A 113,389-nucleotide genomic window follows, 5' to 3' on the forward strand; every position below is an offset into this window, starting at 1 on the left:
GCTCAGGACTCTGAGGTTAGGGTGCTCGCTGCCCAGCCTGGTGGTCTGCACCCAGGCCCAGGGACCACAGGCTCCTTTGCTTTCTGAGGCAGGGTCTCCATAGCTTGTGCAGGCTGACCCTGAACTCACTCTGCTGCCCAGGCTGGCTTTCAGTCTGCAATCCCCTTGCCTCAGCGTCCTAAGCAGCTGGGATGAGAGGCCCACACCGCCAGCCCTGGCAATGTTAGGAACTGGTAGGTAAACCCACAAGCTGATTAATTCACACTCGGCTCTAAGAATGGCTATCAGCACATGCTGGTCATGCAGAACACCGGGTCTCACGACATTTCCACGCACTTCATTCACGCTCCCTCCCTCTCCTGCCCCTCCCTCCCCCACTGCTCCCCTTCCCCTTCCCAAGGCGGCCACCTTTGACTTTCACATCTTTGTATTTCTTAGAGACCCAAAGAGTTAAATTCGGGTTGCTTTTAGGAGCAGGGGGGTTTAAAACATTCTCTCACATTTCTTCAAATAGGTTCAAAAATAGGATGTGGGCCTACATTTTCCTCTTTGTTTCTAGTTACATCCTTAGCCTTTTCTCCCCCCTCCCTCCGTCTGTCCTTCTGTCTTCCTTCCTCACCCCCCAGACCTCTACCTCCCGAGTCCCGGGATAACAGGTACGTGTCCCCCGCCCCCCACTTGGCATTTTTCCTGACCCCCTTCATCCCCTTCATGTGTATGTGTGGAACCTGACTGGCAGCTGGTGACCCCACTCAACCTGCTCAAAGTCAAGTCTACAAGGCAACCGATGCCATCACTAGGTGACCTAGCAGCCCACACCGGGCAGAAGCAGCCTAGCATCACGTGACCCCGCAGCCGACTCAGTGGAATCTTCTGGGCAGCCGGTGAGGCGCGGGCCAGCTCCTGTGGACAGAGAGCGAGGTAACCGCTTCCCGCGCGAGCTCGCGGGCCACCGGGCTGCGACGCCGCGGGACTCCCGGCCGCCCTCCCGCCGAGGCCCCGCAGGTCGCGCGCGGAGGCGGGTACCGACCGCTCCGTCCTGCACGCAGCGCCGCCGCCCACTGGGGAGTTCTGGTATGATGGGCGAGCCACCACACCCAGCTAACATCAGGGTATCTTTTAAGACCATACAGGCCGTGAACCTAGTTAAACCAAACCCTCAGCTGTCCAGCAGCAAACTGGAGAGAGTCAGTTCAGCAGCTAGGAGGACTTACCGTTCCCAGCATCCGCAGCAGGTTCTCACAGCAGCCTGTGACTTCAGCTCCAGGAGATCTCATGCTCCCTTCGGGCTCACAGGCACACACACTCATGCACACACCCCCGCACATAATTAAAAAAGAAAATTAAGAAGGAGGTACCCCACCTAGCAAATAGCGTTCTTCCTTCTCAAGTTCAAACCTTGTTGGACCTCTCCTTCTGTGTTCTCTAAGAGGGTGCTGGCTGTGCTCTCCCACGGAAGTGGCCCAAAGGCACTTCCTGGTGGAAGACAAAGCCTGGGACCGCAGCCCCAGTGCCAGCACAAGGCAAACCCACGGCTGTGCACGCATGTAAATTAGATGTTGCCACTCTGGCACTGGGAGGGTGTTAATGTGTAAGGTGCTGTCTTAATATCCCTTCCGGCTAGAGGGCTTACTATGGGGTGTAAGGACCTGAGTTAGTGCCTGCACCCACGTACGGGACAAGTGGAGACAGGTGTGTCCCCGAGTTCTCACACTAACCAGTTTCGCTGAATATGAACACTAGGTTCAGTGCTAGACTTGTCTGAAAAAGTAAGATGGAGTATGCTCCAGGAAAGCATCTGGTGTTGACCTCTGACCTCCACATATATGCGCACACACACACACACACACACGTGAACATACACACAAAAGAGAAAAAAAACAACAGGTATTTTCACTATTAAAACTTTTATTGCTGGGAGGTGGTGTTGCACGCCTTTAATCCCAGCACTTGGGAGGCAGAGGCAGGAGGATCTCTGCATTTGAGGCCAGTCTGGCCTACAGAGTGAATTCCAAGACAGCCAGGGATACACAGAGAAATCCTGTCTCAAACACACACAGGCAGACAGACAGACAGACAGATATACACACACACACACACTAAAGTCGTAAGTAAACATCCCCACAACCTAGCCCCAAAAGGGACACTTTCTGTCCTTTACTTCCCTGTGCCTCTCTGGACACTGGTTCTACCCTAAAGTCTGCTGTTTTTGGTGACCTCAAGTCCCCTTTAGGATTTGATCTGGTGAAGAGAGCCCCTATGGACCAGCCTCCTAAACAAACTGCCAAGGCTAAGAAGAAGGAAGAGCCTGTGGAGGAAGGGCCCAGCTCCAGAAAGAGGAGCAACAACCTCATACCCCTGTCCTGGGGCTTCAAGACCAGAGAGGTCCGGGTGGCCCATGTCCCCACCCACATCCAGGTGAAGAAGATGGAGAACATCCTGATCCTGGTGGGCTTCTCCATCGGTCTCGGCAGCATGTGGCGCTTCCCCTACCTGTGCCACAAGAACGGAGGAGGTGAGGCCAGGGCCTGTGTCGTGAGGTTCAGGAAGGGTGTCAAGACCCCCAGGGAGGGGTGGAGGGGTGAGGGGCTCCCAGCGGCCTGAGCCAGGCCCTGCCCGTCCTCAGGCAGCTTTTTGCTGGTCTACGTCATCCTGCTGCTGCTGCTTGGGATCCCTCTCCTGTACATGGAGATGATCATAGGACAGTGGCTTCGCATGGACCACATCCGGGCCTGGAAGAAGCTGGTGCCCTGGCTAAGCGGTTTGGGCTACTCCAGCATACTGGTAGGTGGGGGCTGGCAGGCCCACAGCCCCCGGTTCCCTGTCTCCTCCGTGTCACCCCTCAGGGCCACCTTCCCTCCCCAGGCCAGTTTCTTGGTGAGCTTGTACAACAGTGTCCTGATCTCCTGGAACCTCTTGTACCTTGGCCAGTCCTTTGGCAACCGTCTGCCCTGGGAACAGTGCCCCCTGGTGGAAAACATCAGTGTGACAGGTGAGGAGCGGGACAGGGCTGTGGGGCTGGCTGAGGTGCTGGAGCTGAGGGAGGCCCCATGTGAGGTGGCCCCTAAGTGTCTGGGCCTTTCCGCTCCCACCCCCAGATGGCCCCTGCTTTCGGGCAGTGCCCCACCAGTATTTCTGGTACCACAACACCCTGCAAGCCTCCAAGCAAGTTGAGGACGGGATTGAAATGCTGGTGCTGAGCATCACCCTGTGCCTCATTGCCACCTGGGTCAGCCTCTGTGTCCTCATGGTCATTAGGATAAAGATTTCAGTGCTAGTGAGTGCCCCCAGGGCCGCCTCCCTGCTGAGCCTCAGGGCCACCTCCAGGAAGCTTGACCTGACTCCCTGGTCACCACCCCTGACTCCCTGGTCACCACCCCTGACTCCCTGGTCACCACCCCTGACTCCCTGGTCACCACCCCTGACTCCCTGGTCACCACCCCTGACTCCCTGGTCACCACCCCACATCCCTGGTCACCACCCCTGACTCCCTGGTCACCACCCCTGACTCCCTGGTCACCACCCCTGACTCCCTGGTCACCACCCCTGACTCCCTGGTCACCACCCCTGACTCCCTGGTCACCACCCCTGACTCCCTGGTCACCACCCCTGACTCCCTGGTACCCCACCCCACATCCCTGTCTCTCCTGCCTTGCAGGCGGCCCCTCCACCTCCCTGGCGTTGCCATGTGTGTTAACCTGCAGAACCACTCTCCTTTCTAGAATCCCACCTGTGGGGGATGGGGGTCTGGGGCTGCCTCCATCCATCACCACGTTCTGGACACCCTCACACATCCCTGGAGGCCCAGCACACTATCTCCTGACACCATTCCTGCAGTCACAAGCCCCGCCAGGACTGGGGACCCAGTGTGAGAGAGCCTGCTCTTCTCATCCCCTCCATGACCTGACAAGAAGCAAACTCCCCCAGGAAGGATTGCTTTTGGCTCATGGCTTGAGGGAATACTGAGGATGGGATGGCACAGCGACACGCGGCCCCAGGGTGCTGGGAGCATATGGCTGGGGGTGTGCACGTCCCCAGGTCTCCACAGAGCAGGGGGGGAGTAGGCTGCCCGCTGTGCTCATGTGGCTCCCCCTCTTCTCTCTTACTCCCTCCTCTTTCCTGAGGAGTTAATCCTCGCTAACACAGCCTCACACACACCCAGACGCATGCCTCAACCTCCTGGATGAGTCTACGTTCAGTCAGGTTGACAGTGAAGATTGGTCCTCACAGGCTGGGGAGAAAGAAGCATGGGCGGACAGTGGTGACACACCCCAGCACTCGGGAGGCAGAGGCAAGGTCAAACGCTCTGTGAGTTTGAGGCCAGCCTGGTCTACAGAGCGAGTTCCAAGACAGCCAGGGCTACACAGAGAAACAAAGACTCGAAGCAAGAGGGCCAGAGTCAGATCACCAGCACCCATGTAAATAAACAGGCATGGCCGCGCTTGTGACCGCAGCACGGGGGTGGTGGAGGCAGGAGGCTCCCGGGAGCTTCGTCTATTCAGCGTGCTCCAGAGCAGTGAGACCCTGACTCAGAGAACACGGTGGACGGCAAGAAGGAATGGAGCGGGCAGGGCCCAGGACTATGATAGCACTTTATGGGGGGAGGCGGAGGGAAAGAAACATAAGCAAGTTGGAGACTGGGAAGGATTCTGTGTGGTTTGGGGGCATGGGTGGCGGTGGGTGGGTGCTGGGAGGCTCCTGTCGTCACCTCCTGTGTGTGTATCTGGGTACGCACAAGTCTGTGCAGGCCACATGTCAACCTTGGGTGTCTGTCGTTCCTGGCACGGTCCACCTTGCTCATCTCCCCCTGACCCAGTCACTCTCCAGGCCCCCGGGCCCCTCCCCATTCCTCATAGCATCCTGCAGCCCTCAGGCCTGCTAACGCTGTCTCTGTCCTCCTCCCCGCTTCTCCTGACTGACTGGCTAGGTGCTGATTTTCTCCCCCTGCGTCTTCCTCGTCTGCTTCTTCATCCGCAGTCTCTTCCTGCAAGGTGCTATGGCTAGCCTCAAGCGCCTGGTGACCACAGAGGTGAGTCCTCCTCTCGTTCACTTCCCCAGGCCTCTGGGGTTCATCCCTCTGCCCAGCCCCCGCCCCTCTGTTGGCCTCACCACCACGGACTCGCTGGCGACCACACCTGAGAAGCCTCCCTCTCCCACAGCTCTCTTTCCTGTCCTCGCTGGACACGTGGCGTCAGGCTGGAGGCCATGTGCTCTACACCCTTGGCCTCGGCATGGGCGCCATCATCACGTTCTCTTCCTACCAGACCAGAGGTGACAACTACCTCAAGTTGGCCTCCATTGTGGCCGGGGCCAACCTGGTGACTTCACTGCTGAGCACGGCCGTCATCTTCCTGGTGCTGGGCTTCTGGAAGACCAGCAGCGGGTCCAGATGTGTTGAGAAGTGAGTGATGTAACGGGGGATGAGCAGCAGAGCCAGCCCACCTCGGCTGTCCCTGAGCACCAGTCCTGTAGGTCAAACCCTGCCATTGGAACCCACTCCACCTTATCCTCAGAGTCAGCAACCAGGAAGAAGGGAGCCCACCAATGCCCAGTGCCCAGTGCAACACAGGTCTTAGACCTTGCACGTGAAGCTAAGCAGCATTTCCAGATTGCTAACTGAACCCACAAGGCTGCTGTCACAGCTTGCCGTGATGCAGACGGGAGGCAACTGTGGGCTGGCCTGTGCGTTGGAGGTGGGAAGAGCTAAGTGTCTGAGCTTTGTCTAGTTGCTCCGTTGTGTTGGTCCTGGTGTAGCAGGGCACTGGGTTTTTATTTGTTGCTTTTTTTGTTGTTTTGCTTTTGTTTTTTGAGACAGGGTCTCCCTGTCTATGCACAGCTGGCCTGTGCTTCGCTATGTAGACCAGGCTGGCCTCATATTCACAGAGCTCCATCTGCCTTGTCAGGGCTGGCCAACGAGTCTGTCTGTATATTCCTGAGAACGGGTGTGCACTGAGGAAAGAAACAGACAAGAGACAGAGTCGGGAGGGCACTCAGTGCGTACTGAGCAAGCCCCAAGTTTATTACGCACAGTCCCGATATACCCCGGTCAAAAGGGGAGGGCAAAAGACTTCATGATGCAAAGAACAAGTAAGCATAATTACCTTCCCAATTCCCGAAACATCTGGCCGTCTGCTCTAAATCAAACATCCTGGAATTTGGTCTTGAGGATCAAGACACCTAAGTAGTTACACCTTTGGCCAAACATCCTGTTGTTTAACCTTGGGGGAGCAAGAGTAGGTTTGAACTCTCTTACCATTAAGTCAAGATGGAATGGAGTCAAATCTGTGGGTCTCCACACTGCCTCTGCCTCCCCAGGGATTAAGGATGCGTGCCAAGGTGAGAGAGATTGCTCAGTGGTTAAAAACACTGGCAGCAGCCACGTAGTGGTGGCACACACCTTTATTCCCAGCAGTTTGGTGGCACAGGCAGGTGGATCTTTGAGTTAGAGGCCAGCCTAATGTACAGAGAAAGTTCCAGGACAGCCAGGGCTACACAGAGAAACCCTGTCTTGAAAACAAAACCCAAACCAAACTAAAAGTAAAACAAAAAGAGCACTGGCTGTTCTTCCAGAGGGCCTGGGTTCAATACTCAACACCCACATGGTGGTCTACAACCATCTCTAGTTCCATTCCAGGGAATCTAACACCCTCTTCTGACGTCTGAGGACATTGCCCACACAAGGTAGACATACATACACATGCAGGCAAAATACCCATCACACAAAACAATAAACAATGTATGTGCCACCACATAGTCACAGAATTGCAATCTACTTAGTATTCACCAATTTCCTTCTGTACTTTATTTTTTGACATATTGTCACACAATTTCCCCCTCCCTTCCAAAGTCTCCCATGAACCTCTCCTTGCTCCTTTTCAAATTTGTAGCCTCTTTTTCAATAACAGTCATAGATTTTTAACAGTTCAACAGTTTTCCTTCTAATTAGGCTATCAAGGGTAGGAAGGTTAGTCTTAGCAGCAACTTGTGTCTACTTGGTTGGTGTATATGTTCCTGGTTTTTGTTTTATCAAGGCAGGGTGTCATGTTGCCAAAGCTGGCCTTGTCCTCTGTGTAGCTGAGTGACCTTGAACTTCTGATCCCGTCTCTTGGCGTCCTGTGTGCTGGGATGACAGGCGTGCACCACCCCAACCCCCCCCCCCAGCTTACATGAGAAAAGCTGAGGGTAGCACCACAAGGAGACCACAGGGCCGCAGCTGCCCGGGCTACCGATGACTCAGATACTAAGACTGAAATTGTGAGAGCCCGTGCACACAGGAAGTACCCGGAAGCCGTGTACTTCACTGACTGGTGTGTAAAACAATGCCACTGCCTGTGGAGACAAGTACTTGTCAAAGTCAGATCACCTGCGCTGCTCGCCACCTACTGATAGGCATCTGTGTCACAGCTTTGTTCACAGTGACCCAAATGGTGACTGACCATTGTCTACCAGTAGGTAAATGCGTAATTTGCAACCCAAGACCCTAGCATATACGATTGCATTAAAACTAGCATAGCTATCTATCCAACTAATGGAATACTAGGCACTAGTGAAAAGGACTTGACTACTGCTGTGTTTTGGTGGCTTTGTACATTAGACACTGCCTTATTTAGGGTTCCTATTGCTCTGAAGAGACACCATGACCACAACAACTCTTGTAAAGAAACGTTTAATTGGGGTGGCTGCTTACAGTTTCAGAGGTCCTGTCCCTTATCATCATGACCAACGGTTGCATGGCGGCTTGCAGGCAGGCGTGGTGCTGGAGCTGAGGGTGCTACATCTTGACCAAGGCAGCAGGAAGTCGACTCCCTGTCACACTTAGGGAAGCCTCAGCAAAAGAGACCTCAAAGTCTGCCCCACACTGACACACCTCCTCCAACAAGGCCACACCCCCTAGTAGTGCCCCTCCCTATGAGATTATGGGGCTACACAAAGAGACACTGTCTCAAAACAAAACAAAGACAGCAACAATAAACACCACGCACACACACACACACACACACACACACACACACACACACACACGAGACGGGACCCTACAATCACGGACTTGCAGAGCTGTGAGAGCGTACACCTTGGACAATCTCACCGTACTCGGTCCTCATTCTCCATGGTTGGTGACGGCTGAGGAGCCAGCAGCCTGTTTCTCTACCCATCTTTTCTCTTCCTACCCTACCAGGAATGTCTCCAATCTGGTCAAGCTGATAACAAAAGGTCTGCTGCCCCAGGCTGCAGGGCCTCCCCAGGACATCATCCACAAACATCCCCTGGCTTACCTGCGCTGGTTCAGCCAGCTCCTCAGGAACACCCAGGAGGATGTGCTCCGTTTCTCCCTGCCCTGCAGCATCATGTTGCAGAAGGAAAAGGTGTGTTTGTCAAAGAGGCCGTCCTGGCAGGCGTCACAGCAGCCACATCTGTGTGACATAGCTACATGGTGGCTCTCACGTGGGGACCCAGAAAATGAAGGTCACCCAGGTCCCACAGCCAGCTTTCAACACTGTGCCTCCAACTTCCACGCTGAGTGTCTGTCATCACCCGTAACAGACATTACTAATAAGTACTGCACCAACCCCACCCATCCAGACGCTGCACTGCCTTAGAGCCCTTCTCCCCCGCAGTTCATGAAGGGCCCTGGCCTGGCATATGTGGCCTTCTCTCAAGCCGTCTCATTGTTTCCTGGTTACTCTTTCTGGGCCATCATCTTTTTCTTGACTCTGGTCATCATGGGTCTGGGCACCATGATCATGCTCCTGGAGGGCATCGTGCTTCCCCTGCAGAACAACATCCCTACTTTGAAAACGAATCCGAAGCTGGTTCCAGGTACAAAGGCCCTATCCCCCAATCTTGCCCATACTTGCCTCACCCCCAGCATCCAGGGTTCACACGGGCCCCCAACTCACCAACCTCCGCCTTTAGTGATCGTCTGCTTGGGAGGACTTCTGGGCAGCCTTGTCTTCACCAGCCACTCCGGCAGCTACTTGGTGTTCCTGTTGGATGACCACCTGGTCCCTATGGTCCTCGTCGTCATTGTGGTGTTCCAGAACGTCTCTCTGGCTTGGGTCTATGGAATCAGGAGGTGATTTACAGTCCCTGGGTGGGGGTGGGGGGGTGGGGGGGTGGGAGGGTGGAGGGGTGGGGAGGTGGGGGGGATGGGGGGTTGGGGGGGTGGGGGTGGGGGTGGGGGATGGGGGTAGGGGGTGGGGGGTGGGGGGTTCCTTAGCTATTGAGTCCATCCTAGTCCTCCGGGGCACAGGCACCCCATGGGAGCCCAGGTCCTCAGACAGCAGGCAGATCCTACCGAAAGATGCAGCCCCAAGTCCACTGAAGGCCCAGGGCTGTGGTGCCACAGCCCCAAGGACGGAGTGATTCTCATGGGGTGACCTGGTACCCCACACCAAGCATGAGGAGATTCTGAGAGAGTCAGAGGCGGGAGGGCTCCTGTGCCCAGGCCCTCACAACCTGGTCTCCTTCATCCAGGTTCAGGGCTGAGATGTTCGGCCTGCTGTGCTGCCTGGTGTGGACACCGTTTACCTTCCTGTGGCGCTACGTGACGCCGCCCACACTGCTGGCCCTGCTCACCGTCTACCTCCTGAATTTCTACCACAGCAAGTCCCTCTACTACATCTCCTGGAACGACAGTGTGGTGCGGCCCTGCCCATGGGAACCTGGGGACCCAGCACCCTACCCGGTACCTCCTACCCTCGGGGACCTGGAGACCCCAGACCCCCGCCCCCATCCCGCGTCTCCTACCCCCGCGGAGCTGGGGACATTGCACCCAGACTGAACCCTTCCCCCCCGCGGCCCACTGCCCCTGTCCTCAGAGCCGGGAAGTGAAGCAGCCTTACCAGAAGATAGCCCTGGGCTGGGTCACCTTCCTCAGTGTCCTGGCACTGCTGCCCATCCCCGCATACCCGCTGCAGCACTGGTGGAACCTGGACAACCAAGTCATCTGCGAGCCCGTAAAAAAGCCCTCGCTGTCCTCCAGAAAGACAGACACGGGGCCCAGCAAGGCCAATCAGTGTCCTGTGCACCCCCTGAGAAGACTCACCCTCAGGGGCCAGGACAAAGGCCAGGTTCTCCTCCCCGGCAAGGGTCCCACAGAGGGCCTCCTCTTTCATCACCCAGCCATGCTGACAAAAAAGGACAGTGAGAACTACACCTTCGACCTTCACGGTGGCCCCATGGCCCTCCCCTATTCCTGAGGCTCTGAAGGCCACCACACTCCCAGCAGGAGACCCCGGCTGCCACAGCACTGGGCACAAGTGACAGGCATGGGGCTTCTGACGTGGTCACGTCGCCTGTTGGGTAACTGGTGAAGTGCACCCCGCCAGTACCTGCCCCACCGGCAGCAGAAGACTTCTGCGAGAGCCCTCACTGGGCCTGGGATGGACATGGCCAACACAGAAGCCTGTCTTCCAGCAGCCAGGCCTGTGCCGGGGCAGGCCCGGGGTCCCCGACTCTGTGACACGGACACAGTTTTGGTATGCCCAGGTGGGTACCCAGCACGGCCCCGGCTCCCGAGAGACACAGTGCTCCCTCTGACCCCGCAACACCATCCTGCCTGACCTCCCAGGATGATGCCAAAATGGTGTCAAGACAGCAGCGTTGTCTGTCAATAAATGAGGTACACATACCAGCTGTGGGCACAGTGTTGTCTCTCACACGAACTTCACACAGTAGTTTGGGGACCTGGGACCCCTCTGCCGTGTGGACACAATTCCTGAGCAGTGCCCCCGTGAGGAAGCTGCAGGAGGCACTGCTTTCCAGCGTCTGATCTGGAATCGACCACAGTGCTGACCCCCAGGACTGAGTTTCACCACCAGCCCCTGCCACTGCTTTCCCCGAGAACCATCCCTGGCATGCCACCTTCTCTGAGTTCCTGATAGGAGCAGAGCCCAGTGCTCAGCAGCTTCTGGGCCACAGACTGTTCCCTAGCAAGCAAAGCTCTGGTCCCATCTCTATCCCTGGTCTCTGGATGGTCCATACCACACTCCCATCTGTGAGGAAACATTCCCATCCACTAAAAAACCCATACCATAAACATACCTTTGCCTTTATTTTTTAATTTATTTTGGTTGTTTGAGGCAGGGTTTATCTGTGTAACTTTGGAGCCTGTCTTGGCACTCACTCTGTAGACCAGGCTGGCCTGCCTCTGGCTCCCCAGTGCTGAGACTAAAGGCATGCACTACCACTGCCGGCTATTTTTATTTTCTTATTGAGCTAAAATAGTGAAAAACAAGACACACTGAATTTCTCTTTTTTAAGGTTTATTTATGTATATGAGTGTTTTGTTCACACCTGCATCGTAAACATGAACCATGTGTGCACTTGGTTCCCTCAAGAAGCGTGGTGTTGGGAGAGAGCATTGGATCCCCTGGAACTGGAGTTACAGGTGTTTGTTTTGTTTTGGTTTTTGGTTTTTACGAGACAGGATCTCTCTGTATTGTTTTGGAGGCTACCGGTCCAGCCCAGCCTCGAACTCACAGAGATCTGCCTGTCTCTGCCTCCCAAGTGCTGGGATTAAAGGCGTGCGCTACCACCGCCCGGCAGTTACAGGTGTTTGTGAGCGCCAAGCATCAGCTGGGAGCCAAATCCTGTAGAAGAGCAGACAGCGATCTTCACTGATGAGTCCTCTCCAGCCTCCATGAGAGGTAGGCATGATTTCCATCTGACATTCAATGTTTTCACTCACTGAAGCGGGGGTGTCCAACACTGTGATGTCCCCCAGCCAAAACAGTGGCATGATCTCAGTGCTGCATTCTTGGTCCCAGAGGCCTGCTGGGGATCAGGAGGTCACCAGATTTTCCCTGAAAGGTGACATCACAGAAGCCCAAACAGGAATTTCAGTAAGAAGCAGTCGGTGCCTTGGAGGACCACTGAGAACTGGCACAGGCCTGAACGTGGATTGGGCCCCAGGTTAGAGACGGTATTTTGTTTTCTTTTGTTGTTTTTTGTTTTGAGATAGGGTCTCAGTATGTAGCTTTGGCTATTCTGAATTCACTCTGTAGACCAGGCTGGACCTGATCTCACAGAGATTCACCTGCCTCTGCGACGAAAGTGGTGTGATTATAAGCATGTGCCACCATGCTTGGTATGATAGGACAATGGGGGTTTTGTTTGTTTGTTTGTTTACTGCAAGAGAGAGAGAGAGAGAGAGAGAGAGAGAGAGAGAGAGAACTATTGTAGGACTTAAGGGAAGTAAATGGGGTCTGTAAATTAGAAGTGGATCAGGGTTGAGTTCCTGGGGCTGGAGAACTGGCGGAGCAGTTAAGAGCACTTGCTGGTTTTGCAAAGGCCCAGAGTTCGGTTCCAGCACCCGCATGGCGGCTCACAACTGCCTGTAACTCCAGCTCCAAGTGATATCTCATCATTTGCTTTCTGCTGCTTGATAAACCCATGAGCAGAAGCAGCTAAGGACAGGCTTCCATCAGGATGCTGCTGGGCAGCCTGTGACCGCGAACATGCAGAGGGCGTCGAGATTGATAACAGACCAGCCGGTGAGGCAAACAAAGCTTCAAGAAGGCTCAAGAAAGCTTTGCTTTATTTTTAACCCGGGCTGGTTATATGCCCCTGACACCAGAGTTGGGGGCGGCTACCCATTGGAAAGCTCAAAGTCAGGGTGTTCCTGTGAGTGAGCCCTTATCAGGAACTTACTGCTCCGGTAAACATTTCTTACTGGCACCAGATTGTTTTTAGTAAGCATGTTTTCTCTGTGGTCTGTTATAGCTGCCTGCTCCCAGGCTGATGGGGAAGTGGGCCTCCGGCCAAGGTCTGTTGTTCCCACAGGACACAGGTTCTAGTCCAGCAAGAAGAGAGGCCAGGCAGGAGCCCAAAGCATCTGGCTCCCCCTGGCTTCCTCACCTGCCTAGGAACCCTAAGGCCACAGTGGGTTGGCCCCTCTCACATCAATCCTTAATGGGGACAGTGACCCACAGACACACCTACATGCCAGTCTGGTGGAAATAATTCTTCAGTTGAGGCCCCTTGTGTCAGGTGAGTCTCTAAGTTGTATCTAATTGATAATGAAATGTCACAGGATCCAGTGTCCTACTCAGGTCTCTGCAGGCACTGTATACAGACACACACATACACACACAAACACACACACACACACACACCACCACCACCACCACCACAGATCAGGGAGACCCAAGAGGTTAATGGGAATTTTGGAGGAGGCTGAAGAGCCGACAATGTCTGCGATGCGTGGAAAGATGTTGGGTCTCAGCCTGAGTCCTGCTCTGTGGAGCTGAGATAGAAGGAGTGGCCCAGGAGACACGGGGGGGGGCTGATACTTGTCTACATTCAAGCAGAGATTGCCTGTGGAGAAGAGAAGAGGGTGTGCCAGATCCCCAGGCCACCTAATAGAGCTGAACTTAGGGCAAGAGCAATATGCACTCTAGACCCCATGAAGCAGGGTTGAAGACAGAGTCTGGACAGCAAGAGGTCAGATCCTCTCCGTAAACACAAGATACAAGGAGGTCACTGCTATTTTGTTAGTAATAGGATTCCGACTTGATCTCATGGTGAGTCAGTCATGAAGAATTTTGTCAGGCAGGGAGTCCATCAGTGTGGGGACACCAGACCTTGAGCAGAGACCCACTTCCCCTTCTGCCTGGGAGTAGGCAGCTGTAAGACAATGTTTAGTAAAAACATGTTTACTAAAAACCATACAATGTCCAGGGCAATAAGTTCCTGGAAAAGGCCTTCCCACGGAAACCGCCCTGACCTCGACCTTGTCCAAAGACTAACCACACCTTCAGACCCACCCACATCCACCTCTGGGGGCAGAGCAGAACCAGCCAGGGGAGAGGAGAGAGCAGAAGCTTCTCTGGTGGGAGCCTTTCTTAGGAAGTTTTCTTGAGCCTTTTTGGGGCCTGCTTAAAGTTTTCTTTACATCATTGAACACATCTCTGTGTTGTCAATCCCCGACACCCTCCCCACGTTCTCGGACACAGGCTGCGCAGCAGACGCAACACATCAGGTCACACACCAAGAGGACAATGTTGGGAATATTAGTCAAAGGCAGAGGCCACTAGTTTACGCAAATGTGAATGGATACTTCTTTGGGGATTGTTTTGTTTCCTTGTGGGTTTTTTGTTTGCTTGTTTCTTTGGGTTTGTTTGTTTGTTTGTTTTGAGACAGGGTTTCTCTATGTAGCTTTGGAGCCTGTCCTGGAACTAGCTCTGTAGACCAGGCTGGCCTCGAACTCACAGAGATCCACCTGCCTCTGCCTCTCGAGTGCTGGAATTAAAGTTGTGCATCACCAACGCCCCTTTGTTTCGTTTTTGCTGCTGCTGTTGTTTGGTTGGTTTTTAGAGACGGTCTCACTATGTAACCAAAACAAAAAACAAAAAAAATCATGCTGGTGAAATTAAAAAAAATAGGTTTACAAAAAATTAGACCCCAAAAGGTGTAAATTAGAAGAGAGATTGATTGTAGACTCTTTTTCTTTTTCTTTTTTGGATTTGTTTTGTTTTGTTTTTTGAGACAGGATTTCTCTGTATTGCTTTGGAAATTGTCCTGGAACTCGCTCTGTAGACCAGGCTGGCATCGAACTCACAGAGATCTACCTGCCTCTGCATCCCGAGTGCTGTGATTAAAGGCATGCACCACAAATGCCCAGCCTGATTGCAGAATCTTAATGACTTTCAAAGTTTGCTAAGAGACATTTCTGATCTATGGCACTTCATTGAGATAAAACCTGATCAAGTGATTCATTTAAACAAAACCTTAGATGGTGACAAGGACTTACACCGTCCAGGGAATTAACAGCTGAAGCTGAGAGAGACTTGGCTTTGGTGGAAGAGGATTACACACGGCACACGTGGGTGCTGTGGATCCGAAGCTTAGCTGCATTCTAGTTTCATTGCCCTCTAAGCATCCCCTACAGGAATTTTAATGCAGAAGGAAAATATTGTCATGGAGGATGTTTTTACCACATAAACTGGGGATAAATTAAAAATTTATGTGGAAAAGATCTGAGTTGATTCTAAAAGGAAATTGAGACTTTGTCAGTTAGCAGGAACAGACCCAGCAGAAATTATAGCACCTTTTACTAGTAATGAAATTGACAATTTATGGGTAGAAAGTGAACCCTGGCAAAGAGCTTGTAGTAATTTTTTGGAAGAGATTTTAAAAAATATCCTTCCAGGCAGTGGTGGCTCACGCCTTTAATCCCAGCACTCTGTAGGCAGAGGCAGGCGGATCTCTGTGAATTCGAGACCAGGTCTACAAGAGCTAGTTCCAGGACAGCCTCCAAAGCCACAGAGAAACCCTGTCTTAAAACAAACAAATAAACAAAAAACAAATATCCCTAAAACAAGAGAATTCAACTCATAGAGAGAACTGACTGGATCCTTCCTTGCATTGTATGGGAAGCACCAATAACTGAAGCCCCTACATTCTGTAGTGATGCAAATAAATCAGGAAAGCAGATGATAAATCAGAAAATTTAAGTAAATGGATCTGAGTCCTTATAATTCTGTTCAAAAGTTAGAATTATATGCTATTCTCATGGTGTTAATGGGTCATAAAGAACCTCTCAACATAGTTACTGATTCACAATATGCAGAAAGAATTGTTTTACATATTTATACGAGAATTGACTGTATTATTTATTCAGTTACAAGGCATAATTAGGAACAGGAACCATACCATATAAAACACACATCCAATCCCATACAGACATGCCAGGCCCTCTAACACAAGACAGGGATGAAATTGATCAGCTATTGATAGGAAACATGCTAAAGGCCTGAGAATTTCATTAAAAACAGCATGTCAACAGCAAAGGTTTGAAGAAAAGACTTTTCCATCACTTGGCAACAAGCCAAGGAAGTTATAAGGAAATGTCCTACTTGTTCTTTATACAACCAAATTCCCCTACCTGCGGGAAGTAGCCCAAATGGTACACAAAGGAATGGAATCTGGCAGATAGGTGTGTTCCTTTTTGTAGAATTTGGAAAATTAAAACATGGGCACCTGCTTTGAGTTTGGAAAGACTGATTTGGTAATTACACATTTGCTCGAAGTTGTGGTCATCATCATGGGCATATCTTCACAAATAGAGACTGACAATGCTCCCGCATATGTCTCTAAGAAAATGAAACAGTCCTTTGCTTATTATAATATAAAGCATATTACTGGTATACTATACAATCCTACAGAGCAAGCAGTTATAGAAAATTCAAATTGAACTCTAAAGGATATGCTAAATGAACAGAAAGGGCTGATTTAAAAAAAACAGAAATAGATTGCATAGAGCTTTATTAACTTTGATTTTTCTGAATACTAATGAGAACAAAACAGAACAACAGTTGTGGAGAGACACTGGATAATGGAAAAACTTCAGAATCAAATCAGCCTGTATACTATGAAGATGTGTTGACCTCTGAATGGAAACCAGGACATGTATTACATTAAGGATGAGGTTTTGTTTTTGTTTCAAAAATTGAAGAAAAGCTATGGATATCATCAAAATTGATAAACATGAGGTTTGAACACTATTGTGCCCAAGTTGCAAAGTCCCCAGAGACCACCAGGGAGACAGACCCACTAAACTGAAAATGCAAGGCTTAATGATTGTTCATCCCATGACAGGGACCCCATCTAGCAAGCTGTCACAGCAGCCCCCAGAGGGAGAGAAGTTCCCGGTCTGCTGCTAGGTTTTAAAGACAAAAGTCACAGGATTACATCAGTAGGTACAGGTTGGTTTCTGATTGGTTGACATTTGGGAACAATCGGGAGAATTTCTCAAAGTCATATTTTGGCATGAAATACCTGTGTACCACTTGTTTTCATTGGTCAGTGCTGAGAGGGAACATTCTGTGGTTTCTAAGCAGGTGACCTGTTGTACATAGATACCAATAGTTTTCAGAACTATATCCTGGAGACTACAGGGGAGGTTTTGGTCTCCCCTGGAATTTCTTTTGTGGCCAAACAGTTCCCAGGAACCAAGCATCTAGGAGGCTTGTGGTAGGAGGTCTGGAATTTCTTTGTGTTCAGTTTTGGCCCTAGACCCGGAAGGCCAGAGGATCTGGAGTTTCCTGTGTCAGAGGCCTACGTGTCTTTTCTGTAGCCTGCCATGGTTACTAAAGCAGGGGGCTGAGTGAGGGTCTGGTCCCTTTATTTCTAAAGTATTAGAAGTAAAGCCCTTGAGTTTAGATTACCCTTTTCAAACAAGACACCTCTTAATTAGAAGTGATAGTTTACAAGCAACATGACCACTTAATCAAATGGTTTTCATTTGATCAAATATAACTTGCCCAAAGAGAACCTCCCCAAAATTTAGGGTTGGGTATCCAGCTAGGGAATCCAAAGACATCTGAACAAAAGGAACAATCATCCAGAAATGTTGTCCCAAGAAAAGGAGTAAATTGGTCTATTGGTATATCATATTTTCAACAGGATAAAATTTCATAAATCTTCCCAAATGTTTGTTTCTGGCTCTCTCTACAGACATATAATGCAAATGGTCTTTTAATAGTCTCAATCCAATTAAAGATTAAAGCTGGCTTTGGAGTTGGAATGTGGCTCTCTCCTCTAAACCTAAGCATGCTTGCTAAAGTAAAATCCAAAATCTGTCTCATGTCAGAAGAGCCACCTGATATAGAAAACAAAAAAATATTTCAAGCCTATTGCACTTTCATTAATCTCTCAATCTTTTGCCTATATATTGACTTTTAACAGCATAAATAGTATATTTATATAAGAATCTATAAAATTAATATATATTCAAAGTTTTTGTTGTGATAGTAATGGTCATATAGAGTATGAAATAATTCTGGAAAAAGGTTTCCTCTACCTTCCTGTACATGATTTTGGGTTTGAGTCTCTATCAGTTTTCTGCAATGAACCATGACCACACCTAACGGTGACCTCTGAAGTCTCCAAAAGGAGGATGGGCCCCACAACCACAGTTTCTCCAGGACTATGACAACACCATGACGCTGAGTAACACACAGCTTGCCTTCTAGGCTCTGGCTGGCTCCACTCCACTGCTGCTCTGTTGCTGGTTGTCATCTGACATTACTGGCATCTCAAAAACACACGCGGGTGTCTTCTTCTGCATCTGGGCTGCACTTTCACCAGTAGCCTCTCATAGGCTGTCTTCAAAAAGTATTTGAGTTTTGCATGGGGCTCTACTGTATATTCACATTAGGTATATATAGGACTCTTTTAAAATATAAATTTTAGCTTGTGGGCCAGTAAAACTAGGTCACTGGCCAGATTTAGCTCACAGTCAGTCATTCGCTGATCTAGAGCATGGCAGTCCAAGGAAACCTCTGACCAGGCCACAGTTAATCACGCCTGCATGAGGGTGTGTGTGTGTCATTGGACTGTGTGGTGAGTGTTGTGGACTGAACTGAATGCCTTGTTCATGGTAAGCAAGGGAGGTTTCAACCCCTGAGCCACCCTCAGTCCCCGGGGGACTCTAGGCAGGGGCTCTACCCCTGAGTTACATTCCCAGCCTTGTATTGTTGTTGTTCTAACTTGGGGCAGTCTCACTAATTTCCCGGGCGGCCCTGAATTCATTCTACAGCCCAGATTGACACCTCAGCCCCTGAGTGCTGACCTTACAGGCCCGTGACACCACGGTAGACTGAACCAACTTCGTTGTCAGGTTGTTCAATGGATAAAAGGTACTCCAGTCCCCAGGGAGGCTTGGCAGCAGGATCTTAAATTTTCAAAACAGTCAGTCTGCGCAGCCCCTGCCCACTGCGGTCTCAGCTGTCATGAAAGACACAACCAAGAAGAGAGGAAGTTTCTGGGGACGGCCACACGCGCTGACCAAATGGTCTAAGTTGTGTGAACCTGGCGTTGAGGCAGGTGGAGCTGGAGTCGGTCCTCAGCTGAGTTTTGATCAGTTTCCTCCAGCGGCTGGTGGGGTTGAGGACATAAGCGATCCAGAGAAACCTTTAATAGAGACTCTGGTGGCTGCTGCCACCTAGCGGACACATCAGCCGTTACCGCAGTCCCGCCCACAGTCACTCAAGGGGGTCTCTGTGAATTCAGGGACCAGGCTTTATTTAGCAATGTAGGATGTGAAGAGATGACTAAAACTTTATATAAAGGGGCTGTTGCTACTTTTTCAGGCAAAACCAAGATGACTCAACTAAGGGTGTGGTGAAGGTGTGTGCCTATAATCCCAGATCCTGAAAGAGTGGGGAAGGAGGATAGTGAGTTCGAGGCCAGCCTGAGCTGCAGCGCAAGACTCTGTCTCATAGATAAATAGAAATAAACAAGCGCCCTGAAATAGTCCGGGGACCGGAGAGGGTGGGTTCTTGAACACAGAGTTTTAGCAGTCAGTCTTCTGCTAACCAACCCTGAAATGGGGTGTGAGGTTGGGAAATGAAAGTCTCAGGGCTCCCGCCTGTCCTTGCAAGGATCCCTGAGAACGATTGATGGAGGCCTTCTCCAATTGCTTGTCCTCGGGCTGCATCCAGCAGGCGGCGCTGTGGGAGCGGAAAGTGGCCCCGATGATCCCTGAAGGAAGCAGCACCAGAGTCCTTTTCTTCCTCCTCTTTGCGGGGAAAGTATCGCGCGCGCGTGTGTGGAGAGGGCGGCTCCTGATGGGGATCCCCTGGTTTCCTGGTAACGGAAGTCTCTGCGACAGCCGCTCACGCCACACGTCCACGGCCATGGACAGCCCGGAGCTGCTACAGGCTCCTTTCCCACTGGGAGCCTCGTCAGTTGTTTTAGGTGTCTCCCCTCCTTGGGAAACGCAGAACTTTAGTCAGGAACTATACCTGCGACCACCAGCCGGGACAGCGAAGACCGCGCTGAGCTTCCTGGTTCGGGCACCAGTGAGGATGCAGGGCAAGCAGGGTCAGCACCAGGGGTCCCTCCCGCCACCACAGGCTCCGCCCACCGTCTGGTGGCGCCTCCAGCCTTAACATCAGGTCCTCCCCGTACCCAGCTTGGCCCGAGAAGGCATCCTGAGCGGTTTGCCAGGCGCCTTCGGTGGGAGCTCTCTGCACTGACGTTGCCATTCTGCCCTGGGTGGGAAACGTGATCATGTGCTTACACAATTTGTTCTCCAGCAGGGGGCGCTGTTTGGAGGGAACTGTGGACTGATGACTACAGGAAGTGGGTGACTGGCAGTGGGCGTGGAGGGCTGTAGTCTAGCGCTGTTCCGCTTGTCTCTGGGTCCTGCAAGCCATGATGTGAACAGGCTAGCGCCACGGACGCACTGTCACCACGCCGCCTTAATCACGGTGGACTGAAATAGACGAGTCCCCCTGCTCCTCTGCCTGGCACCTGTGTAACAGACACAGACCCTCGATCCCGGTCACCCCTCCACTTGTGTGATGGGGATTCGTGCTACCTCCTGAGCTATGCGCCCCCTCCTTCCTATCCCAGAGGGTCACACTTTACTAAACTCTCCAACACTGCCAGCAGTGCGGCTTGACGTTGCCTCTGACAAGTTAGTCCTACGGAGACAAGGATGCTGCTACGAGACACAAGACTCCAGGATGAGAGAGAGGTCCCCCCTACTCACAGACCACACATGTGGTTCCCCTGGACTTCAAAACTCCAAGAGAGGTGGACATCAAGGCTCCATGGGGTCCAGGAAAAAAATGCTACTCCAGGGATAAGATTGGTTTAAAGGATTCTTTCTTGGGGGAATTGTTTTGTTTTTTCCCTTACAGGGTTTCTCTGTGTGTCGTTGGCTGTCCTGGAACTCACAGAGATCCGCCTGCCTCTGCCTCCCAAGTGCTGGGATCAAAGGCGTGCGCCACCAACGCCCGGCTAATGGATTCTTGCAAAAGGAACGTCCACTCAAATTAAACCTTCTGCAGTGGAGTTTCTTCCTGCGGGCTATTCTGGTTTCTAAATCAAAGAAGGCTAGGGTCTGGGGATATAGCTAGCACCATTTCCTAGAGTCCAGAGAAGGACTAGGGGAGTGACTCGGGGGAGTGAGTTTCTGTCTAGAGTCTCCCAGTGAAGGGTTGGGAAGGGCTGGGGGGAAGGGTATTACTCAGTGCTGGAAGACCACTCCCCAAATTTCCTCTGAACTTCATCCCTACTGTGGCATGCATATGCCCACCCATATACATTGGAACACACACACACACACACACACACACACACACACAGAGTAAATTAAGTGGAATTTTTAAGTCTAAATTTCTAGCACGAAAGAAAATGGATCTGCTCACACTGCACATCGGGAAGTGTTGGTACCTCTGACCCACCCAGCCCCGTACCAGCTGCACAGAAGTGGTGTGTCAGCTAGTGCCGGCACCAGCCCTTTTGACTGCCACCATGGTTACTGTTTGGGTTGGTGGAATGGAGTCAGCATTTCCCGGAAGAGTCTGGTTGCTGAACTCTTGGCCATGTTCCAACATGACTCCTCACCCAGAGAGGCAGACAGCTGGAACCCCTCCAACTCGGAGGCTGTTTTGGTTTTAATTTTTGGATGTGTTGGCTGCTGGTGGGTTTCTTACTATTTAACTAATAACTCTGTCAGCTCAGCCTTGTCATTACCAGCTTAGTTTGCTATGGGTTATTTAGTTAAATTACGATGTATAACGATGTGGGTTTGTCTCTCCCCCGCCCGAGTGTGGCCTGCAATTTCCCACTAATTAGACTTTGTAAAGACATGTACGCATTTGCTCAGATCTGCATCATCTCTCTGTGTGAGCGTGGTGCCCACCCCTCGCCAGGACCAAGTCTCTCATTACAACCCGGTTACGTTCCCACGGGAAAGCAGACTCTTCCTGTCTCCTGAAGGAGGTGCTGGGGCTTTGTCAGCAGGTGTGGTCTGAGGAGGGACAGACCCCCAAGATTAAGGACCCCAAATCCCCAGCCTACCTCAGCCACCAAAGTCTTTTTTTTTTTTTTTTTTTTTTTTTTTTAGTTTTTCGAGACAGGGTTTCTCTGTATTGTTTTGGAGGCTGTCCTGGAACTCGGTCTGTAAACCAGGCTGGCCTCGAACTCACAGAGATCCGCCTGCCTCTGCCTCACGAGTGCTGGGATTAAAGGCGTGCGCCACCACCACCCGGCCAAGCCACCAAAGTCTTAACCCACCTGCACGAGTCAGGCAAGCCACGATCTGTCAAATGGCTTTATTGTCCCCATTGTGGGGAAGCTGTCAATAGGGTCTGTGGTCCCTGTAGCCCCAGGACCCTCTGGCGGGGCCCAGAGTTGCCAGCTCAGAGTTTGATCCACCCAAGGTGGGGCTGCCTCCGGGAGGACCAGGCCTGCTGGGGTTCCCGAGGTGACACTCCACGGTTTTGGGACAGCAATCCACAAGCATGAGCCCGTGGTGAGGATAAGGCCACCAGCTGTGTAGGTTGAGGCAGGAATGAACCCTCCATGGATGCAAATACGTAGAAATCCACCAGGAACACTCAGTCTAGAAGAAACAGAGGAGACAGAGGTGATGACCAGGGAAAGGCAGAGCAGCAAAAAGGAGACGCGGTTAGCTCTCACTGGACCCTTGACGCAGCCTGGAGGCTTTAGAGAGGAGAGCCTCAGCTGAGGGTCTGTGAATAACTAAATGGCCTGCGGGCCTGTCCTTGGGGTCTGTCTCGATTGCTAATTAGTAAGGAGGGCCCGCCCACTGTGGGCGGTACTATCTCCTGGGGGAAGAGTCCTGAACGGGAGAAGAAAGCTAACTAACTACACCAAAGCTTTTCTTTGTTGCTCTGGCTGTGACTGTCGGGTTAGAGGTAACTTTCCAGTTCCCGCCCTGCCTTCCTCCCCGATGGGGTGCAACCTGGAAGTGGAAGGCAAGTGAGTCCTTCATCTCCCAAGTTGCTTTGGTCGGTGTTTTCATCACACCAAGAGAACGGGAAACCAGAACCAGCACGCTAGGGTGAGCATAGCACCCACTTCAAAAGCAGGGGAGCCAGGCAGACACAGACCCATCTCCCCGGGCTCACTGGCCAGCTGGCCTAGCCAACTGGAGGACTTTGGGCCCAGGGAGAGATCCTATCCCAAAGAATAAGGTGGAGAGAGAGAGTGGAAGGCACCAGATGTCCAGCCCCGGGCTCCACGCCGGCCCCGGGCTCCACGCCGGCCCCGGGCTCCACGCCGGCCCCGGGCTCCACGCCGGCCCCGGGCTCCACGTCCGGCCCCGGGCTCCACAGGTACGCACTCAAACCAGGAACACACATCCCACACAAGCAGAGTCAACAGAGTCTGCAAAGACCAAGCAAGGGACCCAGGGACACCGGGAGGATACACGGGTAAATCCTGCAGAAGCCCAGGGCCACACTGACCTTTGGACCCAGGTGGGCTTGGAGGGGGCGGCCCCCCTGGGGGCAGCAAGGCAGAGCTGCTAAGGGCCTCGGCCACCCAACTGAGGACTCGGGTACAGTGCTGGACCTGGGAAGAAAGAGGTACTTCAACCAGGTGGCCCTCCCTGCCGGTGCCCCTCGGCCACGCCCAAGTCCTCACCTCTCTCTCCAGCCCCTTCAGACGCCGCTCATACTCTCTAATCTGTCCCAGCTGCTTCAGCGCTGTGTCCACCCTAGGAAGAGACCACGAGAGCCCGGGTCCAGCCGGCCTGCAGAAGCCACGCCCCCTGGAGCCGCCAACGGGACGCAAGCCCATCCCTGCATCCTCCCTGCTGAAGTCGCAGCATCCCACCCGGGGATCCTGCCCACCCCAGGCCCCTGCCTCACTTCTGGGACGTGCGTTTCAGACGCTCGGAGTCACTGTCTCGCTTGTCACGAGCTTGGGCCAGTAAGAAGTTCTCTTTGCGCACAGACTCCCAAGTGAGCAGCTTCCGCTCCGCCTCCTTAGTAAGATAGACACCTGCGGGGCCAAGCCCAGGGGTCAAGCGGCCTCTCCCGGTCCCCAGAGCCACCGACTTCTTCAGACCCCGCCCCCCGAGGCCCGCCCACCTGCCTGTCTTCCCCTCCCCCGCCCGAGTCCGGCCCCCTCGCAGACCCAGCTCCATTCTCACGGAAGTGCTCGAAGACGGGGGAGGCGGGCAAGTTAGCCCTGTGACACCTGCGCAGCCACCTGACGAGGAGGCGCACGTGAGAGATGATAATAAGGGGCGGCGCCAGCGCAGGCCGAGAGTGGAATTCCCGGATGAGGCTGTAGCGCTGTGCCTTCCAGTAGAGGTCGCTGTTGTCTTGCACTTTGCTGAAAGTGTAGCTGGGGAGACCAGAGGCCAAAGATCACTGGAGGCCAATGAGGACCTCGATCATATGATTCGGTTATCAGTCAACATAAAGAAGTAGGAGGCCCGCAGAAATGGCTCAGCAGTTAAGAGCGCCTGGCTCCTGCTGAGGACCCGGGTTCAGTTCCCAGCACTCATGAGGTGACTCACAAGCATCTCAACTCCCATTTTCAAAAGATCCAGCGCCCTCTTCTGGTCTTTGCTTCTCTAAGCTCATGTGGTGTGCAAACACTCATACCCTCGTAATAAAAATTAAGTTTTTGGTCTGGTCTACAAAGAGAGTTCCAGGACAGCCAGCACTGTTACTCTATCTCAGAAAAAAACAAACAAATAAATAAAAATAAATAGATAAAGTTTTTGTATGCAAGTGTTTGTGGAGACCAGAAAAGGGTGAGATCCCTGGTAAGCTGAGCTCCAGCCATTCGTCCTATGTGGGTGCTGGGGTCTCTGATCCTCATGATTGAGCTGCAAGTGTTCATTTAATGTGTAGGTGCGTGCATGTATGTGTATGCATGTGTGTGTTCGTGTGTGTGCATGTGTGTATGTGTGTGCACGTGCGTGCGTGCGTGCGTGTGTGTGTGTGTGTGCCCGCGCGTGCGTGTGTGTGCGTGTGGAACCCAACAGATTGACAGCCTGGATGTCATCCTCAGGATGCTGTGTACCTTTGAAGCCCAGCTGGTTCTAACAAGGACGTTAAGCTCAGTGTCTCGCCTTGCAAACAAAGGTAATTCCAAATGGGCCAGCGATCTACAAACCAGAGCTCAAATCCAAAAGTCTTATCGGGAAACCCAGAAGCCCATCTCCAGACTATGAACTATCAACAGACACTCATATGCAAGAGCATAGGCCACAAAAAACAAACAAACAAAAAACAAACAAAACCTCAGGCTGGAGAAACAGCTCAGCTAAGGTTAAGAGCCCTGGCTGCTCTTGCAGAGGACCCAGATTCAGTTCCCAGCACCCACATGGTGGCTCACAACTCCTGTAACTCCAGTTCCAGAAGATCCAGTGCCTCTCCTGACCTCTGTAGGCACTGCACACACAGTACATACACATACATGCGGGCAAAATATTTTACACATAAATAAAATAAACTACAAGCAACAAAAAAATAATTCGATAAAGTGGACCTCATCAAAATTACAAGCATTTGGCGCACGGCAGCCACACATGCGACCCCAACACTGGGGGAGGCAGCTAGAGGGAGGATCGCCCTAAATTCCAAGACCAGCCTGGGCTACAGGGTGAGAACCTGCCTCCGCATGCCAAAACAGCAGCGACAAGTCCAAGTCAGGCCCGGGGTCTGGCCAGCACTGGTGAAGGTCAGGCCACGGGTACATTGAGCAGGCCCAGGCGGGAGGAGCTGGGATGGCGAGGCCAGGCTCACCTGAACATGGCGATGAGCAGATTGAGTAGCAGAATGTTGGCCACCAGCAGGAAGACGATGAGGAGCAGCACCACCAGCCAGTTGGCATACTGGGACACACAGAAGCCCGAGACGCGCCCTCCTGGGGAAGCCCAGGAGCCCTGCTCCTCAGAGCAGTTACTTGGATTCATGAGGGCCACTGCAGGGGGGTGGCAGGTGTGTGTGAATCCGAAAGTGGAAACTGAGAAACGGTCAGAGAGACAGGACACAGACCCGGCTGGAGAGCCCCTCCCTACCGTCCATCTCCTCCTGGGGAATTTGCCCAAAGATCTGCAGATAGGGACGGTAGAAGACGCGACGCAGGATACTCGGTAGGTTGCGGTCCTGGGGTCTCAGGATCCCCTCTGTGGCCACTCCATAAGCCACAAGCCACACGCAGAGAAAGAAGAGGAAGAAGAAGACGTCCTTCATCTGGAAGCAGAGGAAGATGGGGCTGAGTCTGTCCCGGCTCCACCCCTCCCCACGCCCTGGCTACCCCTTAGACACTCAGCATCTTCAGCGGCCTGCCTCTTCCTGCCCTGACCATCCCAAAAGCCCCGCCTCTCCCTGGCCACACACACACACACACACACACACACACACACACACACACACACACACACCCGCCTACCCTATCCTTAGACCTCATCCAGTCACTTAAAGCAAAGCCCACCCCTTCACTCCAGGTCCCAGCCTCACCATCTTGCTCACGATGACAATCTTGGGCCCCAGCTGTTTGTTCACCGTGAAGATGTGCAGCAACCGTAGTGTAAAGACCATGAAGTCGAGGCAGAGGACTGTGCGTCCCAAGTCATACAGCCCGGGGGTGAGCCTGAGGGTCAGTCACAGAGCCCGAGGTCAGTCACACAGCCCGGGGTCAGTCACACAGCCCGGGGGTCAGCCTGAGGGTCAGTCACACAGCCCTGAGGTTAGCCTGAGGGTCAGTCACACAGCCCGGGGTCAGTCACACAGCCCGGGGGTCAATCACACAGCCCAGGGGTCAATTACACAGCCCAGGGGTCAGCCTGAGGGTCAATCACACAGCCCAGGGGTCAATCACACAGCCCAGGGGTCAGCCTGGGGGGTCAATCACACAGCCCAGGGGTCACAGCCCGGGGCTCAGCCTGAGGGGTCAATCACACAGCCCAGGGGTCAGCCTGAGGGGTCAGTCCCACAGCCCGGGGATCAGCCCCACAGCTCAGATCAGGGATGTCTCCTCAGATAAGGTTGAGGCCACACAGGGAGAATCTGACCACCCCACCTTTCTCTGGTCTCAGTGTGTTGGATGGTTTCCTAAGAATCATGTTAGCGGCTTGCCCCGCCACACGCCTGTCATCCCAGCTGGGGAGGCTGAGACAGAGATCTTTGGGAGCTCCAGGCAGGCATGGTGTAAAAGGCTAGTGTCAGCTCAGGACCCCCAAGACTGAGTTCTCACACAAAGGGGGTTTATCTGTCCCGAGGGACAGAGGGCAGAGATCGGAGACAAAGACAGGAGACAGAGGGTGGGGGACAAGGGAGAGGGGGCAGGGATGCCTGTCCCTCTGGATAGAAGGAGACAGGCATGGGACATGGGCAGCTTACAAAGGTACCGGGGAACCCCTGTGTTTGGACGAGGGGTTTAATTTGAATTGGGCATGTTGATTAGGCGAGCCAAAGAGTGCTTCCGGCTGTTGGGCCTTGGTAGTCAGCCTCAGGAGGACAAACAAGTCTTTGGCGGCAGCTTTAGGAATGTAGTCTAACGGTTTTTAGCAAGGCAGGGGGTCGGGGAGAAGGGCCAGGGCCACACACTAGAGCTGACTAGTGAGTTTCACCTGGCCTGCACAGGGAGTTCCACACCAGCCTGGGCCACAGAGTGAGACCCTGTCTCGAAGAGGGGGGAGAGGGCCCCTAAAATATGGAGTTGTCTGAGCTGCATACGTGAACAATTTGCAGGAGACAGGCCGACAAAGGCTGTAAGTCTGATGTGATTGACAGCTTCACGGTACAAAATGCCAGCTATTGCCTAGCACGCCCTCAAGGGGGCGCTCACGGCTCCTTCTGTGGGTCAGACAGGCAAATGGGTGAAGCTATTTAGACAGAAACGTAACCGCTCCACGCGCCCTTTGACCCACTCCCTTTACACCAGGGGTGTAAACTTTTATTTTTTGCAACAATAAAAATTAGAAATAGAAATAACCCAAGTGTCCATCTGGATACTTAGAGGATGGTTCATCATTTAGGCTGGCGCCGTCTTCTCAGACAATACATTACACAAAATAAAGCCTGGGACAAACAGAAACAGTAGTTTCTCCGTTTGAATAAATTATCCATGCCAGGTTACTCTGTTTCATCCTCACGAGGCCTGGAGGAAGCCTCCTCGTGTGCCAGTTGAGGGACGCTTCTAAAGGGAGGTAGCTGTCTATCACCGGGGGAATGAATCTAGGACCTTGAAAATGTTAGGTAGGCACTCTACCTCTGAGCCACAGCGGCAGCCCCCCACCCCCGGAGCGTTCTAGGCAGGGGCTGTGCAATAGTCCCTTCTTCACTGGCCAAGGCTGCTCACTCACCTGCAGCCGACGCCTAGCAGGAAGCAGGTGAGTGCCAGCAGGTCGCACTGGTTCCAGCTGTCTGAGAGGTAGAGATGCAGACGATGGCGCAGAGGGGCTTGGCCGGGCCCGGGCCCCCCGCTGGCCAGGCTACCCCAGCCACCGCCCAGGCCCTGACGCAGCTCTTCGCACAGCAGCGTGAAGGCCCAGAAGTACAGCAGCAGCTCGAAGACACCGGGCTTTGCGGGCTGGAAATCCACCAGCAACACGCGCGCAAACAGCAGCAAGAACAGCAGGTAACTGATCACGTTGCCCAGGAAGGCGGTCACCGGGGAGCCCCAGAAGTGCGACCAGCGCTTGGCGCAGCCACCGCAGCAGCGGGCACACGCCGGCCGCCGTCGCCTCTCCAGGGCCACCTTTGCTGAGGGCTCCGCAGGCCTGCAAGAGAGCGAGCCTCAAAGACCCCCGAGCCTGGACTGGCTTCCCGCCTTGCGAGCTCCGTACCACGTCACACTCTGGACACACGAAGACACAGGCTCGCCCAGCACATTCGAGACTGAGACAGGAGGATTGCCTTCAATTTGAGTCCAGCCTGACAATGAGCGAGGGAGGGGGAACCGAGAGCACGGTGTGGGGCTCAGGCCTGCAGTCATTCCACTTTGGAGTCTGAGGCAGGAAGAGTGCCACGTGTTTGACGGTGCCAGCCTGAGCTTTGTGAAGACACACACACACACACACACACACACACACACGCACACACGCACGCACGCACGCATGCACACACACACACACAAACAAACCAAGGACAAACAAGTAAGGAAGAAAAGAACAAAAACAAAAACTGAGCCTCAGCCAGGAGTGGTGTCCACCAACTTTGCCACAGCAGAGGCAGGCAGGTCTCTGTGAGCTGAGGCCAGACCTGTATCTACCTAGTCAGTTCCAAGCCAGACAGGGCTCTACAGAGAAACCTGTCTCAAAAACAAACAAGCAAGCACTGAGCACAACATCCTGTTTCTAAACATCGAGCAGAAGGAAACTAGCCTAGAAGATGCAAACAGGACAAAGCCAGCAAGAAAACACCATGTAGACTCAGTTCTGCACAGGGACGCTTGTAGAACATGCAGACCTACAGGGAAAGCCAGCAGGCGAGCTCTCAGCTGGGGCCGGGAAAGTGGCAGCTGAAGGGACTGAATTCCTGTGCTAGAAGTCTGTTTAAATCAACTGGACTGGAGAGACGTCTCAGTGGAAGACCTGGGTCCAATTCCCAGCACCCACATAGCAGCTCACTGTCTGTAACTCCATTTCAGGGGACCTGACACCTTCACACATACATGCAGGTAAAACTATATATGTATGAGAAGAGGCCCCTGTGTGTTTAGCATTCTTGGTTTCCTAGTGATCTGTGGGCACAGGGACCTTTGTGTCCCCAGTACTCTGGCCTTGAGTGGAGACAGGTAATTCTAAACCACTCAATACACCACACAGCATTGTCACCTACTCTTAGGAATTAATCCGTGACCAAAGAAAACGCTCCGCAAAAACAAGCATCCTACAGGCTTAATCTCATGAAACTGATCCCCAAGGTAGGAGAGAACCGGCTTCTACAAATTGTCCTCTGAACTTATACCCGTGCTGTGGCATGCACCCTTCTCCCCCCTCAAAAAACCCCACACATGCACAAATTTAAAAAAGGAAAACGTGACTTAGAGGAAACTGGAGGGGGCTGGAGAATCAGCTCAGCAATTCTGAGCACAGGCTGCTGTTGCGGAGACCAGGTTTGACTCTGTACCTGAGCACTCCTGCAGGGATGCTGTCTGCGGGGCAGATCACTCCTGCAGGGATGCTGTCTGCATCCCTGTTACTATCAGATAGCCTAATTCTTACTGAGCTATCTTTAGCCCCTGTCTTCGGTATCCGATATTCAGATACAAAGTTTGCAAAGTATTAACTTCATAAAGCCCTATTCTCCACCAACAGACAGCTAAGAATGTGGGAGATGGCACCTGCGCCCGTGGAGATGGCACCTGCGCCCGTGGCTTCGGCTCTTCTGCCTGCTCAACCCAATCACTTAATGGCCTTTTTTTTTTAAAGACAGGGTTTCTTTGTGTAGCTTTGAAGACCAGGCTGGCTGGTCTCGAACTCACAGAGATCTGCTTGCCTCTGCCTCCCGAGTGCTGGGACTAAAGACGTGCGCCACACTACCTACCTTACCTAATGGCTTTTTGTTTTTGTTGTTGTTGCTGTTTTCTCAAAACAGGGTTTCTTCTCCTTCCTTCCTTCTTTTCTTCCTTCCTTCCTTCCTTCCTTCCTTCCTTCCTTCCTTCCTTCCTTCCTTCCTTTCTGTTTTGTTTTTCTCTGTGTAACCACCCTGGCTGTCCTGGAACTTGCTTTCCTGTAGACCAGGCTGGCCTCGTGCTCACCTGCCTCTGCCTCCCGAGTGCCACCACGGCCCAGCCAAGACAGACAGGGTTTCTGTGTAGCCATGGCTGTCCTGAAACTCTATCTGTAGGACCATGTATTTTTTTAAATGCCTTGATTTATGACTTTCTTTGTTTTGTTACTATAAAATCTCCATGAACCTGTTCTCACGTTGGACTACAGAACTAAATTAGCTCAGTGTTCCCAGGTCATTCATTATCTGGCTCTAGAATAAGCTATCTCTTATTCCATTTGAGGTAGCAGCTGTGGGGGGTTGTTTGTCTGTTTTGGGGTGTGTGGGGGTGGGTGTTGACACTTCCCAGCATCCACATGGAAGCCCAGAACCCTGTGTAACTCCAGCTCCAGGGGATCCAACGCCCTCTTCTGGCCTCAGAGGGCAACTGCACTTACATGCATATACCCCACAACACACAAATCCATACATAGACACATAACTTAAAATAAAATAAAGTCTTTTAAGGTGTTTAAAGTGTTAATCCAGCACAGCCTGCCAGTCTCCTGTCTTGGAGTCCTCCCCAGCCCCAGGCAGTCTGAGTCACCTGAGGGGGGGAGAAACCCTCCCAGACCAGCGCTCCTAACCCTGCACAAGCATCCTAACCCAGAAAAACTTTTCCTTTTCCATGTCTTTTGTTTGTTTGGACTCATGCCGAAGCCCGGCCATGCTTTCCTTGGTGCTTTTGGGCCTTCCAATTTATTCTCCAAAGCACTACCCCCATCTTTCCACCATGCCAAGGCTTGCCAACCTCTTTCCTCCCTCCTCTTCCCAGTCCTTTCTAGTTTATTTATTTATTTATATTGACCAGACTAAGAACCCGGGCAGGTGGAGATGAGAGGTCCACACTTGATGTCTTTCTGTCCCGTGGCTTGCTGCCTGGGCTCCACAGCCCGGTGGGCAGAGGCCAGGGACCCTTGTGCCCCTGGCTCCCAGCACTAGTGCAGACAGGCACAGCCACGCCTAGATTTTTATTACAGGAGCTGGGAGTCTGAGGCCCGTCCCTCATGCTTGTGCATCAGGCACGGCACTGGCTCCCTCCTCCCCATTTCGTTTTGGTTTTGTAGGTTTTGTGTTGTTTGTTTGGCTGGGGATAGAACCCAGGACCTTGAATAGATTAGACAAGTACTCAGTCTACATATACTGAGCCTGTGCCGTCTGGTCTTCACGGAGAGCCCAGCGGTGGTGCACGCCTATAGTCCCCGCACTCAGAGGCAGGGGCAGGCGCAAATCCCAGGCCAGCCGGGTCTTCAAAGCGAGTTCCAGGACAGCTAGGACTACACACAGGCCCTGTCTCAAAACTCCAGCAACAAAAGTTGTTTCTCTCCCTCCATCAGGGAATCCGGGCATTGAACTCAGGCCCTTTGTGTGCAAAGTGCCTTTAGCTGCAGGGCCGTCTCGCGAGGTCAGTCCTTGAGCGTGGCCTCCCCGACACTACCTCAGCATCTTAAGTGGCTCGCTGACGCCAACCTCTCCTAAAAGCACAGCTCTCCCTCCAGGCCTTGTTCCAGTGCCCGATGGAAGAGGCAGCCAATGCAACTCCACAGTGGCACCCTCACCCGGCACGCTGAGGTGTCACTCACCCAACGGGACCTGCCCCATTGACGCTATAACACCCTGAGGTGTCACTCACCCAACGGGACCTGCTCCATTGACGCTACAATCCAGGTCGAAGTCGGAGTTCTGTGTGGGCTCCTCCTCTGACTTCCTGCCGTGGGGGCAGGACACAGGGTGAGAGATAGGAAGGTTCTTGAGAAAGACCCAAACCTTTTTAATTTAATTTAATTTTTTTTTTTGAGACAGTGTTTCTCTGTGGCTTTGGAGCCTGTCCTGGAACTCACAGAGATCCGCCTGCCTCTGCCTCCCCAGGGCTAGGAATAAAGGTGTGCACCACCACTGCCCGACGACCCAAACTTATTTTACTACAAACGGTGTAGAGATTAGATGAGTTGCCCTCCTGCAAAACCATGCCTGAAAACTAGAGAAATTGCCTATAGAGATACTGCAGAAGCCGTCCAACAACGCTCACCTTCCAGAACATTCCCTCCAGAGAATGTTTCCAGGGAAGAGCCACTCTGGGTGGGCCGAGAAAGAGGGCAGAGAGAGAGGAGCAGGAAGGGGAGACTGAGCCCAGGCGACTGACCTGAAGGTGATGAGGTTGGTGTAGACCAGGGGGGGGCAGAAGAAGGCGAGGAGCAGGGCCCAGATGGGCGTGGTGCTGTCCATCTCACCCCACCACTTCTGTGTCAGCAGAAACTGTGGGATGAGCGATGCTGGAGCGTGACCCTCCACACAGCACCCACCCCACACCCCGACAGGGCTGAGCCTCCCTGCCAGGGTGCAGAGCGAGCTGACACACGGGGGTCTCAGTGGTGAGAGTCTGGGGGCAGTGGGCGAGCGCAGCCTCCCCAGGGTGGGCCCGTGGAGTGGGGCAGCCAGCCTTTCTTTCCCTTAGCTTTTGGAGACAGGGTTTCTTTGTGTAGCCCTGCCTGTCCGGCACTCACTCTGTGGTGCGGTATCTGCTGTCTATAGACCAGGCTGGTCTCAGACTCACAGAGATCCCGAGTGCCGGGATCAAAGGCGTGCGCCACCACTGCCCAACCAGCTAACTTCTTTTAATGTGTGTGGGTGTTCTGCCTTCATGTATGTCTGTGCACCATTGGGAGGGCTAAAGTTATGCTTTATTATGAAATAAAAATGCTTCAAATTTGGCTTGAAAATTGTGGTAGTAACCCTATTCTTGCCCGGTGGGATTAACGCTAAGGGCATGGTGGCCAGATAGGTAAGAAGAGGGCACCGGATCCCATAGAACTGAGTTACAGATGGTTGTGAGCTGCCCTGTGGGTAGCAGGAATCACACTCGGGCCTCAGCAACAGCAGCCAGTGCCCTTAACGAGTGAAACGTCTTTCCGGGGCCGAGCTTTTACTGGCATCCTAGGGCAGACGCTAGATCAAGCACCTTGCATGGAGCAGATCACTTAACCCAGATACTGAGCAGATCACTTAACCCAGAGACTGAGCAGATCACTTAACCCAGAGACTGAGCAGATCACTTAACCCGGAGACTGAGCAGATCACTTAACCCAGAGACTGAGCAGATCACTTAACCGGAGACTGAGCAGATCACTTAACCCAGAGACTGAGCAGATCACTTAACCCGGAGACTGAGCAGATCACTTAACCCAGAGACTGAGCAGATCACTTAACCCGGAGACTGAGCGCTAGCCTTTTCTCCTTTTCACACACAAGGTTGGGCAAACATGGAGCTGAGATCCATGGGGTTCACCACTGCCGGCAGCAGGGACTCCGGGTAACCCTCTGAAATGCCAGCTAAGATCATCTCCATAGGCAGCAGGACCTCTTGTTGGGATAAGCCAGACTTCCCGTTAGAGTAAACTGGGCTTCCTGTGGTGTGGACGGAACGCCACTGAGTGTGGGAACTTCTGAGCTCCCTTCAGATTTCAATTCATGGTAGTGGTAGTTTTCAATGTTAGAGTGTCAGGACTGGAGAGATGCGGGCACTGAGCAGGGCTTTCCGGGGGAAGATGTCCTAAACCTAAGCCTGTCTCTGTCTGAAATGCTACGCAATTGTCCACAGACTCATAAACTGTGGAGAAGCCCAGCTACAAACAGCATAAGACAATGAGAAGAGCTTCCTGTTGAGGTGGCCGCACTTCCTCTGGAGGAGTGGACTGCCTGTGGGAATGATGAGGACTTCTGTGTGGGAAATGTTACTTCATGTTATCAACACTGCCTGGGGGAAAAGTTATACATGGGTAGGTCTTGCTGTGGTGGCAGGTAGGGTTTTCTTGTGGAAAAGTGACATTTTCTAAGGCAGTGGTTGTCAACCTTCCTAACGCTTTAAAAGAGTTCCTCACGCTGTGGTGACCCCCAACCTTAAAACTACTTTTGTTGCTACTTCACAGCGGTAATTTTGCTTCTGTTATGAATCGTAATGTAAAAATGCAGAGCCTGGGGCTGGAGAGATGGCTCAGAGGTTAAGAACACTGACTGCTCTTCCAGAGGTCCTGAGTTCAATTCCCAGCAACCACACGGTGGCTCACAACCATCTACAGTTCAATCTGGTGCATGCCTTCTTCTGGCATGTAGACAAACTGCATCTGTTATAAAGAAATTTAAAAAAATGCAGAGCCTATGAAAGTGTTGTCTGACCCCCCAAAGGGTGGCGACCCAGAGGTTGAGACACTGTTCTAGGGACAAGTGCGCTCCAGGGGTGGGGCTTATGCTGTTTGAGTCACACACTCACCTGTACCCCATCCTGGGCGAAGAATGAGCGGGCGTCAGCCTGCATGGCCAGCTGAAGGCAGGTGGCCTCTCCCCACAGGGGACAGCGTCGAAGAAGCAGGCGGGCAGCTCGTTCCTCACTGTTGTGGTAACACTCTCCAAAGAGGTCTGGGGACAAGGGTACACGTGAGGACAGGAGGAGGGGGTAGAGACGCCTGTGCACACCCACGATACCCTTCCCACACACACCCACGCTCATGCCCTCAAACTTGGCTGCCAGGTCCTTCCGCCGAGCGGCCTCCTCAGCCTCCCACTCCAGGCGAGCCATCACTCGGAGGAGGAGACATGCCCCAAGAGCAGAGGCCACCGAGTTGGAGCCCTGGAGAGCAGAGAGAGGCCAAGGTCACCAGACAAGCCATTGGCAGGATCACCAGCATCACACAAGACACAGAGGAGCGTGGGAGCACGGGACCAGTTTCATGGGCACTGAGTTCAGTCTGGGAGGACAGAAAGCTCTGGAAGTAGATAATGGATGGATACAACGCCATCACTGTTTAAAAAAAATCAGGGGGCTGAAGAGATGGCTCAGCTGTTAAGAGCACTGACTGCTCTTCCAGAGGACGAGAGTTCAATTCCCAGCACCCACATGGCAGCTCACAAATGTTTGTGAGTCCAGGTCCGGGGGACCTGACACTCTCACACAGACACACATGCAGGCAAAGCACCAATGCACAAGAAATAAAATAAATAAATTATTTTTAAAAATTCAGTGTGGGCCCATGTCACATGGCATTCCTGAGGTTGAGGAAGGAGATCCACAGGGTGCAGGCCAGCCTGGGTTACACAGGAAGACCCTGTCTCAGCAAGACAAAAAGAGGGTGGGGATGCGGGGTCCAGTGAGTAGGGTGTCTGTCTGGCTCCACAAGGCTTCTCAACACCACGTGAGCCAGGGTCAGCAGCACATGTTCAAGACCGCCCTTGGCTAATATCAAGTTCAAGGCCAGCCTGGGCTATTCGTGACCCTGACTCAAAACGATGAAAGAGTTTTCTCTGAGTGTAGAGTGTCGGCTGGGTGAGGTCAGAGGTCAGAGCAGCCTATGGGAGCCAAGGTGAGGATTTCAGAATGAAGGTCAGCATTTACCTTCTCCCAGAAATAAATAGCCATCTGGGCTCGGTTCAGCAACAAAGCCCAAATAAGCAGGTCACTCCAGGGGGCTTGTTCGAAGCTGACATCTGTTGATGATGGCATGGTGGCCCAATCCAAAAGCAGATGGGCCTGAAAGCAAAGAGAAAGAAAACCTGGCCCCGTCCCTGGGCTCCATACCCTCTCAGGCACTGCCCTTCTCCATCTTACTACACCGCCTCTCTGAACCCAGCACACACCCTCAGCCTCGATGGTCCTTACGCTCTCTCTGCAGTCCTGGCCCAGCTGGGAGTCTCGGGTGCTCCTGGCAGGGTACCGTGGTGCGCACGTTTCTCCCAACAGTGTCCTTAGAACTTGCCCCACGTTAGGAGGCCGGAGCTCTGTGGCCCCCTCCTTTATAGGTGGGGCTTTGCTGCTGCCCACATGCGATGCCTGGTCCAGAAGGCTGCGGATGAGTGAGTTAGGGGACACTGCACTGTACAGCTGGGCCAGGCGCTGGGGGGGTCAGGAAGTGTCCCAGGCTAAGGCCATGGGAGATGAGCAAACGCACAAACTCAGGCCGGTCGTTCAGCAGCGCGTCCATGAGAGAGGCCTCCAGGTGGAAGGACTGTGAGGGGAGGCATGGGACTGTGATGAGCTGATAGAGATCTGACAGGTGAATCAGAGACTGAGGACAAGGATAGAGGCACACGCCGCAGTGAAGCAGGATGGGAGTAGAGTGAAGGGCCTGGTGGGTGGATGGATGGATGGATGATGGATGATGGATGGATGGATGATGGATGATGGATGGATGGATGGATGGATGGGTGGATGGGTGGATGGGTGGGTGGATGGATGGATAGATGGATGGGTGGCTGGATGGATGGATGGGTGGGTGGATGGATGGATGGGTGGATGGATGGGTGGATGGATGGATGGGTGGATGGGTGGGTGGATGGATAGATGGATGGGTGGATGGATGGATAGATGGATGGGTGGGTGGATGGATAGATGGATGGGTGGGTGGATGGGTGGATGGATGGGTGGATGGATGGATGGGTGGATGGATGGGTGGATGGATGGATGATGGATGGATGGGTGGGTGGATGGGTGGGTGGGTGGATGGATGGATGATGGGTGGATGGGTGGGTGGATGGATGGATGGATCTGTGGGTGGGTGAATGGATGGGTAGGTGGGTGGATGGATGGATGGATGATGGATGGATGGATGGGTGGGTGGATGGATGGATGGATGGATGGGTGGATGGATAGATGGATATATGGAGTAAGTGGAGGGTGGGAGTGGGAGAGTAAATTAAGTTATTGGTGAGTGGATGGACAGATGGATGGATGAACAGATGGATGGGTGGATGAACAGCATGAATGCATGGATAAACAAAGGATGATGGATGAATGGATGGGGATAAAGGGAGACAAGGACCGAGTTAGGGACAGAGAAACAGAGATGAGTGGACAATTGAGGGAAGGCGGATAGATCATAATGGAAGGCAGGGCCAGGTGATCAAGAAGTCAGCCAGGTAGGAAAGTGAAGCCTGCAGTCCCTAGGTCTTGACTCCTCACCCGCCATTGGATGTCCCCACGGAAAAGTTCACTTTGGGCAATGTCCACGCGGTTCCAAGCCACAGCCAAACGCAGCTCATCCAGGTATGCTGAGGCCTCAGAGCTCCCACAGGCTGGAAGGATGAGAGGGGAAGGATGGGGACAAGTCACAGTGACCCACTTGATAGCAGTGTTAACAATGACAAGAAGTAGTTCCAAATGGTTGTCTGGACAACAGTGTCCCCTAAGGTAATGGATGGGCCAACAGAGCTCCAAAGAGGAGCAGGGAGATACAACTTTCCATTCCATTTTGAAAAACAAAGATACATCGAGAGTGGGACTTATTACCATTCTGTCATCTCTTGTTCTTTTTCCAAAGTATCAAGAGAAAGAAAGCAAACGGTTGATAAGATCTTGCTTATCCATGGGTAGGGTGGATGGATGGATGGGTAGATGGATGGATGGATGGGTGGATGGGTGGATGGATGGGTGGATGGATGGGTGGATGGGTGGATGGATGGGTGGATGGATGGATGGATGGGTGGATGGGTGGATGGGTGGATGGGTGGATGGATGGGTGGATGGATGGATGGATGGGTGGATGGATGGATGGATGGGTGGGTGGATGGGTGGATGGATGGGTGGATGGATGGGTGGATGGATGGATGGGTGGATGGATGGGTAGATGGATGGATGGATGGATGGATGGGTGGATGGATGGGTGGATGGATGGGTGGATGGGTGGATGGATGGGTGGATGGATGGATGGATGGGTGGATGGGTGGATGGGTGGATGGATGGGTGGATGGGTGGATGGATGGGTGGATGGGTGGATGGATGGATGGATGGATGGATGGGTGGATGGGTGGATGGATGGGTGGATGGGTGGATGGATGGAGAGTTTGGTGGATCATCAGATGTATGTCCCCTTAAAAAATTCCCTGTACCTTAACTTGGCATCATTTATCTCAAGAGCCTCCTGCCCTTACCCTTCTTGCTCACCCTGTTCCACACCATCTTTCTTGAGGCCAACTTACTCAGTGAGGCAGAACCCCAGGATCCACTCCTCATGTCCCACAGTCCATCAGTCCCTGAACCTTCATGCCATGCCTTCCATCCAGTCCCCATGGCCACAGCACATTTCAAGTGCCACATCCATGCTCAATGCCACTGCAGTGTCATGGTCTCAACGCTCCTCACCAGGCTGCCCTTCCTGCTCACGGGAGCCTCTCTAACATAGACTGGTCTTGGTGCCCCCACCACTGTTTCTAGGGTAAAGTCCTGGCCTGTAGCTCCTCTGCTGGTAGGACCTATACCCTTGCTGCTCTTGACCACAGCACTCTCTGCCATGTATAGGCTATCAGGCATCCCCTGCCTTCTCAGAAATATCCCAAGCTAGAGACCACATCACAGACCTAAATCCTCAGCCACAGAAAGCCACTAGTTGAGGTACTAATGCAATTTACTTTCCTCCCTCTGAGCCTCAGCCAGCTGCAGTGGCCACATCAGCCTCCTCAGCCTTACAACCCACACCCACTAGCACATCTTGCAGAGTGGTGAAATCTAAGATGAGTGGAAAGATGAATAAGTGGATAGAATTGTTAAAGGACTGATGGATGGTTAATAATTAAAGGTGGATAGACTGACATATCAGTGGGGTGTAGATGAACGTGAATGGGTGGGTAGCTGGATGAGTGAATGCATGGCTAGAAGGTTGTATAGATGGGCAGATGGGTAGATGGATGGATGAACAGATACCTAAGAGGATGGATAAATGGATGGAAAAGTGGATGTGTGGATGGATGGATAGAGGGATGACTACATGGATATATGGATGGATAGAGGGATGGGTGGATGGATGGATAGAGGGATGGATGGATAGAGGGATGGATGGATGGATGAGTGGGTGGATGGATGGGTGGGTGGATGGATGGATAGAGGGGTGGGTGGTAGATGGGTGGATGGATGGATGGGTGGGTGGATGGATGGGTGGGTGGGTGGATGGATGGATGGATGGGTGGGTGGATGGATGGATGGGTGGGTGGATGGATGGGTGGGTGGATGGATGGATGGGTGGGTGGGTGGATGGATGGATAGAGGGGTGGGTGGTAGATGGGTGGGAGATTGGATGAAAGGTGATTAAGGGAAGGGAAACAGACAGAAGAATGAAGGACTGATGGACATATCAGTGAGTAGATCCAACAGGGAGGAGGTGATTGAAAACAATGAAAGTGTCTAGGGAAAACTGTCTAGCGGCATGCAGCAGAAGCCTAGGAAACAGGAAAGACATGAAGCACAAAGGGAGTGTGGCCTTAGGCTCAGAGGATGGAGGGAGGGCAGAGGGTCATCAGACCCGAGCAAGGGTGGAAAGCCATCCTACCGTTCACAAGTGCCTTCAAAACAATGGTCTCAAACTCCTCGGAGCCATCTTCGGATGAATAGACCGTCAGCAGCTCCTTTCGGGTCATGATCCTCTCTACCTGCAGATCACAGAACTCCAGTCCCCAGCCAGGACCTGTATGTGGTTCCTGCCGGCCAGGATGCCTGACTCCTCCCAGCTTGGTTCCACAACGTCATACCTGGGCCTGCAGGACCTCAGGGTCTCCCTTAGGGAAGTAACGCCTAATCCGATCTCGGGCTTCGCCTCGTCTGAGTCCCCCACTCCCTGGGGCCAGAGTATCTTCCAGGGTCTCCACCAGGCAGTCGGCAGCACCCCCGGAGCCGGCCACCAAGAGACAGGGGAGCTGAGCCTGCGTGGCATCCTCTATCCGCTTCAGGGGCAAGGACAGAGCTAGTCAGTAGTCAGGGTCCAGCCCTCCGGTCCCCATATCCCAGAGATTATGGAGCACAGAGTCCTGGCCCTCAGCTCTCCTCCCAACTCAGACACAGGAGTGCAGTCTCCAGATACCTTCAACATCTTCTCATCACCATCGATGAGAAGAAGGAGTACGGGGATGTCAATTCCAGTCCCTGAGAGAAACGGGAAAAGGGAAACTTGGTCACCTTCTATCAGCTTTTGCTGGGAATGGTAAAGAACTACATTTCCCAGGAATCCCTAGGGCAGACATTAAACTTGAACCAACCTTGTGGCCATTATTCATGGGAATAGTCATTCTTCTGATTCTTTAAATAAAAAATTAATTTTTATTCTTTAAGTAAAATATTTTTTTGGTTTTTCGAGACAGAGTTTTCCTGTATTGCTTTGGACGACTCCTGGAACTAGCTCTGTAGACCCAGGTGGCCTCGAACTCACAGAGACCTGCCTGCCTCTTCCTCCCGAGTGCTGGGATTAAAAGTATGTGCCACCAATGCCCAGCTTCTTTAAGTAAAATTTAAGACATTTTATTACAATTATTTATATAGTGTTGGGATGGTGCTCACAAGTAGGTAGAGGACAATTTGTGGGAGTCTCTCTTCTGATCTGTGGGGTCTGGGGATGAATTCAGGTCATGAGGCTTGGCAGCAGGTGTGTTTAGTTGCTGAGCCACCTGACTGGCCTGGGAATGTGGTCATTCTTTGTGAACTTTGAGTGAGGGGAGACGTTATGGGTTTTATTATTATATGTGTGTTTTGTATGGTGTGTGTGTGTGTGGTGCATCTGTGTGTGCGTGTTCATGTGTGATCTATGCGGATGACTATGGGTGTGCACGTGCGGCAGCGTTTGTGTGGAGGCCCTCGCTTCCCCTGCTTTGGAGCAAGTTCTCTTGTTACACCCACTGCACACACCAAGCTGGCTCTCTCCATCCCCATCTCACCACAGGAGGCGGGGGTTGCAGATGTGAGCCACTGCAGCTCCCTGACAGAATTCTCAGGCCTCTCCTGCACAGCAGGCTCTTTACCTGACACATCCGTCGGCTCCCAGCACCCCACCCCCACTTTTTAGGACAATGTCTCATGCATGCCAGCGCGGCCTCAGGCTCATTATGGAAACAAGGACGACCCTGGACTTCTGATCTCTTGCATCCATTCACCTCTTGAGTGCTGGGGACGTTTATGTTTCAGCACCAGAAGTCAAGGGTGGTGCCACCTAACTTCAGAAGGGAGGAGAGAGCTTGGGGCCTGGCCCTTGGCTCCTGAGTCAACCTTCTGACTGGCTTACCACTTCAAACCATCGAGGTGAAGGTAAAAGGAAGGCAATACAAATAGACGACCATCTCAGCACCATAAAAATATTGAGAAAGTCCAGCAGTAATAATGCAAAGGTGATTGTGTGTTGATTCTACCCCCAGTAAAACAAGAAGGGACATTGCACACGGCCAGTCGGCCACGCCCACACCACCCATCTAGGAAGTCTGGGCTGAAAAGTAACACAAGAAAAGGAGGTGGTCAAATTTAAAGGCCTGTTTTGTTTTCTTGTTGCTGTTGCTGGCCCTGGCTCTAGGGGACAGGATGTCACTGTAGCCCAGGCTGGCCTCTATCTCCTGCTTCAGCCTCCCAAGTGCTGGAATCACTCCTGGGAGTCACTGCACCCGGGCAAAACTATTTCCTCTCTTCTTAAAATTAAACGTATTTCGTGTGTGTGTGTGTGAGCGTGTGCGTGCGTGTGTGCGCTCGTGTCAGGTGACGACTTGCAGGAACTGATTCTCTCTTTGTACTAGGTGGGTTTCGGGGATTGAAACCCTGGGCTTGGCAGTAAGTGCCTTCCAGTTGAACATCCGCATCTCACTGGCCCCACAACCACACATTCTTGATAAAGGTGAAAACTACCACAAGGTAATAGAAAGTTACTCTGCTGCTCTGAATAACAATACCCCCATAGGCTCATATATTTGAATGCATAGTCGCCAGAGTGGTGCTACTTGGGAAGGATTAGGAGGTGTGGCCCTACTGAGGGAAGCTAGTCACTGCACGTGGACTTTTCGGGTTTCAAACGCTCAACCCAGGCCCGCTGTCTCTCTCTCTCTCTACTGGCTGAGGATCTGGATACAGAATAACTTTCTTCTCCAGTACTATGTCGTCTGCTGCCCCATGCTCCCCTCCATGAGGATGGTATACTAAGCTTCTGAAACTGCAAGAGATCCCCCAAGTAAAAAATTTTATTTGTTTGTTTGTTTGCTTAGTTTTGGGGGATAGTTTTTCTCTGTGTAACAGTTCTGGTTGTACTGAAACTCACTTTATAGACCAGGCTGGCCTTGAACTCACAGAGATCTCCTCTGCCTCCCTAGTGCTAGGATTAAAGGTAGTTCACCACTACCCCTGACTTTCATTTCTTTTTTAATGTTTTCTTTTATAAGAGTTTCCCTGGTCATGGTGACTCTTCACAGGGATAGAACTCTGTCTAAGGCAGTTATGGAGACTTGCCTGTGAAACTCTGTACCCATGCAGGCCACATGAGATATATATAGATATATAGATATATATAGATCACATCTGCACACCAGGACAACACACAAGCATACGCTTTCAGCACTGTTTCTAGTGCCGGATGATTCAAATCCCTGACACCTGTGAAATGGGGAAATCCCACGAGAGAGACGTCTCATCTACATGACAAACTCACAGAGCTCCACCTGCTTCTGCCTCCTGGGCACCGAGATTAAGGGCACTACACCTGGCCACTGTTTGTTTCTGTTATCAATTTGTTAAGTTGAATTCACACCAAGGGTGACATTTACCCATGATGCATGTCATGAAGGTCAGCCTCCAAGACCACTCGCTAACTCAGCAACCCCACCCGAAAGGTCCATAAACAATTACATGATGCTCAAGTGAAGATCTGGGGGAGCATTCTTGATTTCTGACTTTTTTTCCGCTCAACACATAAAAAATATATAGCTGGCAACATTTCTGGTCCTAGGCATTTCGAATAAGGGAGCTTCAAGCTGCACTGACCCAGGCAACAGGAGTCAGCAGACTGCAGTTTGCAGGGGTCGGAGAAGGGAAATCTGTGCCGACGGAACTAGAAGGTTCTGTTGGGTGGCATGAGTGGATCCAGAGTCCAATGTCCTCCGATTTATTACTTTGTGAGTGTTCTGTACCTAGGGAGATTATAAGACTGTCTTCCACCTTTTCTGTTCTCCTTAAAACCAATTTGTTGCTTTTCAAGACAAGGTTTCTCTGTGTAGCCCTGACCATCCTGGACCAGGTTGCCCTTGAGCTCAGAGATTCACCTGCCTCTGCCTCCCAAGTACTGGGATTAAAGTTGTGCACCCACCCCCAGCAAAACTATGTTTTTTAAAAATTGTGTTATGTGTGCATCTCTGCATGTCTGCGCCTATGAGTGCCATGTCTAAAGAGCCCAAAAGGGGGAGCTGGGTCCCCTGGAGCTGGAGTCACAAGCCCTTGGGAGCTCCCCAAAGATGGGCCCCAGGTCCTTTGTAAGAATAGCAAATGCGGCCGGGCGTTGGTGGCGCACACCTTTAATCCCAGCACTCGGGAGGCAGAGGCAGGCGGATCTCTGTGAGTTCGAGGCCAGGCTGGACCGATAGCCTCCAAAACAATACAGAGAAACCCTGTCTCGTAAAAACCAAAAAAAAAAAAAAAAAAAAAGAACAGCAAATGCTCCCAACTACCGAGCCGCCTCTTCACCCTCCCCTTTCTGTTCATTTAATCTAATTATTTATTTATTGAGAAAGGATCTTTCTATATAGCTCCTGGAACTCCCTGTGTAGTCCAGGCTGGCCTTGAACTCACAGAGATCTGTCTACCTCTGTGTCTACCCGAGTGCTGGGATTAAAGGTGTGCAGCATGCCCAGCACGGATAAGATTCTTTTTTTTTTTTTTTAATTTTTTGGTTTTTCGAGACAGGGTTTCTCTGTGGCTTTGGAGGCTGTCCTGGAACTCGCTCTGTAGACCAGGCTGGCCTCGAACTCACAGAGATCCGCCTGCCTCTGCCTCCCAAGTGCTGGGATTAAAGGCGTGCGCCACCAACGCCCAGCCACACGGATAAGACTCTTAACAGAGGAAAGTTGCCCAATCTTGAGCACACCTGGCCGGTGGGGTCCTGCATGCTGGCTCCTGAACACAGATCCCACTCACCTCCTACCCCAGTCTTCTGCTGAGCCACGTAGGACTCAAACTGAAGGCGGAAGCGGTTCTCACCACCCAGGCGGCCATGTGTGCCATCGTCCACCAAGAAGAAAGCAGAATAGTTGTAGTCCAGGGGGAACTCAACTCCGTCCTCAGGGTCACCACGCCATTTGTACCTTGCAGGGAATGAGCCCTGAGGACAATGCCAGACAGAGAGGTCATTCAGAAGGGACAAAATCGCTCCCTGACAGACCTGGAGGACCAGACCCTGGCCTCCTCCCTCAGACCCAAGGATCATCCCCAGCCCTCCTTCCCAGCCTCCTCCCTCAGACCCAGGGTTACTCCCAGCCTTCCTCCTTCACACCAGCATTCCTGGTCAGGCCTATCCTCCGAAACCCATTCCCACCTTGGGGTTGATCAGCATCTCTCTGTTCCGGACCACACCCCAGGGGGCCACACCCATGGCCACCACCTTGCTGCCTCCGGTGCTGGCCATCTGGTGGTCCCTCACAGCCACACCCACATGCCGGCCGATGCCTGTGTGCAGTCCCCCTGTGACAATCCAGGCCCCTATGTAGGACCGAGAGAGAGGGACAGAGTGGACAACAGTAAGGCGTGGAAATGGGAACAAAACTCTCCAACCCGGGCAGCAGTGGGGCCAAAGCCCAGGAGACGCCGTCCCCAACCCCTGTGGTCACCTGTGCTCTGGGCAGCTCGCACCAGCCCACGACGCAGAAGGTCCTGCAGCCAGGTCTGGAGCACGGGGCCCCCCGACCCCCCCAGTACTGACACCACCAAGTTTGGAGCGCGAAAACCCCAAGAGCGGGTGACGAGACTGTACACAGTGGCCGGATCTGTGCGGTCAGACAGCCGAAGGAACTGTGGACACAGGAGGAAGAGACACGTGGGGGACAGAGGGACAGAGACAGAAGGGGACTGACCCAGACAGGTGAAGGCAGAGGCCCAGAGAGGGAGGGGGACAGAGACCCCGAGAGAAGCAGACAGACAGACGGGGAGGCAGCAAGGACCTAGAGAGAAAGAGGGACAGACACTTAGAGGCATCCAGAGGACAGCGTGGGCCAGCAGGGAGACACGTTCAGCCACTGCCCCAGCCCCACCCAGCCTGGCGGCCCGGACATGCAGGCCTCACATTGCTGGGCCTTCTGCCGGAGTGCACGAAGTCCAGGTCACCGTAGGCATCTGTGGGCTTCTCTGTAGTGTGCTCATCACTGTTCCACTCCGAAACTACAGCTGCCCCAAAGGCATCCTCCACAGCCACAGATGGGTGGTCACTCCGAGGTCTCCCGCACTGGCACAAGGTCCCTCTGGGGGCACGAGCGTGGGGCATGAACCCTGGGTGTCCGCACTGACTCCATCCTGCACAGATGTCCCTATCCTATCCACACGGACCCTGCATCTCCTCAAACAGAGTCCACAGCAAACCCAGCACTGGCTTTGACTTCGGGAGAAGAAACTGAGCCGTGCTCATCCCAAATAAGCCAGGACAGGTGACTGGCCTGCAAGATCAGAATCAAGAGAAGCAGGCAGCCATCAGCAGGTGCCCCAAAAGACGACATACACCGTGAAACAGAGAAGTTAAAACAGAAAAAAATCGTAAAGAATGATTCAACAACAAAAAGGTGAGCGGTGGTGGCTCACACCTTTAAGCTCCAGGCAGGCAGACGATCTCTGTGAGTTTGAACCAGCCTAGCCTACAGAGGGAATTCCAAGACAGCCAGGCTACACAGAGAAACCCTGTCTCAAAAAACAAACAAAGAATTGAAGATTCAAAGAAAGTTTGGGTACCAGAGGCTGAGGCCATTGTGTGGTTTGGGGCAAGCATCTTCACCTCTCTGAGACTTAATTTCTTCCTCCAATACAAAGATAGTAAGAGCTCCAAGGAACTCAGGGGAGCCAAGAAAATCAGGAAGTGTTTCCTGAAGTGAGGATAGCAACCAGCCCCAGCTGGAGAAGAGCTGGGTGAGCTCTAAACAGAGCTTTAAATAACCCGGAATTACACGGTAGGAAAACCAGAGTTCCCTGACCACCAGGCGGGCGCTCTGCTCGTGCTGGCCTGTCTGATAGCTTCTGTCATCCCCAGGCTTGCTCTCTCTGGCAGAAAGGCAGGAGCAGGCAGTCGGCTGAGGCCAGGCAGTGATCTCTTTATTCACTGTTCATTGTATCACAATACAGCCCTTCCCTGCTTCTCATTCTAAGAAACAGACAACAGATGATGGTTACCATTTCTGGTCTCCATAGATACAATGTTTTCCTCTCTAAATAAGGACACGCTGGGCTGGAGAGATGGCTCAGGGATTAAGAATGCATGCAAAGAAAAAAAAAAAAGAATGCATGCAAAGGGCCTGAGTTGGATCCCCAGTACCTACATGGCAGCTCACAACCACCTGTAGCTCCAATCAGAGGGGACCCTGACTTTCTCAGGCACCATACAGGCACACAGTGCACAAACACACACAGGCAAAATGCCCACACGGGTAAAATAAACAAAAACTTCAAAGCGCAACAAAATGAATAGTTTAAAAATCATAGATGTACAGGTGACTTGCCTCTCAGGTGATTGCCTGAGTTTCCAAAAGTAAGGAGCAGGGATTGGACATAGTTAAGTCTCCCAGGCCCTGATTCTAAAAGGAATGCAAATCTATGGGGCTCACCTATGATTTCAGAAGCTAAGTGAGCAGCTGACCTAGGGATGGGACTTTTTTAATGGGGGTGGGGGGATGACAGGCTCTCAGGTAGCCCAGGCTGGCTTCAAATTTATTACAGCCAAAGCTTATCACAAATTATTTCTTATTTGTTTTTATTTATTTTTGGCCTCAATGTCTGATCCTCCTGCTGCAGCCTTGAGAGTTCTGGAATTACATACAGCTTTGCGATACCATAGCTGGCTTATTTCAGTGCAGCAGAGGACTGACCCAGGGTTGAAGGCATGCCAGGCAAACATTCTACTAACAGAGCCATAGCCCGAACCCTCTTGGGGCTTTGTCTATCTTAATTTTGTTTCCTTTTCCAGACAGGGGTTCTCTGTCCTGGAACTTGCTCTGTAGACCAAGTTGGCCTGAAACTCACAGAGATCTGCCTGCCTCTGCCTCCCAAGTCCTGCGATAAAGGACATGTGCCGCCACCATCCAGCATCTTAAATATTTTCATATTATATATATATATATGAATATTTGCCTTCATGTGTGTCAGTACACCACATACATGCATGGAGCCTGTGTGTGGAGGATGAAAGAGGGTGTTGGATCCCCTGGAACTGGAGTTAAAGATGGCTGTGAGGCATCACGTGGGTGCTGGGAGCTGAACTCGGGTCCTCTGCAAGAGCAGCCTGTGTCCCAGTCACTGTGCCATCCCTCCAGCACCCTATCCCACGTTTTTTGAGAACCCAAGATGGTCTAAAACTAGCTTTTCAGCCCAGGTTGGCCTTGAACTTCTGATGCTCCTGCTCCACCTCCTGAGTGCTGGCACAAGTGTGTGCCTCAGGCAGCCAGCATAAGGGCCAGTGTTACAGATGTGGTGATGCAGGCCATGCCACTGGCCGACCCTCAGAACACACACCAGGTCTGCGCCTACAGCTTGTTGTCTTCCCGGTACCCAATGAAGGACACAATGTCCTCCTTCTCTAATGCCAGGGGACCCCGGAATGCCTCAGTTTCCCCCCACTTAATCCTCTTACCCACCTGGACCTCCTTCTTGGGTCCACTCTCCTCCTCTAGTCTTCTAGAGGAGAAGCACCTAGCCCAGGGGACCTATTGTCTACACGGGGCTCCTTATAGCCTGACTTAACAAGTTAAAATAAACTCAGGGGAGAAATGAAGACCTCAGTCCTGTCCCTAGGAACCATAAACATGGGGATGGTGGTGCACGGTTGTAATCCCAGTGCAGGGGAGGGAGGACAGGAGGTTCCCTGAGTTCACTGGCTGGCCAGCCTAGCCAGGTCACCCTAAGCTAAAGATAGGAGGTGTGTGAGGAACACTACCTGAGGTTGTCCTCTGTCCTCTGAAAGCGCGTGTGCACGTATTTGCACCTGCGCTTGGGAGCTCTCACAAAACAATATCAAAGGAAAACTCATTCTCACCACACAGTTCTTATCCCGGGGTTGCATCGCCACTATGGCCCACTGTCTCCATACTCAATGTGGACAGTGAGCATTGTCACCCCAGAAGAAAGTTCTGGTCACATGGCAATGTTTCCTGTGCCTGCCTGCCTCCTGACATCTTTGCTGCATGGCCGTGAGTCACGCACAATGGCTGTATTCAGGTGTCATCTCACTGCCAGAATGTGGATGGACACCATGGAATGCACCCATTCTGGAAACCTTGGCCTGATCCTTCCTGTCCCCAAAGCTGGAGCCCACCCCCCATGGTGGCTTTCTCTTCCCTTGGCTGCTCTAAGGACACCCAAGGACTGTGCTGCCTCCTGGATGCCCTTCAGTGTATTCTAGCCCAAGGCCCCCAGGGGTCAGGACAGACAGCAGCTTCTGCGAAAGGCTGTAGACAGAGTCTAGCATTTGTCTTCAAGGTATTCAGAGAGGTGAGGGGGCATTGTTGGGTAGGTGGGTGTTTGGCTTTTACTTTTTTTGTGCGTGTGTGAGCATTTGTCTGCATGTATGTCTGGGTACCGTGTGTGCAGTGCCTGTAGGAGCCAGACGGTGAAGTCAGGAACAGTGGTTACAGATGTTTGTGAGTTGCCATGTGGGTGCCCCTGGCTGGTTGTTTTTAGTTTAGTTTGTTTTTTGTTGTTGTGGTCTGCTTCTGTGGCCCAGGTTGATCACAGACCTGCAGTAATCTCTCTGCCTCAGTCTCCCGAGTGCTAGAAATGACAGGTGTGTATGGACACACTGGCAGGGTTCTTGGGTTTGGGTTTTGGTCCTGGGAATGGAACCCAACACATGCTAACTACATGTGCTATCACTGAACTACAGCCTAAGCCCAGAGACAGGTGTTTAAACTTTTCCGTGTAAGAAGTGTGGGGGGGTGGAGGGAGAGAGGGAGAGAGGGAGGGAGGGAGGGTGGGAGAGAGGGAGAGAGGGAGAGAGGGAGAGAGGGAAAGGAAATTGGCCACGGTTGGCCTTGGCTTTTTCTTCATCTGCTTCCATGGTCTCAGCTTCCACCTACAGCTGGGACCTCTCAGACTTCAACCTTCTGCTAAGCACCGCCTGGGCCCCACCCTCGGCACTGCCCCCAGGCCCATCATGCACACAGAAGCAAGGGCTGCACCCAGCATCACCTTGCAAGCCTTGTTCTCGGGGCTCCCAGCCTCAGTGATGACTGCCCCCTTCCACACTCTAGTCTCCAACCAGCATGCCCAGGAGCCACCCTACCCAGAAGCCCTGGTCCCCAGTGTCCGCTCTCAGCTTCCCAGCCCCAGAAAGCCTCACTCAGGGTGGCCTCTGAGTGCCCGCGAGGTCTGGCACTGGCCTCGTTCATGACAATGTCCGTTATGCCCTGAACTCTGCTCTCCTTTCAAACCACACCAGGCTGTCATTAGGGAGGACTTCGAACATGCAGGTCCAAGGCCACCTTGCAAGCACCACACTGAAACTTCTTCCCAATGACACCTGCACCCACCAGCCCCCCCCCACTTACTTCTGTCACCCTGTCTGTGGCCCTTTTCCAGGCCCATCAGTAAACCAGTATGCGTGCTTATTTACACAATATTTACCTGTTGCACTGTAACAATAGGCTTCCTGCTAAGGAAGAGATGACACTACCCCCAGGCCAAAAGACCACCTCAGAACTGATTTAGAGCTGCCCCCAGCTAGAGAGACCAGGGATGGAGCTGGAGGACCCCATGGAGTTCGTTCATGCCCCTGCCACCCACAGCACTATCTTGCAGTGGTAATTGCCCGCTTCTCATGGGAGCTGCAGATATTTCCGGGTGTTTATTAGGCAGTGGGCAAAGTTCCAGGACCGTCCCAAAGTGACCTTGTTTAGTTTGCACAGCAACCTCAAGGGGGAGGAGCTGTTCTGTGCCCAGGTGACAACCGTGGCCCAAGACGGGAATTACTATCCCAAAGCTGCAGAGCTCTGTTCGGCTGCCAGGGCTGTAGGGCTATGCTCGCTGAGCCAGGATGCGGCGATGGATGACACAGAGCGCCAAGGCAGACAGAGACAAAAGAGACACATGGACGAGACACAAAGACACAGAATGGATCCCCGAAGCGTTTACACGCTTCCCCACCCCCAGCTAGGGGCAGAAAGCGGCTTCCCTAGGCAGGGTGGCCCCAAACAAGGGCAGGGGAAGGGTCTGTGGGAGGTGGAGGCGGGGACTGTCCTTGGTGGGCGGGGCCTGCCTGCGGTGGGTGGGGCCTGTCTGTGCATCAAGGCCTTCGGTGGCGGGCGGTGGAGGGTCTGTCAGTGGCGGGCAGGCCTTGTCTGCGGTGAGCGGGGGACTCGGGTCTGTGGGGCCGGTGCCTGCCTGCAGCGGGCGCGGCCCGCGAACCCGTGCTGCCAGGTCAGCAGCCCCGAACTGCTCACCCCGAGTCAGCGCAGAGGTCCACTATGAACGTCGTGCACACCTTCTTCCTGAAGATCTTAGGGATCCAGCTCTGAGAACCGGAGCGAGAAGGCAGGGAAGGGGCCCGTGTCACACACGCGGAGACAGCCTGGCGCGCCTCCCGGGACACCGTGGGAACGTCAGCGTCCTCGTCCCGCGGGCTCGGCCCGGACCCCAAGCCCCTCGGTCTGGGGACCGCCGGCCCAGCCCCCGCTGCATCCGACCCGGGTCGGCGGGGCTGGCGCCACCTCTGGAACCCGCTCGCACCCGGCCCCGCGCTGCGCCTCACCTGCTCCTTCTCCGGCCCCACCATGCTGCCGCCACAGCCCCTGGGGCTCCGAGTATTTCCTCCCGCAGCCGACCCGCCCGATCAAACCGGATCCGCAACTTCGCAGCCTAGCCCGGGGCGGGGAGTCCTAGGGAACACGTCACGGGAGGCGGGGAGAGGGCGGCCCGCGCCGCGGAGGACGGACCCGCTGGGCTGCCTAGCCGGGGACGGGGTCGGGTAGAGGGGACCAAAGATGCAGACTCCGAGTGCAGAGCGCGCAGAGGAACGGAGGAGACACAGTGGGCTATGGGATGAACATAATAGACTCAGAGAGGGACAGAGCCTGAGAGAAAGATCCAGAGAGAGACAGGACAGAAACTAAGGGAGGAACCCAGAGACAGAGAGAGACCCGGGCAAGGGGGGCCGGGGAGGCCCAGAGAGAGAGAGAGAGGAGAACAGAGAGATACAGAGAGAATGAGACACCCAGAGATAGAGACAGATGCAAAGAGAGAGAGAGTAGAGAACAGAGTTCCAGAATTAGAGAGAGAGAGAGACCAGGAGAGATCAGGGAAGACGGTAAGAGTTGGGGGTGCGGTGGGGGGTTAGAATTCTAAGAAAGAACAGGGACCCTCAGAACCAGTGACTGTAATGGGGGCAGGGCTTGATTCATAAAAAACCCCAAAGAGCATGGGTATGTTGACAAGTGTGGGGTGGCCCTTAGAGAAACGGTGACACCTGTCTCTTGCCAAGTCCTACATTGGGGACAGCTGGGGCCTAGTAACCTGAGCCCCCAGCACCCTCCCCCCTGCTATATTTATAGCTCTGGCCTGGTCCCCTGCCCCCAGATCTGAGTTCCAGGGACAGGAGGTCATGGGGCGTTGGGGACAGACAGGCCTTCCTCACTCTCTTCACTTTCACACCAAATGTGTCATCCTTGTCGCACGTTTTTCATGACTGTGCCCTGATTCGTGCATTGCAAGGTTACTTGGCTCCTATACGTACCCTCATCTCCAGTGCCGCAGGCTTCTCCAGCACGACACTCTAAAAGTCTAGCCTGTCTCCAAGATGCCAAACTTGAGCTTTGGGGCAGTCCAAAGATGTCCCTGCCCCCCTCCTGGCCATGAAGACCCCTCCACCACCCAGTCCTGAGCCAGGGGAACAAGAGGGGGTTAGACAGGGAGTGACCAGAATAACTTAGACTGAGGATAAATTTAGCCACTAGGAGGGGAGGGGACAGACCTCATTGGCCCAGCAGTGGGAAGGGAGGTCCTGAAACCAGGGTCACAGCTCTAAAGGGGACATCTTCAGAGAGGCATCCGAGACCTGAGGACAAGCAAAGACTGGGAGCGAAACCACCGCCCTGCCCGGGAGAGACCGTCTGAAAGAACGGAGACACAGGACCCATCGCAAGCAGCCGGGACCAGGCTTGGGAGAAGCTCATCTGCTGAACATCCCCATGGGCTTCCAGGGGCCATGGTTGCACGTTTGTCTCCTTTGGGCCACAGTGGCCAGCCTGCTGGTCCCTCCAGTGGTGGCCCAGGAGCTGAGAGGGGCTGGACTGGGCCTCGGCAACTGGAACAACAACGCAGGCATCCCTGGGTCTTCAGAGGACATGCCAGCTGAGGTTGGCCACCACATCCACAGCCATGGGGGTCATCAAGGTGAAAAGGACAGAGGCCATAGAGCAGAGGATGACGATTTCTCCAGGGAATATGGCCGCCAGCTCCAAGACCACAGGTACCCTGGCCATGAGGCTGGAGAGGAGGATATTTCTGAAGAGGTCTTCAGAGGGCGTGTTAGACAGGCCCATGCGCACGGAGGACATGACAGTGAAGATCTGGGGGACTCAGCAGAGCCTGAGAACCACTTCCACACACAGAGGAGTCACAGCCACGAAGGTGAAGATGAGGGGAGCACTGTCTCCAGTGAGAATCACCACGGCCACGGAGGGGCCGATGATGATGGAGAGGAGGAGGGGGTGGGGGTGGAGGACAGCCCTGAGGGTGAGCCCCAGGCCCATGATCATCAGAGTCACTCAGAGGAAGGAGACCAAGAGGGCTCACATGAACGCCATCATGCCGACAGCCACAGAGGCCACAAAGATGAGGATGACGAGGGTGACTCCAGTGAATATGGCCACCACGCCCACGGACATCGGCACCATGCGGAGGAAGATGATGGCGGCTCAGATGGAGACCATCACGCCCATAGCGACAGAGAAGGAGGTGATGACGATGAAGATGAAGATGACGATGGTGACTCCAGTGAATATGGCCACCAGGTCCAGGGCCACCAAGGCCACAAAGACAGAGAAAACCATGACAATGACGACGATGATGATGAAGACGATGACGACTCCACTGAGCACGGGCACCAGGTCCAGGGCCACAGAAAGGGAGCTGAGGATGAGTCAGATGAAGACTACCATCGTGTCCCCAGGCGTGGCTACCGAGGCCATGAAGATGAAGATGATGACGATGACTCCGCTGAGCATGGGCACCAGGCCCGCAGACACCAAGGTGATGAGAAGGAAGGTGATGAGGATGCCTCAGATGAAGACTACCATCGTGTCCCCAGCCATGGCTACCAAAGCCACCAAGACGAGGACGATGAGGCTGTATCCACTGAACATTGGCACCAGGCCCCCAGACACACTCACCACGGTCTTGGAAGTGAGGGGGTGACCGCCAAGCTCAGCCACCATGTTGCAAGCCACCAGCACCCAGGCCACAAGTCTGACAAGGAGGAGGACTTCCCAGAAGAGTATATGACAGAAGTCCCTGGCCAACACCCACACAGAGTCTCCAGGGAGGGAGATGAGGACATTTCTGCTGAGTTTAGCCACAAGGCCCCCAGTCACAGGCCACAAGATCAAGATGAGCAGACCAGCCAGAGTCACAGAGAGTCTGTCCAAGGTGACATTGATCGCTGGTCCCTGCAGCCCACAGGGGCTGGTTCTGAAGAGCCAAGGAAGGAAGATGGCCACAGCTCTCAAGAGGGAGAGGAAGACACAAGGACACGCAGAGGAGCTCACAGGGAGGAGGAGGAGGAGGAGGGGGAGGAGGAAGAGGAGGAGGAGGGTGGTCATGGCCTCCCCATGAGCCAGGAAAATGAGGAAGAGGAAGAGGAGATCAGGGAAGACAGGGCTGAGGTTCTGATGCCACTGAGCCACCACAGAAAGCAGGAGAAGGAGGAAGAGGAGGAGGAGGAGATCCTGGAAGAAAACCTGCTGCCTTTCACCATCATCCCAAACCCCCTGGCTGGGAGGGAGGCGGTCAGAGAAGGCTCCAGTGAGGAGGAGAGCCGTGAGGCCATGGGTAAGTGTGACTGTGAGGTAGGGAAGGCAGCTAGCCACCTGGAATCACTGTGGCCCTCCTGTCCCCACAGGTCAGGACGACGCCCAGGAGAGTGAGAACTACCAGCCAGGGTCCCTGTGTGGCTACTGTTCCTTCTGCGATGTAGGTTACTCCCCGGGTCTGCCAGCCATGCCCTGGGGGGCCGTGGGAGGCCTCTGAACCTGGGAGCCGGAGGGGCAGCAGAAACAGATGCTCCCAGGACAGCTGGAGACCAGAAGCTGGGTTGGGGAGGCAGCGGCAGTAAGGAGTTAAGGTCTCGGATGAGGGTCAGCTTCCTGGGTCCTCCATCACTCGCTGGTCCTGCCCTCGACGAGTGGGCCACTTGGGGTTATCTAGAGATAGAGCGGCATGAGAAGCCACCTGGAAAGGAGGGGTCTCTGAGTTCAGACCTGGAGGTGGGCATCTCCTGAGGGATTCTGGGCCAGGGTGTCCTCTAACCAGGCTCCTCCTGTCCCCAGCGATGTACTGAATGTGAAAGCTGTCACTGTGATGAGGAGAACATGGGTGAACACTGTGATCAGTGTCAGGTGAGACCTTCCCAGACGGCACCCAGATGGCTGGGGCCACCGAGCCCCCAAGCCATGACCTGGCCTTACAACACTCCTCTCCTGCTTCCTGTGTGACCCTCCAGCTGGCCTCAGGCCCTCCGGGGTCCTGGCTCAGCTCCCTGACCGGGCTCTCTCCCTGTCCTCAGCACTGCCAATTCTGCTACCTCTGTCCGCTGGTCTGTGAAACCCTCTGCACCCCAGGTGAGCTGCAAAGGGGGTTGGCGCAGACACTCTAGAGGAGGCAAAGCCCAGCAAAGTGAACCCTAGTGGGGTTGGAGCCACCCTGAGCTGTGAACCAGGAAAGCTGTTGCATGGTGGGGCGGGGTAGGGGGTGTGGCCATGGCAAAGGTCATACTGGCAGAATGAAGCTGCCCGACGCCAAGACTGAGCTAATCTTGAAGGGTTCTCCTAGAAGTAAGCGGGTGGGACCAAGGTACATAGACAAGGAGGGTGGGGCAGCTGGGGAGTTAGAGTCCAAAGCAAGGGGGAATTAGGGGGCAAACACCACATTCTGCACTTGCCCAGAGTTCCTCCCACCGCTTGCCCTGGACGCCCCTCAAACCTCTTCTCTCTGCTCCCTCACAGGAAGCTACATAGACTATTTCTCCTCCTCCCTGTATCAGTAAGTGTGTGGGGCTGGGCTGGGGTGATGCAGTTCAAGGGACCTGGTTATAAGAGGGCTGCCCACTGTGAGTTATCGAGCTACCCTGGGCCCCGTGGTCCACCCTGTGAAATGGGCAGGGCCATGGTGGCGGGATGGCTTCTGGGCGCTAGCTAGCTAACCTTTGTGTCCTCTTGCCTAGAGCCCTGGCTGACATGCTGGAGACTCCAGAGCCCTGACTAGCCACAGCTGTCGCAGATGCCCCTCTCCTCACTGACAAGAGCTCGGAATAAATGTGCTTCTAGAACCAGTGTCCAGTGTGGGGAGTGTCCTGGGGCGCGGCAGAGGACACATTGAGGCATCAGCCTCTCCTAGAGGCCCCGAGGCAAAAAGGCCTTGACCTCTTGATTCTGGAGGTGGTCTGTTTGAGTGTTCTTAGCATCTTGAGGACAAAGGCTGGGAGTGGTGGCGCACACCTTTAATCTCGGCGCGGAGGCAGAGGCAGGCGGATCTCTGTGAGTTCGAGGCCAGCCTGGTCTACATATTGAATTCCAAGCCAGCCAGGACTATAACGTGAGACCCTGTCTCAAAAAAAGGCTGGTCAACACCAGAGCTTTTGAAACAGTAGGTCTTTACCCGTGATCACTGAGCGACGCCTGGGGCTGGGAGGCCGACAGAGTCGGGTGGGGGTTCCCCGCTGTCCGTCCCTCCCCACGCCTCATCACTCAGCAGCATAGGTGACAGAGGGATTTTCCCATGCAAACCCCGGAGCCAGAGGAAAACTGGGAACGCAGTGCTGCGTCCCTGACCCTTGGGCACAGACACCGCCATAACACGGGGGCCGGGAGGCCCCGGGGGACACGAGACACGGGAGGGGGGCAGGGGACCCCGCTCAAGATGACCCCCGAGGACTGGCGACCAAGCGCAGCGGGGCAGGGCTGAGTGGCACAGGGGGGCGAGGCTTGTAGCAGCGAGTCTCCCCTCCCCTCCTTGAGGACGAAGAAGGAAGACGGCCCCGCGACTGGGCAAGAGAAGGGGGGGCAGCCTCTCCCCGCATGCGGCCCGAGAGGAAGCCCCGCCCCCTTCCCGCAGGCGCAGGGGGCCCGGCTCCCATCCTAAACGGGCCAATAAATTACAAAGTAGAGAAAAGGGAGGCGGAAGTTTGGGTGGGATTTCTTCCTGTCCTCTTCTTCCTCTGCCCCCCTCTTAGTCCATTTCCTGTGGTTTGGTCCAGGCTCAGTCCGTTTGGGAGGCGGGAGCCAGCGCACCGGGCTGGTGTGCATAGGTGGTGCAGTCCGCAGTGCGAGCTCCCTCGCGGTGGTCTCCGGCTACACAACGCTCTAGAAAGGAGGGAAAACGGCCCAGCCTTTGGAAGGGTCTTCATCCAAGTAAGAGTGAGGCCACTCGCACTGAGGCCAGGCAGTCCACAGAGTGAGGACCTTCTGGCGCGCCATCCTGCCTTCCCCTTGCACCACTGCAGAGCCGGCACCTGTAGGTGCACACTAGCAGGAGTACGTCCGGACCGACACGCCATCCGCTCGTGAACTCCCAGAAGTCTGGCCTAGAGAGAGCAGCAGCTGTTCAACCTGGAGCCCCTCAAGTTTTCCCCAGGGAGTTCCCTACTCCTTAGTACTAGGGACAGGAGATAGGGGGCCCATAGATTGTTAGTCAAATGCCCTACCACGAGCTGCATCGCAAGCTCCTCACTGAGGGATTCTAGGAGGTTCCTTTCCCAGGGGCTACATCTTCAGCTCCCTTTTTACTTAAAAAAAAATACCTAAATTTATTTTATGTGTGCATTGGTGTGAAGGTGTCAGATCCTCTGGAACTTGAGTTACAGACAGTTGTGACCTGCCATGTGGGTGCTAGGAATCGAACCTGGGACCTCAGGAAGAGGACAATCTCTCCATCCCGTCCCTTTTTACTTTTTGAGAGAGAGTCTCACTAAGCAGCCCTGGCTACCTTGAACTCACTCTTTTGGGGCCCAGGCAGGTTATTGATCTTGCAATTATCTGTCAAACCCTGAGTAACCGGGCGGGCGACAGGCCCGTGTGGCCAGCCCAGATCCCCAGGGTTCTTATGAGCTCTAAGCCCTCCCACAGACCATGGGTCTCTCTACTTCCCGGCAGCCTGGGACCCAAATAAAGAGTTCAAGGAGCCCGAGGTAAGTTGATGTACCACCCCGGGGAGGATATGAGAACGATCCATTGCCAGGTGTGCCTGGGTGGCTGGGAAGCTGGTAGGATAGGCCAGAGGGAAGGTTGTCCCAAGATCTGAACAGATTGTAGACTGTCCCATTTGAGAGTCCCCCTACCTTCAGGCTGCAGTTTGCGGAGTGGGAGCCCCGGTGAGCCTAGGGCTCCTGCTGCAGCTGACCGAAAATTGGGGGGTAACATCTCAGCCGAATCGGGGGTTACACCCCTGAGGTCCTTCTCTCTGAACATCTTCCTCCAGGATGGGGAGCGGCTGAAGGACTTGGCACTGTCCTAGTTGTAAGATAGGAACCCAAGGTGAGGGCGGAGTTCATAAACTCCCATCTACCTCCTCTCCACTAGCCACGCCCCTTTCAGCTCATCGGCCAACCACAACTAGTTGGCCACATCAAGCCCCACCCCTTCACCACTGATTGGTAAGTACAGCTGGGGATCTCAGCGCTGTTGCCACGCCTACCTCATCCAGCCGTCGGTCAGTGCCTAGGGAGATGAGGTTGCTGAATTCTTTCTCCAGCAGTTGCCGGGCCTGGAGAAGGAGGAGGGAGAGAGGACAGTGGGCCAAGGTTGAAGCTAGCGGGGCGGGAGTGCCCAGCATGCTCCCTGACTAGCCAAGGCTCACCTGTGCGTTCTGTGTAGGTATCTGTAAAAGCAAGGCCAGGTCGGAGTAGTCGAAGGTTTCATCCAGGGCCAGCAGCGCCCCGTGCACCCCACTCTCGGTGAGATTAGTAGCGAATTCCTTCAGGCCGAGCCCAGATACCCAACCCATGACCCGTTCATTGGACCACACCATCACGTCTAGAGATGAAAGGGATTCTTAGCTGTGCGCCTCCCAGAGGTCAGCCCTGTCTGATTAGCTTAATTCCACCTCACTTCCTTTACCAGACGTACCTCCATGATGGTTCCACCCTCATCTAGGGAAACGGCCAATTAGGCCTGCGATTCCCTTTTCCCTCCCTAGCCACACTCCCAATGGGTTCTAATTATTTGAAGGAACAGCGCCCCCTAGTGGGCAGGCAGGCTTACATTCGCTCTGGGCCAAGCCCTCATGCTGGCTCTACCCCCTGTGTGATAGCGCTCCCCAGTGGCCAGGACCAGCCAGTCTGGCATACACCTCTACACTCATTTTATCCTGTGGCCACGTCCCCATGGTGATTCGGCCCTGTTTCTAGTAGCTCTTGGAATGTCTGGTTTTCCTCCCTCCAGCCTGCCACTCCACGTGGCCCCCACAGGACCTCACCTCTGATCTGCGTCTGGCTCTCTTCCCTCCTCCGCTCCAGGTCCTTCCGGTCATAGTTGAGCCGTTTTAGGCACATGATACCATAGTGCAGACTAACCCTGAGCATTGGGGGAAACTGAGTCACCCAGGAGCCTTCCCATGGCCACTGTCATTGCTCTTATCAGTCTCTGTCTCTCTCTGTGAGCTCGTGTGTGTGTAAATGCGTGCCTGTGCGTATGTGTGTGTGTGTATGTGTGCGCGTGTGTTTGTGCGCGCGTGCATGTGCGTGTGTGTTACCCACACTAAGCAAGTTCATCCCCAGTGTACTAGTGCTTACTTGGGTTCTCTTCCTTGTTCTATCTCTGTCTCTGTCTCTGTCTCTGTCCCTCTCTCCCTCTCCCTGTCCCTCTCTGGGATCACTTTTTAATTTTGAGACAGGCTCTCCTAAGCTTCCTGGGCTGGCCTTGAACTCTGTAGCCCAGGCTGACCTCAAACTTGCAACCTTCCTGCTTTGGCCTCCGCAGTAGCAGATCTCAGTTCTCCTATGGACCACCTTTTTGGTTCAAGGAGCAACAAGCTAGACTTTCACAGAACTTCCCATTGTCCAAAGCCTCTCTAGGGGTGTGACTTCTTCCCCTTGGGCTGTTCCCATTGGCCAGGCAGTCCCCACCTGTGGAAGCTGTCCACCATCTTGAGTTGGCCTCGCAGTTCCTTCTTGTTCAGATGGTCCAGCATGCGAGCATCGACCAGGGACTCCATGAAGTAGCTTCGGTACTGGGGCAGCCCCAGGCTGGGCAGCCAGTCGTTCCCCACCCACTCGTGGTTCATGTCGCCATATGCCAGGATCTGGGGCCATGGGCGGGCGAGGGAGGGGGTCAGGCCCTCGTGTCCCTTCCCATACATATAGGGAAAGGATAGAGTTCAGCCCCCACCCCAAGCTAGTTTTCTCTCCACCACAGAGCAATCTGGCCTCAGCTCTAGGGACGATGGACCAACTCAGGGTCTAATGTAGCCCAGACCAGCCTCAACTTCGCAATGAAGTTTGAGGATGATGGTCAAGTCTAGACCCTCCTACCTCCACCCTCTTGAGTTCTGGGTTACAGGTGTGCAATCCCATGCCAGGCTGGTGCTAGAAGCTAGGACTCTGTATTATAGACCAGGGTTCCTCCAACCGACCCCCAGAGCTGCAGGTCTGCACCCACTCAGTTCAAACATGACTACACATGGAAAGTCAGGGTCCCAAAGGGACTTTCCTGCCACCCAGAGACCATCGCTCCTGCAATGCCCAGAAAACACGAGTCAGTCCAGTTCAGGACAAGGTTGTAAGATCAGCCCAAAGTCTTTTGTAGCTTTAGGGTCAGGAAACGGACCACAGCCCAACTTGGAGCCCTCGAGAGCTCAGGGCAGGCATCTGGCCCCTCTCTTCTCCAGTCCACGGTGTATGGTGTCCTCACCACCTCACGGTCGCCATAACTAGCACAGCTAACCCTTGAGCCACTAAATGGTGTAGCCAGCCCTCTTCCCCAACCCTAACGCAAACCCTATCACCACCCAGCAGCTCCCTCCGGTTCCAGCCATCCCACAGTCCCCAGCTCCTGAGCAACCCACAAGCATGGAATGCCGTGCGCCAGGCTGGAGGTGGACACTGAGGGTTTCCATTTTGTCCCCCACTATGAACTAGTCCACAGCTGCGCACTGCACCAAGCTGCAGCCTTCCCTCCTGGTCGGGGACTTAGAACGTTGGGGAAAGGGTGGGGCCAGGGAGAGACAAAGACCATGCAGCGTGCACACCCTGTTCATGCGAGCAGCCTGCCCTGTGCCCTACCTGCTCCCAGCTGATCTCCTTGGTCTCCTGACCGTTAGTGGGAAGAGGGCGAGAGAAGGGCGGGTTAAGGGGACAGGCAGAGGAGGACGGAAGGGACAGACAGACTCCTCCCAGGCCCCGTACCCCAGGCCACCAGCAGGAGGCACTCACGGGTTTCGTAGCTGCTGTCAGGGACTCCATCTCCTCATGTGTCATCCACACGTTTCCTGTGGGCTGAGGGGCACCAGGTGTTAGGGGAGGTGACACAATACAGGTCAGAAAACAGGTGGATGTCCTCAGTGCCCCACTCGGACTCGTTCCGTTTGGGGTTTCAAAGCTGAGGTGACAGGGGAAATGACCGTGTTCGGCATCTTCCTGGCAAGCAATCTAGTACTGGACACTGTTTTCACTTTAACAGTGTTTAAGATAACCCTGCTTTATGTGAGTAGGAGTTGGTTTTCTTCGACAGTGGGTTCCAGGAGCCGACCTCAGGTGGTCAGGCCTGTGCAGGCCTCTTCTTTCTGTTTAGTAGGAGACAAGTAGTCCGGGCTGACCTTGAACTTACTCAGTAGCCCAGGCTGACTTTCAACTTGCCATTCTATTGCCTCAGACACAGGTACCAATAATTGTCTGCCTGTTTGAGACTTCCTAGGAAAAAACTGGGTCTGGGCACTGTGGGGCTGGCCTAGGAGGCAAAGGCACATGAATCTATCTCTACGAGTTCTAGGGCAGCCAGACCTGCATAGTGAGATCTTGTCTGAAAAGAAAAGAAAGAAGAAAACTGGATTTGGGGACTGTCCCTTGGAGGTGGTGAAATCTCCAGGAGGGGAGTATTGGGGACAGGGGTAATAGGCCAATAAGTCTCTGAAAAAGATGATCCCTGAAGAAGGAACTCACATAACCCACCAAGACATATGGGTAGTGCCCATGGGGGATACAGTCAATGGGCCCAGGTTTGGAGCCCAATGAGGGATGGGACTCCTGGCAGTGTCGGCACTCACAGTGCGGGAGGAGGCAGGTGCCGAGGGTGACGTGAGGGACACCATCTCCTGGATGGCGAGGCGGAGCTTGAGCCTGTGCAGGGGGTTGCTGATGCCGATCTCCCGCTGGATCTCCGTGTCTGACAGGTTGGCCATGATGGCGCCACTCTTGACGTTGGCCCGGCAGGCGGCCACGTACCACGCAGGCATGCCCACCCAGAGCTGAGGCCACGGGAAAGCGAGAGTGTGGAGGAGTCAGCGGAGAGAGAGACAGATGGGGAAAGTTCGCAGGCGAGGAAACAGAAGCAGCAAGATGGAGCCGTGTGGGAGAAGACAGGGAGATGGGGGATAAGTAGAGACAGATGGGAAGATAGACCCGAGCGGCAGAGACTCCCGAAGAGGCGGAGGAGGAGGAAGCCGTTTCCCTTGGAGCCTCGGGTCCCGACCTACCCACCCACCCCACGCCTGGGCTTGGGTAGGGCAGAGCCAACCAGCCCTGCACAGGACAGTTGTCAGAGAGCTGAGGATACAGCCTAGTACAGAGGTTCAGGCTTGTAATCACAGCACTCAAGAGGCTGAGACAGGAGGGTTGCCATGAGTCTGAGGCTCCCCTGGGCTACAGAATGAGACAAACCCTGAGTTAATTACAAAAAGAAAAAGAAGAAACAGTTGAAGTGGGGGACTGGATTAGTAACTCTACACTGAAGGTCATTTCAGTGTCCAAATACCTCCAGCCAGGAGACCACGGTGGGGCCATCCCAGGCAGCAAAGGGCAGGCCCTGGCGACAGGCCTCTTCCAGAAGTTCGTGCCTAGCAGAGAAGGCAGGCAGGGGCTGTGAACGCTTCTCACGGATCTCTCACACAGGCACACACAGTCAAAGCATCTTTGGAAAGTTCCAGAAGGTGTGACCCTCTACACCCACCTTCCCACCCAGACAGCACATCAGTAAAGCTGCTCTCAGTTCCCCCAGAAAGCAAGCTCGGGGGCATTGGTTACAGCCTCGGGGACCAGCATGGGGCCTCGTGGCATGCACCCCGCCCACCCTGTGAACACTCACTTCCTCTTGTTCCTCCTGTCCTTATCGCCCGGGCCAGTCAGCTTGGATAGCCCCAGAGGGTCAGTGGCCAGGGTTTCATCAGAGGGTGTCCCAGCTGGAGGGAAGGAAGCATCAAAATTAGTGAAGCCTTGGATCAGGGGTGCCAGGGAAATGCAGGGGCTCACACCTAACATCCCGAGCCCTGGGAGACACAGCCAGCAGGACCCAGCTCAAGGCCATTCTATGCTACAAAGCCAGCCAGAGTCACATAGCAAAACCGAAAAACAGAGGACTTGGCACGCTGCTGCATGTGTTTGGTCTCAGCTCTTGAGAGGCAGGGGAAGGGGCTCTGTAGGCTCAAGGCTAGCCTGATCTACCTGCATAGAGAATTCTAGGACAGCCAGAGCTACTGAAAGAAAGCAGGAGGAGAAAACTGACTTTGCAAAGGTCTTCTCTGACCTCCGTATGTCAAGAACACAGAGAATTTTAATACAATTTATTTTTGTTTTGTTTTGTTTTTCAAGACAGTATCTCTCTGTGGCTTTGGAGCCTGTGCTGGTACTTGCTCTGTAGACCAGGCTCGCCTAGAACTCCCAGAGATCTGCCTGCCTCCGCCTCCCGAGTGCTGGAGCTAGAGGCGTGTACCACCACTGCCTAACTTTAATACAGTTTTTTAATTTAAAAAAGCAGAGGTTGGGAATACAGCTTGCTGGTAGAGTACTTGCCTAGCATGCATGAGGGCCTAGGTTCAATTTCCAGTTCAGTTTCCCAGAAAAAAAAAAGTACTACCAAATAAAGACAGAAATGAATCTCTAGCAATGAGAAGGTGGGGAGGAGGAGGGGGGGAAGGGTGGCATTATTACAGGACTTACCCAGAGAAGCACTTTCCCGGCCTGGGGGTCCCATGCGGCCCTTTTCTTTCTTGCCGAAGAGCCGACCTATAGATGACTTAATGCTCTTCTTCTTGGGGGCTTTGTGGAGGGAATCTGGGGTGCCTTCACTAGAGAGACAGGACAGAGCTGGGATGGACACTGTCTCCCAAGTCTTTGCCCTGTCCCCATTCTCAACCCATATCCCTGCTGACCTTCCCCGGGGAGGAGCCCCATCTTCTAGGGACCCCGCCTGCAGTGCCAAAGCCTGTGTCATTCTCTCAAGACGGGCAGAACGGGGAGTGGGTGGTGGGGTGTCTCCAGGAATGGCTGGGCCTTCCCCTCGTGGAACACCAGCTTCCTCCTTGGGGACGTGGTTCTGGGGACAGAGAAAGATGCAGGATTAACTTGGGGTCATGATGGCGATGTTAACTGTGGGATTTGAGAGGACATCTAAGTTGTCCCTTGCTTGAGCACTGACTTGAAGGCTAGCCCAGGTCAAATGGAGGTGTAAAGGCAGTGGCCATGGTCCCCTAGAACTGGAGAAGCCTGTACAGGAAGTAGCTTTGCAATAGATGAGAGCTATGGAATAGGGGTAGCTTCAAGGAAAGCTAAGGGGACTCAGGTCCTGAGAACAGGAAACAGGATGTACAGAAATCAACAAGACTGAGTATCACACACACACACACACACACACACACACACACACACACACACACACACACGCACGCACGCACGCACACGTTTCCAGAAACCAGCCTTCCTTTTCTCCTTTGGAACTTTAGGCTAAGTGTGCTTCTGGAATCCACTGTGCAGACGCTCTGTAGCCATTTGTGGGAGGTTCTGTCTCTGACCTCTCCTACCTACACTGGGCTGGGGTGGCGAGAACACTCACAGTCTTTTCCGTTCCCTCCCGGGCAGGGCTGGGCGGAGCTAGGCGAGGCGTGGAGTGACCAGAGCTGGGAGGTGAGGGGCTGGCGAGGGTGGAGGTGGTGAGGGAGGGCGGCAGAGAGCAGCTGCTGCGGTATCGACCCAGCGAATCGAGGCCGGAACTGGACACGCGGCTCTCCAGCTCCTCTGCTCGCTGCTCAGTAGTCTCCTTCTCTTCTTGGATTAGCCTAGCAAGGGAGAAAGAAGACTAGCTGCAGGGCGGAGGGGATGGGAGTCACCGATCCCAGTGGCCAGAAAGTCTGGGGAGGGGAGGGGAGTGGGACTCCAGACAACTAAGTAACGGAAGATTGTTTTGGTGGGCAGCTTGCCCATAGCTGCAGGGGCTCAAGGGGAGGCAAGAAATCATGAGAGTCTCAAGAAGTCATTGAAAGATTTGGGCTGAATAGATGTGATTTCTATCAATTAGAAGAGGTTGGCCAAATAGTTACAGTAAAGTCATAAAAAGGCCTAGGAGTGTAGGTCAGTGGTAGAGCCCTTGCTTAGAATCTCCCAGTGAGGGGCTGGTGTACGGCTCGGTGGTAGAGCCCCTGCTTAGAATCCCCAGTGCGGGCTAACAGTATGACTTAGCACTACAGGCCCTGGATTCAATCCTCAATATGACAAATTATACATTTTTTTCGAGACAGGGTTTCTCTGTGTAGCTTTGTAGACCAGGTTGACCTCGAACTCACAGAGATCCACCTGCTTCTGACTCTGCCTCCCGAGTGCTGGGATTAAAGGTGTGCACCATCACCTCTTGGCAACAAATTATAATTTTAAAGATAATATTACTACAGGAAGAGAAAATATTCCAAGAATTGCTTGAGCAAAATGCTAAAATCGGGGTGAAAACAAGGTCAATCAAAGTAGGGCATAGATGATCATGAATTCATTGTTTAGGAGTGCAGATGAATACTGTCGGGGTTAGAATGTGATTGTATGGCTCTTATTTCCTGGGAGCCCATAAAAAATTCGTGGCAACAGAACTGACAAATCAGACACTCTCTGGAGAGTCAGGGAGGGCTCCCTAGAAACTGGGCTATTAGCCAGAAAATCTTGGTAGTTGTAGAGTTGGGTTAAGCTTGAGTATTTCTTTCATTCCTCCCTTTACAGGAATGTGTGTGCGTGCGTGTGTGTGCGTGTGTGTGTGTACATGTTTCTGCGCATGTGTGAGCAGTGTGTGGATATGAATGCACACAGAGGCTGACGTCCAGAAATATCACTGGTCACTCTTCTGCCTCATTCACTGAGCCAGGCAGACACAGCTTGTGGGTGTGGCTAGTCGTAGCAGCTTCCTCGGAGCAGCCCATCTGTCTTCAGAGGCTGTGATTTCAAGTGGGTCACCTCGCCTGCCTGGCATTTATATGGGCTCCAGGGGATCTGAACACCAGTTTTCAAGTGTGCATGGCAAATACGCTAACCCAGGAGCCATCTCGCCAGCCCTTCCTTCAGGCTTTCTGTCCGTTCCCTTATTTCCTGGCTTGATTCCTTCTTCCTTTCTCTTTCCTTCCCTTCCCTCCTTCTCTTCTTTTCCACCCCACGCATGCCAAGCGAACGCTCTACCAAGTCAGCTACACTCCCGGCCCAAGCAGAGGCTCTGGGTCACTGAGTGAGGTAGGCTCTGTGGGTGGTTTGCTGTTGTTAGGACCTTATGCTGAGATTCCTGCCGTATCAGGGAGGCTTTGGGACATGGCTTTAAGGAGCAGTGGTTGTCTTTCTTGACGATTCCTCCTGCAGAGCTGGTGGTTGGCACTTTGTTCACACTCGCCAACGCTAGCTCAGGGACGCTGGTAAATAATGGGTGTGTTCCTGGTGTGGGTCTGGGAGAACTTGTTAAGGGTAATGGTAAAGTGGTCAGGCTTAGAGAAAGGGGTGGGGCTGACTCTAGGGAGCTTCGGGGCCTGTGGGACAGCTTGGGCAAGACACAGCAGACTTGGCCTGGGGCTCACTTGATTTCCTTGTTGATGGCTTCCAACTGCTCCTGAAGCATGATGGCCAGTGTCTGCACGTCAGCTTGCCCACTGGGGGACAGCAACTCAGTCCCGAACATTCCCTCGGCCTCCTCCTCATCTGAGCCATCTAGCTCTCCAGGGAATGGGGGTGGGATGGACCCGGCAGGGGCAGACCGATCCCAATCCTGTCCCTGTGGGTGATATCTGAGGTTGGCACCTGGCTTTGCCCACACTCCTGACCCCATGGGCATCCCACGATGGACGCACTTCCTGTCGAGACCCTTCCTTTTTTGTGGTGTGGTGGTGGAGCCAGGGTGTCAGCTTTGTCCAGCTTCAGTTGAGCTCCTCCCTTGGCAGGTCTTTCTTGGACCTAAGAGATGGCTCAATGGCTAAAGTCCTTGTTGCAGACGCCTGGTGACCTGAGTTCAATCCTCAGATCACATGTAAAGGAAAGGGACAAGTCCACAGAGACGTCCTCTGACCTCCACAGGTGCTCTGCCGCATGCATGCCCCAATAATAAGTTCTGTTGCTCTGTGTGTGTGTGTGTGTGTGTGTGTGTGTGTGTGTGTGTGTGTTTCAAGACAGGGTTTTTCTGTGTAACCATGACTGTCCTGGTCTACTCCATAGACCAGACTGGCCTCGAACTCATAGAGAACTGTCTGTCTTGAGTGCTGGGGTTAAAGGCATGCACTGCTGCCGCCGCCACCACCACCACCACCTGGAATATTCTTTTATTTATCTATTTTATTGTATGTAAGTATTTTCTGCCTACATGTATGTGTGTGCACTATGGGCATGCCTGCTTCCCACAGACGCCAGAAGAGCCACCATGTGGGTTCTGGGAACTGAACTCAGAACTTCCTGTAGAGAAGCAGTCGTTCCTAACCACTGAGCTATCTCTCCTGGCGCTCTGCTTCTTTTCTAGTGTAGAAGCCGTAGCTCCATGTCCTTACCCCGTTTCCATTATTCTTTTGAACTTCTTTTCTCTTGTTACTTGTTGTATGCAGTGGGGTGTGTGCACATGAGCCATCGTGCGTGTGGAGGTCGGAGGACAACTTTGGAGTCACCCCTGTCCTCCCTGCGTGTGGGCCTGGGACAGAACTCAGCTCCTCAGGCTAAGCCGCAGATGCCATGACCCACTGGTGCCTCTGGCTCCACCTTTGTTTCTGTCATTGTTTGTGCTGCCCTTGTTGGTCTGGAGCACGCAGACCCACCTGCCTAAGAGTCCTGAGTGCTGGGATTAAAGGCATTGCCAACAGGTCTCTCCCTGGACCTGGAGTTCACTAGGCTGGCTGACCACGGGCTTCAAAGACCCTGTCTGCACCTCCCCGGGGCTGAGACGACAGCACAGGGCTGCACCTGGGTTGTGCGCATGCTCAAGACTGAGCCGTCAGGCCTTGGTGCTTACACAGCAAGCACTTTTTAAGTGTGCTTCTCCCCAGCCAGAGGCTCTGAGTGGCTTACCTAACTGTCCCTAAGCCCTGTCCACGCGCACGCACAACTCTTCCCTTCTTCCTAGAGACCTGAACCCACCAGCCTCTTCTCTTGGCCTGGCCTCCCCGCCTCCGGGGTCCTCCACCCTCCCCCATCTTCAAACTCACCATGCAAATCATAGGAGGAGGTGAGATGTTCAGGCAGGCGGACGGTGGTTTTGGAGGCCAGGAGAGAAGAAGGAGGGTGAGGCAGAGAGACAGGACCCTTCATCCCAGAATTCTCCCGGAGCGCCTTAGGGATTCAGCTGCCCCACCCCATCCCTGCCCACGCAAGCCCCTCCCACTCCGGGCCCCAGAGGTGGCTGCTGACCTTGGAAGACTCATCTTTGGCCCCTGACCAGCGGCCCCTCTTGCCTGCCCGGCCACTGCCAGCTCCATAAGGATCCAGGGGGGCACCAGAAGGTAAGGTTGGTGCCTGGGAGTAACGGAGCTCCAGGGCACTGCCAGGGAGAGACCTGGGAGCATGGGGCCAGAAATGCGGTAGAGGTTAGGGCCGCAGGGACAGGCCAGCCTGGGCGGGGGGGGGGGGGGCAATGATTGTATTTAGTGGGTTATTTTAAAAAGAAACTGGGGCCGGGCATTGGTGGCGCACGCCTTTAATCCCAGCACTCGGGAGGCAGAGGCAGGCGGATCTCTGTGAGTTCGAGACCAGCCTGGTCTACAGAGCGAGTTCCAGGACAGCCTACAAAACAATACAGAGAAACCCTGTCTCGAAAAACCTAATTAATTAATTAGGTACACCTCTTGTGCGAGTTCAAGGCCAGCCTGGTCTGCAGAGTGAGTTTCACAGAGAACAGCCAGAGCTGTGACACAGAGAAACCCTGTCTAGGGGAAAAAAAAAGAAAGAAAGAAATTGGGAATGAGATGTTTTATGGGAAGTTTGGGGGAGAGTTTGGAGTATATATGGCCAAGATATATGTTTGAATTTGTCAAAGGATAATTTTTTTTGTTTGTTTTTGTTTTTTTGAGTCAGGGTTTCTCTGTGGCTTTAGAGGCTGTCCTGGAACTCACTCTGTAGACCAGGCTGGTCTCGAACTCACAGAGATCCACCTGCCTCTGCCTCCCGAGTGCTGGGATTAAAGGCGTGCGCCACCAATGCCCAGCTGACAAAGGACAAATTTTAAAATATTCTTTTTTTGTTTGTTTGTTTTCAAGACAGGGTATCTCTGAGTAGCCAGGGCTGTCCTGGAACTCAACAGATCTGCCTGCCTCTGCCTTCCCAATGCTGGGACTAAAAGTGTGCACCACCACAGCCTGGCCAAAACATTCTTAAATAAACAAAATTGATGAAGCTGGACCTACTGGTGTAAGCTTGCAGTCTCAGCTACTGAGAGGCTATGGCAGAAGGACTGTAGGTTCAAAGCCAGCCTGGGCAACTTAGTGAGATCCTGTCTCAAAAGGAAAAGTAAAAAGAGCTGGAGATATACAGGGTAGAGCTTAGAATTCCTCAGTGAGGGGATGGGGTGTGGTCAGGGACAGAGCCTCTGTCTAGAATCCCCCAGTGAGGGGATGGGGTGTGGTCAGGGATAGGGCCTCTGCCTAGAATCCCCCAGTGAGGGGGTGGGGATGTGGCTTGGTGACAGGGTGCAGGAGGGCTGCGATTTGATCACCAGTACTGTAAAACTTTAAAAAATAAGGGATGAGCAGCTGAGTATAAGGAGTGGAGATGAAGGGATGAGCTTGACTATTGGGGCTCCCTGGAGAAAGGACAGGGGGCGTCCGTCACCTGGAATAGGAGGGGGGCCTCCCCCGTAGCTGGTCAATCTCCATCTGCATCCGTTCCATCTCAGCCAGGAGCTGCTCCTGTGGGGAGGAGGCAGAGCTCCAGGTGGGTTTTGTTGCTCTGAGGAGCAGGCCACTCAGTAGCCCCCTCAAGCTCCAGGCCCCACCTTGTTCAGCAGCAGCTCATCTTGAAGCTTCTTCATGTTAGCAATCTCCTCGCTCAGTGAGTTCTGTGGGGACCAGAGTGACATGGAAGGGGGAGGCCTAGTAAACTTCTGCTCTATTCTGGAATGCTCAAGTCAAATGGTGCCTGAGGTCAGTCACAGAGCTGAGTAGGGAGGCCTCAGCTGACAGATCTGAGATGGCATGGGCCCCAAGATGGCAGCTAGCGGCATCCCGGGTGGTCAGAGGCCCGGGACGGGAGGGGTGGGGGCGAACCTTCTCCTCCAGGGCCCCCATGCGTTCCTTGAGGTGAAGCTGCAACCGTTCATTGGATTCGCTCAGCAGCTTGTCTACCGTCTCTGACAGTCGCTTATTATGGTCATCATTCATCTTCTCCCGCTGCCGGGCCTGCGCAAAGGGACACGGGACAGAGATTGTGGTGTCATTGCCCTGCTCTGAATCATGCCCTTCGCCGACGCCCTCCTCCCCTCATCCAGATTCCCGCCTGGCCTGGCCCCGTCTAAGCCCACCCCTCACCCACCTCTCCTCCCCACCTTCGCCTCAGCCCCGCCCATCATCCTGCTCCTGCGTTAAGCCCCACCCTTCACGTAAGGCTCACCCAGCCCTGCCCTCGTCTAAGCCTCACCTCATGTTAGCACCACTCCAGAGGCGCCCTGGCCAAGCTCCGCCTCCCATGCATGTCCACTCGACCGTGTTCTCAGCTAAGCCCCACTTTCCAACCCCAGCTCCTTCATGTAAGTTCCTGTCCTTATGCTCAGGCTCTGTCTCTCTGTCTCCGTCTCTCCATCTCTCTGTCTCTGTCTCCCTGTCTCTCTGTCTCTGTCTCTCTCTGTCTCCCTGTCTCTGTGTCTCTCTGTCTCTGTCTCTGTCTCTCTCTGTCTCTGTCTCTCCCTGTCTCTGTCTCTCTGTCTCTGACTGTCTCTGTCTCTGTCTCTCCCTGTCTCTGTCTCTCTGTCTCTGACTGTCTCTGTCTCTGTCTCTCCCTGTCTCTTTCTTAAGCCCTGCTCTCATAATAAGTCCCACCTAACCCATCCTCTTATCTAAGCCTCACACGCCCCACCTAGCACCTTCATGTAAGCTCCAGAAGCTCCGCCATTCATCCAAGTCCTGCTATTCATGTGAGCCCCAACTAGCTCACCCCTTCAGCTAAACCTTGTCCAGGCTGACCCATTTAAGGACACACACACACAGGCGCACACACACACAGGCACACACACACACACAGGCACACACACACACAGGCACACACACACACAGGCACACACACACACAGGCACACACACACAGGCACACACACACAGGCACACACACACAGGCACACACACACACAGGCACACACACAGGCACACACACAGGCACACACACACACAGGCACACACACACAGGCACACACACACACAGGCGCACACACACAGGCGCACACACACACAGGCGCACACACATAGGCGCGCACACACACACACACACAGGCACACACACACACACATGCACGCTTCCAAGTCCTACTGCTCATGCAAACTCCTCCCTTAATATAGCCTCGCCTTTCATCTAAGCCATATATATCCTCAGGTTAAGTCCTACCAGGCTACACCCTAAGCTAAGCCCCGCCCCCACCTCACAGCTAGCTCCATTGGCTCCCTTGACCCCCTCACCCGCTGCAGCTCCTGGTTCTTCTCCTCCAGCTGTGCCTCCAGCTGCCGAAGCCGCTCTTCAAAGTTCCCATGGCGTTCCTCAGCCTAGTGAACAAGACCCGTGAAGTCGGCTTGACTCCACCAGGATCCCTTGGAGTTCCTGGCCCTGTCCCTGCGCCCCTGGCCCCGCCCCCTGCCAGGCTGTCACCTTGTTCAGAGCAGCCACACGCTGCGCCAGCTGAGCCTCTATCTCAGGCAAGGTCTCAGCCTTCTGCAGGGTCTGCTGGAGCTTCTGCTTGGCGTCGTCCAGCCACTCGGCCAGCTGCCGGCTCTTCTCTTCACTCTGAGTGAGAACAGGCAGAAGAGCCGAGGGACTCAGTTACTCAGCCACAACATCCTCCCGTGGTCTCCTGCTGCGTGGGCGCCCACCTGTCGGTACAGCGACTCTTTACTGGCCAACTCGTTCTCCAGCTTGTCGTTAGCATCATGTAGAGAGGTGGCCTCGCGCTGGGCACTCAGGTAGCGCTTCTCCAGCGTTGTGATGCGTTCTTCCATATCCTCCCTCTGAGCCAGAGCCTGAAGAGAGGGTAAGGAGCTGTGTGGACTACAACTCCCAGAAAGCCTTGTGATAGCAGAGGCTCACACACACACACACACACACACACACACACACACACACACACACACACACACACGACACTCCGAAGATTCAGGGAAAATAAGCTCCTTGTCCCATTGGAAGGCTCAGGGCACGGTTGTGTTATCTGTGTGTAATCCCAGTAAGTAGGAGGCAAAAGGACTTTGAGTTGGAGGTCAGCCAAGTTCAAGGCCTGCCTGAGATACACAGGGAGACCCTACCTGATAAACAAATAAAAGATCAAAGACCTATGGGATTCCATCTCCCCTCAAGCCACACTTCAGGGTAACACCCCTAGAGTCACAGAGTACTTGTTGGTGTCTCTCTCAGAGTTGCCAGGCTAGCACAAGCTTAGAAGCCCAGAAGAGGCATGCTAGGGTCAGCTGGGATACAGGCCTCCTGGGGTCACTGTGGGAAGACTGTGGCAGGGCAAACAGCCCCAATCGTTTGCCAGGCTGATGAGAAATAAAAAAACCCTTTTCTCATTCACCGTCTTCAGGTATCTGGACCAGCAGAGCCCAGTTATGTAGGCATCTGAGACAGAAGGCCATGATTCCACAGCCAAACTGGACAAGTCACCCTGTCTCAAAATAAAAAGGAAAGCAGCTAAGGGATGTAGCCTTGTTGTAGAGCCACTGCCTAGAATCCCCCAGTGAGGGGTGGCAGGGATGGCCAATAAGAAAAGAGAAGTCAGGTGCCTGACCATGGCTCAGAAGTAGATTGACTATGAACCTAGGGTATGTGATTTCCTGGGTTCTGTTACCATGGTAACACAGGAAAATGGTATTGAGGGCCACTTGCCACATCCAAACACTCAGATCAGTTCCATTGTCCTGACACTCTTGAACTCACTACTCTTGAAAGGCTGGGCTAAGGCTCGGGTCGGGGACAGAGAGTGATTCTGAAGGGGCTCCGCCTCACCTCCTTGAGGTCTCGCTGCAGCTTGGAGTTAGCTTCCTCGGCCTTACCCAGCTCGCGGTGGGCAGTGCCCAGCTCCTCCTCCAGCTGGCTCATCTGACGGCACAGCACCGCCAGGCGCTCCCGCAGCTGGCACACCTCGGCACGCTGCCGCTCCATGGCCTCCTCCAGCTCTGCTGTACGCCGGCTGGAGTCCCCAACAGGACCCAGGCCATTGGCAAGGGTCTGGAGAGAGAGAAGTGAAGAGAGGGGTTGATCAGCCACCCCAGGGGCAGGGTGAGATGAGGGGGAACCAAAGACCAGTAAAGACCTTGCAGACCAAAGTCCAAGGGATCTGTCACTGAGAGTCACATAAGCTAGTTATGTGACCAGTACGGATCTTAGGGGTTCAAATTTCATTGGGCCAAACATTAGAGACTACCAGGAACCGGTGAAATGGCTCTATGGCTCTGCCATCAAGCCTGATGACCTGAGTTCAGTCTCCAGGACGCACATTACATAAGGAGAAGACAACACCCTTAGTTGGCCTCTGGCCTCACATGCACAGGCAACACCTCCCACATTATCACAGGTAAATGGAATAAGAACTTCTAAAAATAGTAAAATTCTCATTACAAAGTCAGGGAGTTACTGGGCATAGTCATGTAGGCTTGTACTTTCAATGACTCGGGAGGCTGAGGTAGAAGGATCTTGAGTTGGAGGTCAACATGAGCTTTAGAGCGAGACCCAGACTCACAAAAAAGTAAAAGTGGGCTAAGGATGTGGTTCAGGAGTAAAGCTCTGTCTAGAATCCCCTAGTAGGGGCTGGAAATGCTGTTCACTGGGAGAGCCCTGCCTAGAATCCTCCCGTAAGGGGCCGGGGTGCGCTCAGTGCTAGGACACTTGCCAAGAATGAGGCCCTAGATCCCATCGTCAGCAAATCAGTCAGTCAGTCAATCAGTCAGTCAATCAATCAGTCAGTCAATCAGTCAGTCAATCAATCAGTCAGTCAATCAGTCAGTCAGTTAATCAGTCAGTCAATCAGCCAGTCAATCAATCAGTCAGTCAATCAGTCAATCAATCAGTCAGTCAATCAGTCAGTCAGTCAATCAGTCAGTCAATCAGTCAATCAGTCAGTCAGTCAATCAGTCAGTCAATCAATCAGTCAGTCAATCAGTCAGTCAATCAGTCAGTCAGTCAATCAGTCAGTCAATCAATCAGTCAGTCAGTCAATCAGTCAGTCAATCAATCAGTCAGTCAATCAATCAGTCAGTCAATCAGTCAGTCAGTCGATCAATCAGTCAGTCAATGAGTCAGTCAGTCAGCAAATCAATCAGTCAGTCAATCAATCAGTCAGTCAATCAATCAGTCAGTCAATCAATCAGTCAGTCAGTCAATCAATCAGTCAGTCAATCAGTCAGTCAGTCGATCAATCAGTCAGTCAATGAGTCAGTCAGTCAGCAAATCAATCAGTCAGTCAGTCAATCAGTCAGTCAATCAATCAGTCAGTCAATCAATCAGTCAGTCAATCAATCAGTCAGTCAGTCAATCAATCAGTCAGTCAATCAATCAGTCAATCAATCAGTCAGTCAGTCAATCAATCAGTCAGTCAATGAGTCAGTCAGTCAGCAAATCAATCAGTCAGTCAATCAATCAGTCAGTCAATCAATCAGTCAGTCAATCAATCAGTCAGTCAGTCAATCAATCAGTCAGTCAATCAGTCAGTCAGTCGATCAATCAGTCAGTCAATGAGTCAGTCAGTCAGCAAATCAATCAGTCAGTCAATCAATCAGTCAGTCAATCAATCAGTCAGTCAATCAATCAGTCAGTCAGTCAATCAATCAGTCAGTCAATCAGTCAGTCAGTCGATCAATCAGTCAGTCAATGAGTCAGTCAGTCAGCAAATCAATCAGTCAGTCAATCAATCAGTCAGTCAATCAATCAGTCAGTCAATCAGTCAGTCAATCAGTCAATCAATCAGTCAGTCAATCAGTCAGTCAGTCAATCAGTCAGTCAATCAGTCAGTCAGTCAATCAGTCAGTCAGTCAATCAATCAGTCAGTCAATCAATCAGTCAGTCAATCAATCAGTCAGTCAGTCGATCAATGGTGAGTGTAAGTCACAGGGAGGGACTTACACCTCTCACCTGTGCATCCCCGTCCTTGCCTGGCTCCTCCAGCCCTGACCGCCTTCTAGATAGCTGATCTCGAAGGTTCAGAGTCTAGAAGAGTCAGACACCAGAGCACACTGAGTTCCGCCTTAGAGACCCTGTGGATGTCTTCCTGTGATCCAACCCCAACCACTAGCTTCCTTTGGAACACAACCAATCAGTTTCTTAGTCCTCCACCAAGCCCTGCCTCCCCTGCTCTACCACACCCCTACCTCCTGGTTGCTCAGCTCCAACTCCTCCTCCAGCACAGCTACTCTCTCCAATGCCATCCGCAGTCTTTCCCGGACCTGGCGAGGGGTGTGAGACAGTATCAGGCCCTGTAAGGCCTGGTACTCAGGAGGCTGAGGCAGAAGGATCTGAGTTCGAGGTCTACTTAGGCTACAGAGATAAGACCTGGTCTGAGTCTGGTGAACCTGTCCCTTAACACCCTGGAAGCTCTGAAGCCAATATAATGAGTGTGGAGTTCCAGCCCAGTATCAGGCAGGCTATCCCCCTGGTATCCACTACTGGTTTTTTATTTGTTTCTTTCTTTTTATTTTTATTTTTTTAGTTTTTTTGTTTTGTTTTGTTTTTTTGAGACAGTGTTTCTCTGTGGCCCCCTGGTTATCCTGGAACTCACTCTGTAGACCAGGCTGGCCTCGAACTCACAGAGATCCACCTGCCTCTGCCTCCCCAGTGCTGGGATTAAACGCATGCACTACCAATGCCTGGCTCTACTACTGTATTTTTATTTTTATTTTTAGACAATATAGTCTGGAATTCTCTGTGTAGACCAGACAAGCCTCAAAATCACAGAGATCTGCCTGCCTCAGCCTTCTGAGTGCTGGGATTAAATAGTTCATATTTCTTTTTAATCAAGTCATGTTCCAATCTGGCACAGTAACGTTTTCTCAAATGTGAATCTCTCCAACCAATCAGAGGCAGCTTTTCTCTTTCCCACTTAGTTCAGCGGAGGTCACTACAAGTTTTCAGGAATCTCGGATTCTCCTACCTTTTCATCCAAGGCCTTGTGGTGCTCAAAGAGGGATTTTAGAGCCTTGAGCACCTCCACCTCGGAGGAGACCCCTCCAGGGGATTGGGCCTGGCGTTTCACCACAGTCATTCTCAGGGAGCGCTCGTGCCTGGACACCAGGCACTCAAGGTGTTCCAGAAGGAGCTGGAAGGATAGGACACCGAGTCAAGGAAAGGGGCGACTCGTTGGGAATGCACCAGGACCACGCAGAGGTGAGGTAGAAAAGAGAGAGATAGCCGAGGTGGGGCTGAGGAAGCAGAAAGGACAGGTCAGAGAAAAAGGATGGGAACACAGGAAGGAAATGACCCAGGAGGCTGGGAGTGAGATGGAAAATCAGATGTTGGAAACAGATGTTGGTCGGCACCACCCTGTGCCCCATCCAGCTTAGACCCCATAGCCAACAGCCCTCACCCGGGTGTTGTTACGCTCCGCCTTCAGCTCTGCGATCTCTTCTTCTCTCTCTAGAAGCTGTTCTCGACATAAGTTAAGCTCTTTCGTCAGAGCGGCAAACTCCTGTCCAGATAGATGGTTGACTCAATTATTCCCCTATTTCTCTTTCTGAGACTGTGAAGGCTCCGCCCCTTCTGGCTAGGCCCCGCCTTCTCCAGCCACTCAAGATTGACCCTTACTAAGTCCTTGAGCCCCTCAAACCTTTTTGTTGCTCTGAACCAATTGCAAAGTCCTGATTAGGTCACACCTCCTCTTCCTGCTCAGGCCTCTTCTTTACTCAACTTTCTTGGGGTTCAGACCCCGCCCTTCCATCTAGGCCACGCCCATCTCGATGTTAAGGCCCGCTCACCAATGGTAAGCTAAGTCCACACTCCTCCCTGCCAGAGACGTCTGGCACCACCCCTCCTGGGCCACCTTCTACCCTTCTACAGGCCCCGCCCTCCCGGTAACCCCTGCTAGAAGAGTAGAATACTTCCCAGGCCCGGCCTCCTGCTAAGCCCACCGTTCTTGCCGTCCAAGCCCCGCCCCCTCAGCGAACCCTGATTCTCCAGTCTTTCAAGCGCCGCCCTTCCTTTATAGTCCCGCCTCTCCCAATCCGCCTCTCCTCCAGGCTCCGCCTCTCTCAAGCTCTACTCGGGTGGCTTGCCACTCAGGCCCCGCCCTTTCTATAGAAGCCCCGCCCGCCTCGCGGCTAAGACCCGCCTACCAACGGCAAGCCAATCCCATGCTCCCTCCTCATGGCTCCGCCCACTCTGGACAGCCCTTGCCTTCAGGCTCCGCCTCCCTCGGGCCCCGCCCAACCTGAGGCAGAGCGATGCTGAGCTGCCGCTGCAGGGAGTCCTTCTCGTGGCCGAGCTCACGCAGCCGCAGCTGCGCCGTCGCCAGCCCATCCTGCGCCTCTCGCAGCGTCTCCAGCAGGCGCTCGCGCTCCGTGAGCATCGTGACCATGAGGCGCTCCAGCTCGCCACCCGCCTCGTCGGGGCCCAGCGCCGAGCCCCGCCGGCCATCCTCGCTGATGGTGGGCATCACCTCGCACATCATGGCGGCGGTGCGGGCCTGCGGGAGCGCAGAAGACGGCAAACTAGCCTTGTCAGGGATCAGGCAGAGAACTGAGGCGCTGCTAGTGTTGTACTCCCTGGGGCCCAATTCAGTGATTGCACAGGGCGACTGAGGTCAGCCAAGCTGATCGTGAGATGAGGAAACTGAGGTACAGCCCCACGTGGCGGGGAGGCAGGGTAAGTAAGTGCTGGTCACCAGGAGCGGGAAACTGCGGCCTGCCCTTTGTAATCATGGCACAGGTAAACTGGGAATCCATTGCTCTTGGCTAACAGCGGGGACTTCTTAGGTAAAAGTATTTTCGGTTGCTGAGGCTTGGCTACGCCAGACACTGGCAGCAAACCAAAACTGGAGGACCAGTCACTGACTGAGTGGGTTAAAACGAACCTTGTGGCTTGGCTTTGAATCCTCAACCCCCTCCATAGATGAGGAAACTGAGGCCCAAACCAGAACCACACCTTGAAAACTCTGGGGCTTCAGATACTGAATTAGGTCACTAGGCTGTGACTTGCCCATCTCTGTCTGTTAGCTAAGGACCAACACTCCCCTTGAAAAAATAAGTGTAAAATACGGCACGAGAGCTGGAGTCATAGCTCAGTGGTAAAACACATGCTTGGCACAACGTGAAACTCTGGGTTGGATTCCCCCATACCAATAAAACAAAATGTCCATTTATTAAGCCAGGCAAAGTGGTGTATACCTGTAATCCCAGTACTCGAGAAGTGGAGTCAAAAGGAGTTAGTTCAAAGTCATCCTCAGTTTTTAGGGAATTCCGGGTCAGCCTGAGTTACATTAGACCCTTTCTCAAAAAACAACAAAAATGCATAACCGGGAGCTGGGCTGAATCATTGCTACAGGTCACAGGTGTGTAGACCCCCCACAGCCCGTCGCCCCTACACCTAGGTGCCCACAACAGCCTCTTCACGGACCCCTCTTCCAGTGGCTCTAGGTCGCGGGCAAGACCCATAAATCTAAGCTGTTGGACCCTTCTCCCCGCCCATTCAGGATCTAGGCATGCAGGGATGCTCCTCCAGCCACGCCCTCATGAGGCGTTAACCAAGAGTGTGGGCGGAGGAAGGGGCGGGATTTATAGGGCCAGAAGGTGGGACTTGGGTTCCCCTGGCTGGGGACAGGGAGGAGATGTAGGGAGGGCCATTGAGCCTCTCCCTGGAATTCTTCAGGTCCAACAGGCCCATCTGGCCTGGCCGAAAGCAGGGAGCGACTTTCACTCCCCCCACCAAACACACAGACAGACACCAATCCATGCAGCCACCTAACCGGTTTGAGATTGGATACTTCCCAACTCCACCCAAATGAGAACTGTAACCAAAGTCTAGAACCAGGTCCTTGAGTTCCTGTGAGAGAGAGAAGCGGCCAGGCTCTGGAGTACAGGAAAGAAAGCATCTGGTTCCCTGGATCCCCTTTGTCTTCAAACGGCAGGTCTGAAACTCTACACCTCCCAGAAACTGAGTTCAAGAAAACGTTTATAAGAGACGAGGGCACCTTTAGGCTAAACCCCAATAGGGAAGCTCAAACCCGCAATCAGGTCAGAACACACAGCTTAGGGTGACTTCAAGTTTCTGTAGATCTTAGATTCACTGAGAAAGGAAGTTGATAGCTGTGCTGGACAGACGCTCAGCAGTTGAGAGCACCGCATGTCTGCTCTTCCAGAAAACCCGCCACGCATCCCACACCTGTCTGTGACTCCAGTTCCAGGGTTTCTGATGCCCTCACACAGACACATGCACACAATGAACATAAAACAGATAAATTACTACAAGAAAGAAAGTGGACATTCAGTTTCACCAAGGTGCTGCATAATCAGAGAAGACTAGAACTTCCACACTGAGCATGTGACTGAGGGCAAGAGCTGGTGTTTTTGCGGACTGGAGTCCCCATGCTACAACTGAGGTCTAGAAGGTAAAACTGGCCCAAAGCAACCCAGTAGGTGTCTGGGTCACCCAGGAACCCAAATCACAGAGATGAGCAAAATGACACAGAGGGTTGATCTGGTCAAAAGTCAGAATCCATAACTCAGAGCTTGCTCAGCATGAATGCATGGACACAAGATATGAGCGGAGCCCACAGCTGATCCCAGTTGAGACAGGAAGATTGCAAGTTTAAAACTAGCCTGAGGAAATCCTGTTCCAAACACACACACACACACACACACACACACACACACACACACCAGGGCCAGCAAGAGGGCTCAGTCAGCAAAGGCACTTGCCACCAAGACTGAGGTCCTGGGTCTGATTCTGTGGGGCCCACACAGTGTAAGGAGAGAACCTACCCCTGCAGGTTTTCTTTTGACCCCCACACAGACACACTGTGGCATGTGTGCACATACCAGAAAAAAAGTGTAGTAAACAGAGAGGTGCAAAGAGATTCCCTCATTTGGGGGGAGGCAGTGCTCAGGAAACAAGAACATTTCAAGGCTGGAAAAGGAGAGAGTCTAGAACAGACACAGAATGCCAAAGTGGCAGGTGGAGATGGAAGCCTGTTCTCCACCAGCGACAAATCTGACACCAAAGCTAAGGCCACAGTATGGACAAGAAAGAAGCCAGGAATCGAGGGGCAGGGACCTAGAATCTGAGGCTTGAGAAGATAAGAAGAGTCTCTGGGATCTTCCAGGTTTAAGACTGTGCAAGCTACAGGGGCTGGAGAGATGGCTCAGCAGTTAACAGCACTGACTGCTCTTCCAGAGGACCTGGGTTCCATTCCTGGCACCCACAGGGAAGCTCACACCCATCTGTCTCACAACTGTCTGTAACTCCAGTTGCAGTAGGTCTGGCACCCCCACACAGAAAAAAACACCAATACACATAAAAATAAATAAATCACTTTTGAAAGATTGTGCAAGCGAGAGTCCAAGGAAAACACCATATTCTGTAAGTTAGACTATCCATGGGATAAGGACATCTGTCAGACATGGTCAGAAAATAAAACACGTCTAAAATGAAAACTCAGGACAGATTGTTCCAGGGGTAGGGGCGCGGCAAGATCTTTTCATTTTTGGTCTAGTGCTAGGAATCAAACCCTGGATCTTGTGCATGTGAGGCAAGTGCTCTACCATGGAGCTACACCCCATCCCCAGGAGCTAGAAATATAGAACATGTCTGAGAAGGTTGAGAGCAAAATTTGGCATAGGGATGTTATGTAGGTATTTGAAAAGATCAGACAGAAGAAAAGAAGAGAAGGAGGGGAAGGAAAAGGAGAAGAGGAGAAGAAAAACGAAAATGTGAACACCAGTTTGGTCTCTGCCAGCCTGAGCTACATGGCAAAACCCTGCTTGTAGGGAATGGGGAGGAAGCAGGTGGAAAAAGACATGCCTAGAATTTAGCACGTAGTATAGATGTAGATCACGCCTTGGTGAAGACGGAACAGATGTATCATCTAGAAATGTTCTGGAACTTGGACTCTTGAACATAACACAAGGAAAGGACTCATTATAGCTAGAAATGCAGGAAGATGGTTGGTAGGTTCCCGATTACCTCATGAACCCTGGCCACAGAACACACTTGGAGGAAGGGATGGCTGTTTGGTACTTGGAGGATTGTGTCTAGAGGCAATGAGATGCCAGAAATACCCCAGCTTTAGTGGGAGAGGGACTCTGGAAGTCTAGATGGCAGGCAGGTGAGTTCATTACAGCCACGGAAGATGAGAAGTTGATAGAATGATGAGGCCCCAAAGACCTGAAGATGGGGTGCAGTGAGAGCCCAGGGTCCAGACCTTTGAATCCATGTGGAGGTGTTATAGACTTAGAACCGGAACATTTGGTGAGAGTGTAGGGCTAGGCAGGTGGTCTGATGGACAGGACAGTTGCCAGTCCGAGATTCTGGGTCCCTGAAATGTGTTGTTTGGATGGATGTTACAAGATAGGGTGAGACACCTACATCTCCCAGGGGGAAGGAGGACAGAACCCGAGGAACTGTATTGCACATTTCTGAAGGGAACTCTCGGAACCTGAGTCCCTAAGGCAGCAAGCAGGCGCTGGTGTACCCGGAGGCTGGGTACATTGTCTGACGGGCGGGAGGGGGGCCGTTAAACTAGGTGCTAAGTGCAGTGGGGTGGGCAAAGGCTGGGAATCCGGATTCCCCAGGTGCTGAATAGGGTGATGGCGACTACACAGAAGATGTATGGACACTAACAGCCGTTCAGAACCAGATGGAATCTAGGAGCTCCATGCCAAGGTCTCTAAAGTGGCCTGGGTATGGACATTCAAAAGCCCTGACTGAGTGAAGCAGCTAGAGTCTCAGAAAGCTAGAGTGCCTAAACATGGGCCTGAGAACATTGAGGCCCAGCTGGGAGGGGGGGCGCCGGGGATCCCCGGGTCAAAGGCGCGGCGGGGGTATCCCCACGCCGCCTGCAACCCGTCCTTGGCTGCCGCGGCAGGAGATGGGGGAGGCGAGGCTACCGAGAGAGCTGACCATGGACAGCTCCGGTGCGGGCCTGTTTCCAGGGCGAGCCGGCCTGGATGGAGGAACGTTGCCGGCTGTTCCAGCCAGAAGGTGGGGGGCGCGAAAAGGGGAACGATCCGGACGCAATAGAGGTAGCCCCACAGCGATGACCAGTGCCTGGGGCTCCCGGGTCTGGGCCCAGAGGAGGGATCTAGACTGAGGGGTCCCCTGGGCTGAGCTGATCCAGGCTTCTGGGCCCTGGAGGAGGCGAAAGGAGGCAACCCGCCTGAGATACCAGGGTTCGGCTGGGGACTCCAGGCTCCGAGAAGGGACACGCCTGGCTCTCCTGGGTTGACTTGTGAAATCTGGACTCTGGGTTCCCTCGGGATATAGATGGGAATGCAGGATTTCGGGCAAGCGAGTGGGGGAGGCTAGCGCAGGGTCCCCGGGGTGGGCGCTGCCGGGTAGACTGGGCCGGGCTCTTACCTACCTGGTCCGCGGCGACTGCGGGAGGCGCTGGGCTGCAGTAGGGACGCGGGGTGGGGTAGGGGCACCGGGCGGGGCCCCTGGCGGCGGCCGGGGCCCGGATCTGGAGCTCTGGAGCCCTGTCTACGCCGCTAGCGCGGGCTCAGCGTCGCTTGCTCCGGCTCCGGCGCTGGGGACCCCCTCCCCCTCACGGTCTCACAGCCTTCTTACTCCCTAAAATAGCAGCCCCCTGCCCTTGTCACCGTACAGCCTCCCCCCGCGAGGCCGCAGTCGCCAGATCCAGGGGTGCCCACCAGCGCCCCCCAAATCCCACCTTCTCCCCCCCAAAATTTCTCCTCCCTCCCCTTCCCCCCCACAGATGCCAGGCGGTCGTGGCCCCTTTAACAGAAGGCTGACGGACGGCGTTGAGTGGCCAATGAGAATTGGCGTCCGTGCCGGCCGGCAAGCAGGCCCCGCCTTCACACCGGGAGGGAGGGGCCGCGCGGGCGGAGAGCTGGGGACGGGACTCAGGGCGCAGCGACCAATAACCGCGCAGCGTGCGGCGGCCTGGGGTAGAGGCGGAGCCCGGCAGAGGATGATGTCACCTGAATCTAGTGGCGCGCGGCGTGGAGCGCGAGTCGCGACCCCGCGTTCCCGCGGCGGCGCGCGTCTCACGGGGCCGGAGGGCGGGGCGGCGGGATGGGCGTTCAACGCTCAAGGTGGGATTTTTTTTTTATTTTGTAAGGCGAGGGCGGCTCCCGGAAGATTGTGCTCGGCTGGAAGGTGAGGCGAGTGGACGATGGGTGGCGCGAGCCTGGTACTGCGCACCCGGCGCCTTCCGGGGGAGCCGCACGTCCCCCACCCCCGCCACCCCGCCTCCGAGCAGACGGCGGCCCCGGCCGCGGGGCTCCCCCAGCCGATGGTTCGCTCCGCCACGCCTGCAGAGGCAGCGCTCAGGCTCCTGCTGCGTTTCAGGACTCCCGCGCCTGATCCGCGGTGGCGGACCTCTCCAGGCCTCGCCTCCCGAACCTCTTCAGTGTTGTGGTCTTCGGGGCTGCGTCCTGGCACTCACTAGTGCCTGGGAAGCCGGGCAGCCTCAGCCTTCAGAGCTTCTCGAGCGGTGTCTGTCTCGATACCCATACTGGAAAGAGCTTGGTTTTAATCCCAGCTTCACCCCCTCCTCCACAGACACTATTCCAGGATTCGCGACAGACACACAAGACACTCGGTGAGGGTTAAACATCTTTAAATAAGGTGCCAGTGACGATAAATAATACTGTACAGGGGAGGAGGGTCCTGCTCTGTGGTTTCAGCCTCGAGACTCCAAGGACCTGCAAGGATGTGGAGAGGGGAGGTTTAGGCATCGAGGAGGCTCGTGGGACATGGCATGTTCAAGGGTAAGGTTCTGAAGACAACGGCTCAGAGACGCAGACACGGGGATTCTGAGATTAGGGGGTCAGAGGGTCATGGTAGGGGTCCAGGGTCAGGAGGCCCCGGTGAAGGGGCCCTGTTTGGAGTCTGGGGCGGGGAAGGCAGCAGGGGAGGAGGGTCTCTCGGAGGCTCACGAGTAGCTGTGGTGCTGCTGGCGCCTGCGGGCAGACCTCATCTTCTCAAAGCGAGCCTCCATCTCCTCCAGCACCCGCGGGGTGTAGCGAACCACCAGTTTCACTGAGCCCTGGGCGGCCTTGAGGAGCTCCACGGCCTTTTCGTGCTGTTCGCACTCCACACTCTGCAGGGCAGGCCTCGCACTGGCTGCTGGCCCAAACTGCTGCCCTTACCACCCTACCCAGGACATGGGACCGGTGGGTAGTGAGGTGCTGCTACGGTTGAGTCTCCGAGGCCTCACCCCCCTCCCGTGAATGTAGACTCATCACCCACACCGCACCCTGAAATCTGCCACGTCACCACAGCTCAGTCGGTGAACCAGGTCACTGAACCTGTCCATCCTTCCAGAGTCCCGAGAGGTCCATCTACACTGCACCCCTAAGCCTATTGCTCTCCTATCCTCAGCCAGCAGCAAAAACCCAGCTTTTCTGGCCAGACTACCTCCTTGGCAGTGGTTCCTGGCATTCTAACCACTGGGACTTCAGGATGCTGGGTGGCCCAGACTTCCATCAGAGTCAACCTTTCTCCTCGTGTGTGTGTGTGTGTGTGTGTGTGTGTGTGTGTGTGTGTGTGTGTGTGTGTGTGTGTGAGAGAGAGAGAGACAGAGAGAGAAAGACAGACAGAGAGACAGACAGAGACAGACAGAGAGACAGAGAGAGAGAGAGACAGAGAGACAGACAGAGAGACAGGCAGAGAGAGAGCGCAGTTACAGGCCCTATCTGTCCCATGCAGAGCCGCCCTCCTCTTAGTCTGAGAAACTCCCGTCCTCTACACTGGACTGGTCTCCTGAGTTTTTGGGGGCCAGCAGCGCCCCCCCCCCGGTCTACAAAGGCTGTGCTCCCGTGGACGGCCAACAGCTCCCGGGCTCCGCACAGACCACTGCCCACTCACCACACCATTCACAGACAGCAGTTGGTCTCCCCTCTTGAGGCCACCATGGCGATCCGCCACACCTCCAGGGATGACTCTAGAGATATAGATGGGTGAGTTCTGCTCTTTGCCGCCCATGATGTTGAAGCCCAAACCCTCATCAGTTTTTGGTAGCTCCACGACCCTGGGGTGTGCATGGCCTTCACTGGCCGTGAAGGCAGCCACCGTGGCCTGAAAGACACAAGGCGCCTTCATCTATGTGATGGGTCCCCGCTCCTTGACAGAAGGGCACTCCAGCCAGGGTGCAGAGGTCAAGCAGGGGAACCCTGCCACAGTCCAACAGTGAGCCGCCTTGTGGCGGCTGGAACCCGAGAGAACACTTAGATTCTTCCACAAGCCAGGGAAATCCACCCAGGTATGTCCTCAGGACTTAGCACCAGCCAATCTTGTTTTCAGACAAATGGAAACTAGCCCCCACTCTGGGAGTCAGGTGGGGTGAGATGGGACCTGGACTGAGTCTGCAGGCAGTAACAAGAGTGTGGCATTGCAGATAGGTGTCCCTGTCTACGAAATCCAACAGGATTGTCTTTTAGGGTCATCCTCATGGCAGGAAAGTGAGGCCAGTTTCCATGCCTGTTGCTAAAGAGAACCTCATGTGCATTCAAGTTAAAAACGTGCAGTTATTTAAAGGGAATTATAAATAAATCTTCATAGAGTGGAACAGAGATGCACAAACGAGGAAAGCAGAGAACAGACAGCTTTGGGAGGACATTGCGCCTTTGGTGGTCACCCAGAGCTGCGGAGGCAGCCGCCTACCTTAGCTGTGGCGTGAGCCCGCACTTCGGCACTGCCAGTGATGTCCAGCGTGTCATAGAGCTGCTCGTACACCTGGGGTATAGGGGACGCAGCAACATCAGAGAAATGCCAGCCCACAGCCCCGGACACAAATTGTCTGCGTCCCTTTGCCCGTTGTTGCCCCCGCCGCGCAGCGCAAGGAACTACAACTCACACAGTTCCAAGGTGCTCACCTCGCGGATAGCAGAACAGAAGCGACTCTGCAGGACCCGCTGCAGGGCCTGCAGCTTCTGCGGGGGCAGCTCTCCGCTGCGCTGCAGCCTCTCCAGCAGCTCCACGGCCCGGGACACGTCTACAGAACGCAGTGGGGACCACGAAGGCACGCGAGGGCAGCAGGAAGGGCGACCGAGGTCAGGCTGGAAGCGATCGACACGACCCGCGGGTCCCCTGGACCCCAACCCCAGGCGGGGTGTTCTTGGGGTGCTCCTCCCCAGACCCTCCCACGCCCACAGACCGCGGGTCGTGCCCCGCCCACCCTGACTACACCCTCCCACAGCATCTTCCTGGCTGACCTGGCCCACAGAGCCTAGAGGCCACACTGGACCCCCTCCCCCTGCCCCTGGAGCGCTTACCCCGCTCCAGACCCAGCGGCTCCACCAGCGCAGCCATATCGCGGCCAACGCGAGCCACCCGCCCAGGCGCCAGCGAGGAGGTGCAGAGCGAGGCCCCGCCCCACCCGGTGCCGGCAAGGAGGTGCAGCGTAAGGCCCCGCCCACAGGGCTACCAACAGTTTGAGGCCCCGCCCACTCGGGACTGCTTGGGAGACCTCCTTCTGCATGCATTCATTGCTCCCGGTGCCACTACATCTACCAAATGCATGGATTTGTTCTGGTTCCGATCTTCCTGTTGCGCGTAGGTGTGCTTTGCTCCTTACTGCATGTCGGTCCCCTTTTGGTACTTTCCCCTCATTTCCACATTCACAAGCCCAGAGGGGCGTGGTTTCTCAGGACCCCAAGGGCCTACAAAAGGGATCATTGCGACTTGGAAGCCTGGGATATATATCAGAAGCTGAAGATGTAACTCAGTAGAGTGCTAGTGAAGCCTGCCCAAGACTCTGGGTCCCATCCCTAGCAATGCATAAATCATGGGTGCTAGGTAATGCATGCCTGTAGTCCAATACTCAGAAGTGAGTGGAGGTAGGAAGATCAGAATTCTGTTCAAGGTCACCTTGTTACACGTGAGCGTGCACACAGAGCCTAACGGCCCACACCTTTAATTTCAGCACTCCAGAGGCAGATTTCTAGGTCAGCCTAATCTATATAGCAAGTTCCAGGCCAACCATGGATACATAGCGAGACCCTGTCTATACAGAGAGAGAGACAGACACAGACCTGAGCAGGGACCTTCAGGTCCACTGAAATTTTTAGAATAGTCAATGAGCCATAAGGCTTAGGTCACCAAGCGTGTCCAAGAAGCTGGGCAGTCAGGATGGCACAACGGAGTTCTTGTATGTCATTTGCATGACCGATTTTTATCTTCATATAAATCCCTAGTGACATGAGATGGCCTATGTGTATCTGAAGGTCCCTGAAGGCATCCAAGGAGTCTGGCCTGCAAAGGGGTGGGAGGGAAGATGCTGTCCCAGCAGCTGAGGCGGGAACTGGTAGACTAATGGGGACTGGGTTGGGAGGTGCAGTGAGGTACAGGCGACCATCTGCTGAGGGTGGCTGTGAGGGAGGACTTGCAGATCTTTTCAACTTGACTGTGGTTGGGCTGGGAATGGAGCTCAGCTGACAGGGTACCTCCTAGCAAGCAGAAAGCCTCGGGTTCAGACTCCAGCACTGCACCTGTGTGATGGTGTCCAGCTTAGACTACACATACTCTATGAAATAGAAGCCAGGACTCTGGAGCCTGTGGTGTCTGAAACAGAAGCCAGGACTCTGGAGCCTGTGGTGTCTGAAAGGAGGCCTGGTAACTAGCGGGAAGAAGACGCATTTCAGGTACAGGTGTTAAGCCAAGGGGACAGGAGCGCAGGAATAAGGAAACAAAGGGGAAGCGAGGAGGGCAGGTGGAGGCATTTAAAACAGCTCTTTAAAGAGGGTGTGGAATGCGGCTAATGGTTGTTGGGTTACAGGACTCTGGTTTAGCTGGATGGAGATGTGGGGTCACAGAAAAGGGTGTGTTAAAAGGCAGAGTGGGAGCAGGCCTCTCTGGCTGTCCACCACAACCTCTCAGTAGCAGTGTCAAAGACAAAACATCACTGCGCCTTCCCTAACTAACTACCCACTCCATCAGGTGGCCTTCTAAGAGTGGGGTAAGGTTTCAGCCACCATGCCTGGCTTCAAAAGCAATAACCGGAACCAAACCAAACCACAGGTACCTACTTCAGAATCTTTATGGAGTTAAGTTTCTGCCTTCCTGTCTTTAGCTGAGGTAGAGTAGTGTCCTTAACCTTTATTTATTTTTTGGTTTTTACGAGACAGGGTTTCTCTGTATTGTTTTGGAGGCTGTCAGTCCAGCCCAGCCTCGAACTCAGAGATCCGCCTGCCTCTGCCTCCCGAGTGCTGGGATTAAAGGCGTGCGCCACCACTGCCCGGCTTGAGCCAGGAACAATCAAAACCAAACTGGACAGGCCACCTGATAGCAGGTTCCACTCTCAACAATGAACACATTAAGGATTTATCAAGACACCTAAGACAATGAGTTTATTACGGCTGAACGACGCCTTGGTCAGGACTGCTTAATTACATACCTCTTACCTTGTAATAACCCTCATGTCAGTGCTCTCAGACAGACACAGTCAGTGAGCCACCTGACCCTCTTCCCAGTGCTGTCGAGAAATCCCTTGGCTCTTCAGCAAGTACTCCAGCCTAGCCTGTTGAGGCTGATAGTGCTGACTGGGGATGGAGGGTGACTGCAGGGTTCTCTTCTTGCTATAGACCCTAGCTGGGTTCCTGTTATCAGGTGACGCACAATGACCTCTAACTCCAGACGCAGGGGATCTGACATCATTAGCCTCTCAGGGCACCTGTACTCCTGTGCACATACCTACAGACACGAAAGAACACACATAACTAAAAGTATTTTTAAAGCCCTGAACAATGGGGGGCTGGAGAGATGGTTCAGCAGTTAAAAGCACTGACTGCTCTTTCAGAGTATCTGAGTTCAATTCCCAACAACCACATGGTAGATCACAACCATCTGTAACGAGATCTGAGTCCTTCTTCAGGCCTGCAAGCAGAACACTGTATACATAGAAAATAAATAAATCTTTAAACAAACAAACCCCACAAACCTCTGAACAATGGAGCTAGGGATGTAGAGGATGGTACATTACCTGCCAACAATATGCAAAGCTCTGGGTCCCACCCCAAGCACCCCATAAACTGGGTCTGGTAGTACACAGCTGTGATCTCGGCACTAGAGAGGTAAAGGCCAACCTGGCCTAAATATTAAGTTTTAAATCGAGCATAGGTATGTGAGACTGTATCTCAAAAGGGTAGTGTGGGGTGTAGACATATCATCCCTTTGACCCCTCTGAAAGCAAGCCCACAGATACTTCAAGTTGGTCCTGTATCTAACATCACTGCTTCTGCTTATTGGCCTAGATATTAGCATTATATGTCCTTTTGCTCACCCCCTTCCCTCCTGTGAACATACTTTATGACTTTGTGTATGTGATACAACATAGCCTGAACAGAGGTCAGTGCCCTCTTGTGAACTCTTAGATGTTAACAGCTTTTGGGTTAATTCATGTCTGCCTGAGACGTTCTGTGGGGCTAGGCTGTGTTCTGAGATGCTATTTCAACAGGTCCTTGATCTTTCAAACTTCCATTCTCAACTTCTTTCCAAGTCTCAAATACAACAGTAATTGTATTGACTTTGTTTGTTGAGACAGGGTTTCTCCATGTAACAGTCCTGGCTGTCCTGGAACTCGCTTTGGAGGCCAGGCTGGCCTCAAACTCATGGAGATCCACAGGCCTCTGCCACTATGCCGGGCTCACCTACTACATTACAGACCTCAGGATTGAATGTGGTGGCACATAACTTTAATTCCAGCACTCAAGTAATGGGAGCAGAAACAGACAGATCTCTGTGAGGCCAGCCTGGTCTACACAGTGAGTTCCAGGACAGCTAAGGATAACAGAGATTGCCATAAAAACAAAAACAATTTGTCAACCCGTAGACTTGCTAATTCTTCTTCACTTTCCTTTGTTTTTTGGTTTTACAAGACAGGGTTTCTCTGTATTGTTTTGGAGGCTGTCAGTCCAGCCTGGCATTGAACTCACAGAGATCCGCCTGCCTCTGTCTCCCGAGTGCTGGGATTAAAGGCGTGCGCCACCACCGCCCGGCCACTTTCCTTTGTATTAACAATGGCCCTGCATCTTCTACCTACCATTCTCCTTGGGGTCTCACCAGTCTTCTTCCTAACAAGCCTGAAAAAAAATTTTTTTTTTTTGGTTTTTCGAAACAGGGTTTCTCTGCATTGTTTTGGAGGCTGTCCTCGAACTCACAGAGATCCGCCTGCCTCTGCCTCCCGAGTGCTGGGATTAAAGGCGTGCGCCACCACCGCCCGGCTAAGCCTGAAAATTTCAAGATGCTGAATGCTAATGGCGTACACCCTTCACTGTCTTTCTAGTCTGGTCTGTCTCCTAGTGGCCACCCTGCCAGGGGGTGGGCTGAGGTGGTAGGCACTCTACCAGAACAGTGTGGTTGCGGAAATGAGATTCTGGGGGCTCTCAGGACCATACTGAGTAGCTCAGGGTGGACACAGGCCTCATCAGCTAACATTTCTACAACCTTTTCAAGGCCATGGATGTAGTGGCTATTCCCCACTTCCAAGAACAGTAAGCACCCATTTTGAAAGCAAACACCATGATGATACACAAAATACAATACGATCATAGCTGGGAGGGGAAGGGGCATTTGGTTGACATCACCGAAAACAGTCATCACCTGCACAAAATATTTTGGGGAGGGCTTCTCACCCCTGTAAGAAATCCCAATAAATCTGTTGACCAAGCAGAGCTTGGATATTTGGTCTGTCAGTTCCTAGTTATATTTCCCATCTCCCCAAGGGGTAATAAATTATACCAACACTTGGCATACACAACTTGAGGATGGCTTCATGTTCATTCACCATTTCAGTTCAGTCACTTGGCAGGAGCCTGTGGCATGTGCTCTCATCTCATGAAGAACAGGAAATACAGCATAACACATCCCCAAGAACCCATCCCATACACTGACTTATTTCCTCTACTGGGGCCTAACTATTAAAACCCACAAAACTCCCCAAATGGCACCAGCAGTTGGTAACATCCATATGGCATGAGCCTTATCAGTTCCTTAAGAAAGGCAGCCATGTCTCCACAGATCATCCTCCAATTCCTTTTCACAAGTTTTCCCTGCCCTAGGCATTCACAATGAGACACTCTTAGCCAAACCACGGGCCTACCTGCAACATGGGGGAGATCCACAAGAGTGAGAGCCAGTGTGCTCTCAGGACAGCTCTCTGTGGTCTCGTGCTGCAGGTGTTTCTCAGCTACCTGCTGGAGTCCTGTCAGTCAAATCTAAACGGGACTACCTCCAGCCTTTCTTCAGGACTGTGCCAGGCTGGCCACTGCTTCCTCAGGGCTCATCAGACTCAAAGCTCTCCCAGCTTTGCCTTCCATCCAGAAACGTGTGGACATCTCAACTGTTGATGGTTATTTCATTAGCAAACTACAACCAGGCATGTGTCCTGACCACAGATGGGTCCCATCCTGGCTGGCACTGTGCCTCTTGACCTACCGTCCTGTCGCTTGTTCAGAAGGCAAGGGCTTCCTTATCTCACCTGCCAAGCAGGCCTGGAGCAGTCTCTACTTCAGGTCATAACATATGCACCATAATCAATACACAAAGTGGGTTGGTCAACATAAAGTCACAACCTTTTGGGAAGAGAGCAAGTGCAGTAAGACACCAAGTGCCCACTATCAACAGGAAATTAATTTTATTTTTAAATCCAAGGGACCAGAACAAAAATCAAAAAATCTCTACCCTCAGAGGATAAGCCATGGTGGAAAGGCTAGGAAGGCAGACAGCAAAGTAGGAGCATGTCCACGACACAGGAGGCCTCTTCATTCAGGTGCGGCCTCCATCAGATATCCATTCTCTGGGGCCATGTACCCATCACCACCCTCGGCCTCCATGTACATGTCTCGGCCATCACTACCTAGCCCTTCCAGCCCATTGTCCTGACCACTGCCACCCCCACCCCGGGCCTCATCCCTGCCCCGCTCACTGCCCCGCTCCCCCCGTTTGTGCTCCCGATCCCGATCCCGGTCTCGGTCCCGGCGACGTTCCCTCTCACTCCGGTGGCTCCTACGTCGCTCCCGGTCTCGATCCCGGCCCTTCTCCTCTGGGCCATCAGGGCCATCAGGGCCAAGCTCTCCAGGAGGCCCATCATCAGGAGCTGCATCACCAGCTTCAGAGGGTTCAGCCATGTCGCCGCCACCGCCGCCGCCGCCGCCGCCACCGCCACCGCGAAGCTCCTCTTTTCGCTCCCGTTCCCTGCGTGCTCTCTCCCGACTCCGACTGCTTCGTCGCTTTCGGTCTCGGTCCTTGTCCTTGCTCCTCTCTCTGGAACGGCGACGCTCGTCCTTGTCTCGACTCCGGGAGCGCCTCCTCCGGTCCCGAGAGCGGGAGCGTCTTCGTTCTCTCTCCTTGTCTCGTTCTCTGCTTCTTTCTCTGCGCTCCCGCTCGCGGTCCCGGTCCCTGTCCCTGTGTGGAAGCGGGGAGGGGCCCGGCCTACATGAGGTTAGCAGTGTGTGGCAGGATGCCCCAGGACTGCTCTGTCCCAAGAAACCAGGTGCCCAACCTTACCTCTCATCATATCGGGAAGTGTCATCTCGGCCCGAATGCCTGATGTTCACATCTGCCCCACCTCTTCTGGTGCCACCAAGGCCACCTCCTATGGGCCAAGCAAGGAACATAAGGTCAGTGGGGACAGAGTACAAATGGCAAATTTGTGAGCAGCTCCCAAGTAGCTGACAAAAACTAAATACCTCTTCTGGCAGCTATGGGCACAATCCCATAACAATTTCCATGTCCCCTCGTCACAGAATAGCCTGTTTTCATGCCAGGCTGTCTTTCATAAGATGCCAGAGCTCAGAGACAACCTAATAAGAACCTTCATGCCCCTCAAGCTGAGACTAGACTAGCACACTAGCAATTTGTACTTTTGTGCACACAGTCCAAAGTGTGAACCCATAGAAAAGCTGAAAGAAGCTAGGCATGTGTTATATCCCTTGAATCCATCCCATACTTGGAAAGACAGGGTCAGGTATATCTTGAGCGTGAGGCCAGCCTGGTCTACATAATGAGCTCTACGCCAGTCAAGGCTACACAATGAGACATTGTTCTCAATATAAAAAACAAGTGGGAGACCTTTCATTTCCAGCCTCCTTAGCCGCCCTGCTCCCCACAACAGGCATAAATCTTACATTTACCTTCCCTCAAGTAAACATGGTCTCCTTGTGTCTACCTTCTACTTCCCTGTCAGTCTCAAAGCACCAACTCAGATCCTGACCTCATCAACACACTACTCCACTAAACTGTCATAGGCCACCAGCACCTATCAGGCAAGTTTCAAGCTCACCAACTGTGCAAGGAAATCACACCTAAACCCCTTCAGATCCTTACATGCCAGTAAAAGAGAGACTTTGCTGAATTTGCACAAATTTAATGCCTGGTCTAGAAAGGTGTATGTACCTGACCAATAGCACTAAGGAACAGGTGGCAGCCTTCTTTTTCTTTTTTCTTATTTATTTTTACGTTTAAATTTAGATTAGAAACAAGGTTGCTTCACAAGTCAGTTCCAGGTCTCTCGTTTCCCTCTCCTCCTCCCGTGCCCTCCCCCCATCCCCCAGCAGTCTTATTTTTCAAGTGGGGACCCACTAATGAGCCACTTGCTCCCAGTGACTTGGCTCCTAGGAAGGCTCCTAGCTGGGAAAGCCACATGTCTGTGGTCTCCTGCACTAGCCTTCTGAGAGGGTACAGAGATTGAGGGTGTACCTCACACAGGAAAGAGTAGAGGTCAGTCACATGCCAGGCTGTTAAACTAGGACTGTTAAACAGGCTAGACTACTACAAAGCAGGACCCAGACTTCCAGCTTAACAATGGGCTAGGCCATCAAACAAGAGGATGTCAACAGCATCTTTAAAAAGAAATAGCTCTCTCTCTGTACACATGAAGCAAGCTCCTACCCTCTACCACTCTAGTCCAAAAGCAACAGAACCAGTGAGGCCAGAGACTAAAACCTCAGAAACCAAGCTAAACAAACATCTCATTCTTTAAAAAGAAACAGCCAGGCATGTAATTTGAACCCTCATAAGGGCAAGGCAGGAGGATCGCCATGAGCTGGAGGCCACCCTGAGCTTCATGCCGAGACCCTTTCTCAGAACTACACTCAAGTAATAAAAATGCTTCTACACACTTCATATGGAAAAGCCCTGCACAGAGTTTCACAAAGATGGCATGTCTTCCTGAGAGAGAGCCCATGCTATCACATTATCAGCGAGTCTGTGCACCAGGACAACTGGCTTGCTGCTGGGATTTCAGGACTCTCCTAGCACAAAGTCTCAAGTACTCACTCTCCCTTTTTCTAAGAACTGGAGGACCCTGGGGGATGGGGTTAGGTCAACTCAGCACAGGTGAAAGCAAGCCAGGTAATGCTGCCCAAGACAGACACCTGGCACACAAGACTTGCATCCCAGGCAGAGCCTAATACTGAACTATTAGATGGGCAGTACCCAGGACTGAGACAAGAGGCCTGCATCAGTAACCCCTCATTTCCTCAAATGTGCCTCCAGACTTCCACAGTGGCGACCTGGGTGGAGCTAGCAACAACTCTAAAGGCAGTGGGGGACGGCTGCCAGGTCAGAGCATACATAGGCTGCTGTTCTCTGGCTCCAGATGTGAAGGTAGTGACTCGGCTAGGGAGCGAATGAAGACACCATTCAGTAAGAGCACAGCTCCAGCCAGAGACACCCTCAAACCTGGCCTACGACAGCGAGAACCCTGGGCGTAAGGTGGCTGAGGTCAGTGCTGAAGCTCCTTCCAATGCAGAGACAAGAGCTGCTGCTAGTCACTCGCTCACCCAGGAAAGACCAGGGTCTAAACCACGAAGAGGACAAGAGAACACAGCTGGGAACCGAGGGAAACAGGCAGTGTATGTTGGGGAGACTGAAGACAGAGCGATCCACAAACACAGACTCACCTAGTCGTCGGGGCCTCCACCCCTTCACAGTCCGGCCCCTCTCCACATCCACAAGGACCCTCCTGCCATCTATCTTCTTGCCATCTGCGTGCTTGTAAGCGGCTGCAACAGATGTGGGGGAGGGGGGATTCCCCAGAAGGTGCTCTAGTCAGACAAGGATCCATGCACAGAATCCCTGCCCCTCAAACCCCATCTGCACACACACACTCACACTCCCACCAGTCAGCCAGGCAAACAACAGCCAGACAGCCCTCGTCCCACCCGAAGGGCCTGCTCCATCCAGTCAGTGATTCTTCTGTGGCACCCCCAATTGCCATTGGGGGGCAAACATTCACCCTGACCACCCCCGGCTCCCATATGATGGAGCAGCCCCCTCCTGCCAGGGCGGCCAAAGTTGCTGCAAAGAAACTGGAGGTTAGCTGAATGCTGGCCTCTGCTGTGGGGAGGGCTCCTCCACACCCAGGCATGCACCCTAGAACCATGCTGGGCAGGAGGCTGGCTAGGCCCCTCCACACCCAGGCATGCACCCTAGAACCATGCTGGGCAGGAGGCCCACTGGGCCCCTCCACACCCAGGCATGCACCCTAGAACCATGCTGGGCAGGAGGCCCACTGGGCCCCTCCACACCCAGACCACACCAGTTTTCTTTTTCTGTGTTTTCATAGGGAGGTCTCAGTGCGAGGAAACAGACATCAGAACAGAAATGAACAGGAGTGGAGACTTTAAGGAACTGGCAGGGATAGAGGTGGGTGCTGAGCTCCCCAGGGGCCTCCAAGGACCCTGGCTGGGCCCAGAGGTACAAGTGCCGTGCTACTTGAAATCCCTGCCTTACCTGAGCAGACTGACCCTGCCACCACCTAGCCTGGCCAGCTCTGTCCTCCAAGTCAAGCTCAATGACCAGCAGGGCACACAGCCCAGCCTGAGCCCTCAGGGAAGTTGAGGAGCATAGGACAGAGTGGGGAGGCCCAGCGTTCTGGCCTCTGATCCGGCAGGGCTGTTAAGGCCAAAAAGGCCCTGTCCAGGTCCCAGCCCTGGCCTGAGGGACTGTGCTCACCAACCACAATACCCTGCCCCACCCCTGCCCGCTCCCCCCCAATAAAAACCAGAGGAAGAGAAAAAGGTGCCATTTACCGATGCCGGCCTTGCGGGTGTCCAAACCGAGCGGGATGGGGGGGGCTCGGCAACTCCTGGGGGCCTGGCGAGGAGGCGGGCTTCCCGGGGGTGGGGGTGGGACACGGGACTGCTTACCTGGAGACCCCAAGCTTACCTGAGCACTCACACAGACCCCCACACCCACCACCATTGGGGTAGCTAAAGCTACAGGGAAGGTAGCCAGGTTTTGGGAGGAGAGACATTTCCCACACTTAGAAACAGGTGGATGAAGGAAGTAAAGGGGCCTCAGAGCCTCACAGAGGAATGAGTTGAGCCTGGGCTGGGTCTATCCTGCTTGACCTTAAGCATCAGGCCCCAAGGCCTCAAAGCACCTGCAGCCTCACAACTACCTTAAAAGTCATGCTCCACTAGGCACAGGCCCAACACTCAGTACTGGGGTCGGGCCTTTCCACCTCCAATCCCACATGCCCGCCCACTAGTGGCAGGACCTGAGGCTGGCACACGGGTGACACACCTGGGATCCAGGAAATAGGATGCTTCCCATGCTCCCGGAGGGGCCGATTGGCCGCCAATCCCAGAGCAGAGTGAGAGGGGAGGGAACTTGAGAACTGAGGTCAGTCAAGTACAGGAACCCTGGTCAGGTTCCCCATCCCAAACCCCAGGAGAGGCCCAACCCAGAGAACAGCAACAAGACCATGTGATTGTGTCAGTCTAGGCTTCTCTCTCTTTCCCTCTCTTCCGCCTCAGTACAGGTTTTATAAAAACTACCACACCTTCTGTTGTTTGAAGCCTGTCCCACCCCTCCCATACCCAAACCCAAACCCATGCACTTTGGGGAGCTCAGGCACTGAGCATTCAGCTGCCTTCTCAAGAGGCTCCCACCATGCCAAGGAAGACAAAAGGGACACAGTACTCCAAACTAAAAGCCAGAGTCTCTCCAAGACCACTATGGTGACAACCCCAGAGAAGTCATAGGGAGTGAAGGTCAGGCTGAAGGGCTCCATATAGAGCCCTGGCCCCAGAACACCCCAACTTTAGGACTGCCAACACGGCCCCAGGTTATTAGGGGCTGGGTGGAGCCCGACTATGGACAGAGGCCAGTGCCTCTCCCACCGAGGTCCACCCTTCCCCTTGGGGTCAGAGACATTACCAGAGAAATGTGGATGGGGCAAAAGGGGTGGAGGGCACCCAAATGAGGAAAGGGCTGTGGGTGAAGGGAGACTGAAGGGTGACTAGGGTGGGAAGGGAAGCCTCGCTGTTCCTAAGCTGCCTGGCTAAGCTGGGCTGGTGTGCAGTGCTGTGATCTTACCCATGATACAAACCCTTATACCAACCATACACTGAGGTGTTGTAAGGGGAGCGTAAGCATCAGCTGCAAGCCAGCTGCGTGGTGGCTGCAGTGACAATAAGAACAGTCAATTAATACGGCGGCCCCTGGACACGCCGCAGCCCTGCCCACCCCCACCCACCCAGCCCTGCCCAAGTGGACGTCGCGCAGCCTCAATGGGGCTTTGTAACTGTGGGGGTGGGTGCTAAGCATTGCCCACCAGATCACTGCTTGATGAGAACTGGGTGGGGGCTGGGGTAGGGAGGTGGAGGGTCGGGTGGCCCAGCCCAGTTCTACTGGGGGAGGAAAAGGCTGGTTCAAAGGCCAGCTGTCACTCCAACCTGGCGGCCCCCAACTCCAATGGGGCCTATTGGGGAGAGGCTCCCCAAACCCGACACATCCCCCCACGTCCAGCAGCCCCATACCTCACCCAGTGCCTTCCTGGCCCGAGGTTCAACGTGTGACACTTACCTCCCTGGGCTCACACACACGTTGTGGGGGATTTTGTTTTTGATTTTTAAAAAACACGTATATATAAAAAAAAAAGATATATCAGAAACAGAGGGAGAAGAGACAATGCTAAAGTCAGGTATGGCAGGGAGGGAACAGACGACGGGGAGAGGCCGGGAAGCAGAGGTGAGAGGGTCAGAAGAAAGGCAAAGGCACAGGTACTCACAGTGCATGTCTCGTTCATGTTCATACTCGATGAAGGCATAACCACGGGGTTTTCCAGAGCGCTTACTGTATACCATGTGGATCTGAGGGCAGGTAGAAGGCAGTCAATGCCACAAATTACAGGGATGCCCCACCCACCCCATAACACAACTTACTGCACAGGCCTTGGGTTGAGGGGTACACCAGTGACAGATTTACCCTTCAAGAGCCCAAAGGGGCTCTCATTCTAGTGGAAACCAGAGGGGCACAAAGCAGTGTGTGGGAGGTAGAGGGCCCTGCAAGGCAGGCTGGAGAAGGCTTGGATACAGCTCTTTGGAAACTGAACATTCTGATGGTGGAGAGCCTCAGATGAGGCCAAAGGCAGACAGGCACTGAGTCAAGTGTCCGCAAAGCCAGCCAAGTGAAGAATAACAATGGGCCACTGTGGATAGTCCATGTACAACCCAGGAGAAGGAATCTCTGCAACATGGCCAAGAGGCACGTGCAGACAAGAGTCCAACATATGGGAAGGCAAGTAGGCTAGAGGACCCGCAAATTTAAGAGGCCTCTGCAGGACAGAATACAACTGAGAGAGCATGTGGCCGGCAACACTGCGAATGCCATGCAGGGCCAAGAAAAGCTTGTGAGCACTCTCCACACGCCAGTGACACAGGCTTGAGTACAGAACCAGGATTCAGACAGGAATGATGAGAAACAGCGGTGGGGTAAGACTTCTGAAAAATAATACTATCTGAGCAGGTTCCCAAGGGATGACTGATCCTCTATCTACATCACTGTCTGCCCACACATGGATGGGTAAGGAATCAAAGATTAACTCTATAACCTACAATCTCCTAAGATTCCAAGCTGACATGCCAAAGTCAGATTCCATCAGGCCTCCAAAGAAGGTGGGATGGGGAGCTGGGGAGAACCAGTTCCTGAGACCCAGGAATCAAAGACAGACCAGAAGGCCCATCCTGGGCTAAGCAGTTTATCCATCATGAGTGCTAGGTCTTACTTTGTCTCCCAGCAGAGGAAAGAAGGCACAGAGCAGTTAAGTGAGTTTCGATATCAAAGCTTTGCACAACATCCATCTTCTATCTTTCTTGTTTTTCAGTACAGACCTCACTCTGTAGCCCAGGCTAGTCTCAAGCCTATGACAACCTGACTGTCTTAGTCTTTCTAGGGCTGGGATTAGTTATGAGCCAACATACTTAAAGTTTGCAGTGCTATTTTCTTTTCTTTCTTCTGTCCAATACATAGGCAGATCTCTATGAGTTCGAGGAGAGCCTGGTCTACGGAGCAAGTTCCACGACAGTTAGGACTGTACACAGAGAAACCCTGTCTTGGGGCAGGGGGGGAAGGGGGATCTGAAGGGGCTGGTGATATAGCTTAGTTGGTATATTTAAGATTCACGAAGCTGGCCGGGCATTGGTGGCGCACGCCTTTAATCCCAGCACTCGGGAGGCAGAAGCAGGCGGATCTCTGTGAGTTCGAGACCAGCCTGGTCTACAAGAGCGAGTTCCAGGACAGGCTTCAAAGCCACAGAGAAACCCTGTCAAAAAAAAAAAAAGATTCACGAAGCTCCAACAAGATGAAGGGACAGACTCAGTAGACTTTCGAGGAGCAGATGGGAAGTGGGGTGGAGGGTAAGTGGGGGGAGTGAGAGGAGAGGAAGAAAGGGGAACTGGGATTAGAATGTAAAACATAAATAAATTTTTTAAAAAAATGGTAGTTCACACTTGTAATCCCACTGCAATCCCAGCCTAGACTATGTGAGACAATCTTAAAAGAATAAGAGCCAGTGAGACGGGGGCTCTGACTGCTCTTCCAGAGGTCTTGAGTTCAATTCCCAGCAACCACATGGTGGCTGACAACCATCTACAATTCAATTTGGTGTATATGTAATAAATAAATAAATCTTAAAAAAAAAAAAAAGAGCCAGTGAGACAACTGAGTTTCATCTCCAGGAGAAAAATCCTGGAGTGGGAAAATATGGAAGGAGGAAATCCATCTCACAAGTGGTTCTCTGATCTCCTCCACACACCAGCCCTACCTTCTTCCCCCAATGTAATCATGTGATGCAGAGGACCCAAGTTTGGCTCCTACAACCACATGGCAGCTCACAACCATATGTAATTCCAGATCCAGGGGATCCAATGCCATCTGGCCTCTAAAAACCTTGTACTCATGAGAATATACACGGTGGTTGCATAAGCCTATAATTCCTGCATTCAGGAAGCGGAGGCAGGTGATCTCTGTGAGTTCTAGGACAGCCAGAGAACACAGAAACTCTGTCTTGAAAAACAAAACAGAACAAAAAATAAAGTATCAGAGATGGCTCAGTAGTTAACCAGAGCACTTGCTGCTCTTAAAGAGGACCTGGGTTTGGTTCCCAGCACCCACATGGCAGCTTATAACTTTATGTAACTCTTGTCCCAGGGGATCTAGAAAATAATTCTGGCCTCCTTGGGCACCAAGCACTAATGTAGTATATTAATATACAAGCAGGCAAAAGGACATCCTTATAAAGAATTTGTAAAATAATAAATAAAGCATCATAAATTAGTTTCAGGCGCAATGCTTGCTTAGCATATATACTGCTGCCTGGAGCTTAAACTCTCTAGTCCTGGGGACAGAAGAGAAAGGAATACCTAATGAAGGTCTTGGGCAGTGAACACAAGAGGACTGGAAGTTCAAGACCATCCAAAGCTTTATAGTATGTTTGAGACCAGCTTTGGATTCCATAGACTGCCTCAAACAAAGAAACCCACCTAAACTCAATCTCTGACTTTAGTGGGCCAGCTTCCTCTCCCATATACCAACTTGCACCAAGTGGAAGCTTGCCAATCCACAAGGACTCAACACTTCCAATGTTACTTTCCCCCCCAAGACAGGGTTTCTCTGCGTAGCCCTGGCTGTCCTAGAACTCAGCCACTCTGCCTCCTGAGTGCTGGGATTAAAGGTGTGTGCCACCACTGCTGGGACCAATGATACTTCTGATACTAAAGCTACACCAAAGGAAACAAACCTAGGCCCTGAAAAGATGTGAACCATTCCTAGGCTGGGAACCCAGAAGTTTTCCTCTCTTCAGGTTACTGCTTCCTCCTCCACATACCCCCAACTCAACCCTCCACCCCAACCCACTTACTCTTTTGATGGGTCCATACACCTCAAACTCTCTCCGAAGCTTAGATTCTGTTGTGTCATAGTTCTACAGGAGACAAAGCTAAGTTAAATGGGAGAAATACACTGTTCCAAAGTCCCCAAACAGCCCAAGATTAAACAAAAGTTGTCAGCAGCCCAAAGTTCCCAGGCTAGGAATTGGGTACTTACCACTCTAGCCACGAACAGAGTTTTGAAGGCATCACCCTGAGCATTGGGATCATTGTGAGGGTCCCCTGTACAAGGAAGAGAGAAAGTTTTAAGTCGACAATGCCCACTGTCTTGGGTAGAAGCAACGGGCAGAGGATGAGGACATGAAGACAGAACCTAAGTAGTCCCTTTTATAAGAAAAGTTCAGCCGGGCGGTGGTGGCGCACGCCTTTAATCCCAGCACTCGGGAGGCAGAGGCAGGCGGATCTCTGTGAGTTCGAGGACGGGCTGGACTGACAGCCTCCAAAACAAAACAGAGAAACCCTGTCTCGTAAAACCAAAAAATAAATAAAGAAAAAAGAGAAAGAAAAGCTCACCATTACTTTGCAAGCTTGATTAAACGCCCTGCTTTGGGTTTGGTCTCAGTAAAGCTAGATGGCCTTTTCTAGAATGACTGATACAAGAGGACAACAGGCTGCTGGGGTGAAAATTAGATTAAATAGACAGAATGTGGCAGACCAAGATGCCATTTCAGAACTATGAACTTTGGCCAACCATTCCCAGGACATGGTGACTATGGAACCCCTCTGGAGGGATGACTCAAGCTATCTTGTTCCCTAACATGTACAGTACTGCCACTCATTAGACAGACTGCAACCACAGCCAAAGTAAAGCCTGATACCAAGCAGTCCCAGATCTAGGACTAGGCAACAGGAGTCCAGGATAAACACATAGGGCACAGAGGCAGGCAGAACTCAGCCTGGTCTACATAGTGAGTTCCAGGCCAGCCAAGCTACAAAGTGAGACTCTATCTCAAAAAGAAAGTAAGACGGTCCAGGATAGGGTTTTTTCCCCTCTCTATCCTACCGTCTTTGGCAGGGACTCTAAGTTAGTGCTGAAGGAAGTGACCAGGATAAAGTGGTATAGAGAACTACCTCCCATGTGGCCACCACAGGATAAATCCTCAGAACCTATTAACCACGGGCAGTGGTGGCCCACACCTTTATTCCCAGCACTCAGGAGGCAGAGGCAGGTGGATCTCTGAGTTTGAGGCCAGTCTGGTCTACAAAGGGAGTTCCAGAACAGCCAGAGCTGTGACACAAAGAAACCTTGTCTCAAAATCAAATACAAACAACTAATAAAGGGGCTGGAGAGATGGCTCAGAGGTTAAGAGCACTGGCTTCTCTTCCAGAGGACCTGGGTTCAATTACCAGCAACCACATGATGGCTCATGTGGTGCCCTCTTCTGGCCTGCAAGGGACACATGCAGACAGAACACTGTATACATAATAATAAGTCTTTAAAAAATAAGGAGGCATGGGTATATAGATCAGAATAATAAAGTTAGAGGAGTAGATGCACAAAGGCTTGGGTTCAGTGGAGCATAGCACCCCATAAACTGTCTGCTGAGACATGTCCAAAGGTGCCACTGTAAAAATGTGCACATATACCCCAAACACTAGGTGTAGGGTGCATGCCCAGCGCGCAGGGTAGATGGAAGCCAACTGAGAACTGAGCTTGCCTGAAGGGCAGTTAGGAAGTGCTTACCACACAAAAGAGGGAAATATCTCTATTCGAGATGCCTAGAGTTCTTGCTTACCACAAGGCTGATGAGGGGCTCCTATCTGAAAGAATACATTACCTGGAAGACAGAAAGTAATAGCCCCTACACTACTAAGTGTGCATGTGTGGCATGCTTGCCTCTACACTCAGCTGCACGCCTCTGCACTCACTGGCCAGAACCCCAAAAAGAAACTAGCCCACAAGCAGCCTCAAAGCTACAAAACTTCACTAGGCTAATGCAAAACCTCCTAACCCTCCCTCTGTATAAGATACTCCACCTTGACAGGCTACCCTTCCTGTTGCACATAGACATTACCAGGAGTCCGTCCACAAGATGAAGGAAAGCAAGTGCTCAGCTGAGACTCTGACACAGCAAAGTGCTTCTACAGTTAGTATGAACAGAAAGAACTCCCTATTGTGCCTGATCAATCCTGTCCTATTTTGAACATCACAATGTGTATCCAGACACCACCTTCAATTAGCTGCATGGGGCCTAACTTGATTGATCTCTACAATCCCCCACCCCAATTTGAGAACTTCAGTCACATCCAAGATCTTGTTATGCTGGTCCTTAATACTTTTTAAAACATATTGTTAAGCATAGTATTAACATGATGAATTTTTCTAACCTTATCTACAAGCCCTCATTTAAACAAATCCTTCAAATGGGGCTACTTCAGAATAGCACTTGCATATACACACATTTAAACTTGGATTCAAACAAGCCCCAAGTCTTGCTTAGTTGATGAGTCTTTTGACCACTTAGTCCATGGCCCATTACTGACTACCATGTCAAGTTGTTTTTTTTTAAGGAAATCAGTCACAAGTCTGTTCTTTACAATCTCTCACACTCTCCGCCTGGTGCAAATCATACCTGGATAGGCAGGGAAGAGCTGGGCTTTATGCTGAGGGCAAGAGGGAGAGAGGAGCACTTGTCCTTACAAAGCCCCATAAGTGACTTTGGCTAGGGGGAACAAGTAAAAAGACACACTGCTACAGCACTGTCCAAGCCAAAAGGGACCTGGGTGCTACTTGGTGGACATGAATGTCTAATTCTGTGACATTTAGCAAATAGCAGGGACAGGTCTTGGGGACAAGCTGGGAAAGTTATATTAGTTTTGTGGTGGCTAATCTATTTGTAAACTTTTATCACATCTGAAATCAACTAAAACCCAAGTAGTTGGGCACGGCTGTGGTGATTTCTAGGTTGAATCATTTAAGGTAGTAAGATCCAACTTAAATTTGGGCTACACCTTCTGCTGGCAGCCAACATAAAACCATGAATGAATTAAGTTTTTTGCCTGTCTATCTTCACTCTCATGCCAAGTTCATCAATCCTGCTGTTGAGCCATTTTTTCACTGGTATTAGAAGCTACTTATTCAAAATTCCAACATAGAATAAGCTGAGACATTCAACTTTGTGGACTGAATACTAACAGACTCTTAGCCTTTTTATTGAGAGACAGCCACGCCCCCCACCTCCAATCATAACACAGGTGTAAAAAAGAGAGTACCAACACTGGAAAATCATGTCTCAGGGAAGGTCGAATCCATTAGGAATGGGAGGAGAGGGAGGGAGGTAATTGTGTGGTGAGACATCTGAAAGAACATCTAGCCAGGTATAGTATAAGAACCAGAGAGCTCCATGCCCCATCTGTTAGTCGTGTATACTAAATACACTTGAGTAAACCCAGAAGTTCTAGGATATGGTTTAGAAAGAAATGATTCACTAAGGCTGCAGACAATAGATGGAGATAGATAATGATGAGTCTTTAGGTACTAAACACTAAGATCTCACCCTTTCGAATCTGGTTACCAAGTACTACTTAAATTCTCCATACCTGGAGCCGGGTGGTAGTGGTGCAGGCCTTTAATCCCAGTACTCGGGAGGCAGAGGCAGGCGGATCTGTGTTTTCGAGGCTAGGCTGGACCGACAGGCTCCAAAATAGAGAGAAACCCTGTCTCGTAAAACAAAACAAAAAACAAACAAACAAAAATTCTCCACACCTGGATGGTGAAGCATCTTCACTTCCATGATCAGGAAGCCAGAGATAAAAACCAGGACCAACTGATCAGATCACCTCATGCCTTATCCTGGAGACACAGTGGGATGTGGTCCCTTACAGGTAGGGCAAGTGACTGGGGTAATCCTACCTGCTAAATGCCTACATACACCAAATGGAGCTGGAGAGATGGCTCATCGATTAAGAGCACTGACGGCTCTTCCAGGAGCTACTGTTTGATTCCCCGTACCCACACAGCAGCTCATAACTGTCCAACTGCAGTTCCAGGTAATCCTATGCCCTCTTCTGATCTACTACATGCAGATACGCAATATACTTATACATTTTTTTAATTAATAAAATAAGACATGCAAGGACTTTTAAAAAAGAAAGCCTAATTCAAGTGCTATGCTTTGGCAAGCGGTTGCTAGGAAAGTGAACAACTCTGCTTTCTCAGTGGCCCCGGTGTGACCTGGCAGGCAGAGCAAAAGTGAGACTGGGGAAGACTGCTAGGAAGGAGGAGAACCTTACACATTTTCAGCTCTGTCTCCACTTCCTGCTGTCGCCGTTCAATCTTCTCCCGTCTCTGCCAACACAAAGAAGCAGAGTAAGTGCAAACAGGGGCACCTGGGCAACAGGGACCCCCGGAAAAAGTAGCAGTGAACCTTTAATCCCAGCACACGGGAGGCAGGGGCAGGCAGAACTCTGAATTCAAAGCCAGCATAGTATACACAGTAAGCTCCAGGACAGCCAGAGCTACACAGAGTGACCCTGTTTTGAAAAACAAAAGACTCAACATACCTTTCTCTCCATGCGTTCCTCCCTGGTTTCTGCCCTTGTTGGAGGAGGGGCATCTCGAGGATCCTAGGAACGAGAGGTGATAGGAAACAGCAAAGCACACCATCAAGGGAGAGATTCTCAGCCCCTCCCCATACACCAGTGCCATTAGCTCCAGTATAAACACAAGAGAGAGGGTAGAATGGCTCAATGAGGTAAGTTCCCTGGACCAGTGCTGACCAGACTACTGAAGGTCTGTGGCAAGGACAATATAAAAATCTCCACTAGGTGTTGCTGGCGCACGCCTATAATCCCAGCACTGAGGAGGCAGAGGCAGGCAGATCTGTGAGCTCAAGGCCAGCCTACCGAGCAAGCTCCAGGACAGCCCAAGTAACTATGTCTACTAGGAATAATTAAAAGGAAAGAAAAAAATTAATCATTTTTGAAGGTCCTCTTAAACAAAACACAAACAATTCTCTTGTGCAAAAGCATCAATCACCAGGGATGGTGCATGTGCATGCCTTTAGTCTTAGTACTTGGGAGGCAGAGGCAGGTGCATCTCTGGGATGGGGCCAGTCTGGTCTATACAGTGAATTCCAGAAGCTAAGGCTACACAGAAAAACCCTGTCTCAAGCTAGTTCCAAGACAGCCTCCAAAGTCACAGATAAACCCTGTCTCGAAAAACAAAATAAAAAGCTTTATGGCTCCCAACGGAATTCTGCAACTTCCCACAGTTCCAATTACGAGTTACAGAGAGCCAAATGCAAGTAATACAAATAGATTTGAAACAACAGTGGACAGGGTAACCTCCAAAGCAACACAACCTGCAATGCCTCCACAGCAGGTCTGGAAATCCTTTCCAGCCTCTCATTAAATACTAATTGGCACATGACCTGCAAAAAGAGCACCACTGAGCTGTACCCATTAAACCCAGTTTATTGGCTAGTAACATTTCCCAACTGTAGGTTCACCAACGCCAGCAAGCAAATATTACTAAAGAATCACCTCTGTTTTCTATTAAATTCTGGCTTTCCTACTCAATAGCAGAATGTTTCTCATAAGACTTCTGGTTATATGGCAGCATTTCTGAGGTCTGCTCCAAAGGTGGGCATGACAAATTTTCCTAATGAAAGAACTGACACCAAGTGATTCAGATTTAGTCATATACACCCAGCAAGTACAGAGCCAAACCCCAAGTTCCCAGGTGCAGGAGACACTGCTCAGCCTTGGTAAACACTATCCTCTTTCAAAACTTCCTTTATTTACATTTACCTTCATTCACATTTACCTTTATTCAGATGAGGATGTGTGCATGTATCACAGTGTACTGCAGAGGTCAAAGAGCAACATGCTAGGGTGTAGTCTTTCCTTCCACATTGTGGATTCCAAAACAGAACTCAGGTTCTTGGTAGCAGGCACCCAAACACCCGAAGTCATTTCCCATGCCCAACACTGTCCTCTCAACACCATTAAAACAAACAAACAAACCAGTCACTACAGTGACAAATGTGGCATTTAGAAACTACCCTATACCTAATCCTTTAACATACATTCTGTGACTTAGCTCTCCACTGGTATCATCTTACTGCCACCTCTTGCTAAAGAAAATCTAACCAATGCATTAGAAATATGCTTTCTGGGTTGGTGGCACACACCTGTAATATTGGTGCTTTGAGAGTAGGAAGCAGAGGATCATGAGTTCAAGGCCAGCCTTAGAGACAAAGAGAAATCAAGACCAGCCAGGGCTCCACTAAAAACTGTCTCCAAACAAACAACAAAAACCCCAAGAAGTGGAGACACAAGTCTTTAATCTCAGTACTTGAGACCACAGAGCTAAGCAGATGTATCTCTGCAAGCTTAAACAAACAAAAGACAAAATGGGGCTGAAGAGATGGCTCAGCAGTTAAAAGCACCGACTGCTGAGGACCTGAGTTCAATTCCCAGCATCCACATGAAGGCTCACGATGGTCTGCAACTCCAGTTCCAGGGAGCTAAGGAAGCAGCATGCATGTGATGCATGCAGGGAAAACATACACATAAAATAAGTCTTTTAAGAGATCTTGATAGGAATTTCTATTACATTTCTTTCTTTTTACTAATTAATTTTTGCATTAATTTTACAACCAAAACAAATAAATGTTTACAAAATTAAGGAATTTAGCTGGTCCTGGAAGTGTACACCCATTAATTGCAGCATTTGGAAACCTAAGTAGGACTGGCACAATATCAAGGCCACTCTGGGCTACAATGTAGTGATATCTTGCTTCTACAAATAAAGTCTGTCTGAGGGTCAGAAAATGAAGCTTGCCACTAAGAGGTCCGGAGGTCTCTCCATTTACACTACATAGCAAAACCCTGTCTCAAAACTCAAACAAAAAGGAGCTAGCACGACGGTTCTGCAAGTTAAGGCCCCTTCCACCAAACCTAACAATTCAGCTTGATCTCCTGGGGCCACGGGGTGGAAAGAGATCTGATTCTTTCAAGTTTTCCAGAGGTCTATAGGTTTGAATACACACATCCACACATACCACATATACAACTGTAATTAAAAACTTAATGATGGGCTGGAGAGATGGCTCAGTGTTTAAGAACACTGACTGCTCTTTCAGAGGACCTGGGTTCAATTCCCAGCACCCATATGGCAGCTCACAACTGTCTGGAATTCCAGTTCCAGGGGACCTGACACCCATGGGAAAACACCAATGCATATAAAATAAAAATTAAGAAATTTGAAAAAACTTAATGAACGCAGACAAATGCAGAAAACAAGATTAGGAAAGGCAAAACCACAAATCACACAGCTAGAAGTGTTTAAAAAGCTGAACCCCGAAATGCAGCCTGCTCCCTTTCAGCATCCAAGCCCCACGTCTCAGCGTACTCACCTCGAATTCTCGGATGTATGGTGCAATGCCACAGTAAGGCTGGTTGTGATGCTTTTCATGTGGCAGCTTTTCTAGGGGTGGCAGGTACGGGATGGGGTCTCGAGGGGCAAAGAGGGCCAGAAGGTTGGGAGGCAGAAACTGTGTCATCTTGCCAAACCTGAGACCAGAAACCTTATGTTAGGGAACTTCACCACAGGAGGCTCCCCCTAGGGCCCCTTCACTCAAAAACAAACAAGGAGACAGAGGGAGATCACGAGGAGGCTGCTATTCCGGGTAAGCGGGTGGAAGACATCTGCACGGAAAAGGCCGGCCTTGGCAGGACCTGGGAAACAAAAGACTAAACACATAGAAAACAAAGGAAAAGGAACCAGGAGGCGCGGGAGCAGAACACCCGAAGCACTACGCTCAGGGGGCTGCCGGCTTCATACCCTGGAGATTATGAGGCAGGGGGTCTCAAGGTAGTCCAAAAAGATCAAGCCAGGGGATCTGCGTAAAATAGCTAGGATCCCAGGGGCGAAAGGAATTGTGGGTAGAGAGATCCAGGATGCGACAAAAAAAAAAGGGGGGGCGAGGAAAAGAGGCAACACATAAAACGCAAGGGCCTGTGGGTAGGGGACCGCGAGGGGGAGGGGGACCGCTGAGGGGACGGGGGCTGCAGCGCCCGGGGGACTCTGGGTAGATGGGGTGGTTTGAGGTGCTGACCCGGCGAGCGGGCCTCAGGCGCGGGCAAGGAGTTCGGGGATCCCGCAGAGACTTGTGGGTAGCGGACCCGAACCCCGTTAAGGCCACCCATTCACTCACTCACCGCGCGGCGCCCTCCTCGGCCTGACGGTAGTCTCAGGCCTCGCGGCCGCCGTTCACCAGCAAAACCTCCCGCTCCGGCTTCCACTTCGGCGGCGTCCGCGTCAGCTGTCTCCCGAGTCCGCGCCGCGCGCGCAAACCAGGCCGCTCCTCACCACCCGCGCGGCCTCAGCTCGCGACAGGACCGGGGAGGGGGACCCGCTCTCGAATCCCTCCGCCGCCGCGCTGCGCATGCGCCGCACGAATCAAAAAGAAACCCATTTTCAGGTCCTGGCCCTACCGCGAGCACTGCGCACGCGCAAAGCCAAGACTCCGCCATCGGGATCCTTAAATGCCCAAGCTGCCTTGGCCTGGCAAGCGAAGTGCGCGTGCGTGCTCAGGCACTCGGTCGGCACCCGCCTCGCGCTCTAGCCAACCGCCTGTGCCCGCGAGACACTTACCGATGCCCCACCCCTTCTCCCTTACACTTCCCGGGCCTTGTACGCATGCGTTAACGTAAAGCGCCAAGTACAATATCCTTCCGCAGCCTGTTAAAAAGTACCTACCTGAACAGGGTCATTGATTTTAAATTCTATTTAATGGATAGGCTCTTTCCCACTGTTTGGACTCTAGGGACACAACCACGTGACAAAATAGTCTTCTTGGAGCTTAGCTTTGTTTGGAGATGTGATACACTTGTTTAGTGTGTTCTGTTGTTTTTATTTTTTTTTTTTAGACAAGGTTTCACTGTGTGGCTCAAAATTACCTTGCATTTTGTGTATATGTGAGTGTGGGGTGTGTTTTTGGTTTTGTGTGTGTGTCTGTGTCTGCAAGCGCTCACGCTTTGGTTTTTTTTTGTTGTTGTTGTTTTTTGGGGGTTTTTTTGTTTTGTTTTGTTTTGTTTTTTTGTTTTTTGAGACAGGGTTTCTCTGTGGCTTTGGAGGCTGTCCTGGAACTAGTTCTTGTCGACCAGGCTGGCCTCGAACTCACAGAAATCTGCCTACCTCTGCCTCCCGAGTGCTGGGATTAAAAGAGTGCGCCACCAACGCCCAGCCACGTTTTGGTTTTTCGAGACAGAGTTTTTTTTACTGTGTAGCCCTGGTTCATCCTGTAGACCAGGCTGGCCTCAAACTCACTGAGATCCTCCTGCCTCTGCCTCCTGAGAGCTGTGATTAAAGGGGTGTGCCACCATGCCCAGCAGGGGGTTGTTTTTTTAATTGTGTGTCTGTCTGTGGTGGGGGTGTGCACATGCGTACAGGTACACCCAGAGGTTAGAAGGTTAAAAAAAAAAATTGTTAAAGGGATCTCTGTGAGTTCGAGACCAGCCTGGTCTACAGAGCGAGTTCCAGGACAGCCTCCAAAACAATACAGAGAAACCCTGTCTCGAAAAAACAATAAAAGAGCCGGGCGTTGGTGGCGCATGCCTTTAATCCCAGCACTTGGGAGGTAGAGGCAGGCGGATCTCTGTGAGTTTGAGGCCAGCCTGGTCTACCGAACGAGTTCCAGGACAGGCTCCAAGACAATACAGGGAAACTCTGTCTCGAAAAACCAAAAAAAAAAAAAAAACAAACAAAAACAATAAAAGAAAGAGAAAAAAGAAAAAGAAGCAGGTGTAGCCCTGTGGAGCTGGAGTTCCATGTCGTTGCAAGCCTCTGGATATTGGGTGGGAACAGCTGAAATCAGGTCCTCTGGGAAAGTGATGCCATCTCTCCATCCTGAGCCAGGGCTTCTTGCATGCCAGGTAATCTAATCACTCTGCCAACTCCGGTCTTGCTCAAGTGAAGGCCGGTCTCCACCTCACTGCTCCTGCCTGATTTGTTTTTATTTTCATGTGTCTGTGAGTGTGCAAATGCCTAAAGAGGCCCGAAGATGGCATTGGATCCTCTGGAGCCTAGTTACAGACATTGTTAGTCATCTGATTTGGGTGTTGGGACCCAAACTCCGGTCTGCTTTGAGAGAAGCAACTAATTTAACCAGTGAGACATCGTTCCAGCCCCACGCAATTCTTTCCTTGAATATCTGAGAGTAAATCACAGAGGCATTTCAGCCTTCAATGCTGTACACAGGTCCTCCGAGAAACAAGAACGTTCTCCTATAGGACCACAAACTTGCACCATTAGGTGTGTGTTCCCTGGCAGCCTACTCCTATAATCCCAGAACTTTGGAAATGGAGGTAGATGATTAGGGGCTCAACCTGGCTTGAGCTATGCAGGACTCAGTCTCGGGCCTGGAGAGGTGACTTAGAGGTTGAAAGTGCGTGCTGTTCTTGCAGAAGTCAAGAGTTTCCTTCCCAGCACCCATAGCAGTGGTTCACAAACACCTGCTGCCATTTTCTGGGTCCCGCCAGCGCCCGCACTCAAGTGCTCTCCAATATACGTAGTTAAAAAAAATCCTAAAACACAAATAATAAAAATTACAAGAGGCCGGGCGTTGGTGGCGCACTCCTTTAATCCCAGCACTCGGGAGGCAGAGGCAGGCGGATCTCTGTGAGTTCGAGACCAGCCTGGTCTACAAGAGCTAGTTCCAGGACAGCCTCCGAAGCCACAGAGAAACCCTGTCTCGAAAAACCAAAAAAAAAAAAAAAAAAAAAAAATTAAAAGAGGGTCTTGGTGACACACACCTTTAATCCCAGCACTGGCGAGGCAGAGGCAGGAGAGTCTGTGAATTCAAGGCCAGCCTGGTCTCCATAGGGAGTTGCTAGACAGCTAAATACATAGTGAAACCCTGTCTTTTATTTATTTATTTATTTATTTATTTTGGTTTTTCGAGACAGGGTTTCTCTGTATTGTTTTGGAAGCTGTCCTGGACCTCGCTCTGTAGACCAGGCTGGCCTCGAACTCACAGAGATCCGCCTGCCTCTGCCTCTGCCTCCCAAGTGCTGGGATTAAAGGCGTGCGCCACCACCGCCCAGCCCGTGAGACCCAGTCTTAAAAAATAAATAGCAAGTGAAAGAAAGAAAGAATTTTATGTAGCTCCTAATCATATTTTGACAAGTGATCCAGGAATGTTGTATTTCCATGTGAAATATGACCCCATCAACCAGGTTTGTAAGACTTTACCTCCAAACGAAAAGCAGGGGGGAGAGGAGACAGCAGGCAGGGTGTGAAACAGTCTCAGAGCACTTGCCTGGCATGCTGGAAGACTTGGGTTCTGTCCCCAAGACTGAGTCTTAAGAAGCTCTTAAACTGGGCACAGTGCCTCACACATGTATTCCTAGTATAGGGTTGCTGAGAATGGAGAGTTCGATTCCAGTCTGATCTACCCTGTCTCAAAAACGAAACAAAAAAGCCTCCAAAACCAGAACAAGGGGCTGGAGAGATGGTTCACCAGTCAAGAGTACTGGCTGCTCTTACAGAGGACCTGGGTTTGATTCCCTGCATTCATGTGGGGGCTCACAACTGTCTGTAAATCCAGTCCCAGGGATCCCAGTGGCATCCACAAGTATCAGGCATACACGTTATATACAGACATACATGCAAGCAAAACACCCACACACATGACAATAGCAAAAATAACTTTTAATTTAAAGAACTATATCAAAATAAGTTGAAATGTTTTCAAATGTAGTTCACCTTCCCTCTATAATCAGCACAATTTCTATCTTTGTATCTGAAGCCACTGGCTATTAACAGATCCCTTGATGTT

At 52.6% G+C, this 113,389-nt stretch overlaps 6 protein-coding genes across 14 annotated transcripts; 2 read left to right on the forward strand and 4 right to left on the reverse strand.

Moving 5' to 3' along the window:
• Positions 1 to 956: 956 nt before the first annotated feature.
• Positions 957 to 10,630, forward strand: LOC101825615 (orphan sodium- and chloride-dependent neurotransmitter transporter NTT5). Its single transcript, XM_005084823.2, has 12 exons — positions 957 to 1,112; positions 2,224 to 2,515; positions 2,627 to 2,784; positions 2,866 to 2,992; positions 3,099 to 3,277; positions 4,928 to 5,029; positions 5,160 to 5,401; positions 8,177 to 8,363; positions 8,616 to 8,817; positions 8,914 to 9,073; positions 9,475 to 9,640; positions 9,819 to 10,630. The coding sequence occupies exons 1-12, from the start codon at positions 1,077 to 1,079 to the stop codon at positions 10,197 to 10,199; spliced, it is 2,232 nt and encodes a 743-aa protein (XP_005084880.2). The 5' UTR covers positions 957 to 1,076; the 3' UTR covers positions 10,200 to 10,630.
• An 11,425-nt stretch (positions 10,631 to 22,055) lies between these two features.
• On the reverse strand, positions 22,056 to 51,319 carry Trpm4 (transient receptor potential cation channel subfamily M member 4). Its single transcript, XM_005084726.4, is given in 26 exon segments — positions 22,056 to 22,360; positions 23,229 to 23,334; positions 23,407 to 23,479; positions 23,634 to 23,766; positions 23,918 to 24,114; positions 25,527 to 25,704; positions 25,802 to 25,976; positions 26,244 to 26,376; positions 28,091 to 28,507; positions 32,134 to 32,208; positions 32,644 to 32,756; positions 34,768 to 34,913; positions 34,995 to 35,124; positions 35,887 to 36,021; positions 36,151 to 36,390; positions 36,392 to 36,496; positions 37,450 to 37,562; positions 39,809 to 39,908; positions 40,008 to 40,199; positions 40,337 to 40,398; positions 44,407 to 44,590; positions 44,804 to 44,967; positions 45,096 to 45,276; positions 45,548 to 45,722; positions 50,895 to 50,965; positions 51,203 to 51,319. Coding segments are annotated over 26 exon segments (3,627 nt in total). The 5' UTR covers positions 51,227 to 51,319; the 3' UTR covers positions 22,056 to 22,355.
• A 519-nt stretch (positions 51,320 to 51,838) lies between these two features.
• Hrc (histidine rich calcium binding protein) lies at positions 51,839 to 55,993 on the forward strand. Its single transcript, XM_005084725.4, has 6 exons — positions 51,839 to 54,498; positions 54,569 to 54,639; positions 54,996 to 55,064; positions 55,232 to 55,286; positions 55,671 to 55,707; positions 55,889 to 55,993. The coding sequence occupies exons 1-6, from the start codon at positions 52,638 to 52,640 to the stop codon at positions 55,923 to 55,925; spliced, it is 2,130 nt and encodes a 709-aa protein (XP_005084782.1). The 5' UTR covers positions 51,839 to 52,637; the 3' UTR covers positions 55,926 to 55,993.
• A 307-nt stretch (positions 55,994 to 56,300) lies between these two features.
• Ppfia3 (PTPRF interacting protein alpha 3) lies at positions 56,301 to 83,067 on the reverse strand. 3 transcript variants are annotated; one of them, XM_013124263.3, is made up of 29 exons: positions 82,829 to 83,065; positions 77,684 to 77,938; positions 76,844 to 76,945; positions 76,412 to 76,576; positions 75,633 to 75,707; positions 75,388 to 75,471; positions 73,276 to 73,497; positions 72,147 to 72,293; positions 71,926 to 72,060; positions 71,739 to 71,822; positions 70,342 to 70,473; positions 70,071 to 70,133; positions 69,908 to 69,984; positions 68,492 to 68,636; positions 66,685 to 66,872; positions 64,701 to 64,923; positions 64,021 to 64,184; positions 63,809 to 63,936; positions 62,958 to 63,051; positions 62,628 to 62,709; positions 61,921 to 62,121; positions 61,091 to 61,153; positions 60,941 to 60,967; positions 59,786 to 59,961; positions 59,137 to 59,234; positions 58,519 to 58,694; positions 58,357 to 58,425; positions 58,001 to 58,172; positions 56,301 to 57,247 (listed from the first exon to the last, which is right to left on the reverse strand). In XM_013124263.3, exons 2-29 carry the CDS (start codon positions 77,921 to 77,923, stop codon positions 57,189 to 57,191), a joined length of 3,591 nt encoding a protein of 1,196 aa, XP_012979717.1. In that variant the 5' UTR covers positions 77,924 to 77,938; positions 82,829 to 83,065; the 3' UTR covers positions 56,301 to 57,188. The 3 variants fall into 3 exon arrangements, with proteins under 3 accessions (XP_012979717.1, XP_012979719.1, XP_040592061.1); XM_013124265.2 differs by having other exon boundaries at positions 75,397 to 75,471; positions 82,829 to 83,064; XM_040736127.1 differs by lacking the exon at positions 60,941 to 60,967 and having other exon boundaries at positions 82,829 to 83,067.
• Positions 83,068 to 84,032: 965 nt separating this feature from the next.
• Positions 84,033 to 89,226, reverse strand: Lin7b (lin-7 homolog B, crumbs cell polarity complex component). Of its 6 annotated transcripts, none has more exons than XM_013124142.3 (6): positions 86,706 to 88,566; positions 86,307 to 86,520; positions 86,095 to 86,166; positions 85,300 to 85,527; positions 84,369 to 84,532; positions 84,033 to 84,134 (listed from the first exon to the last, which is right to left on the reverse strand). In XM_013124142.3, exons 1-6 carry the CDS (start codon positions 86,909 to 86,911, stop codon positions 84,113 to 84,115), a joined length of 906 nt encoding a protein of 301 aa, XP_012979596.1. In that variant the 5' UTR covers positions 86,912 to 88,566; the 3' UTR covers positions 84,033 to 84,112. The 6 variants fall into 6 exon arrangements, with proteins under 6 accessions (XP_012979596.1, XP_012979598.1, XP_012979597.1 ...); XM_013124144.3 differs by having other exon boundaries at positions 85,300 to 85,375; positions 86,307 to 86,425; positions 86,706 to 88,565; XM_013124143.3 differs by having other exon boundaries at positions 85,300 to 85,509; positions 86,706 to 88,562.
• A 2,821-nt stretch (positions 89,227 to 92,047) lies between these two features.
• On the reverse strand, positions 92,048 to 109,975 carry Snrnp70 (small nuclear ribonucleoprotein U1 subunit 70). 2 transcript variants are annotated; one of them, XM_005084721.4, is made up of 10 exons: positions 109,770 to 109,975; positions 108,965 to 109,121; positions 106,107 to 106,169; positions 105,837 to 105,891; positions 101,761 to 101,825; positions 101,576 to 101,638; positions 98,447 to 98,528; positions 95,331 to 95,432; positions 92,935 to 93,022; positions 92,048 to 92,859 (listed from the first exon to the last, which is right to left on the reverse strand). In XM_005084721.4, the coding sequence occupies exons 2-10, from the start codon at positions 109,109 to 109,111 to the stop codon at positions 92,190 to 92,192; spliced, it is 1,335 nt and encodes a 444-aa protein (XP_005084778.1). In that variant the 5' UTR covers positions 109,112 to 109,121; positions 109,770 to 109,975; the 3' UTR covers positions 92,048 to 92,189. The 2 variants fall into 2 exon arrangements, with proteins under 2 accessions (XP_005084778.1, XP_040592087.1); XM_040736153.1 differs by lacking the exon at positions 109,770 to 109,975 and adding an exon at positions 109,393 to 109,526.
• Between the last annotated feature and the right edge of the window lie 3,414 nt (positions 109,976 to 113,389).

This window comes from Mesocricetus auratus, unplaced genomic scaffold (assembly GCF_017639785.1).
Source record: "Mesocricetus auratus isolate SY011 unplaced genomic scaffold, BCM_Maur_2.0 Super-Scaffold_100054, whole genome shotgun sequence".
In the NCBI taxonomy this organism is placed as follows: Eukaryota; Metazoa; Chordata; class Mammalia; order Rodentia; family Cricetidae; genus Mesocricetus; species Mesocricetus auratus.

Coding starts and splice junctions, on each gene's coding strand:
- LOC101825615 (XM_005084823.2), top strand. CDS start 1,077: ATGATGGGCGAGCCACCACACCCAGCTAACATCAGG. Junction 3,278..4,927: donor GGATAAAGATTTCAGTGCTA/GTGAGTGCCCCC, acceptor CTGACTGGCTAG/GTGCTGATTTTCTCCCCCTG. Junction 8,818..8,913: donor GAATCCGAAGCTGGTTCCAG/GTACAAAGGCCC, acceptor CTCCGCCTTTAG/TGATCGTCTGCTTGGGAGGA.
- Hrc (XM_005084725.4), top strand. CDS start 52,638: ATGGGCTTCCAGGGGCCATGGTTGCACGTTTGTCTCCTTTGGGCCACA. Junction 54,499..54,568: donor GGAGAGCCGTGAGGCCATGG/GTAAGTGTGACT, acceptor CTGTCCCCACAG/GTCAGGACGACGCCCAGGAG. Junction 55,065..55,231: donor AACACTGTGATCAGTGTCAG/GTGAGACCTTCC, acceptor CCCTGTCCTCAG/CACTGCCAATTCTGCTACCT.
- Ppfia3 (XM_013124263.3), bottom strand. CDS start 77,923: ATGATGTGCGAGGTGATGCCCACCATCAGCGAGGATGGCCGGCGGGGC. Junction 62,710..62,957: donor GACAGGAGGAACAAGAGGAA/GTGAGTGTTCAC, acceptor CTTCTCTGCTAG/GCACGAACTTCTGGAAGAGG. Junction 57,248..58,000: donor CCGCAAACTGCAGCCTGAAG/GTAGGGGGACTC, acceptor TGCTCTCTCTAG/GCCAGACTTCTGGGAGTTCA.
- Lin7b (XM_013124142.3), bottom strand. CDS start 86,911: ATGCAGAAGGAGGTCTCCCAAGCAGTCCCGAGTGGGCGGGGCCTCAAA. Junction 86,521..86,705: donor GCCGCTGGGTCTGGAGCGGG/GTAAGCGCTCCA, acceptor GTTGGGGTCCAG/GGGACCCGCGGGTCGTGTCG. Junction 84,135..84,368: donor CAGCAGCACCACAGCTACTC/GTGAGCCTCCGA, acceptor ACATCCTTGCAG/GTCCTTGGAGTCTCGAGGCT.
- Snrnp70 (XM_005084721.4), bottom strand. CDS start 109,111: ATGACACAGTTTCTGCCTCCCAACCTTCTGGCCCTCTTTGCCCCTCGA. Junction 105,892..106,106: donor AGGAACGCATGGAGAGAAAG/GTATGTTGAGTC, acceptor TTGTGTTGGCAG/AGACGGGAGAAGATTGAACG. Junction 92,860..92,934: donor ACTTCCCGATATGATGAGAG/GTAAGGTTGGGC, acceptor AACCTCATGTAG/GCCGGGCCCCTCCCCGCTTC.